At 39.8% G+C, this 101138-nt stretch overlaps 1 protein-coding gene across 2 annotated transcripts; it reads right to left on the reverse strand.

The window, feature by feature from the left end:
* Positions 1–2275: 2275 nt before the first annotated feature.
* On the reverse strand, positions 2276–62663 carry LOC126249804 (C-factor-like). 2 transcript variants are annotated; one of them, XM_049951503.1, is made up of 5 exons: positions 62295–62653; positions 62100–62151; positions 26869–27062; positions 17743–17892; positions 2276–2923 (listed from the first exon to the last, which is right to left on the reverse strand). In XM_049951503.1, the coding sequence occupies exons 1-5, from the start codon at positions 62418–62420 to the stop codon at positions 2699–2701; spliced, it is 747 nt and encodes a 248-aa protein (XP_049807460.1). In that variant the 5' UTR covers positions 62421–62653; the 3' UTR covers positions 2276–2698. The 2 variants fall into 2 exon arrangements, with proteins under 2 accessions (XP_049807460.1, XP_049807464.1); XM_049951507.1 differs by lacking the exon at positions 62100–62151 and having other exon boundaries at positions 62295–62663.
* Positions 62664–101138: the final 38475 nt, after the last annotated feature.

The raw sequence follows: 101138 nt of genomic DNA on the forward strand, positions 1-101138 counted from the left end.
TTTTTATCTTGCTCTATTTGCAGGTGCTACAGGAGAGGCAGTGACTAGTAACGGTACAGGGTACCCTCCGTCAGGCACTGTATGGTGGCTTGTGGAGTATGTAGGTAGATGTAGAAGTCCAGTTGCACCATGTTTTTGAGTACATGTTGAACTGTAGGTCCCCCTCTAACTGGCTGTCCAGGACGGTTCAGGGGTGGGAAGAAGCCAAGGGCACACCACTGTGCCTAGTAATGCAGTACGTGTTCAGACCAACGTAAAGGTTGCTCTACTGCATAACAAATGCAGCATAAAAGTGCTTCACTGGCAGATGGCCTTAGCAGTTAAGCTACTGACACAGTCCAATTTAACTGACTCTGCACTTGCTAGTACTCCCCACTGTATGACTAAGTTTCATTGCAACAGAAGAGTTGTCCTCTTACTGAAACACAAGTTCATAAACTAACAAATAACTAAAAAATTTAGCATTACTGTCCCTGTCTGAAAACACTCTACTGTATGATGTGATGTCCACACTACTCTAGTAACAATACTCTTTGCAGCCAAAGATGTAAGAAAATTGTATTGTCACCACAGTGACTGAAAGATATGCAACTATGTCTCAATAGTATACATCACAGATTACAGTTGGGCCTGGTGATAAAGCGAAAAAGTGTGCACTTGGAAAGGTTGTGGGATTGAGCCCTGATTGGACCAAAGATTTTTCTGTCTGCCTTTTAACCTACCATTCACCTCCCAATGATGTGAGATTTGCCAAAAATGACACATGCTTCAGGTTCCAATTTAAACTGTAGACCACCTTGCTGCAGTGGAATAATGGGCATAGGTTAATAGAAAGACACGAACCAGCAATTGAGCCACATGAAATTATCATCATCATGTATTACTGGTCTAGACATACAGAAATCCACATGTCATGTAATACACATATGCAATGCCTGCATTTAACTGTAAGACTTCAATAAAGGATGATAACTTTAAGCCATACTTTACTTTCTCACAGTTAATGATGATAGATACTAAGAAACGCCACAAAAAAAAAAAAAAAAAAAAAAAAAAAAAAAAAAAAAAAAAACCTTACACAGTTTGACACTGGGACAAAATCAATCACATCACGTTGTATGTGTACTGATCAACTAACAGTAGAGGAGGATCCTACTTAATAAACTAATAAATGATCTGTACAAAATCTCATTCTCAAAAATCAACAAAATTTCGTGTGGAGGCAAATACACATAAAAGCATCATAGATGAAACCACAGCACAGTCTTAAACATACTGCATACATTTGGCGTGTTGGTCGACAGTGCAACAAGGATAATAAATCACACACCAAATGGCTACAAATGTGACAGGAACAACCACCATGTATCAGCAAAATATCTTTGTGCCTCACATGATTTGTGACACAAACTAAAGTAAAAAAGCATGTCTGGAAAGATTTGATACACTGGAGTCATGTTTTTATTTTATTATTGCATTGAAATCCAGATTTTTCAAAGGGTGTAAGGAAATGAAAATAAGGATGAAGTGTGAAGTGTGCATTGACAAAAAATCATACACAGCAATTTTTCTAAGCTCTCTTGACTGTAGAATCTATTTTTCTAGAAGGTGTGTCAAGAGTACGCACTTTAGCAGTGATGTCCAATGAAAACAAGTCAATAACTGCAGGTAAGAAAAGCTCTCAAATATCTTAGTTTCATAGTGAATCGAAGTCCCTAAAAAATTTATCATTCACAAAAATTATGCTTGTTGCAAAATTAAATGTGTGACTATATATAAAAATAAAATAATTAACAATATAGTGATACACAATTCTGAAAACTGAAGCAAGTGTCCTGATATGTCACAGAACAAAATCATGTATCTATTGCATGTTTATATCTTGTTTGGAAAGTATTTACCTGTTATTCTTTCAAAAATTATGTATATATAAAGTATTTCAACAGACAAAATGTATACTAACCACTACACAACACCACATTGCGTAGCTGAACTACTGCTTTACAGCTGAACAGAATACTTCAAGTTTTATCTCACTTCATTTGTGCTGTCATGTTCTGATAAATCATAAGCGTTATCTACCTTTTATGTGGATAAAACCACTGTGTTGATAGTAACTTATATGCTTCATTCAACGTATAAGCCACGATTAATATTTTATTTTCCCCTTAAAAATGAAGGCATTTCCTCCTTACATACTTTTTCTTCATTGTTTTTTATTTTGTACCATAACAAGAATTCATTTGGCGTAAAATATTTCAGATGAAAATTACTATTGAGATAACATTAGAAATTGTATTTTATGTAACTATTACTTACATGTTGAAAATACATTACAATGTCACATTGTTTATGAACAGAAAGTGATAATGGCCCATGGCTTTTTTTTAGTTAATGTAAAACATTGTTAGGGAATGTTAATAAAAGCACTACAAAATGTTGGAAGGAAAACCAAATGCATGAGGAGAGGGAGGATAGAGGTTGCTTCACTACAACTGAAATGCATACAAAGGAGGAAAGGCATTGCTCTTCAGTAAAGCTGAAAATAAAGCATGAAATGTGCAATGAAATCAGAATGAATCAAAATCCCAACATTTCTGGGGTGAGAGCTATAGAAAAAAAGATGGAAGACAGTGATTACAGAAAAAGTTTTATACAGCCAGAAACATTTTCCACGAAACAATTTTGAAAGCATTCATTACCATGGCAAAACAGAGCCATCATACTGGAGGAATGCTCCTTGATGTTCCTTGCCCAATTTGAAGAGTGTTTTCACTATCTCTGAAGCACTAAATTCTACAGTAAGATCAGCTTCTTTTCCCCCCATATCAGTCTTGACCCAACCAGGATGTAAGGTCATTACAAGTATGCCATCAGCAGCTAATTCATGGCTAATAGAACGTGTTGATGTGTTCAAAGCAGCCTGAAACCAAAAACAAAAGAAAGCAATTTAACTGGACAGTTCTCAGTAACTTTAAAATTGGTGTTGGAAAACATGGGGTTGGACAAAAATATGGAGACACCACAAGAAATGCATGCTTGAACATAAATGCAGAAGTTGAGAGGTTGCACTCTTATATTTGAACATGAACAGTACCTGTGTAATGTCCTAAATACATTGCAAGTGTCAGTCATGATCAGAGCAGTGTTCTGAGTCATTGTAAGTGCACTATGTCAGAGCTAAGTGAATTCGAATTCAGGCAAATTATTTGTGCTTGTAAGGTGGATGCATCTGTAGCCACAGTATATGAAGCTTTATACATTATACAGCAAAAGTGGAAAAACATCATACATAAATTAATGCTTGTTCCATAGATCACGAATACAGCATTTCGTAATGATGTGGAATGTGTCACTTTACCATAAATTTTCTTTACACAAAATAATTAATTTACTAACTACTTCATATCTGAGAATTCGTCTATTGAGTAGGAGTTGTTGTCATTCAGAAATTCTTTTAATTTGCTTTTAAATGTTGGTTGGCTATCTGTCAGACTTTTAATACTATTTGTCAGATGACCAAAGATTTTTGTGGCAGCATAATTCACCCCTTTCTGTGCCAAAGTGAGATTTAATCCAGAATAGTGAATATCATCCTTTCTTCTAGTGTTGTAGCTATGCACTTTGCTGTTATTTCTGAATTGGGATGGGTTATTAATGACAAATTTCATAAGTGAATATTTGTATTGTGAAGGTACTGTGAATATCCTGAGTTCCTTAAATAAATGTCTGCAAGGTGATCTTGGGTGGGCTCCAGCTATTATTCTGATTACACGTTTTTGTGAAATTAATACTTTCTCACTTAATGATGAATTACACCAAAATATGCCATATGAAAGCAGTGAATGAAAATAGACATAGTAGGCTAATTTATTTATATCTTTATCACCAAAATTTGCAATAGCCCTAATAACACAACTAGCTGAACCTAACAGTTTCAGCAGATCATTGATGTGTTTCTTCCAATTCAATTTCTCATCAATGCACACACCCAGAAATTTTGAGTATCCTACCTTCGCAACAGACTTACATTCATAGTCTATATTTATCAATGGTGTTACGCCATTTACTGTACAGAATTGTATAAACTGTGTTTTCTCAAAATTTAGTGAGAGTCCATTTGCAGAGAACCACTTAACAATTTCCTGAAAGACACTATTTGGAATTTCCTCAGCTGATTCTTGCTTGTTAGGTGTGATAACTATACTTGTATCATCAGCAAAAAGAACTAACTTTGCATCTTCATGCATATAGAGTGGCAAATTGTTAATATATATTAAGAACAATAATGGACCCAAGACTAGACCCTGTGGGAACCATTCTTGATACCTCCTCAGTTAGAGGACTCTGCTGGTTTTTGTAGACTATCTGTACGGTTGATTTCAACCTTCTGCATTCTTCCAGTTAAGTATGAATTAAACCATTTGTGCACTGTCCAACTCATACCACAATATTTAAGCTTATCTAGAAGAATTTCATGATTCACACAATCAAAAGCCTTTGAGAGATCATAAAATATCCCAATGGGTGATGTTTGGTTATTCATTGCATTTAATATTTGATCTGTGAAAGCACTACATCACAACACAGACAAAATTGTGTGCTGTGTGACTGCGACAGACTGTCTTTGAAGAGGACTGTGATGAAAAATAAAGAGAATGACAAGTGCAAAAGTCACTGCAGAACTAAATGTTGCACTAGCAAACCCTGCTAGCACTAAAGCAACACAATGGGAACTACATGAGCTGGGAATTACAGGGCAAGCTGGAATTCCAAAAGCATGTAACAGGAAAAATGTTGTGCTGATGCCATACAACTGGGACTTTGGAGCAAAGGAAGAAAGTCAGTTGGTTAGATGAGTCTTGTTTTACACTGTTTCCAGGTTACAGCCTAGTTTATGTCCCCAGAGTGAAACATGGTGGCGTTTTTTTGATCACATGGACAGCCATAGTATGGTATTCCATGGATCCCATGGTTACTCTGCAAGGTCGCACTACTGCCAAGGATTATGTGACCATTTTGACTCATCAGGTCTATCTCACAGCATGATGTTTGTTCCCCGATGGTGATGCTTTGTTTCAAGATGACAGTGCCTCAGTTCACACAGCTCACATAATCCAGAACTGGTTTTGTGAATACAAGGACGAGTTATTGTATCTCTCCTGGCCACCACAATCACAAGATCAAAATATTATTGAGGCTTTATGGTCTACTTTGGAAAGAAGTTAGCACGCTTGCCATCAACCTCTGTCAACGTTACCTGAACTTGCAACTGCTTTCCAGGAAGAATGATGTAAGATTCCCTTGAAAACCATACAGGACCTGTATTTATCCATTCCAAGATGACTAGAAGCTGTTTTAAATGCCAACTGCTTTCCTATGACATAATGAGCCTGGCAACATGTTGTGCATTTGGTGTGTTTCTGTCCACCCCCTGCATAGTTATCTTCCAGACTGTAGCAATTTTTTGCTTGAAGGAAGCTCATATAAAGATGAAACTGTGTGGCTACAGCTGCTTTAGACTGCAGTCATGTGTGTGTGAGTTGCAATTACGTGAGAGTGAGTGAGTGAATGAGTGAGAGTGAGAGTGAGAGTGAGAGTGTGTGTGTGCGTGTGTGTGTGTGTGTGTGTGTGTGTGTGTGCGCGTGTGCGGGTGCATGCATGCGTGCGTGTGTGTTCTCTATTTTTGATGAAGGCCTTATGGCCCGAAAGCTTTATTTGGAACAGTCTTTTTGTTGTGCCTATCTGCGACCCAGCATCTCTGCTATATGGTGAGTAGCAACTTTCCCTTGGTGAGATTTAAAACTTTCCTGGCATACATATTGTTACACAAAATTTCGGAAGAACTGCCAGATGTTTGTAACTTCCTGCCACAATATTTCAGTGCAGAGTCTTCTGGCCATCTTCAGTATCACCTGAAGATGGCCAGAAGACTCTGCACCAAAATATTGTGGCAGGAGTTACAAACATCCAGCAGTTCTCCCAAAATTTTATGGAACAACTTTCCTTTTCATAATATTGTTTCATTACATTCTGGATGTTCCAAACTTGAAGAAACTCATTCCTGAGAGTGCATGCTCTAATATTTAAATAACATCAAATGTTCTCCAAAACATATTTACATTACATTAATAAGAAAGTTGAAGAACCTGTTTCAAAAGTGGACAAAACTATTAGCATATAGCAGGATGGGAGCCTACTTTCTTTGATTCTGCAACTCCACGTCTGTAAGCACAATACTATGGTGAAAATATACAACTCTCAACAATATTATTATAGAATGAGATTTTCACTCTGCAGCGGAGTGTGCGCTGATATGAAACTTCCTGGCAGATTAAAACTGTGTGCCCGACCGAGACACGAACTCGGGACCTTTGCCTTTCGCGGGCAAGTGCTCTACCAGCACTTGCCCGCGAAAGGCAAAGGTCCCGAGTTCGAGTCTCGGTCGGGCACACAGTTTTAATCTGCCAGGAAGTTTAATATTATTATACATTTCTGGATCTCCCGAAGGCATTTACTGCTGCTGTCTCATTAACTGACATTTAATTATAACAAATTGTACCAAGAGTCATGTGTTTGTTGAAATGCAAAACTGCCTTCAAACAGCATACTGTCATAAGCAGAAGATTATAATATTAAACAACGAAACATGACAAAATCTAATGTGGCATCTCCAAAGAGATCTGTTTCTAATTTCATTTGAATGTCATTCTGTGTACTCATTTTAGTCCCTCATGGTGGAGATAGCCAACATCTAACATCAACAGCATGGGTGATGCCATGACATTATACCAATTTTTTAATACAAGAAGGCTGCAAATGGCCATTCCAGCCAATATAAAAGTGGATAGTGTCACTAGAGCATCACAAGAATGTGCACGATGCCTAGACTACACGTTTGACAGCAGGATGCCAGCTAGATGAGTTCAAGAGTGGACAAATCATGTGGTGTGGTTAATATAGTGCTGTCTTCTAGCCTTATGTGACATCTGGGAGTTTTTCAAGTAGAGAGCTCGCTGCTGTTATCTTTGTTTTCAAGCAATATATACCCATTCCCAAATGCTTTATACATAATTGAGACATTTCCTTTATCATGGGAGCTTAAAATGTTATGAATAAATTAAACACTCTCAACTATAAAGTTCCACAGTATGGCATAGTCAATATATCTCTTTAGAGGCATTTTTTAATATGTTCAGGTTTCTACTACCCTTCAGAACATATGTATTTAAAAGTCAGCCTCTTTCAAACATATCTAGTACTTTGTGTGCTCATTCATTTAAATGAAGAGCTACTCTTCAACTAAGTTATTTTGATTTCATTACATGATTACATGTGTTGATGATGGAAGAATTTAAATGAATCTATAGCAATGTTTATGTATTCCTGTTTGCCTGAGCAGTGGTGGGTCCATTACAGTTTCTCTGCCAGAGAGCTTCTGTATTGTCTCAGCATGCAGGATGGTTATAATTATGTGAATACCAAAAATATGGTTTCTGGGCTTCTGAGAAATGATGTAGCTTGCTTTAGGCTAGTGCTCATCTAAGCAGAAGACAATGTATCAACAGTGAAATAATAGTTCTTAACTGGGATCAACATATCTTATGCTATTTACCAATAGTAGTGTTTCAAAACTCTTATTTCCCTAAACTGCAAAACTTGTTCTTCAAAGATCATTCCCTGGAACAGTATTTCATTGCCCAGCTTTCACTGCAGCACAAGGCATTTCTGTAGAGCTACATACACACTGAAGTAGCTTATAGTAAAATGACAGGTGAGACTTACTGGCAGCAAAAAGATAAGGTATTTGATTTTGCATTTCACTCAGGACTCAACAACCGTTCGTTGATCTGTGGCAATATCTTTCACTTTACAAACTGACATAAATATTGACGTCTTGCTTTTCCTGTTGTCAACATATCCATTAGCTGACCACACACTCAATTCAATTGTTGGTTGTTTTGACACCCACCACTTTCTCTGCTCTGTGGCTGCTGGCAGTGTCATGATAAAGACCAATATGGGGTTTTTGACTGTTTTCCTGATTGCATCAAAGATCTGCAGAAAATAAACTGTTGTATACTATTTAGCATTAACTGTCCTTTGGTCCTCTAAAGAAATGGTCACAACATGTTTAGTGTGTAACTGAGCACTGAGTGATCATTTCCTTGGAAGTGTTTTGTGAATGAACTGCTTTGGTTGGTTTTGGTTAATCTTGGTACACCCAAGCAGTTGACTGCTACTTACTTTCTGGATCATAGGAAGACATCCAGTTTTGTCTCCTGTTTCGATAATGCACAAGATTTTGAATTTCCTTGGAAGAATTTTTTGAACATTTCCTTACCCCAATTGGGAAGATACTGTTTTTGAGCTTCGCGAAAAACTGTGAAGGATACACTGGGAACAGGTATTTTTTTACCATTATACCAAATGTACTACAGCCTTCAATATGATTAAGAAAGCCTTTATTTCATGGTAGGTAATATTCCAAACCTATTTTCTGGAATGACAATGTATTTTTGTCAACCTTAACGAAATCCATCACTGACAGAAACATGACCATAAAAACGCTCTGCACACCAATTATAAACACTTTTTTACTCAAAGTAATCAATTACAAAAAATGTGCTATTAAGTGAGGTCTTGGCTAAAGTACACTTATGGTGCCTGTGGCTCTCACATCGCTTGCCAATGTTAGCATCTTGTTGATGTCAGTCATAGACAACTGAGTGATAGGACATGGTAGCTAATGAGACTGCTGAATCTAATGATAATCTTCCAGTGGAAGATATGAAATGAGTACATTTATTTTCACTATGGAGAATGGAAGAAAGCTAAATGATCTGACAGACTGTCCTATAGTGCAGCCTGAGACCTGCGTTAGAATGAAATACGACAATTTGGTTGTGTGAGTTGGTGTAAAACCCTAGATGTGCTGGTAGGCTGACTTATAGGAAACCCAAGGCCTAGGTTAGGCTGGAATGTGGCAATTCGATTGTGAGCTGGTGAAGCGAACAAATTTCAACACAGATGTTTGAGTACCGTAATACATTGACGTGTAGTGTAGCCCAAGATATGTGTTCATTATTGCAATAAACCATTTGGGATAAATTCTAGAGTATGATTCCATCTGTCAGCTTTGACCACTGGCATCATACCGGACATAAAGGTGCAACACACACAAAATTTCAAAATGGTGATTGTGGCACAAAAAAGTAATCACAAATTACAGAACTGCTGAAATTCTTAATACTAAATACACAAATTAATGGGACACCCACAGAAAAGTGGAGTTCTGAGTGGGGAGGAACTAAGGGTTAATTCTAGTGTGTGATTCCAATTCTCAGCTTTGAGCCATGACATCCTCAGTTTATGATGTGACAGCTGTAAGCAGTTTGATATTAAATGTTACCTGTGGTTGCCTTAATAACTAGCATAAATTATGCTGTTTATTCAAAATATGTCACGATTTCCAAGGTGTGGTTAGCGGGAATCTAAGAGCACAGCTTAAATTGTTGTGCGTGAAACAAGTAGCAATCACATTTATAATATGGGTTCTTGTAAATATTTGACTGTTTTTCCCAAATGTGGTATAACTCCTTTTAGGATTTATTTTTTGTCAGCTCTGTCTACTCAGTTCAAGTGGTCCATTCCACATTTTATTACTTTTCATAAGTTCTTATTAGATGTGTAGTGTGATTTATTTTAATTTTTTTGGTATCACTCTGTGTACTTGAGCTGTATAGCTCAATTCTAGTTGTCAATTCCATGTTTCATACTTTTTTGTGATTTTTAGCTACATCTTGTTACTGTCTGTTGTGTTTCCTACATTTTACTATTACTGTTACTCTGAGTGTTACTTTTCGATAAGTTCTAGCATACAATTGCACCCATATGTTTATCGCACACTAGAATTGACCCCTATTAGTTTACCTTACTTCCATTTTGCTGAAAATTTTGACAATGTGGTTAAATTCTAATCTAATAGAACAAAATTCCAGCCAACTTTATTTATGAACCACAGGATATTATGAATGAGCTTTCTCCTTGGCTATTGATAATCAATTCAAGATTCAATGTATTTAGTTCCCATCATTCATCACATTAATTGTTACCCACATCAGCATACAATGTGGCAGCCAAGGACAGTGTAAGTGCTCTTTTACGCTAAATTTTATTCAAAAAGAATACTTAAAACTATGTGAATACAAAAACTGAAAGAGTTTTTGTGAAATCTTTGATAACTAATTAACACAGAGTTAGGAGAATTTAGGGACCTATGTAGACAAATAATAAAATGTTATGACTTTTCAAGAATTTAATAGGAGAAAACTTCTTGATTCTTCTGTGGGTTATTATGTACCTGTAACAAAAATTACGAGGGTGGTTTGAAAGGTTCTTAGAATCATCACGAGAGGTCAGTGCTAGCGCAATGAGTTGTTCATGTGATACTCATTGGACTGTTGCCTGTAAAAACGTGCCACGTCATTGCTCTTGGAAGAGAGCTGTGACAGTGATGTGGCTCTGTTGTTGTTCCCGCATAGTGATTTGCGAAGATGGAAAAAAAATCGAGATTCGAGCAGCGATTGAGTACTTTGTAAAGAAAGGTATGAAAGCAGAGGACATCCATGCCAATTTCCAGAATATACTGCTCCTTCATATTCAACTGTTGCCAAGGGGACAAATGAATTTAAATTTTGTTGGGAGAGCTTAGATGATGATCTGTGCAATGGTTGGCCAAGATGTGTCACTGCCCCAGATATCATTGCAAAAGCGCACAAAATGGTCATGGAGGATGGCCGATTGAAAGTGTGTGAAATTGCTCATGCTTGCCAGATGTCATCTGAGACGGTATACCATATTTTAACTGAAGAATTAGAAATGAAAAAATTATCTGCAAGATGGGTGCCACAACTCTTGACACTGGATCAAAAACGCATGTGAATGGATGCATCGGAACAATGTTTGACATATTTTAGGAGAAACATACAAGATTTTTTGCACCGGTTTGTGAACATAGAAGAAACTTGGGTACACTACTATACCCCAGAGACAAAAAAACAGTCAAAGCAGTGGAAACATGCTGATTCTCCACCACCAAAACCAAAGAGAGCAAAGACAATTCCTTCAGCGGGAAATGTCATGGCATCAGTGTTCTGGGATGCAAAGGGGATTCTGTTGGTAGATTATCTCCCCACTGGGCAAACAATTACTGGAGAATACTATGCTAACCTCCTGGACAAATTGCAACAAAAGATGCTCAAAAAAAGACCAATTTTAGGAAGGAAGGAAGTCATCTTCCAATCAAGACAATATGCGCCCACATGCACGTGCTGTCGCCATGGCAAAATTACATGACCTAAGGTATTAATTGTTGCCGCACCCACCTTATTCACCTGATATGGCTCCGTCAGACTTCCATCCCTTGTCAAAACTGAAAAGTTTTCTTGGCAGATGAAGATTCACTTCAAACAAAGAACTGATAGCCAGAGCTGACAACTATTTTGCAGGCCTGGAGGAAAGTCAATTTCCAGATGGGGTCAAGGCACTGGAACATTCTTGGACCAAGTGCATTAAACCACATGGAGACTACATTGTAAAATAAAAAAAAAGTTTCAGTGATGTAGGTACTTTTTTACTATCCATTCCGAGAACTTTTCAAACAACCCGCATATCTTTGAAGTCATTAAAGATACACAGTCTTACATCAGTGGTGTGTTAATAGATTTTTTTGATTTTTGGAGAGAAATTGATTTTTTTGTCTACATCAATGTTATCCCCTTCAAAATAGTCTGCAATAGATACTATACATTCATCCCAGTACTTGTTCTAATCTCCCAAAACGCTTCTGGAAGTCGACCTTAGATAAAACTTTCCGCTCTTTTTGTGATAGGTTTTTAACCTCATTCATGTTTATAGGAAGATGGTTCTTTACAGTTTTCTTTATTTTCTGGAACAGAAAAAAGGCGCATGGGACACTGTCTGGTGAATATAGAGTTTTCAAATCCCATGGATAATGTCCCCAGAAATTTGTGTATTTTTTTCAGACTCATGCATGCAAATGGTGTTGAATCTGAAAGTAGTACTCCTTACTAGCCACTCAACCTTGTGGTAAGAACTCATAATGCACTATGCCTTTAAAACTGAAGAACACAGTGAGCATACCTTCACATTTGTCTGCAAAACATTGGAATCAGTTTCATGACATCAGTAAGCTGACAAGCCAAAATCATCAGCAATTTCTCTGATTGTGGTTCAGTGAGTGTTCATAACCTTTTCTTTCACTTTTCCCACAATTTCGATGTTTGATGATGTTTCCTGGGTGTTTGTCATCTTCAATGTCCTCACAGCCTTTTTTGAAACACTTATACCACTTGTAAATCCTTGTTTAGTCATAACAAACTTACCAAAAACAATACTTGACACCTCTAAAATTTTGCAGCGCTTTTTCAGTTCTTACAGCAAAAATTAATATAAATTTTCTGATTAATTTTCATGTAAATTAAATAATCGCTGTTTAAGATGCTTCCAGTGGATTAAATATCTGTATGGCTAAGTCTGCAGGGATCAATAGAAGGCCTTACAAATCAGATATATGATGAAATTTCTATGAATAATTATGACATCCAAAAAGAGATATCTGATCAAACTGAATTAGTATATAAGGAATTTCCGGAATCAGTTAAGGAAAGTATAGCAGGATATGTACATAGCACCTGTTTTGATAGTGGAAATTTGCAAACCATGGGTGAGAGATCAACACCGCACTTTCCTTATGGAGTAATGCCACTGGTGTTCCATGAAACTCATAGCTGAAGAGCTGTAATCAATACAAATGTCATCAAACATAGAGGAATAGATATCATAGGTCCCAAAGGCTTCATATGACCACTGATTACAATTGGAAAAGAGGTCAAATTCAGCACAGATCCCTGTGAGAACCCATTCTTCTGTGTACGACATGAGGAGTACTGTGGGATGCAGCAACATGAACACAATATGACAAGTGGGAGTGAAAGCTCCAGTTAAAGATTGGAAGCAGGCCTCTGATGCCTCACCCTTACAATAGGATGATGATATGGTAGCAGTACGTTAAGACAACACCTTTTCTCATATGAAAGAGGACAGTGATGTGGTGTTACGATGCTCAGAAGCCACCTTTGTAGTTGACTGTATGTGAATCCAGTAGTCAGTAGTAGACTGGCCTTCCTAAAATACTTTCATTCAAGAAAACTAATTACTCTCAGTGCGTTCCTCTCATATGGGTTTTTAGCCAGTTTCAAGACTGCGTCAATTGTGGCTTCCCTTCACTGGGTTGTGGAATCATGCTAATGCTAAAAGCAATTATAGATTGTAAGGATTTAGCATTAGCTATCCACAGTTAAATTTTGCTGCATTTGATTCTGGAAATGAGTGTTGTGGCACACAGCCAAAGTGCAGAGGAGTTTCTAGCTGCACAAAGGGACATTATATCATTAAAAATATTGTGAAGTGAGTAGACATTGTTATTCTCCACTCCCTTTTGTGTATTTGCAAACTGGGGGAAATATTCTAAGATGCAGTTGCTTCAGTGGAAGTACACTGCAATATGTTTTGAGAAGTGTAGGGTCAGTAAGAACAATACCATTTGAGAAGTTGCCACTTGGCAACCAAAGGTGAAATAGAACATGGTCCCTATGGTGGCTACATATCTTTCCCAGCATTCACTCTTTGCCATTATATAAAGTAGCATGCTCAAACACAGGGAGCCTTTTAAAAGTGGTAAGGTTGACCACTGATTTGTGATGCTTGCATTGTTGGAGCACCTGCTATGATCATCAACAGCTATAACAGTATCCTGTATCTCAACAGGACTGGTTAGAGGGAGGTAGTAGTTGGACCCTCAACAAGGAAAAGGGTATCATTAATTCTGTTATGAAAATCACAGATTGGTACTCACTATACAGGGTGAGTCACTAACTATTGCCACCTAGAATAACTCCAAAAGTATGATAGTAGCTGAAATGTTTGTGGGACAAATGTTGCATGGGACAACGGGGGCCATAATATGACACTGGCTTTTTGTTACTAGATGGGGTCACATCAGAGATATGAAGGTCAACTTTGCTTTTTTAAATGGGATGCTATAGTTTGGTACTTATTTTCTGCTAGCAGCTATCGAGACAAATCCAATGATGTGTAAGAGTAAGGTCTTTGAAGGTCAACGAAGGTCAAAAAGGTGGCATGAACATCCATTTACAGAAGGTGTTCAAAGTGATGACCACTAGTATCAATGCAGTGCTGCAATCTTCTTATCATGGATTGAGTGGTATTCCTTATCACATCGGCACTTATCAAAGCACATGCTCTGATGATTCTCTCTTGTATATCGTGCACATAGTAAATATACGGCGTATCCATCTAACATGCCACTGACATTTAAACACCATTCGACGTTTTTGCAATACAACACTAATCGGAACGGTAAGACTAGTATCATCGAATCAAGTGAATGTGAATGATGTATTCCTTTGAAGAACAAGTCGATATGTTTCTCATTTATGGAGAATGCCAACGAAATTCAGTGAAAGCTAGAGACTTATACAATGAAAGATATCCTCAATGTACTCACCCTACACGTCATACATTTAAATATGTGTATGATAAATTGAGAACAACTGAATCTTTAATGCATCAGAAACATATCCATCAAAGGAAAGCTACTAACGATGAAACGGAAACTGGTAGTCTTGCCACTGTGGTTCGAGTTCCTTGTGTTAGTTCACGTCAAATCGCAAAGGAATCTGGCATGAGCCAGAGTAGTGTTGTTCGTGTTATGCACTGCCATAAATATCATCCTTACCATATCAGTCTCCACCAAGAATTAACTGGTACAGATTGTTGCATTGCATTGAATTTGGTGGATGGGCTCAACTTCAGATTCAGAGGGATGACACATTTATTAATTTGATTTTATTTACTGGCAAGGCTACATTCATGAACCATGGAAATGTTAATTTGCATAACATACATTATTGGGCAACTGAAAATCCATGTTGGCTGTGGCAAGTTGCACACCAAAAACCGTGATCGGTGCATGTATGATGTGGGATTCTGGAGGACAGAATTATGGGCCCTTATTTCACTGAAGGAAATCTTAATGGTAGGAAGTACACCACATTCCTGCAAGAAACATTAGGTCTGTTATTGGAAGAAATACCTTTAGGAACAAGGAACAGAATGTGGTATCAACATGATGGATGTCCGATACATTATTTGCTGATGGCTAGAAATGAGTTGCAGAGACAATTCCCAAAACATTGGATTGGATGTGGAGGAGATGTGTCGTGGCCGGCTCGTTTGCCAGACTTGACACCTGTAGATTTTTTCTTGAGGGGATTGATAAAAGACATTGTTTATAAAGATGTACCAACTACACCTGAAGATATGTGAGACAGAATTGTCGGAGCATGTGCTTCGATAAGTGCTGAAGTGTTAAGAAACCACTCAATCCATGATAAGAAGATTGCAGCACTGCATTGACACCAATAGTGATCACTTCAAACACCTTCTGTAAATGGACGTTCATGCCACCTTTGTGACCTTCGTTGACCTTCCAAGACCTTAGGGCTATGCATCATTGGATTCGTCTCAATAGCTGCTATCAGAAAATAAGTACCAAACTATAGTATCCCATAAAAAAAGTTGACCTTCATATCTATGAAGTTGACCTCACTTAGCAAAAAAAAAAAACCAATGTCATATTATGGCCCCTATTGTCTCATGCAACATTTGTCCCACAAGCTTTTCAGATCCTATCATACTTTCGGAGTTATTCTTGGTGGCAATAGTTAGTGACTCACCCTGTATAGAGCAGACACTGAGTTGCAGACAGGCATTACAAAAGGACTGTTAATCATTTAATCTTCCTGACAACAGCCTTCTCCCAAAATAGAAAACACACACACATTCACAGCTCACACGACTACTGCCTCTGGCTAGCTTAGAGACACTGGTCACCATGCTACTCACCACATAGGTATCTATCCTTTCATAACACTTTGGACTTTCCATTGTCTGTATCATTAATTTTTTTTACTTCTGTTGTTGTGGCAGTTGTGCCCTGTAGCACATCAAGCATTTTCCCTTGTAGTGTAGCATCAAATATTAGGGTGACAATCAGCTTTCCAAAGAGCCTATTTGGGTGGTCACTCATTCTCATGTTAATGTGGAAGGAACAGTACAATCAGAAAATGAATGCTGTTATAGATGATGTTTAGGTAACGTTAATTTGGATTTTAAAAGAGTTATTCTGCTGAGGCAGTTATTCATACATTGACTGGCACACCACATTTTTCAGTGATGAAATAACACCAATTGAGATCTTCTGTGAGTTATCCAAGCCATTTGGTTTTGTCAATTCTAATATTCTGTTAGACAAATTAGAATCTTATTGAATACAAATACAGTACACATCTGGATCAATTCTTACACCAGAAAAAGCTTGCCAGTGCCAACTATACAAGGTTATTTGTGTAATTCACAGAATGATGCCACACATGGGTACAAATTAGAGGATGTAAAATATATTTCGTTTTTCTTCAGGTAGGGTGAGTATTACTGTCATGCCATGGAAGCATTGGCAAAAGAAATTGTAAATGACATATTAATGAAAGTTAATAACTGGTTTTGCATGCATGTGGTTACTTTATACTTTCAAAAATTCTGGACAACGAAAAATGACTGCTACTACAGTCTAATGACAGAAAAAGTGTTAACTGCACATCTCTAATATTATACCTGTGGAAGCAAAATGTCTTACTGAGTGGTAAGGCTTTTAAAGGCATATTAAAGTTATTTCTCCCTGACCATTTCTTCTATACTGTAGAGTTAGTTTTTCCTTCTTTGTATGCATATCCATTTGTTATCACATGATTCATCTTATCTTTGTTCACTGTCAAGTATAGAAGGAATTTAGCAGTTGACAATTTTTTATATTCTCCAATCAAGATATCATATTCTGGCCCTATTTCTTTGGCCTTTTATTTTACCATCTAAGAGCAACTTAGTACCAGGATTTTGGATTTTACATAAGGTCACCCAAAGAAATAGGTTTTCTTCTCTTTGCAGCATGTAACAATTTAAGGCCTTTAGTTACGTTTCAGAGAACTCTTTTACGTGCTACTTATTCTGTCATGAGATTCTGAGAAGTCAACAATAGTGGGGCTACCTTATAACCACATAATAATGGTGAACAGGTTGCAAATTTTACAAATCAAATTCTGAGAGCAAGTTTAAAATCTGCACTGCTGAGGACATTCTTATATTTCGTACCAGCATTACAAGTGATTTCTGTTTGACATTTCATCTCCTATCTACTGTGTAGTCTTCAGAGAGCAGTGTATTTTGATATTTAAACTTGCAATCTGTATCTGCAGGACACTACTCCGACTCACGTAGAGTTTCAGCAGGTCACTTTCGAAGTAGGTCACTTTTGCCCATGGGCACAACCTCATTATCATGTATAAACAAAGCAACATTTCTGAAACATAGCAGAAGCTTGCTAATAAACTGTTGCTTGGATGATTCAAAAGCAGCTGTAGGCCTGACAGCAGGCAGTGCAATCTGTTGCAAACAAACATTACTGGTACAAAGTAGTTCATCTGGTCTACAAAGAAATGCTTGCTGTACAAGGATCAGGAAAGCTTACAAGTGAATGTAATAAGGTAGGTTTATTGTAAAACTAATAGAAGTGTACAGCACCTTGCTCTCTCTGTAACCATAATATCCTCCAAAAGTGTTTCGTGACACTGAACCAAGGCCAGAGCTAATATTGACAATGGCAGCTTTCCCAATACCCAGCTGAGCAGATGCATTGTGGCTTGCAGCTTTCCTCAAGAGTGGAACCAGAGCCTGCAACAGTGTCACCAAAAATTTAGAACTAAATGTCATTTAGATTATAATCTATTGTTTGGTAGTTGTTATGCACTCAATGGCCATTTAAAAGGAAAAATACAAACCAAATGAAAGAAATTCCACCTGCAGACTTCTGTAACACACAAATGGCTATAAACACAATCCATCTCTTGTATTATTACAGAAGAGTTTAGGCTTTTCAGTGGTACACTTGTATCGTCAAAGAACAATGCAGTATTTAAAAGCCTTTCATGAAGTACAGGTTGAAAAATGGAGCAAACAAATCACTGAATTTTACATCTACATCATACTTAAGTGCCTGGTAGATGGTTAATTGAACCACCTTTACAATAATTCTCTATTATACCAATGTCGAACACTGCACAGAGAAAATGAACACCTATATCTTTCTGTGCAAGGCCTGATTACCCTTATTTTATTATGATGGTCGCTTCTCCCTACATAGGTTGGAGTCAACAAAACATTTTGCATTTGGAGGAGAAAGTTGATGATTGAAGTTTCATGAGAAGATTCTGCCGCAACGAAAAATGCCTTTGTTTTAATTATTCCACCACAAATGCTGTATCATGTCAGTGACACACTCTCTCCTATTTCTCTATAATACAAAATGTGCAGCTCTTCTTTGAATTTTCTCAGTGTACTCCATTAATCCTATCTGGTAAGGATCCCACATCCCACAGAAATACTTCAAAAGAGGACAGACAAACTTAGCGTACTTTAAAAGACCTGTTGCATATTCTAAGTGTTCTGTCAATAAGACACAGTGTTTGGTTCACCTTCCCAACACTTTCTATCTGTTCTTTCCAATTTAAATCATTCGCTATTGTAATTCCTAGGCATTTAGTTGAATTTATGGCCTTTAGATTTGACTGATTTATCACACAACTAAAATTTAAAAGGTTCTTTTTAGCACTCATGTGGATGAACTCACACTTTTCATTATTTAGAGGCAATTGCCAATTTTTGCACCATACAGTTATCTTTTCAAAATTGTTTTGCAATTTATTTTGATCATCTGATGACTTTACTAGACAATATACAAGACAGCTGCTTAGATTGTCTCCTAAATCATTACACAGATAAGGAACAGCAGGGGGCTTGTAACACTACCTTGGGGAATGCAAGAAATCACTTCTGTTTTACCTGAAGACTTTCTGTCAGTTACTACAAACTGTGACCTCTCTGACAGGAAATCATGAATTCATTCACATAACTGAGGCACACAATTTGACTACAAGCTACTTGTGACGTACAGTGTGAGAAGCTTCTGGAATTCTAGAAATATGGAATCAGTTTGAAATCCCTTCAGCACTCAACACTTCATGTGAGTTAAGAGGTAGTTGTGTTTCACAAAAACAATGTTTTGTAAATCTGTGGGTAGAACATATTGTCAACCCATGACACTCATGTACTGACGAAGTGACTGCTTTCAGGCTGGTAGTGAGACACAGAAGCAAGGAATGGTTATAAACATAGACACTCCTGTAGCTCTCATTCAATTAAGGTAATCTTAATTGTGAAGGATGCAGGCATGCAGCTCAGGGGCATCAGATAGTTTAAAATGTTTCTCCTAGAGACATGTACAAATTTATCCTCCCTGCATTAATAGTAGTAGTTCCCCCACATGTGACTTGAATCAATGGATAGATCTAGGGAAATAAGAGTCCAAACTGAAGAAACTGCAAAAAGGTGGGAATTTAAGGAGATGGGACCTGGATAAACTGAAAGAACCAGAGGTTGTAGAGAGTTTCAGGGAGAGCATAAGGGAACAATTGACAGGAATGGGGGAAAGAAATACAGTAGAAGAAGAATGGGTAGCTCTGAGGGATGAAGTAGTGAAGGCAGCAGATGATCAAGTAGGTAAAAAGACGAGGGCTAATAGAAATCCTTGGGTAACAGAATAAATATTGAATTTAATTGATGAAAGGAGAAAATATAAAAATGCAGTAAATGAAGCAGGCAAAAAGGAATACAAACGTCTCAAAAATGAGATCGACAGGAAGTGCAAAATGGCTAAGCAGGGATGGCTTGAGGACAAATGTAAGGATGTAGAGGCTTGTCTCACTAGGGGTAAGATAGATACTGCCTACAGGAAAATTAAAGAGACCTTTGGAGAGAAGAGAACCACTTGTATGAATATCAAGAGCTCAGATGGCAACCCAGTTCTAAGCAAAGAAGGGAAGGCAGAAAGGTGGGAGGAGAATATAGAGGGTTTATACAAGGGCAATGTACTTGAGGACAATATTATGGAAATGGAAGAGGATGTAGATGAAGATGAAATGGGAGATAAGATACTGCGTGAAGAGTTTGACAGAGCACTGAAAGACCTGAGTCGAAACAAGGCCCCGGGAGTAGACAACATTCCATTAGAACTACTGATGGCCTTGGGAGAGCCAGTCATGCCAAATTCTACCATCTGGTGAGCAAGATGTATGAGACAGGCGAAATACCCACAGACTTCAAGAAGAATATAATAATTCCAATCCCAAAGAAAGCAGGTGTCGACAGATGTGAAAATTACTGAACTATCAGTTTAATAAGTCACAGCTGCAAAATACTAACGCGAATTCTTTACAGACGAATGGAAAAACTGGTAGAAGCGGACCTCAGGGAAGATCAGTTTGGATTCCGTAGAAATGTTGGAACATGTGAGGCAATACTAACCTTACGACTTATCTTAGAAGAAAGATTAAGAAAAGACAAACCTACGTTTCTAGCATTTGTATACTTAGAGAAAGCTTTTGACAACGTTAACTGGAATACTCTCTTTCAAATTCTGATGGTGGCAGGGGTAAAATACAGGGAGCGAAAGGCTATTTACAATTTGTACAGAAACCAGATGGCAGTTATAAGAGTCGAGGGGCATGAAAGGGAAGCAGTGGTTGGGAAAGGAGTGAGACAGGGTTGTAGCCTCTCCCCGATGTTATTCAATCTGTATATTGAGCAAGCAGTAGAGGAAACAAAAGAAAAATTCGGGGTAGGTATTAAAATTCATGGAGAAGAAGTAAAAACTTTGAGGTTCGCCGATGACATTGTAATTCTGTCAGAGACAGCAAAGGACTTGGAAGAGCAGTTGAACGGAATGGACAGTGACTTGAAAGGAGGATATAAGATGAACATCAACAAAAGCAAAACGAGGAAAATGGAATGTAGTCAAATTAAATCGGGTGATGCTGAGGGGATTAGATTAGGAAATGAGACACTTAAAGTAGTAAAGGAGTTTTGCTATTTAGGGAGTAAAATAACTGATGATAGTCGAAGTAGAGAGGATATAAAATGTAGACTGGCAATGGCAAGGAAATCGTTTCTGAAGAAGAGAAATTTGTTAACATCGAGTATAGATTTAAGATTGACTAGAAGAAGAGATCGGTTCGTAGGACATGTTTTGAGGCATCAAGGGATCACAAATTTAGCATTGGAGGGCAGCGTGGAGGGTAAAAATCGTAGAGGGAGACCAAGAGATGAATACACTAAGCAGATTCAGAAGGATGTAGGTTGCAGTAGGTACTGGGAGATGAAGAAGCTTGCACAGGATAGAGTAGAATGGAGAGCTGCATCAAACCAGTCTCAGGACTGAAGACCACAACAACAACAACAACAACAACAACAACAACAACATAAATAATTTTAAACAAAAATTGTTTGCACAACAAAGTGCTGTTTTGTTTTCTTCCTTGCAGTCAGTCTCAACAGAAAACAGGAAGTTGTATGTATTGCTTATTGGCTTAAGACTGGAATATTACTATGCAATCTAATTGTATGAATCTTTGTAATCCTACATGTTCACAGATTAAAACCATGCAAAATACTGTCAATGAAGCTACAATCCTCACATATCCAACAGCCAGAGAGGTCTTTCTCACACACCATATACCAATGATCCCATCTGATTTACTCATTCATTTCAAGCAACTTCAATTCCAATCAAGATCTCATTTGCAATAACAATAAACAAGGCTCAAGGCTAGAGAGAGGGGAGATGAGGCGATGGACAGAGAGGAGGAGGAGGGGGGGGGGAGGGGAGGAGTAATGGACATAGACAGGGTAAAGGAGCAGGAAGAGAAAGGGAGGAGGTGGTGAACAGAGACAGGGGGAGAAGGAGATTGGGAAGAGGTTAGCATCTATATCTAATTCCCAAACATGTTTAGCAATTGCATAGTATTACCAGGTTTGATAGTTGAGTATAAAAAACCTTGTCTTGGAGTCAATTTTAAAGCATTTTTATTATTTTTCAAAATCATAAAATAAATAGAAATTCTGGTAGAAAATCACAAAAACAAGGTAGACTGACAATCCCTTTTGATTAACTTAGAGATTAGGCATGTCAACATAATATTTGACATGTACCAGGTGCTATCCAAAATTTTTGGGACTGGTGCTGCCATCTGTTGAAAACCTTACCTTTGGACTAATGGTCACCATTATCCTCAAAGTAGTTCCTATCTGTACATACATACCGATCCCAACACTTCTGCCACTGATCAAACATTTTCTGGAAGTCCTGTTCTTTGAGGGTGTTTATCACCGCCAGCAATGCTTCTTGAATCCTCTCTCGAGTGTTGAACCGACAGCCTTGCAACTTGAGTTTCAGTTTTGGGAATAGCGTGAAGTCGCAAGGTGCCAAATCTGGCAAGTATGGTGGGTGGGGTACAACTGCCAAGTTGTTTTTTGCCAAAAAGATCCTGGTGAGCAAGGACGTGTGACAGGGCGCACTGTTGTGATGCAGCAGCCAGTTTCCTTGATGCCAAAGTTTGGGCCGTCATTGCCGCACGTTTCCACGGAGCCGTCGCAAAATGTCACAGTAGTACGCGGAATTCACTGTTTGGTTGGGTGGGATGAATTCTTTGTGCACAATTCCCTTGGTATCAAAGAAAACAATGATCATGCTCTTCACTTTTCTCTTCACCTGTCTCGCTTTTTTGGGTCTTTGAGAGCCTGCACTCTTCCACTGCGATGATTGTTGCTTTGTCTCGGGTCATAACCATAAATCCAGCTCTTGCTGCCAGTGATAACCCATGACAAGGTCAGATGCGGTCTGACGAATGTCCGTGCACACTTCAACACACTGTGCCTTCTGATCGGCAGTTAAGATCCTTGGCATAAATTTTGTGGCGACATGATGCGTGCCCAATTCATCAATCAACAGTCATTGACATGTTCCATAACCAATACCCATTTCATTCACATGACTTGAATGGTTCAATGTCAATCCGCACGAACGAATTGTTGAAGTTTGGCAACAATGTCTGGTGTTGTGCGGCTAATGGGCCTTCCAGTGTGAGCATCATCTTCGACATCTGTACTGCCTGCCCTGAACTGAGCATGCTACTCAAAAACACACGTACAGCTCATGCTCTGCCCCCAAACACTTGTTTAATCATTGCAAGGGTCTCTGTAGCACTTTTCCTGAGATTCACACTGAATTTGATACACACGCACTGTTCTGTTCATGGATCCATTGTAAAATTGCCACACACCAAACACAGAGTATTACAGAAATCACAGTGGACACGCAACACGTCCTCCCAGCTAAATGCCACTCCGCACACTTACTCATCAGATATGCAGCTCTCACCACCTAGTGGTGCAAAGATCTACTACTCCTACTTTCCAGACGGCAGCACCAGACCCAAAAAGTTTGGATTCCACCTCATAAAATCATGAAGCTGTGCCAATTTTTAACTCTGAAAATGTAATACTTCAAGGTACGGTATGTTATAATTATGCAAATTTGGAGGAGAAAGTCTATAACCAGCTCTATTTAAAAAGTTACAGTATTTATGTTTATTTAAGTAGTTGCTTCACATTAATCCATCTTCTCTGAAAACCTCCGTAACCATGGAAAATTTGACAACTGTTTAAGATTACAATTATGAAAGTTATGACTGACTTTTTTATTATGAGAGGGGGCTTTCTTAGCACTTGTGAGCATTGCTCAGAACACTCTGGAGCAGCCAGTCAATAGTATTTGGCGGAGATAACATGCGTTAACTATTAGTCTTTGTGAGGAGCATGTGTAAGTCAGTCATTCATGATAAGAATCTACATCGTGAGCCTCATACGGTTGCATTACAGATACAATGTCTCGGATGATAAAATTTTAGTTTTTTTAAGTTTGAAATAATTGACTGTTTGAATTATGTTTAAAAGAAACTCAGAGTAACTTCTATATAAGTGCATCTTGAATTTTGTATTTCGATTAAGCTTTTGTGTGCCAACTGTATGGTATAACATGTAGCAAGCAGAATATTACCAGAGCTTTCCATATTGAAAGTAGGTCCTTTACACATAATTCCACTCACCACATGGAACATTTCAAATTAGAAAATCTATTTCAGTTGCACATTCCATCTCTAACAACTCCATAGGGCAAGCTATAAGTATTACTAGTAAGTTGCAACAAAAAATCCCATATGGGGACAATGTGAACGGACTTCGCATTGAAATCTCTTCCTCACTATTCTGTCACACTTTCTGATGGACCAAAGTGGAGAGTCACAGTCATGAAAAAGAGTTGTTGCAGTCTCAAGAACAGACCAGTGATGAATGATTAATTTTATGGTAATATGTTATTGTGTTTATGTTTGTATGTTTTTGGCTAGCAGGTACATAAAGAGACAGGATTAGTGGCATAAATGTAGATGAGAGATAGCAACAGGAGAATGGAAAATCCTTGGCTGACAGTCATCACCTACAGTTGAGAAGCTGGCCACTTGAATGGCCAATGACAGCCATCCACAAAAAAGAGAACTATAATTAAAAAGGGTTAAAAACATCATTCTTGTGTTGACTGAAAATAGTTCCATAGCATATTTTCTTTAAGGTCTTAGTAGCAGTGAATTGGGTCATTGAACCTGAAATGACAATATCTTTTTTGCATTGACATACTAAGTCTGCTCAGATGGAAGCCACTAACATCTGGAGGGTGACTCAACTGAAGAGAGTTCTTTTAAGTTGAACTAAATCAGTGATGGACTCCAGTCTGTTGAAGAATTTAAGTTCCTGTTTAATGGAGTTCTGATCAGGGGCAGGTCACAGTTAAGATTTTGTAAGAGTAAAGTAACCAAATTTGAATATAATTCTAGCTTCAAAATCCATGACTACAAAAGGAACAGGCTGAAACAATCTTTCATGATTTGGAATGCTTACTGTTTTGTGCACAACTCAATTCTGAATCTTGGAGTAGATCAAAGAGAGATTTATGGGCATTCTGTGCAGGTTAGTTTGGCATTTCAGAATATTGTTTACAAAAAGGGCTGTTTGCTTGTCATATGATGCAGGCTGGTGTGAGTACCCTTGAGATTAATAGTATCAAATGCTCTACAGAAAAATGGCTATTTTTAGCAACTGAACATATTAAGCAGCTGGCTGAATGATCAGATTCCTTCCATAGATGCCAATGTTTTGACTAGGTCAATTTCTATAAAGAAAAGGAACTACTGAAAACCCCAGAAGGTGGTTTTAGTCACTTGGTATTGATGCTGGATTGAGTTTCCACAATATCTATATACAAATGAGTGGGATAAATCAGACAGACAGAAGCCAGTGCCTGAAGGTGAGATTTGAAAAATAAATTAAGGGACAGGGCAAAGGTGGTGGTGGTAATTACAGACATTTTGTCTGTTTGTTAGAATAGATCAAGCGGTAGAATTAAGGGTAGAAGGGGGACTCGCTTTCAGCAAATGTATGGTGCAACTGAGAATAAAGGTCTGTACTTCATAATTACAACAACAAAAGCTTTGTCTAACTGTTTCTTACTTCCATAGCTGTTTCCCCCTGCAGAAATATAGCAGGCACTTCACCACTCTTAATTAAAAAGGATACACAAATATATGTGTATTCTACAGACAGACCCATTTGTAACAGGCTGGTTTTACTTGAGAGAGAGTGAGAACAAAAGAGCTGAGAAATATTCATTGCAGTCAAATGATAACTGGAAGAATGTATTGGGAAGAAGGAAAGATGAAGTAATAAAAAGTAAAACAAACAGAAAGAAAGGAACAGATGAAGGGAAGCATTTTTTAAAGGAAGAAGAAAAAGTTTATATGTAATTCTAACTACAAAGGGAGTTATTGTAGAATGTAACATCTCTGATTACTGAGCGGGTTTGATCTTTGCCTTACAGCTATGCGGAGAAACAAAAGCACAAGCTTGATGTAAAAGTATTGAGAGATGTATACTCAAAGTTAAAATAATATTTCAAGGAGACATATTGGGGGTAAATCAAGTGCAATAAATGCATAAGTGTTGCATCTAAAAAAAGGCTGGTAGCTAGCATGATCATATACATATTGCTTTTGTTGTAGAAATAGTCAGGAAATACTAATGTAGTGTATAATTTTGTTTTTCGAGTACTCACTGAAGTCAAGCACCCATAGTAGAGCTTTCATAATTAAACATCATTCAGTACTATCCAATAGACTTATACCTATGATAACCACAGAAACAAAGCAGTATCTTTAATTGAGGGCATTCCAGTAGGGGATTTGTAACTAACATTTCTAGATCATTAGCGATGAGGCACACAAGGAACTAGGAAGGTGTTACAACGTTCTGGATTTACACATTCTGGCAAAAATATGTAAAGACAGTGAAGTTGGTGGGAGGAAGGGGGGAATGACAATGTAATTTTTGGCTATAATGTACAGTGCAAAATATGTCCATTCATTCACTGCACAAGTAAACTAACAACCAACATTAAATTTCACAGTTTAATTTTGTACAAACAACCTTTTTGCCATCACTTAGCTGAAACAAGTATAAAGTTGTATGTCCCTGGTACTACTAAGCTTTTGTAGAAACTAATGATGAGCATAGTCATGTAGAGATAATTATGGTGAAAAACTAGTTCTGTAGTTACAGAATACATATCACTACAATACTGTGTCATAAATACTAACTAGACCATTTATGCTAAGATTGTCCACCAGATATAAAAAAAAAGTTTCTTACCTGGGTCAACAAGATGGGAGCAATTGTGTTGGTTTTATATATTTCAGCAAGTTCTTCTGCTTTAAGATCTGCTAGTTTAGCAGTCTTGTTTCCACTTACTCCAGCATTATTTATTAACAGATTTAGGCCTTCATCACCAACAATTCCTTCAACATCTTTTGCAAACACTCCTAGGCTGGAAAAATCTGTAACATCTGAAATTACAAGAACATATTAACTATTTGACAGCAACACGTTTGCAGTACATATTTTAATAAGAGTTTTTTCAATTTCAATTATTGTCAGAAAAACAGAATTTGAAAGCTTTTTTTTACGTTATCGTTATTAGTTTGATATTAATGTACTTTAATTAGGAGACAAATCAGATTCAAAGCTGAAAATTTCAGCATTAGCTTCTTTAGCTCACAATTGAGCAAAGGTAAACTATTTACAAGTTGGGCATTAGGGGAGCATCCAATTCCAGCTGACTGCTTTGACCTGTGAAATTATAATTATGGCAGAAACACCTACTTCCAACATATATAAAATGTTGACGATGTCATCACTACATGCACATGACAACAAATGCGAACAAAAATAAAACTGGCACAAGAACTTCTCACTCCAAAAATAAAATGAAACTAATGGGGCAACTGCGGGAAAAAGGGGATTAAGGGCAGAGACAAGCTAAATATATAACAATGCAAAAGACTGCACCATTCCAAAACAAATATTATCAATAATAAAAAAAAAGTCAAGTTACCACATAATGCTACAGTCGCAAAACCAACAGGAATCGTACACTTCACTCGACCTATATAGCTCAAACAAAGCCCACAATACGAAAAAATGACACCCTCAACTATGAAGAACAGAATCAGACATTTCCCTTGATCTATATAGCTCTCGATACCTCTTGGCAAACCACAAATACAAAAACTACCAATTTTGCACACTTACATAACTCACAAAACAACACTGAAACCTAAGCCCCAACAACACAGAAACCCAAAAATCCCCATATTCATGAGATCAATTAAAACACAACCAACATATCATAAATGAAAAACAGACAAAACATCACAATTACTATAGAACAAAACCAAAGCAAACAAACAAACAAACAAACAAACACACACACACACACACACACACACACACACACACACACACACACACACAATGACAAACACCAAACTAATCAGACCTAACAAAAAAAACCTCACTGAAAACAAAGCAAATGATTCCAAATCCATGTTACAGCAATGACTATCCAGACTCAAATAAACTCACGTTACCACAGTGATAACCAAAATTTAAATGAACCCAATACCACACACTAAACTCAGCACAACATCCGACACTAGAGAGTGCCATCAAATACAACAACACAACATCTACAAACACAAATCAACTCAGAAATACCATGCCACGTGACGTCACACACTACACTGTCATTACACAATGGGTCAAAACAGACAGGTGGAATCAGATGCTTACAATGACACACAAGCTGCTGCCCACGATCATCATGATAAATTGCAGTAGCCACCAGAAAGATCGCGGGAGGCACACATCGGCACGGCGCATCCCGGACAGTAGTTGCCGCAAGTAAAGTCCCGTCCACCAGAGGGCACGCGAGAATTCGGCTGTGCCCTCTGCCAGTGGAACAAGAACAACTCAGGCAGCACAGGCCGTGCCCAGTCAGTTTTACATCGGGCATGCCTAGCAGACAGTTCCCGGTCTACACTATGTGAAGTGCAATGGACAACGTGAATCGTGTTAATACATAAATCAATACACATTAGCAACTATGTACTGGTATAAGAAAAAACTGATACATGCTTGAAGATCGACAGCTCACTCTTTACACAGACCACAAACTGCTGATATGCATTTTCCACCCGGAATTTGAGAAAACATATCATACCAGCTACAACATCAAGACTATACAGCTCAATTTACTACCGATGTCAGGTGTATTAATGGTGTACAGAGTATACCAGCATATGTCCTTTCTAACAATGAAGTGTGTTAATGGTGCATGGAGTATACGAGCACATGTCCTTTCTGACAATGAGGTCACGGCAAAATAATCAAATTCTGAATAACTTTCAAGTGCATAGGAGGATGATGAAGAATTAAAGTTACTCTTTTCTTCTTTATCCTGCATGCAACTTCTGCACATAAGCATACCAGACTCAAACTCAAGACTATATTTCAATGTCTCAATACCCACTGGACATCTGTTTATTACCACAGAGTTGTGACATCAGGCCATTTCTTCACTTCACAATCTCTCATATCCAGGACTTAAAATGACAATATATTGCTTGGCCGAATACAGAAAAGGACTGCTTGAATTATATCTGGCAGTGAGATGCTTGCCAGTTGAAATAGCATATAACCTCCCCTCCCTCCCCCCCCCCCCTCCCTATTAGGAAACTTTTGTTCTGCCAAACAAATAATTTGAGCGTGTCTACATATATACTGTTGGACCACTTCCACCATCAAAGACCTGTGCATAAATGATGTGACATTTAAGTTGATCGAGCCCCCATATGATGAGCCCTTTCAAGTTCTCTGTGAAAAAATAATTGATAACAAGACATAAGTTTTGACTACCATGATCTCAATTAATGGGTTAAAACCAGCTTTCACTGCAGTGGAAATGTATGCCCAGGAAACTAAGAAGGTCAGACATTACACATAAGTAGCACCCGGGCAGTCTGACTGTGCTCCACTAGCGATTCATTTTAACCCCAAATACTATTGATATGTGCAGTTGTGTTTAGGATTCAGGCAAGGTCAAAACTTCTTGGTTGATATAAAGGCTCTCTCTCATTATCAAATTTATTTGGTGACAAATAAAATTTCATTGCTATGGCTTTTCCTCTATTGATTGTGAATGTTAATTATAATTTCTGATATAAAGTAATGTTGTAAACCCAGCAAATGGTAACCTTTCTTTGTCTCTTGAGTTTATGAAACTTGAGGTGATTATGCAGTCAAAGTCTCGAATTGAAAACTTGTCTACTGTAGGGACTTGTGTTGGCTGCATCTGGTAGTAGCTGAAGGAGGTTGTTCAGGGGATACTGCCTCTGTTTCTAGTTAGCAGTCTACTTGTCTGATTCACATTTTTGCTTTTGTTCTTCAAAATGCTGTCAGTCATTCTGTGTGAGCTGATGCCAACCTGGACAAACAGGAGTAATATTCTACCAGTTATCAGTGTTGATGTGGCACTTCTTCTCACTAGACTTCAGAGTATTCTTGTGACATTTCTACTGGCCCCCATTTCCTTCTGCCATTCCCGAGGGCATGCAGCTTTACTGTATGGTTAAATGATGATGGCGTCCTCTTGGGTAAAATATTCTGGAGGTAATATAATCCCCCATTCGGATCTCCGGGCAGGGACTACTCAGGAGGCCGTCGTTATCAGGAGAATGAAAACTGGCATTCTACGGATCGGAGCGTGGAATGTCAGATCCCTTAATCGGGCAGGTAGCTTAGAAAATTTAAAAAGGGAAATGGATAGGTTAAAGTTAGATGTAGTGGGAATTAGTGAAGTTCGGTGGCAGGAGGAACAAGACTTTTGGTCAAGTGAATACAGGGTTATAAATACAAAATCAAATAGGGGTAATGCAGGAATAGGTTTAATAATGAATAAAAAAAATAGGAGTGCGGGTAAGCTACTACAAACAGCATAGTGAACGCCTTATTGTGGCCAAGATAGACACGAAGCCCATGCCTACTACAGTAGTACAAGTTTATATGCCAACTAGCTCTGCAGATGACGAAGAAATTGAAGAAATGTATGATGAAATAAAAGAAATTATTCAGATAGTGAAGGGAGACGAAAATTTAATAGTCATGGGTGACTGGAATTCGATAGTAGGAAAAGGGAGAGAAGGAAACGTAGTAGGTGAATATGGATTGGGAGTAAGAAATGAAAGAGGAAGCCGCCTGGTAGAATTTTGCACAGAGCATAACTTAATCATAGCTAACACTTGGTTCAAGAATCATGAAAGAAGGTTGTATACATGGAAGAAGCCTGGAGATACTAGAAGGTATCAGATAGATTATATAATGGTAAGACAGAGATTTAGGAACCAGGTTTTAAATTGTAAGACATTTCCAGGGGCAGATGTGGACTCTGACCACAATCTATTTGTTATGAACTGTAGATTAAAACTGAAGAAACTGCAAAAAGGTGGAAATTTAAGGAGATGGGACCTGGATAAACTGACTAAACCCAGAGGTTGGGCAGAGTTTCAGGGAGAGCATAAGGGAACAATTGTGTTTCTACACAGTAGAAGAGGAATGGGTACCTTTGAGGGATGACGTAGTGAAGGCAGTAGAGGATCAAGTAGGTGCAAAAAGCTATTTAGGAAAGAAAGGGTACAACTCTACTGTCAAGTTTATAAAGGTATTTCATTTTTTAGACGCAGTCCTTACAGTGACAGGTGGAAAGTTTGTTGGCCAGACCAGTATAGTGACCCACTTATAAGATATTCTCATGAAAGTTATGGAATTGTGATTCATTGAAATGTATTCAACAAATTCAGGAAAACATATTTTCACAGCATTGCCAGAAGACGCAGAAAGTTTTTGCTACTTGTGATAGAAGTCAAAGGGTAAAGATTAGCATCAAAATTGGTAGAGGTTATTTGCAAAGTGTAATACCATATAAGCAAATGCACTTATTAGACATTGACTTGTTTGGCAAATTTCAAGAGCTATCAGTAGTTTTCAATATATATTTGTCATGGTAGATTTACTCTCTAAACACATAAATCTTTACCCTCTGAAGAAAGCAACTAGCAAGAAAATCAGCTTTAAAATCGCAAAAGACTATTTTCACACAGTAGGCCTAACTAAAGCAATTTTATCTGATAATGGAAGTCAGTTCACATCGAAAGTATGGATACAATTTGTTGAAGGCTACAACCTAAAACATACACTTATTTCCTCTTACTCACCAAGTTGTAAACAACTGAACAATACATGAGAGAAATAAACCATTTATATAGAACCTATTGCAGTAAGAATCATTCAAATTGGTTCGACTATATCACTAGTTTTGAAGATGTACTTAAGCGGAGGTTTACTATCTTTTGGTTCAAAAAATCGATTTTTTTTAACTTGCATTTTTGGATCCATAAAAGTGTTTAGAATCCACCCCTGAAACGGTTTTTCTGAATACGGAACGGAAATGTTTGTTATTCACGGTTGAACAACAAAATGCACCTGCCTGAAATCGGCCTTTTTCACACACCAGTTTTTCTTTCTTTCGGAGGACGAGTTATTGTACCGGTGCTTGGGAGGAAATACACAAAATTCAAATGAAAGTTTGAACGCATGTGTTTGGAAGTTAACCCCCAAGTATTTGCATTCTGGTGCGAAGACTGTGGAGATTGCGAATTTCCTGGCAGTGAGCAGCTTCAATGAAGAGTATTCAACAATTCTGAAGACCATGACAACAATGGACGTCACCCTATGACTGCATTCAACGCAGTTTGCCAAGCATTCAGACGACCACCGGAGTGCATATTGACAAGAAAATGAACTGGTCTTCACATATTATTGATCTCTGTAAGAGGCTTAGCTCTGCTACCTATGCTTTACGTGTTGTCACTACATGTGTTGAACCTAACACTGCAAAAGTGGCATACTATGGCTGTTTTCATTCTCTCATTGAGTACAGAATTATTTTTTGGGGCAACCAGCCATTAGCCAGGAAAGTCTTCATTGCACAGAAGCGAGCTTTAAGAATTATATGTGGATTGCGCCCAAGAGACTCGTGTAGAAATAGTTTTCGTAAACTTAAGATATACACAACTACATGTCAATATATTTTTTCTCTCATGTGTTTTGTTTGTAAAAATATAGAGATATTTCAACCAAACAGTAGTTATCATGAGCATAACACATGGAGGAAGAATGACATACACAGCGAGCTCAGAAATTTGAGCTTGGCGCAAAAGGGTGTCCACTACACTGGAGCAAAACTCTCCAATGCTCTTCCTCCTGAAATAAAGACAAGGATTCATAACAAGTGTAAGTTCAAGAAAGCACTAAAAATATTTCTGCTAGAAAAAGCTTTTTACAGTCTAGATGAATTTTTAACTAAATAAAATGTAATATTTTAATATTGTACCATATAATACAAGTTGACATAATGCCACTAAGAATGTTACTTAACCTGAGCTCTGTATCTGTGTGTGCTCTGTATCAGTTTTCTGTAGTGTTTTAATGATTCTAAGAAAATATGTATTTTCTTTTCCTGTATTGCTGCCCAAAGAATTTACTGTATTAATCTTTATATAATTATGTACTCAAATTTCTGTATATGCTATAAGATTATCAGATGTATTTGTAAAACACTGACTCATTCCACGTCCTTGTGTATCCAACACAGTTGGACCTAAGGAACACAAAATAAAATAAATCAAATCAAATCATTCAAGCGGCGGAAAAGCACTTGTCACTGGCCGTACGAGCGGGTCTGGAGCAGCGCAGAATGGCCCAGAGCGAGCAGAACGCCCTCTATGATGAAGAGGAAGGACTAGTTTATGGAACCGGAATAGCAGATTGAACGTAAGTTGCATAATACTGCATTTATATGTAGTCAAAACTTCAAATGAGTTTTTTCTCGAAATGACTTTTTTTATCGCGCGCTATGGTAACTCCAAATCTACTGAACCAACTGCCATGATTCTTTGTTTCTGAAGAACCTAACTAAATTGTCTAGAAGTTGTACCATTTTTATTCCGGTCCATCAACTATAAATATTTTTACTTGGGCGACGAAGTCGAAAAATAGATGAAGAAAACCCTATTTTTTTCAAATGGCCGCTATTTTGTTTCTTGTGGTCCAAATAACTTAAGCGAGGTACAACTCCTAAAGCATCTCATATACTTCACTAACGTCAACTCAATTTTGATTTCAGACGAGACAGCTGACCTGTGACATACCGCGCGTGGAATCGAAATTTTGTTTCTTTCCAACGGCACTTCCGCCTTTGTTCTTCGACATTTCCAGTCGGAAAAATTCCAGTTTGTAGAGCAAATATCAATAAACATTTTGACCAAATTTGACATTGATATCTATAACACATCCCGAGAAAAAAATTCTCAAAGAACATGCTTCCTTCGGGCCAAAGATAGTAAACCTCCCCTTAAGTGGTTACAACATACCACAACTGGATTCTCACCATACAAAATTTTATGTTACAATAAATCTGCTCATTTAATTAGTAAACTCACTGAATTCCCAGCATGCAGAAGTATTTATGCCACTGAGAGAGAGGACATTGTGAGAGAAACTGCAAATCAGCATTACAACAAGAGGAAGCAGAAACTTGATAGGAAAATAAAACCCACACATTGTCAAATTGGAGATTTAGTCCTAGCAAAAAGTTGTTCAGTACTACTGAATCCACAGACCTGTTATGGTTTACTCAGGGGGCTGGATTCTCACTTTCTGTTCACCAATGACTATGCACTTTGTATAAACTATAAACTGTTTTTGTGAGCGGTGTTCTATAAATGTGTCACATGCGTGGTGACAAGGCTGATTGAATTCACAATGCTACAAGATGGATGCAACAATACTACAGTTCCTGAAATCTCAAGAAAAGGGCACTATCAACAAAAGGCCTTGTTGCAACAATAGTTTGAAGCTCAAGAATAGTGACATAAGCAGCTGATGGCCACGCAAAAACAACAGTTAGTAGTGTTGACAGCTACGTGTTTGACAACACCTGCAGTTCCACTGTTTCCATTATTTCAGGATGACATTGATGGCTGTGAAATGCAACTATGTTAAGTACACAATCATTTTGCCACTTTTAAAAGTAAATGCTTCTGACATTCATATATTGTTCTTTTTGTATGGGTTGTTTCTGGAAGTAATTTGTCTTCTTAGAAAACTAAGCTCTGAGAAGTGCTTTCAGAGCACAAAATGCATACAGTGTTCCAGATCAGAATTCTACTACTGTCATAAATTGTCTTTGATTATTCACTACACACCTGACAAAGTAGTAAGTGCTCAGTCATTACGCTTTTTGGATTTGTCTTTGGCCAAAGTCCTCAGAATTATACAAAGTTTTGAATTTACACAGAAGACTGAATAGCACTGGGAGACACACTCTGAAGTTTCCACAGTGTGCTTACTATGATGGACAAGCAATCAGCTTGACCAGCAAGCAAGCAGGCTACAATTACAGACAGCACTTATGAACAACAGAATTCATGGAAGTGCTTGTTTGCAGAGTGAAACAGACAAACAGCTTCTCTAAAGCACTGTTCACATTCTGATTCTTCCTCAAGAGAACTTAGCATAGTTCAGTGTCGCACACTAACCAAATTCCACTACATTCTTACCCTGGATTTATTTATTTATTTATTTGTGTGTGTGTGTGTGTGTGTGTGTGTGTGTGTGTGTGTGTGTGTGTGTGGCACCCAAGGCATCAGTGTTGATGTTTGAGTTGATCACACAATTGTGTGGACCTATAAGGATTTGTAATTTATTAACTAGTACCCTTCACCAAAGCTAAAGGTTGCACGGAATGGGTGCATAAAACAGAACAGAAAATATTATTCCAGGCAGTGTCTGTTATTGTCAACATTACCAAATTTTTCCTACGACTACCCAACGTTACAAACAAGTCCTGCCAGTTTTCACACAAACAATAGCCCTTGCTGTCTTCACTGTTCTGAACAACACTCCCTGCAATATTAACAGATATCTTGCCAGGATCTGATGGCCTGCCTGGCCCAGAACAACATATAAGCTGGTGTTGAAGTCTGTGAAGATCAACAATATAAGTACATAATAAATCACTTGAGTGCTTACACCTCTAGCTATATGTATTACACTCACTGTTAATGTTCAAACACAACTGCATTCTTTATCATTCTGCTACTTAGTGCTGTACATGAATCAATCCATTCAAAATTTATAGCATAGTCAGTACTAAAGTATCATGCTGCAAGGTCACACAAATGGTATATCTATTAGTCACTATCAAAGAGGGAGGAGAAAAAATATTTGGTCTCAAAGCCTTCAGCACACATGAATTTACAGTTCAGAAATCTGTCTATATACTGTTGGGTGGCATTCCTTTTGGACCATCAATCAACTATGCCAGACATTTACATCCCCTTTCAGCCAGGCTCTGTTGACAGAACCTGTGTATTATATTATAATGAAATTTTATAACATCATCATCTTTTCATTTGGCTGTGCTTTATTTAAATGAATTTAAGTCGTGTGTTATCTATGTTGAAAATCTGTCATTAAAAAAAATTTATGAGACAGTGAAATCAATCCAAACATAATTATATCTGTCAAAACCTACAACAGTCCCAAAAAACTCACATACTTATTATATTACCTTAGCAGTATGGAATGAATTTAAGGATTAACTAATGACATGCATATAATATAGGGAAACATTCCATGTGGGAAAAATATATCTAAAAACAAAGATTCTGTAACTTACCCAACAAAATGGTTGGTATGTTGATAGAGACAAAAAACACACAACACACACACAAATTTCAAGCTTTCGCAACCCACGGTTGCTTCATCAGGAAAGAGGGAAGGAGAGGGAAAGACGAAAGGATGTGGGTTTTAAGTGAGAGGGTAAGGAGTCATTCCAATCCCGGGAGCGGAAAGACTTACCTTGGGGGGAAAAAGGGACAGGTATACACTCGCACACACACACATATCCATCCGCACATATACAGACACAAGCAGACATATAGCGAAAGCTTGAAATTTGTGTTTGTGTTTGTGTGTTTTTTGTCTCTATCAATGTACCAATGATTTCATTTGGTAAGTTACAGAATCTTTGTTTTTAAGGATTAACTAAGATGTTTTCAGTCACAGAAGATGTTTCAGTTAATATTACAAGGCTTAGCAGTAATGCCTAATGTGGCTATTAACAAATGGCATATCCTGAAGAATAGCCAACAGAGAAGTCAAAACATGGACTGTGTAAGAAAAAATTGAAGAGGAACATATGACCTAACATCGTAGGAAATTTTGAGTTGAGGTGCAGATATTTACACACATTTTGAAACAATAATAGATATTAAATTTTAAAAGAGTTTGGTGACCACTTTTTCTGGGCATACGTAAGTTAAGTCTTGATCATGATTCTTTTTTATTACTTTCACATGACCTTCCACAGTTGGCCAATCATCTTTGGACGTCTACTGAAAATGGTCCAGTTCTCATCAGTCACCTGTTGACATGAAACATCAGTGTTAACAGAACATCTGGTGGCAAATGACAAATTGTCAACACCACGCTATCTTAAAAATCTACCAAAGTGGTCACACCCAAGTTCTGTGACACCTTGTAGCATGAGTCGCGGCATTACGATGACATCACATGCTGTTCAATGTACCACTGTCTACTGAATCACACTTATAACACTTTCCTGGCAATAATCATTACATTTCCATCTGAATCCACCCACCCTCGTCACACACTGCTTCCATCACAACTTCATGTTTTTCCTTTTTCTTTCTTGTGCATGAGAATAACTTACCCAATCAAATATTCTCTCAGAAAACTACTCTACTGCCTGCAGCACAATGTCTTCCATCCTTTTCATTCCCCAAACTCACACTTTGTTATCCAGTCCCCCTATAACCACCTAACACTTTCACTCATCCATTTCCCATTCCCCTAATACAATCCGTACTCCAATGGACACCTGCTCCATGTAACTGCACCAGTTCAGAAAAGTATCCCTTTCCCTGGCTAAAACCCAGTCCCATATCCTATTCTTTAAATGCTGCCTAAGTCACAGAACACCCCCCCCCCCCTCCCAAATGACATAATGATAAAAATCCCCTTCTTTGGATTCCATCCCTCTTTTCCCAGAGACCATCGCTTCTACATTTTCTGCCGGTCCCTATCCCTCAAACATCTGGTACTGCAGAAGCACCTCTCCATGCTACAGGCATCTCAGAACCACTTCTACTGCCTCCACAAGATGCTGTTACTATGCAATGCTTACTGCATACATTGCATGGCTGAAACTGAAACCTTTGCACTCCAGCAGCCAGAAACACATTCCAGACAACAACTTCATAAACCATCCAACCTACTGGCATCCTACTCCTACCTTGGGGCACCACTATACATCAAAACCTATCCCCCCCCCCCCCAAGTAACCCCCTCATCAACCCCTTGCAACACCCAGACCCTGCCTAGCTGGTCTTTTCAATTTACCACAGCCTCCAAAACTCCCTTCCAACACTCCACACAATCCAGAAGCCAAGAAAACCAAAGCACTGTCGTTATTTCCCCCAAAAACTTCAGTCCCACTGAAGTTTCAGTCCTATCCAAAGGCCTCACTTTCAGCCCCATACCCACATTTAGCCATGCTGGACTTGTCAAAGATCTACTCTCCTTCTCATGATCCCTGCAGTGGAAACACTTCTTTGCCACCAATCCCTCTAACCATTTGGTTGGCAGAATGAAACTAATCCTAACATTGATCCTTGACTCTCCAAGTTCATACCACTATCCAACCATGACCCTCCCTCTACCTATCCCTCATAACCACTCCATGTCACCTTCCAATAATTCTTTACCTCGAACTTGGCCTCACCATCCTTTCCCAGGTCCCTTCCTAAAAACACTAACCTTCCAGCAGAAGAAAGACCAGCCATACACAATATTAAAGCAGATCCCGACCTAATTGTCCTCCCCACAGACAAAGGCTCCACCACTTTTGTGATCAGTATCAGTGACTAACACGCTCCAGGCCTGCACGAACTGTCTGACTCCTCCATCTACAAGCTCTGTCACTGTGAGCTCATGCCAGAAGTCCAACAAAACCTCAAATCCTTACTGCAATCCACAGGCCCTTCCCAGAACCTCTTCCCTGAGTCCATCTCCCTCCTCACCCCAATGACACCATGTGCATCCATGCTCAAAATTCACCACGAACCCAACAATCCTCGACACCCCATTGTAGCTGGCTATTGTGCTCCAATTGAAAGAATTTCCACTTTATTTGATCAATGGCTCCAACCATTGCTCCAAACCTAGCCTTCCACATCTAACACTACTTCCCCTTCACTGACTCTCCATCAAAGATATTAACCATTTCCTTCACCAGCTCTCTATCAAAGATAGTAACCACTTTTTTCACCAATATTCCATCTACCCAACCATTTACCTCCCTGATTCCTACATATAAACTCCCTCATGTCCATGGCCTTACCGCTACTGAACATTACCTCTCACAGTGTCCTTCACACTCCAAACCCACTACCTCATTCCTTATACACCTTACCAACTCTATCCAGACACAACTATTTTTCCTTTGAGGGGAAGACAAAAAAGCAAGTAAGTACACAGCACACCCACTGGCATCTGCACAGCACTCTCCTACGACTTGTTTAGCACCATTTAGAGGAAAACTACCTAAATTCCCAGAACTTCCCAACCCTTGGTCTGTTTCAGGTTCATTGATTACATCTTCATGATCTCAATGATGCAGGCCAAGACGGCTTATCCTCGAGCTTCCTCAACCCCAGCAACTTCTCTCCCATCTACTTCACCTTGTCCTCCTCAACCAAATGTGCTACCTTCCTGGATGTTGACCTTCACCTCTGATGGTTTCATCCACACCTCTGACCACTTTAAACCCACTAATCACTAATAGCACCTGCATTTTAGCGACAGCCTTCCCTTACACTCCAGAAATTCCCTCCCATATAGCCTGGCCACACGTGGGCTAGATATATGCAGTGACAAGAACTCCCTTGCCCAATATGCTGAAGATCTAACAAAGGACTTCACAGAGAGGCACAACCCTCAAACCCATTCTGCAAACAGATTTCCTGTGCCATATCCTACTGCACCCTAATCTTCCCACTAACCCAAAGATCAGCTGCAAGGGAGCACCCTCTCTCATCACCATCTCCCTAGACCAGGAGAACTGAACCATATCCATTGTCAGGGCTTTGATTTTCTATCCTCATGACCTGATATGAGGGACATCTTACCCAGAATCCTTCCCACTCCTCCTAAAGTGGTGTCCTGTCACTGCCCAATCTCCACAACATCCCTATGCCACTCTCACTCCCAACCCCTTGCCATAGGGATCATATCCCTGCGGAAGACCCAGGTGCAAGACCTGCCCAATCGACCCACCCAGAATTCCTACTCCAGTCCTGTCACAGGCACATCACACCCCATCAGAGGCCGGGTCACTTGTGAAAGCAGCCATGTCATAAACCAACTCTGTTGTAAACACTTCACAGGTATTTACATTGGTATGATTACCTATCAGCTGTCCATCAGTGGCCACTGTCAAAAATGTTGCCACGAACAATCTTGATCACCCAGTAGCACAACATGTATGTGAGCATAACCAGGTCAATTTCAGTGGCTGCTTCACAATGCAGGCCATTTGGATCTTACCCTCCACTACCACTTTCCCTGTACTATGCAGATGGGAATTATCTTTGGAGCATATCCTTTGCTTCTGCAATTGTCCTGGCCTCAGTCTCTAGTCACCCATTGCCCCCACAGCCTCCACCCAACAGTTTTCCTACCTTCCATCCTATCACCCCCTCCCAATTCACATCACCGTGTCACCTTGTGCACTGCTCCCTACCAGCTCCAACACCCATGTATCAGACACACAGCCCCTGCACCTGCCACCCATTCCTCTGGCATTCCTTACTGGCAAACTAGCTGCCCTCCTATAAGCTACTAGCCACTCACCCCCAACAATGTCTCCCTCTACCCATCCCACCCGATACTTCCCCAACTCCAGTCTAGCCTGCCTGCCAAAATGCACCAATGGTGTTGTGCATCCAGCCGGCTCCTTGTAGAGGTGTGTGTGTGTGTGTGTGTGTGTGAGTGTGTGTGTGTGTGTGTGTGTGTGTGTGTGTGTGTGTGTGTGTGTGTGTGTGTGTGCACGCACGCGTACCTGTCAATGCCTCAATGCTTATGCTTCCCAGCGAGTGATCTCCTTTCCTTCTAAAATATTTTAAGCTACTTATTCCTGACAAATTACATTACACTCATTCACAGGGTGGAAATAATCACACAACTACTAAACCCAGTTTGTAAAATAGCAGCCCCTTTCACGTGGTTACTAGTATATGAACAGTCTTGAATGCTCCACCCAAATACGTTCCCCAGGTAATGTTGCTTCCAATAGGAGAACTTCCACAACTTAGTTCAGAAAGATAGCAGGAAAATAACCAATGTTTGTGTCATTCCTGAAAGGTAACGTGGATGGCCAGCGTAAAGGTGAAAGCTTGTGATAAGTAGAATCCAAGTTTGAAAAATTGTGTGAAGCAAATTCTCATTTATCAGGAAATATTCATTACAATGCAGATTAGGCATTTCTGAATAGATAACACCTTATGTCATTGCATTTCACCAATTTCAGCCCAACTTATTATTTCTGTTTTATTTGAATGAATTTAACTCAACTTCTAAAGATAACTTGCCTGTTTCTATTATGAACTCCTTCCTCCTGATGAGTATAGTTTAGCTTGCTATAAAGTCTTCAATTATCATCCATTTCAGTAAGTCTCTCCTGACCCATGGTTCTGGTTGACTTTTCCGTAACTCTTCCCATTTCTTAAACCTCACCAGTCCTCTTCTTTCATTCCGTTTCCTTTCCCTTCCACACTTATTCCAGAACGAGGAGCCACTGACACTGAAAGCTTGTGTATTTCCACATATTTTATGTGCTTCCTCCTGCTGCTGTTAGGTAAGATGATTTTCTATCTATAAAATGAGTCCTACTTGAGATTTCAGTCAGTTTCCTCTGTTCGCCCAGTGACAGAAGCTACTTTTGTATTTAAATGACACCATTTTTCCAAATTTATTTCTTGTCCCATTAATTACAAAGCAAAAAGTCTTATTTCTTTTGTAAAGTCAGAATTATTCTTCAACATATCAATAAATGGATATTTGTAATCAGTAGAATGAACACTGTTAAATTGTCAATTTTTTGTAAAGGTAATAGGCCCTACATCATCAAGTTTTTAGTCCCATCTGCTGAGAATAAAACCAACTAATAGTAACAATATTATGAGAAAAAAGTTGCTACTCACCATATAGCAGAGATGGTGAGTCGGAGATACGCACAACAAAAAGGCTTTCACAATTAAAGCTTTCGGCCATTGGCCTTCGTCAATAATAGTCACACATAAGCGCGCACACACACACACACACACACACACACACACATTCACGCAAACGCAACTCACACACACGGCTGCAGTCTCGTGCAACTGAAACCAGGTGTGGTTCTCCACTATATGGTGAATAGCAACTTTCCTTCTCATAATACTGTTACATTCCATCCTGGATTTACCAACTAATAGTATTTAGACAGATAAGGTATGCAACTCAGTTAACCCAATGCTGTCATAATACAATAAAATGAAGCAATAATGAAATATTGAAATGTTATGCATACATTATTTTCATTTCATTCGTGGATGGAATACTAAAAGAAAAAGCTGGTTACATAGTACCATCATTATTTGACCTTATATTATAAACCATCTTTTCCATGCTTCATATTTGAATGAAACAGGAAAAACACTTAATAACTGGTAGAAAGGGATGTACCCTCTACCATGAACTTCTCAGTGCTTTACAGAGTTTGGATGTAGATTACATATATGGTATCTAGGGTGCTGCAAGGCATGATCTCAATCCTAAATGAAAATGTGTTATTTTAATTTTGCATGTAAACAGATAACAAGTGTCTTTCTTCATCTGGTGGCCAACTTATTCAACTTACTGCAACACAAAGGAGTTGTTCAAACTCAGTAACACATGCTAACTTCTCCAATATACACTCTGTACATATTGCTGGGCAAACCAATTGCAGATACCAAAAGTTTGAACAATACTTAAGGGTAAAATGCTCTCTCTCTCTCTCTCTCTCTCTCTCTCTCTCTCTCTCTCTCTCTCTCTCTCACACACACACACACACACACACACGCACACACACACACACACACACAGAGAGAGAGAGAGAGAGAGAGAGAGAGAGACCTCTACTATTCAGCGAGTTGTAAGCTTTACTCCTAAATTTATTTATTTTCTAAGGATTTGTGTTCTTGGGAGATCTGAAGTTTCACAATATCAGACTAGTAAACAAAAACATTCTCACTTGTTGAATTTGTGTGACTCTTTTGTTTGACACTGATTTGGCAATATGAAGACTAAACAAGATGGTGTAGAGATTAACACAACAAAGTTGTACTCAGGAAAAATATGATAATGTGACATATCATTTGTGATTAATTAATCCTCTAGTAAGAGGATTAACCATATATATGAACACAAAAAAACAATTATTTCTAAATGAAGAACAAGAAACACATCTTTACCACTGAAATTTTTAAGTAAACTTGCACTTACAGTGTAGGTGGTTGTTGTGTTGTGCACCAATATTGGTACAAATTGGCATAGAGAACAATGGGAGCTGATGACATCAAGCAGGTACTGGTTGTGTTGTGCACCAATATTGGTAACAACTGGCATGGTGAACAATGGGAACTGATAACATCAAGCAATGAGTCAGTGGTCAGCTGACAATCAGAACTTCTCACTCGTAATCTCTTATAGTTCGTAAGTAAAGTTAACTGGTATTTAATCCAAACCATACTGTTGAAATTATTGTTAAAATCAGAAATAAGACATACAAGTAAGTTATTGGAATGATGAATATGTATCTTGGGCCTACACTACACATCAGTTTATTGTGATAATCTTTTTTCCTGGCTGAGATTCGTTATCTTTGCCAATTAACAAGCCAATGGTCACATTTCACCCCGACCAAGACATTGGACTTTGTGCAGGTCAGGCTGTCGGCACATCTAGTTTTCTTTAATCCATATTGAAAAAAAACTTAATCAATTCATATCTTCCACTGAAAGAAATCAGTAGACTCAGTGATTCTCAATGGCTACCATATACTGTCACCTGACTGTCTGTAACCAGTGTAAACAGATTGCCAACATCAGCGTGTGATGCAAGAGCCACAGGCACTGTTAGTGCACCTTATCCAGTTTTTACTTTCTAACAGTCTTTCTAAAAATTTAAAAATAAAAATTTAAAGGAGTAAAAAGATTATTTCAATAAGTGCGGATACATGGACCTTGCCGTTGGTGGGGAGGCTTGCGTGCCTCAGCGATACAGATAGCCGTACCGTAGGTGCAACCACAACGGAGGTGTATCTGTTGAGAGGCCAGACAAACGTGTGGTTCCTGAAGAGGGGCAGCAGCCTTTTCAGTAGTTGCAGGGGCAACAGTCTGGATGATTGACTGATCTGGCCTTGTAACGCTAACCAAAATGGCCTTGCTGTTCTGGTACTGCGAACAGCTGAAAGCAAGGGGAAACTACAGCCGTAATTTTTCCCGAAAGCATGCAGCTTTACTGTATGGTTAAATAATGATGGCGTCCTCTTGGGTAAAATATTCCGGAGGTAAAATAGTCCCCCATTCGGATCTCCGGGCAGGGGTTACTCAGGAGGACGTCGTTATCAGGAGAAAGAAAACTGGTGTTCCACAGATCGGAGTGTGGAATGTCAGATCCCTTAATCAAGCAGGTAGGTTAGAAAATTTAAAAAGGGAAATGGATAGGTTAAAGTTAGATATAGTAGGAATTAGTGAAGTTCGCTGGCAGGAGGAACAAGACTTTTGGTCAGGCGAATACAGGGTTATAAATACAAAATTAAATAGGGGTAAAGCAGGAGTAGGTTTAATACTGAATCAAAAAATAGGAGTGTGGGTAAGCTACTACAAACAGCATAGTGAACGCATTATTGTGGCCAAGATAGACATGAAGCCCACGCCTACTGCAGTAGTACAAGTTTATATGCCAACTAGCTCTGCAGATGACGAAGAAATTGAAGAAATGTATGATGAAATAAAAGAAATTATTCAGATAGTGAAGGGAGACGAAAATTTAATAGTCATGGGTAACTGGAATTCGGTAGTAGGAAAAGGGAGAGAAGGAAACATAGTAGATGAATATGGATTGGGGCTAAGAAACGAAAGAGGAAGCTGCCTGATAGAATTTTGCACAGAGCACAACTTAATCATACCTAACACTTGGTTCAAGAATCATAAAAGAAGGTTGTATACATGGAAGAAGCCTGCAGATACTGACAGGTTTCAGATAGTTTATATAATGGTAAGACAGAGATTTGTGAACAAGGTTTTAAATTGTAAGACATTTTCAGGAGCAAATGTGGACTCTGACCACAATCTATTGGTTATGAACTGTAAATTAAAACTGAAGAAACTGCAAAAAGGTGGGAATTTAAGGAGATGGGACCTGGATAAACTGACTAAACCAGAGGTTGTACAGAGTTTCAGGAAGAACATAAGGGAACAGTTGACAAGAATGGGGGAAAGAAATACAGTAGAAGAAGAATGGGTAGCTTTGAGGGATGAAATAGTGAATGCAGCACAGAATCAAATAGGTAAAAAGACGAGGCCTAGTAGAAATCCTTGGGTGACAGAAGAAATATTGAATTTAATTGACGAAAGGAGAAAATATAAAAATGCAGTAAATGTAGCAGGCAAAAAGGAATACATACGTCTCAAAAATGAGATCGACAGGAAGTGCAAAATGGCTATGTAGGGATGGCTAGAGGACAAATGTAAGGATGTAGAGGCTTATCTGACTAGGGGTAAGATAGATACTGCCTACAGGAAAATTAAAGAAACCTTCGGAGAAAAGAGAACCACTTGTATGAATATCAAGAGCTCAGTTGGAAACCCAGTTCTAAGCAAACAAAGGAAAGCAGAAAGGTGGAAGGAGTATATAGAGGGTCTATATAAGGGTGATGTACTTGAGGACAATATTATGGAAATGGAAGAGGATGTAGATGAAGATGAAATGGGAGATACGATACTGCGTGAAGAGTTTGACAGAGCACTGAAAGACCTGAGTTGAAACAAGATCCTGGGAGTAGACAACATTCCATTAGAACTACTGACGGCCTTGGGAGAGCCAGTCCTGACAAAACTCTACCATCTGGTGAGTAAGATGTATGAGACAGGCGAAATACCCTCAGACTTCAAGAAGAAAATAATAATTCCAATCCCAAAGAAAGCAGGTGTTGACAGATGTGAAAATTACTGAACTATCAGTTTAATAAGTCACAGCTGCAAAATACTAATGCGAATTCTTTACAGACAAATGGTAAAACTGGTAGAAGCTGACCTCGGAGAAGATCAATTTGGATTCCGTAGAAATGTTGGAACACGTGAGGCAATACTGACTCTACAACTTATCTTAGAAGAAAGATTAAGGAAAGGCAAACCTACATTTCTAGCATTTTTAGACTTAGAGAAAGCTTCTGACAGTGTTGACTCAAATTCTGAAGGTGGCAGGGGTAAAATACAGGGAGAAAAAGGCGATTTACAATTTGTACAGAAACCAGATGGCAGTTATAAGAGTCGAGGTGCATGAAAGGGTTGCAGCTGTTGGGAAGGGAGTTAGACAGGGGTGTAGCCTCTCCCCTATGTTATTCAATCTGTATATTGAGCAAGCAGTAAAGGAAACAAAAGAAAAATTCGGAGTAGGTATTAAAATCCATGGAGAAGAAATAAAAACTTTGAGGTTTGCCGATGACATTGTAATTCTGTCAGAGGCAGCAAAGGACTTAGAAGAGCATTTGAACAGAATGGACCAGTATCTTGAAAGGAGGATATAATGGAATGTAGTTGAATTAAGTTGGGTGATGCTGAGGGAATTAGATTAGGAAATGAGACACTTAAAGTAGTAAAGGAGTTTTGCTATTTGGGAGCAAAATAGTTGATGATGGTCGAAGTAGAGAGGATATAAAATGTAGACTGGCAATGGCAAGGAAAGAATTTCTGAAGAAGAGAAATTTGTTAACATCGAGTATAGATTTAAGTGTCAGGAAGTCGTTTCTGAAAGTATTTGTTTGGAGTGTAGCCATGTATGGAAGTGAAACATGGACGATAACTAGTTTGGACAAGAAGAGAATAGAAGCTTTCGAAATGTAGTGCTACAGCAGAATGCTGAAGATTAGATGGGTAGATCACATAACTAATGAGGAGTTATTGAATAGGATTGGGGAGAAGAGAAGTTTGTGGCACAACTTGACAAAAAGAAGGGATTTTGACAAAAAGAAGGGATCAGTTGGTAGGACATTTTCTGAGGCATCAAGGGAGCACCAATTTAGTATTGGAGGGCAGCGTGGAGGGTAGAAATCGTAGAGGGAGGCCAAGATATGAATACACTAAATAGATTCAGAAGGATGTAGGTTGCAGTAGGTACTGGGAGATGAAGAAGCTTACACAGGATAGAGTAGCATGGAGAGCTCCATCAAACCAGTCTCAGGACTGAAGACCACAACAACAACAACAACAACAACAACAACATAACAACAATTTCAAAGTTGTAGAAGATGCTTCATGTACTGTAAACTTTCAGTAATGGGGTTACTGTTAGTTATAGAAAGCTAAGTAATTTTAAATGTTCATGTGATTTTCTTTGGTAGTCTACTTCATCCAATTACACAAACATTTTCTAACTTATAGATTTTACTATGAGTTCTTCATGTAACAAATAAAAGACACACATCAGTGGCTTCAAGCAGCTAACCTCTACCTGCAGTCTGAATTAACAATATTAGTCAATTACTTCCTGTCATCTGTATTTATATTCAAACATCATGATTACAAACATCTTTTGGCTATAGTACATGAGCCTCCATATACATCAGTGAAGATTCAGTTAATACTGTGTTGGTCCACCAATGATATCCAAAATAGCTATATGTAGTTAAATTTTGCATACATTTCACTAATCCTTCACTCTCTCTCTCTCTCTCTCTCTCTCTCTTTCCCCCCCCCCCTCCCTCCCGTCTCTCTCTGCTCACCCACGACATTACAACACCAGGATATGACAGGATCTTGTTGCAATCCTTGTTCACTCAAGTACGAGCAGCCCTTAGCGGCTCGCCATCTTATTTACAACTATTCATGACGTAGCCTTTCCGGCTTATATTTTTTAAAATGTGACTTGTAAGTACTGCAGCTCTTTCCAGTCAGTACAAACTTTAATTTTATTACTATATTATATACCTAATATGTTTTAGAGCAGTTACTTTAATTCTGAAGACAACACTCACAGTAACGTCGAAACCTGGTCAATTTTGACTTAATATTTGTGGCTGAGGGCTTATTTGTTCTAACACAATTTTTACAGTGGTTTCTGGGACAAACATAGTCAACCATAGTTATCAATCAAGAGTCTCCTGTATCTTAACACTGAATGTAACACTACCAACATTGCAGTATTAATATTTTCTATATCCCACAGTGAACTCGTGTGTGTGTGTGTGTGTGTGTGTGTGTGTGTCAGATACATCGCAGATATAATATATACATATAAAATATATACAAACTTGGATTGGATTAAGCAAGGACAGGGCAGGGGTACTCAGGTATCTACCAAGTGTGTCCTATATTATATCACCAACATCAGAATGTACATTTACCATAATGGCCGTGTGAAATATGTGCGCTCATGACTAAGGGAAATCACACAACCCAGAAGCTAGACAGTGGTTTGGATACCTATCCTCCCACGTGTGAATGTAGTGCATACTAATGTGCCATCTTACTTTATTGGGCAGGTTCATGTCCACATGTCCACAGTGAGTTAGTTTCATGCCCTGTGGATCATTTGCATATGAAAGGAGTCACTGTACATTGCAAGTTAATTTATAAATAAGGCTACTTACTAAACATTCATTATTTACAGATGTGAGTTAGTAATTGTTACACACCATCCTTTACAAATTACAATAACACAAATTCTTCTACAGAGTAGCAGTTGTCAAGCTGAAACTTTTTCAATATGTTTTCAAATTTTTCTTCGGTGCCTGTCTGACTGTTTGTATCACAGGGTAATTTATCAAAAATTTTAGTTGTAGCATTGTGCATCCCTTTCTGTGCATAAGACAACATTAATGTGGAGTAATTAATGTCATTTTTCCTTCTCGTATTTTAACTATGTATATCATTGTTCCTTTTGAACTACAGTGGAATGTTTACAAAAAAATTCACGAGAGATTAAATACAGTGTGAAGCAGTAGTCAGAATGCCCAACTCCTTAAACAGATGTCTGCAAGTTGTCGTGGGTGAGCACCATATATTAATCTTATAGCACATATTTTAGCATTGAGTTAGCCCTGAATATTGTTCCATATGACAATACTGAATGAAAATATGCAATAAAAAGTCACTTAATGATTTTTCTCTCCCCAAGATTTGCAATGATTCTAAGTGAAAACGCTGCTGAACTAAGTTGTTTTAGGAGATCCAAAAATGTGCTTTTCCTGTTTAAATTCTCATCAGTATGGGCAGCTAAGAATTTCTATTAAATTATTTCCTTACATGGTATTAAATTTATTGTTGGTGTAGTACCCTTAGATGTGCAGAACTGAATATGTTGTGTCTTTTGAAACTAAGAGTCAGACTCTTCAAAGAAAACCAGTCAATGATACTTTTGAAAACTGTTTCAATTTATTCACTTATGTATGGATGCTTGGATTGATTACAATACTAGTGTCATCTGAAAAAAGAACTAATTTTGTTTGTTTTATGTTGCATGGGAGATGGTTTACATACATGTGGAACAATGGCAGTCTTAAAGATTGAACCTTGGGGAACCCCATACATGATTTTTCCCCAGTCCGAATGTCCCTAGATAAATTGGTTGCATTAGTAAGTACAACTTTCAGTATTCTTTTGGTTAAATATGACATTATCCATTGGTTGGCTATACCATCAATACCATAAAACTTGATTTATCTAGAAGAATACTGATTCATCTAGTCAATGTCTTAGATACTTCAAAGAAAATACCAACTGATGCTCTTTTTGCCACTTAATGCTTGTAAAATTTTGTGAGTAAACATGTAAATGGCATTCCAGTAGAGCATCTCTTCTGAAATCCAAACTGTGATTTGCTGAGGATATTATTGTTGCTTGAGTGAGATACTATTGTGGAATATATTTCTCAAAAATTTTGGAAAAGGATGACAGAAGTGAAACAGGTTGCTAGTCATTAATGTCTCTCTTATCACAGTTCTTAAAGAGATGTTTAACAAGAATATATTGCAGTCTCTCTGGAAAAATGCTTTACATTAATGATGCATTACATATTTCACATTAGACGGGGCTTATTGTAAGGGAATAAATCTTTAGTACTCTATTGGAAACACCAAAAAAATCAGACAAGCTTTTATTTTTGAGAAAATATATAATTACTTAATTCCCGAAGGAGAAGTAGGTGACACTTGAATTTTATGAGAGCTGCTTTTTCAACATACTGCCAGGATTTTTACTTGAACTGTTAGTCCCTACACTATATATTTGCTACCTGTGACTCTTCATTTATAGCCCTTCCATTCAGTACAATAGCGATGTTGTCCTGTTCTGTGGCTGGTTGTCCTGTCTCTCATTTCACTACATTCCATACAGCCTTAGGTCTGTTGTCAGAATTACAGATTTCTGACATCATGTATTTATTTAGTTGTGCATGTTCCTAGGTTTTTAGTGACTTTTCTTAATCATTTTGGATAGTTTTTGTAGTGTGTAACTACTGGTTATTGCCAGTCATTTTGCTCTTCCTTTCACAAGATACTTCAATCCCTCTTGTGATAATTTTTTTACATGGTTCTTTAATGTCCTTTCTGATTAGCTTATGTGGAAAGCTATTTTCACATAATGATACGAATTTATCATGGAGTAGATTTAATTTTTTGATAGCATTTGGTTCATTACAAATTTCTTCCCAGGTCATCTCTTGTAAACTATTCTTAAGAGTATTTATCCTGGAGTCATTAATTATTCTAATTGATTTCTACTGAAAAGTATCCACATTACGAAGCATTATCTTACTTATCCTAACTAACTGTGCACCGTGGTCAGAGAGAGCATTTGTTACTGGATAAACAATTAATTTCTTGTGTTTAGAATTAGGGCTCTGCTGTCCTTATCCATAAGTGTTGTGAAGTACTTACAGAGATCAAATTATAAGATCAAAATATGGTTTCCAGATCATGGATGTGGATATCAAATTCCTTCTCATTACCATGTTTTTGTTGTGGTCTTCAGTCCTGAGACTGGTTTGATGCAGCTCTCCATGCTACTCTATCTTGTGCATGATTCTTCATCTCCCAGAACTTACTGCAATCTACATCCTTCTGAATCTGCTTAGTGTATTCATCTCTTGGTCTCCCTCTACGATTTCTACCCTCCACGCTGACCTCCAATGCTAAATTGGTGATCCCTTAATGCCTCAGAAAATGTCCTACCAACCGATCCCTTCTTTTTGTCAAGTTGTGCCACAAACTCCTCTTCTCCCCAATTCTATTCAGTACCTCATCATTAGTTATGTGATCTACCCATCTAATCTTCAGCATTCTTCTGTAGCACCATATTTCGAAAGCTTCTATTCTCTTCTTGTCCAAACTATTTATCGTCCATGTTTCACTTCCATACATGGCTACACTCCATACAAATACTTTCAGAAATGACTTCCTGACACTTAAATCTATACTCGATGTTAACAAATTTCTCTACTTCTGAAACGCTTTCCTTGCCATTGCCAGTCTACATTTTATATCTTCTCTACTTCGACCAACATCAACTATTTTGCTCCCAAATAGCAAAACTCCTTTACTACTTTAAGTGTCTCATTTCCTAATCTAATTCCCTTAGCATCACCCGACTTAATTCGACTACATTCCATTATCCTCGTTTTGCTTTTGTTGATATTCATCTTATATCCTCATTTCAAGATACTGGTCCATTCTGTTCAACTGCTCTTCCAAGTCCTTTGCTGCCTCTGACAGAATTACAATGTCATCGGCGAACCTCGAAGTTTTTATTTCTTCTCCATGGATTTTAATACCAACTCTGAATTCTTCTTTTGTTTCCTTTACTGCTTGCTCAATATGCAGATTGAATAACATAGGGGAGAGGCTACACCCCTGTCTCACTCCCTTCCGAACAGCTGCTTCCCTTTCATGCACCTCAACTCTTATAACTGCCATCTGGTTTCTCTGCAAATTTTAAATCGCCTTTTTCTCCCTGTATTTTACGCCTGCCACCTTTAGAATTTGAAAGAGAGTACCCAGTCAACACTGACAAAAGCTTTCTCTAAGTCTAAAAATGCTAGAAACGTAGGTTTGCCTTTCATTAATCTTTCTTCTAAGATAAGTTGTAGAGTCAGTATTGCCTCACGTGTTCCAACATTTCTACGGAATCCAAATTGATCTTCTCCGAGGTCAGCTTCTACCAGTTTTACCATTTGTCTGTAAAGAATTCGCGTTAGTATTTTGCAGCTGTGACTTATTAAACTGATAGTTCAGTAATTTTCACATCTGTCAACACCTGCTTTCTTTGGGATTGGAATTATTATATTCTTCTTGAAGTCTGATGGTATTTCGCCTGTCTCATACATCTTACTCACCAGACGGTAGAGTTTTGTCAGGACTGGCTCTCCCAAGGCCGTCAGTAGTTCTAATGGAATGTTGTCTACTCCTGGGGCCTTGTTTCGACTCAGGCCTTTCAGTGCTCTGTCAAACTCTTCACGCAATATCGTATCTCCCATTTCATCTTCATCTACATCCTCTTCCATTTCCATAATATTGTTCTCAAGTACATCGCCCTTGTATAGACCCTTTCCTTTGTTTGCTTAGAACTGGGTTTCCACTGAGCTCTTGATATTCATACAAGTGGTTCTCTTATCTCCAAAGGTCTCTTTAATTTTCCTGTAGGCAGTATCTATCTTACCCCTAGTGAGATAAGCCTCTACAGCCTTACATTGGTCCTCTAGCCATCCCTGCTTAGCCATTTTGCACTTCCTGTCGATCTCATTTTTGAGATGTTTTTATTCCTTTTTGCCTGCTTCATTTACGGCATTTTTATATTTTCTCCTGTCATCAATTAAATTCAATATTTCTTCTGTTACCCAAGGATTTCTACTAGCCCTCGTCTTTTTACCTACTAGATCCTCTGCTGCCTTCACTACTTCATCCCTCAAAGCTACCCATTCTTCTTCTTCTGTATTTCTTTCCCCCATTCGTGTCAATTGTTCCCTTATGCTCTCCTGAAACTCTGTACAACCTCTGGTTTAGTCAGTTTATCCAGGTCCCATATTCTTAAATTCCCATCTTTTTGCAGTTTGTTCAGTTTTAATCTACAGTTCATAACCAATAGATTGTGGTCAGAGTCCACACCTGCTCCTGGAATTGTCTTACAATTTAAAACTTGGTTCCTAAATCTCTGTCTTACCATTATATAATCTATCTGATACCTTGTAGTAACTCCAGGATTCTTCCATGTGTACAACCTTCTTTCATGATTCTTGAATCAAGTGTTAGCTATGATTAAGTTATGCTCTGTGCAAAATTCTACCAGACGGCTTCCTCTTTCATTTCTTACTCTCAATCCATATTCACCTACTACGTTTCCTTCTCTTCCTTTTCCTACTATCGAATTCCAGTCACCCATGACTATTAAATTTTCGTCTCCCTTCACTACCTGAATAATTTCTTTTATCTCACCATACATTTCATCAATTCTTCACCATCTGCAGAGTTAGTTGGCATATAAACTTGTACTACTGCAGTAGGCGTGGGCTTCGTGTCTATCTTGGCCACAATAATGCGTTCACTATGCTGTTTGTATACTAATACTGATAACGTAATATGATTTGTGCCCTACTCTTTCCTGATAGTTGTGGTTGTTAGCAGGAATAGCATAAGCCTTTTATACAGGCTCATTACTGTAAATCAACATTTTTTCCCAAGGGAGAACTGTTCAAAACACAGGATCTTCATTACTTTTACTGTAACTAGTTCTGTTAACATTCTGCTTCCTTTCATACTACAATCAATCACGCAATCAATCTCTTTATTCATCCGTTAACAATATACATTGTATGGATGTAGTCAATTACTATATAGTTTCTTATCTTTAATTTGTTTCAAAATGTGAATAATAAATACAAATATTTTATATCAGTATATATTAATAATATTACTTTTCCATATTCAGATATTCTTCAATGCTATAAAAACTATGTGTTGGTAAAAACTGTTTAAGATTTACCTTGAATTTATGAAATTCTTTAATTTTCTTTATTGTAGAAAGCAATGCACTAAAAAGTGTTTTAGGTTGGTAGTTTACACTTTTTTGGTAGAGTGCTCCTGTGTGGGTGTCTGTGTGAAAATCATCCCTGTTTCTTGTTTCATGGTTATGAACCTGATTGTTGAAAATTCCTGGTGAGTTTTCAGAAAGCATACACATTCATTAATGTATAAGCTAGGAAGAGTCATTATTTTGAATTCTTTAATGTCACATTGTCTGCCAGAAGTCAACAGAACAAAAGTGAATCCCAAGACGAGAGCACAATTTGTCACCAGCCCAAGAAGATACCAAAACATCTCGTTTCTCAGCAGTTATATCATCTGAATACAAGCAACCGTTTCAGTGCCTTAAGTGATAAAATTGATGAAACAGAGAAATCTACTCAGGTGGTAGGACGAGACAATGTTCCTAAAAATTCGACAAAAAGACCAACTGAGAGCCAGCCAACGAATAAGATTTTATTACTATCGGACAGTCATGGGCGAAACTGTGCATCATTGCTAAATGAATTTTTGAAACCCAAGTACTACACATCATCTGTTGTTAAACCAAATGCATGCCTCAGTGGTGTAGTTGAAGGGGCATCAGATCTTACTAGTGATTTCAATTTGGACGATGCAGTTATTATCCTTGCAGGAATAAATGACATTCGTAAGAAAAACAACTTTATTCCAGACTTAGAAAAGTTGACTGCAGCACTTGATCATACAAAGCTATTGTTATGCACCGTTCCCTACTGTTATGACAAGCCAGAAGTCAACGAAACAGTGTACAGATATAATGAATATATAATGAATTTGTCATCTAATTTTGTTAACGTGAAAGTAATTGATGTCAATTTATTCTTGCAAAGGCCTGATTACACTAATCATGGACTACACCTGAACAAAACAGGAAAGCTCAGACTGTGCAGGAACATTGCTTCATCAGTATCAAACCCATGGAAACGGTGTGATGTAGTAAAAACACTTACAACCAGCTCTGCAAGAAAGGTCAGATTTTGTACCGGTACTGTAGAAACCAATTCATGCCAAGATAGACAGGGAACCAATGTGAATACAAGAAACAGATGTATAGCTGTGTCTCACCCTGTCACTGCCAATGACATATTAATACCATATGATGAAGTTCCACCCAAAGAACCTCAAGGACTGGAAAATAATTCCGTTGCAGTATCTCCAAGGATAAAAGGTAATCCCCGATTTTCTAAGAGAGAAAGAAGAATTCCAAAAAGAAACAGTGATTTTTTATGGCCAGCACCCACCCGACCTCGCCAACGACATCTAGTGAACAAATCTCCAGCTGCGACATAGGTCTTAATGTATCCAACACAGTTTTGAGTGCAACGGGGACTAACGGTGTTAATGGACAAGCAGACCAGCAGAAGGACAGTAGAGGTAGCTATAAGAATCTTATTATTCTTCATCAAAATATCAGAAGTCTCAAAAGTAAATTAGAGTTTTTATCTGTAAATTTAGGGGACATGGACACTGTTGACCGTCCTCATGTTTTATGCCTTACTGAGCATCATGTAACAGTTGGAATTGATGGGCTGCAGCTTGATGGGTATGATCTAGCTACTCATTACTGCAGAACAAGTAAGGAGAAAGGTGGTGCTGTAATTTATATAGACAGTAAAATCATTTATAAATCTTTAGATCTAAGTAAGTATTGTGTAGATCAACATTTTGAAGTTTGCGGGACTGAAATTTCTGCAAAGGACATGTTACTTACTGTGCTTGCAATTTACAGAGCTCCAGCAGGGAAGTTTTGCATCTTTATGAATAAGTTAGAATCTCTTTTGACCAAATTGTTCTCTAAAACTAGAAATTTAATAATTGTAGGTGACTTTAATGTCAACTTCTTAACTGATAACAACCTCAAAACTGACCTGGACCACTTAATGAATTCTTACAACTTGGCTGCGATGGTTACCTGGCCCACTAGAGTTACAGAAAATTGCAAGAGCCTTCTAGATAATATTTTCATTGACAAGAATAGAGTCAACAGTGCTAGTGTGAGCAAAGTAATTTATGGCCTGTCTGACCATGATGGACAACTTCTGAAAGTAAATAACATCAGTTTGTGCAATAAAATCTCCCACACCTATAGGTCCTATAGATGTATAAACACTGAAACTGTGTCTGCCTTTAACGACTATTTGTCACAGATAGATTGGGAGCCAGTGTACAGCACATCAGATGTTAATGATAAATTTAACCTTTTTTTAAATGAATTTATATCTGTATTTGAAATGGCTTTCCCAAAAAAAACTGTCAGAAAGAACAATGAGGTTTCTTCCAGTAAACCATGGATTACTGGAGGTATAAAAATTTCTTGCAGGACTAAGAGGGAGTTACATGCCTCACTAAGAGTATCAAATGATCCCCTTGAAAGGTCTCATTTTAAGTTATATTGTAAAATTTTAAAAAGGGTGATAAACAAATCCAAGAGCCTGTATATTAAGTCTGAAATTGATAAATCTGAGAACAAAATAAAAGCAGTTTGGAATGTTATAAAGAGAGAGTGTGGCAAGAGTAACAAGAATGTTAATACCACAGAGATAAGCTATAAGGATGAGGTTATTCATAATCCTGTAACAGTTTCCAACATATTCAACAATCACTTCATAACTGCAGCAGAACAAGTAGGTTGTAACGGTTCCTTAAATGCTGCTACGCATTTATTACATAGAGCTAACCCTAACACGTATGACCCAATTTGTATTGCCCCAGTTACTATTACTGAAGTTAAAAATACCATCAAGGCCTTAAAAAATAAAAATTCCACTGGTATTGACAACATTTCACCAAAAATACTGAAGCATTGTAGTGACCACATATGTCAAGTCCTGTGTCACATTTTTAATGAGTCTATCCAGCAAGGTGTTGTCCCAGAGAGACTAAAGCTTGCCGTTGTGAAACCACTTTTCAAGAAGGGTGACAAAACTAATTTATCTAACTACCGTCCAATATCACTACTAAGTAGTTTCTCAAAAGTATTAGAGAAACTAATGTATACAAGAATTGTAGAACATCTTAACAGCCACAACATACTCAACAGAAACCAGTTTGGTTTCCAAAAAGGTAGATCAACTGAGCAGGCTATTTTTTCTCTCACAAATGAAATTTTAGAGTCAATAAATAATAAAATGTCACCTATTGGAATTTTTTGTGACTTGTCTAAGGCCTTTGACTGTGTGGACCACAACATTCTCTTACATAAGGCTAATTTTTATGGCTTGCGAGGTAGCATTGGTAGATGGATAGAATCATATCTGCAAAACAGAAAACAGAAGGTGATAATTAATGGTGCCAATGATAGTCCCATTTCTTCTGATTGGGGCACATTAAAGTGTGGTGTGCCTCAGGGGTCCATCCTAGGACCTTTGCTTTTCCTTATCTTCATCAATGATCTCCCACTTTGCACAGACACCGAGTGTAAATTTACTCTTTTTGCCGATGACACCACTATTCTGCTTGAAAGTCGAACTAACAGTGACCTAGAAAATAAATGTAATGCTGTACTCGTTGACATCCTACACTGGTTTAAGTGCAATGGACTAACTCTAAACATTCAGAAAACTCAGTATATGCAATTTCACACATCTCAACAAGAAAATGAAGTATGCCACTTAAACTGTGGTAACCAAAATATACTACACTGTGAATCATCTAAGTTCTTGGGCATTCTAATTGATGGCAAGCTGAACTGGTCTGAGCATATCTTAGACCTACATAGAAGGCTCAGTGTGGCAACTTATGCTCTGCGTGTAATCACCCCCATTGGTGATGAGGACGCTACTAAAGCTGCCTACTTTGGTTATTTTCATTCTATCATGTCGTATGGCATAATATTTTGGGGCAACAAGCCTTTAGCCAAAAAAATATTTACTGCACAGAAGAGAGCTGTTAGAATCATGAGTGGTGTTCATCCAAGATATTCTTGCAGAAGTCTGTTTCATAAGTTACAAATATTAACACTTACCTCTCAATTCATATTTTCTTTGATGATTTTTGTTTCTAACAACCTATCTCTTTTTAAAACTAATAGTGAATGTCATGATCATAATACTAGGTCTAAAAATGATCTACACAGGGATCTGAAACATTTAAGTCTTGTTCAGAAAGGTGTTCATTATTCAGCCACAAAAATTTTCAACTCCCTTCCATCAGGTATTAAAGATCACATTAATGTCTTACCTACTTTTAAATGTAAATTGAGAGAATACCTAATGGTAAATTCCTTCTATTCTCTTGATGAGTATCTACAGATAAAGCAATGATTTTTTATACTGATAAAAATTTGTTTGCTATAGATCACATTAACTGTTTAATTTGGAAAATGTACTATATTTCCTTTTTAGGTATTGTTTTATATTACTTGAGCTATACCTTTGATTTGATTTTAACCTACAAACTTATTCATAATCTTATGGTACATTTTTGTCATTTTATATATGTGTATTATTTGTTTAATTTGGAAAATGTACTATATTTCCTTTTTAGGTATTGTTTTATATTACTTGAGCTATACCTTTGATTTGATTTTAACCTACAAACTTATTCATAATCTTATGGTACATTTTGTCATTTTATATATGTGTATTATATCTGTTGTATGTAATCATGACTCATTCCACATCCTTGTGATTTATCACAATACGGATTAATGGAATACGAAATAAATAAATAAAAAATAAAATAAATTTAAATATTTCCCTGCAGGACACTCTGCAGGGTACCCCTTTCATTATTCTAATAGCTCTTTTTTGAAGTTTGAAAGCTTGTTTTGCCATACCTTTATTTCCCCAGAAGATCACACCATATCTTAGCAAGCATGTAAGCATAATAGGCACACAGCAATGATTCAGTGTTGCAACATTCCTGAAGCATTCTTAGCACATAGCAGCATTTACTTAATTTTTTACTCAAAACTTCTACATGGTTTTCCCATCTCAAGTGCTCATCCATCCATATACTGGGGAATTTTGTGTATGGAGCTTGTGCAAAAACAAAGTTCCCTAACTCAGCTTTTACTCTTCTTCTAGCTTTACTTTTAACATTACTGAAACTCATCAATACTGTTTTATCCTTATTTATGATCAAAGCACTATCACTAAACCATTTTCCTGTCTCATTTATTGTCCTAGAGACACTCTGCTGTAGATCATCCTCAGTGTATTCTTTTATAAAAATCCTAGTGTCATCAGCGAACATAACCGTTTCTGTAACTGTCAGATGGTTTGGCAAATCGTTTATGTACACCAAGAACAACAGAGGGCCTAACACGGAACCCTGGGTCACTCCATAGCTAGTTTTTTTGAAATCTGAAAGATACTCTTCGCCTTTGCGACATATTTGTACTTTCTGTTGTCTGTGAGAGAGATAAGACTTGAACCATTTGAAGGCAAGTCCCCAGACCCCATAACATTCTAGTTTCATAAGCAATAAGTCATGGCTAATTAAATCAAATGCTTTAGATAAAGCTAAGAATATTCCACAGCTTAATTCGTTCTTGTCCAAGGCATTTAGAACCATTTTCATGAATTGGACAACTGCTGTTTCTTTTGATCTATTTTTTCTAAACCATTTTGAGCATTAGTCAGTATTTTATTTTTATTCAGTGAGTCAGCTAGCCTTTCATACACTAATCTTTCTATTATTTTAGAGAAACCTGACAATAATGACACTGGCCTATAATTATTTATGTCAGCTGTACTAAGCTTTTTGTGAAGTGGCTTTATTATGGAGAGTTTTAGTTTTGATGGGAACACCCCTGTCCTAAAAGAAGTATTAATAATGTCAGTTAGGTGAGTATCCATACTGGGAGAACTATGTTTGATTACCTTGTCTGGAATTCCGTCAATACCACAAGACATTTTATTTTTTAGTTTATTAATAGTATTTGTAACTTCACATTCTGTTACTGGGTACAGAAACATTGTCTTTTCACAAGTTGGTACTTTATGTTTTTGTTGTTTGAATTGCACAGACTTTTAATTAGGTTTGGTGCTATGTTCACATAATGTTCATTGAATATATTGGCTACCTGTTGACCATCTTCTATCACTTTACCCTAACTTTAATTTTGAAATTATGGGTCTCGGTTTTACATTTTCCTAAGCTTTTGTTTATAAGCTTCCAAATCGATTTTGATTTATTGCTTCCCTTATTAATGTATGAATAACTGGTTACTCTTTTTGCTGGCTGTAAAACTTTCCTATAGACCCTTCTATATTTCCTATAGTATGGTTTTATTGTTGTATTTATTTTAGCATGTTTGCTTAGGTTTCTAAGGGTGGTTACTGATTTTTTAACCCCTTGTGTTACCCATGTGTTTGTCTTCTCACTGACTTTAATTCTTTTAAACAGGAATGCTACACCGTAGCAATATTTATAATCAGTGAGAAAACTGTCATACTTTTTGTCTGCGTCATCAGTTTGTTCTATGCCCCACTGCACCCTTTTTAGCATACTATTAAATACCCTTATGTTGTTTGCATTAATAACTCTTCTTTGTACATATTTTTCAGTGACTGTGTATTTCTTATTGTTCTCATTCCTTATCATCATTTTTAAAGCCATGTGGTCAGAAAAGCCTGTATCTATTACTTCAACACTGTACTCACAGCCCTGTTCGTTGGTAAATATCTGATCAAGTGTTGTTTCAGACCCATCCCCATATCTGGTAATTTCCTGCACTGTAGGTTGCATGTTGTATGTGTTAAACAGATTTAATAATTGTACCTTGTTTTTAATACTTTTGTTAAAATTAATGTTAAAGTCACCAAGAACTGTTGTGCATTTTGACCTGCCTCTCAATTCATTTCAAAGATAATATAAGAATTGGGTAAAGTCACCTGATGGAGACCTATAGATGCAAGCAATTGTAGTTTGACAGTCTGTAAGTTCGCAAATACAACATTCACATTTATAAGTTTCCCTGCAAAAGCTACTTATTAAATCAAAGTCTGGTATATTTGCTGCACAAATCTGAGTGTCCTGAATCCAGTGCTCACTAATGCACAGCACAGAAACCTCCTTAAGGTTACAGTTAAAAATTACTTCCAGCTCACACATTTTGTTGCCTAGTACTTGTACATTAACATGTTTCTATTATTTTATTGGTATGATAACTAGCGTTTTGTGTAAAGTTGATTGACCCCAGATTACTAACTCTTGTAAAATACATGACTGCAGTTGTTACCAATTTTTATTTATTTATTCATCGGTGGAACAATAAATATTGTATGGATGTGGTCAGTTTACAACACATGAACACACATTTACATTTACAATGAAACAGGTTTCTCATATTTTGTGTAGTTTTTATAACTAGTCATACACACATTTATAATTACATAATATTTTGGTGATAACGTCATATGTTGCTAATAATCTACATCTGTGTTAAATATTCTTTTACAGTATAACAACTTTCACTTACTAAGAAGGTTTTAAGCTTTTGTCTGAAAGTGAGGGGCTCATTTATTTCTTCAATTTCCTGTGGTAATGTGTTATACAGTTTTATGCCATTATAAAATATACTTTTTTGCGTCTTTGCCTTGTTCTCTCTATCTAGATGGAGGTGGTGACAAGCTCTTGTTTCATGGTCATGTATTAGGCTGTTTGTGTTGTGCACGTTGAGATTTTTCTTAATGAACATTATGTTCTGGAAGATATACTCACAAGAAACAGTTAGAATGCCTAGCTTTCTAAATAATTCTAGACAGTGGGCCCTGTTGTTGCTGTTTGTTATTATCCTTATCCTTTTGTGTGTCGATATAAGTTGCTAAACAGTTTATTTTGCATGTGACATACCATAGGAGACCTTATAATAGCAAATAATTAATGCATATACTACAAGTTATGATTCCTTTTAACAATATGTGGAGTAAAATTTGCAGTATGATGGTTTGGTAATAATGCGACTCCCCCCCGCCCCCACCTTGGTGTTCCACGGTTAACTGGGAAGGTACAAGAAGCAAAAATTATAGATGTACAGGTAAGTTTTTAGATCACCTACCTAACTTTAACACGTGGATAGATTTATGTTTCTTAGACAGTTCTTGAAGAGCCTGAAAGAGAAAGAAGGTGATACACCCCATGATTATGCACAGAAGGGGAAAAAAATCACAATTTTTATAGTTCACGTAGTGACATGTTTCCGTAGCTACGCCTATTGCGATTTCTGTGCTAAAGCTTTTAAAATTAACATTACCCTTGCTTCCTCCGGTTTGCGACATGTTGCAATTATGAATGCTGGGGCTGATTTGTGGGCAGTCAGTTGCTTTACCAGCTCGAGACCAATGCCTCTGCTACAACCAGTAATCAGCACCGACCTCATTTGACTGTTTTTATTGTTGGAATTTATAACAAAGATAACAGACTGATTTCGTACAGGATAATGCTGTTCACAGTTGAATGGCAGACGCCCACTAATTTCACTTTTTTTGTCGTACTAGAAACCTACCAAACTCGTTCAATTACGCAAGAGCGAGGCCTTCAGGCTACTTAGATTACTGTCAGTCCAGTTAATATCTACCTCCGTAGCGCGCAAATTCATTGTATGACCTTGAGGTGGAAAGTGTGCAGCATTTGTCGTTTACTGACGATCAACTAAAATGATGCCCATTCGTGGTTCTAGGTTGTAACGTATCCCAGTCTTAATGATACTGCATTCATTTCTCTGTTTGTTATTCGTCAAAACAATTTCCACAAAACCGCGGTTTCTGTCAAAGCCTTTAATGTTTGAGCTGGTGTTACTAGCCACTCGTATATTACATTGATTATCTTTTAATTTTATTAGTAGCATACAAATGTTTTTAGCTGTCGCGTATACTATCAGCATATTTCATATAGGTAATTTTCTCAGGTATTAAAAAAAGTCACTTTTTTCTTGGCAGACTTCAAGTCCCATTTACTTGAACCTGTAGAAACAGACACGCATCTGTCCCCAGTGGTGGCAGAAAAAGGTAGTCAATTGACTGAGCATTTGAGCAACTTTGCAGAAGAAACGAGGCACGCCTCCTTGAAGCATAATAGCCACCAAATTCATGATTCATTTTGTCTCACGCCAAGCAACATTGACAGTGGGCGATACAGGTACTGGGTGATGGTAACCTTTCTTCTTCGAGACAGACATCCTCCAAGGAGAAAGAGTTGTGTGTTACGCTCAGACAAATCAGGAACTGCTTCAGCACTCATTGTTTCACAATGAATCTGAACACATCGAGAAATAATGAAGGACGCCAATGGCAAGGTTGGTACTTGATAGAGAGTGTACAGAAAAGAAAACACTACAAAAATTAACAAAGAATCGCGATATCGATAAGAAGTCATCGATATTATTAAGAAGTCTATATCGATATGTAATCGTCGATAGCCAACAACACTCGATCCTAATCATTTCGTTGTTTTGGGATCTACTCATACATCATATATGTTTGCATACGTTTTTCGTATTTTTTCGCTGTTCATGATTGCCAACTAAATTTTCATTGCAGTGAGCAGATGATACTAGTACATTTATTCCCGCTAAAATGTAGAGTTTGCAGTATCTGTTATTAACGTGTGAACAAATTTGTGTTACTACTGTTGCACGTACACAATTTGCAGAGAAGAATGCTCTAGTCATTAAGACTACGAAGACTGAGAAAGAAGCAACACCATACAAAGCAGAATTTCATACTCATTCCGTGAAGAAGTAATAAAACCGAATGCCAATCCTGTCAGAAGCCTCTTTGCCTATTCTGTCCACACAGGCTGCTGCAAATTTTACTTAGTTGCACACCTTTCGCTTTGGCGTCAAATGCTATCATGTGGGCGGGTATAAATGTTATAGTGCTGGTTATAGTCTTAGAGCTGTGACAAGATTTAAATACAAGGAAGAGGAAACCCAAATGTTGGATCCGAAAATAGATTACGCACAGGGATAAATCAGGGGAAACAAATACATTGTTTTTACGCGCTGAACCGCACAATGCACATGCACAACATGGTAGCTTATGTGTATGAATGCTGGAGTGCACTTTTTGTATGGACTAAAATGGTCGCAACTTGCAGGGAAGGAAGACAGGAGTGCAAAACAACTTGCAGGGAAGGAAGACGGAAGTGCAAAACAAGACAAAGAAAGTGCGTGGGTCCGAAAAAAAGTCATTAGCCTAAGTGGAACAGATGGGGAATTTTTCACATTATACAAAGAGCTTGAGGAATAGTAATCTGCATTTTATATTTTGGAAAGTGTAAGCATTAGATTTTCCATTTGTTACGTCAAGTTAATCCAGAATTACTGAAAGGAACACAGTGTTACGAGCTGCCATCACATCCCCTGAAAAGTTGGTTTAAAGTAAACGTTAGCTGCTAATGCAGTGCAAATGTCTATGCATTAGTCATATCTCCCCTTCAAGAAGTATAGGTTTTCTTTACATGTTGTATTTGGCTTTTGGTAAGTCGAGTACCTTATTTGTACTGTTTTTAGCTAGTGAAACTACATACAGCGTGACAATTATTGAACTACATGAAATAAAATCGTCAAAACTTATGAATGGTTTGCATTTGGACATTCAAACTGAATGAAATGATAATTAAATCAAGACCCGAAGCTACTGATAGGCATTGATATACATCAACAGGAGCTGTTGAAAATGTGTGCCCCAACCGGGACTTGAACCTGGGATCTCCTGCTTATATGGCAGATGCTCTATCCATCTTTTTTTATCTTTTTTCCTTTATTAAAACAACCATATATCTACATAAGCACAAAAACAAAATATTGAAGTGCTGGAACTGATTCAACACAAGTTGTATCCTACAATAGACTGAAGAACACATTTCAAAATAGTGCCATTTGTAAGCTTACAAAATAGAACATAAATAGTAAACTGACAATAGCCTCTTCAGACAGAGACATAGATCCGAAACGCAAACATATATATAATTGATTGTCTTAACTGGAATGACAGTTCTATCATTTGATTCATAACCGTCCAAACTCAAAGTCATTTGGAGCACACAAACGGATAACAAGAGATGCACAGGAACATAAATTAATAAAAATGTCATAATGAAGTTAATAACACCATTAAGAAGTCGGGAGTAGTCCTAGGAACTGGTATAACACCTTACTCGTTGTGTATTTTGTTCGCTACATAGTCTTGCATGTGATTTGTGTCCTTACCGGCATCGAGAATTACCCTACGCCTTGTTTTTCAAAAATTATGTCTAACATGTTAGCAAACATCTTCCTGAAATTTGGGTAACGTTTCATCTTCCAGCGTGCCGTTCTCATGTAAGCCTCGAAACTAATGAGATTATCTTCACTATTGTGGATGATGATATATGTCACAAACTGTCCTAACATCCACATCACGATGTTGTTCTTGGTAGCGGGAAAATGTTTCGCGTCCGGCCAGAGCAGGATGTCGGTGCAGTGGCTGGCTGGGCTGCTGCGAGTAATCAGGCCCAGCCTCTGCTGCACCCATTTCCAGTTAATGAGATGACCGCCACAAGTGAAGCGATGGCGTAAGGTGTCGACCAGGCCACAGCGGACGCATTATCACTGTCACTTAAACCGATTCTATGCAACCTTTCATTAGTGGGTATAACATCGTTTACCACTTTATACCATGTGGACGCCACTTCAGCAGTGTGGACGGTTAAACTTATGTTGTCCCAAACTGCCTTCCAATGAACACTCGGGTATTTAAGTTCAATGGGATTCCGGACTATTGGAGATGTCCATCTTTTTAATAACAGGTGCGTCGTCGGTAAATCCTGCGTGCAATAATGTCCATCAATATAGCTTACTTCAAGAAAAATCTGCTTGACATGTCGTAGTTTGTAATGTATTTTACCTACATCAATGGGTGGATGCGTATCGGTGGGCTGTAAGGTTCGGAAGAGCCAACTGGTTACGCTGAGAGGTTCCTTGTCCAACAAATGGGTGATTCGTTTAATATACACTCCTGGAAATGGAAAAAAGAACACATTGACACCGGTGTGTCAGACCCACCATACTTGCTCCGGACACTGCGAGAGGGCTGTACAAGCAATGATCACACGCACGGCACAGCGGACACACCAGGAACCGCGGTGTTGGCCGTCGAATGGCGCTAGCTGCGCAGCATTTGTGCACCGCCGCCGTCAGTGTCAGCCAGTTTGCCGTGGCATACGGAGCTCCATCGCAGTCTTTAACACTGGTAGCATGCCGCGACAGCGTGGACGTGAACCGTATGTGCAGCTGACGGACTTTGAGCGAGGGCGTATAGTGGGCATGCGGGAGGCCGGGTGGACGTACCGCCGAATTGCTCAACACGTGGGGCGTGAGGTCTCCACAGTACATCGATGTTGTCGCCAGTGGTCGGCGGAAGGTGCACGTGCCCGTCGACCTGGGACCGGACCGCAGCGACGCACGGATGCACGCCAAGACCGTAGGATCCTACGCAGTGCCGTAGGGGACCGCACCGCCACTTCCCAGCAAATTAGGGACACTGTTGCTCCTGGGGTATCGGCGAGGACCATTCGCAACCGTCTCCATGAAGCTGGGCTACGGTCCCGCACACCGTTAGGCCGTCTTCCGCTCACGCCCCAACATCGTGCAGCCCGCCTCCAGTGGTGTCGCGACAGGCGTGAATGGAGGGACGAATGAAGACGTGTCGTCTTCAGCGATGAGAGTCGCTTCTGCCTTGGTGCCAATGATGGTCGTATGCGTGTTTGGCGCCGTGCAGGTGAGCGCCACAATCAGGACTGCATACGACCGAGGCACACAGGGCCAACACCCGGCCTCATGGTGTGGGGAGCGATCTCCTACACTGGCCGTACACCACTGGTGATCGTCGAGGGGACACTGAATAGTGCACGGTACATCCAAACCGTCATCGAACCCATCGTTCTACCATTCCTAGACCGGCAAGGCAACTTGCTGTTCCAACAGGACAATGCACGTCCGCATGTATCCCGTGCCACCCAACGTGCTCTAGAAGGTGTAAGTCAACTACCCTGGCCAGCAAGATCTCCGGATCTGTCCCCCATTGAGCATGTTTGGGACTGGATGAAGCGTCGTCTCACGCGGTCTGCACGTCCAGCACGAACGCTGGTCCAACTGAGGCGCCAGGTGGAAATGGCATAGCAAGCCGTTCCACAGGACTACATCCAGCATCTCTACGATCGTCTCCATGGGAGAATAGCAGCCTGCATTGCTGCGAAAGGTGGATATACACTGTACTAGTGCCGACATTGTGCATGCTCTGTTGCCTGTGTCTATGTGCCTGTGGTTCTGTCAGTGTGATCATGTGATGTATCTGACCCCAGGAATGTGTCAATAAAGTTTCCCCTTCCTGGGACAATGAATTCACGGTGTTCTTATTTCAATTTCCAGGAGTGTATAACGCAGTACACTTTCGGTTAATGTCGGGCATGTTTAGTCCGCCGGCCTGTCTGGAAGACGTCAGCGTGGTGTATTTCACTTTGAACAGATGCCCTTGCCAGATAAATCTATTAGAGAGTTTCATCACGTGTTTGGCCTGCATCTTGGGGACTAGAAATAGTTGGGCCATATAGTACGCTTTACTGAATATATAACTGCTGAGGAGTCGTATGCGTTGGAGAATGTTAACGGACCGCCAATTGTTTTCATAGATGGCACCTTGCATTTTATTGGTGACCTGCTTCCAATTTTTTGCATTCATTTTTAGCGGGCATTTGTCGATAATCATCCCCAGAGTGGTGTGGTTTTCGATACGCTTCGCCCAAGGTATAATAACTGCGTCGAATCCTCGAATGTTGACAAAGGTGCATTTACCGGCGTTGATTTTAGCACCGGAAGCACGACAGTACTCGTCTACCGCGGTCTTGAGGGTTGATACGTCTCCGTCGTTGCGCAATAACACTCCGACGTCGTCGGCGTAAGCACGAACCACGAAGGACGTCCCGGCGATCGAAAGGCCTGCAAGTTTGTCATGAATAGAGCGTAAGAGCGGCTCGAGCGATAAAACAAATAACATCATGGAGAGAGGGCTCCCCTGCGGCACTCCTCTTTGGACCTCGATGGGTTGAGTAAGCTGTCCATTTACGCTGATTCTGGTTGTAATGCCCGTGACGAAATGTTGCACGACATTTATAACCCGTTGCTCAAAACCACATCGCTGCAGTAGCTGTAGGAGGTACTCGTGGCGGACGCGATCAAAAGCCTTGCAAAAGTCGATAAACAGCAATGCGAGATTCACGTTAGTGACTGACGCTATGGCTATTACATCTCTATATTCCGAAAGGGGCGTCATAATAGTGCGGCCAGGGATGCATGTTTGATGGTTGTGAATCTCTTGCTTCATTAACGGGGACAATCTGCTGTTGAGTGCTCTGGCGAAGGTTTTATAATCAAAATTGAGTAAAGTAATAGGTCGGAAGTTATCTAAGGTTTTTCGGTGTTTGCTTTTTGGTATCAATACAATTCGGCCTTCCTTCATTTCGGCCGGCACGTCACTCCCTCGCATCACTTCATTGAGAACATCTGTAAATGCGTGTCCGATTATGGGCCAGAAGCGCACATAAAATTCCCGTGGCAAACCATCAGGGCCAGGGGATTTATTTGATGGCGAGCCAGAAATCAGTTCAAGGACTTCGTCTGGAGCAAAATCGTGTACGACCGCCAAGTTGTCCGCAGGCGTGACTACGGTGGGCAGAGCACTCACGATATCGCCGCCGTCATCACCATATGTATCGCATTGTGAGTACAGATCCGTGAAGTACCGGTAAACTGCAGTAAGAATATCACTCTGTCGGGTCAAACGGAGTCCATCATCTGTGTCCAGCTCCCCGATAAAAGCTCGCTTGTGATGGGCACGATGTTTTATGAGGTGATACAGCGATGCAAGTTCGTCCTCTTGAAGCGATTTTGCTTTAGATCTGATCTTCAGTCCTTCAAGCTGCGTTCGCTTTATGCTTATAAGCTTCGCCTTTATTTGTTTGATGGTCGTCAGCTGTGTGTTGGTTGGTGTCGTAGTCGCATACAACTCTCGCAGAACTGTTTGGTAAAAATCAATCGTGCGTTTGACATCTTGCGCCCGTTGCCAACTGTAGTTTCTTAAAGATAATCGCATTTTCCGTTTGACCACAGCATTCCACCAGGCTATCTTGCTCGGATATCTGCAGCATTGCTTGAGACAATCCGTCCATGTCGTGGAGATGACATCTTGTAGCAAGGCATCGGCGAGAATAGAAACATTTAGACTCCACGGAATCCTATGCCATTTAGTATGCTGTTTGTCCAGATTTATTGTGACACAGAGGGCGCAGTGGTCGGAGAAGCTAGCCGGAATGACATCGGCGTCCAGAACATGTTGGCAAATGTTCTCAGAGATGTACAAACGATCTAGACGGCTACATGCGGTGGTGGTCAGGTACGTGTACTTTACCAGGGTAGGAAATTTTAGTTCCCACGCATCCTTCAGCTGCAGGTGACGCACCAGATCATGTAGTTCCCTACAGTAATTAAAGTTTGGCGATTGGTCTTTCCTGTGGATCACACAGTTGAAATCACCACTAATTATCAACTGGGTTGGGTTGCGGCGTAGCAAGTATATGATGTCTTGTTTAAAGAAGTTAGCTCTTTCTGATTTTAAGGTCGTTCCAGATGGAGCATAGATATTGACGAGGGTGACGTCAAAAATTTGGCAAGCTATGCCTCTACCGGAGTCCAACATTTCGATATTGCTCACTGGGATTCCGTCTCGTGATAGAATGGCCGTACCTGTACCCCCGTCCGCCACGGTGTTTACGATTGTTGCAAATCCTGATACATGAAAACTTAAGATAGACACTTCCTGTAACAGAACTATATCAGCTTCGGACTCATAGATAAACTGCCGTAGCATTGCTAATTTTAAATCTGTCCTAACTCTATTAATGTTCAGGGACAAAAACTTATAAGCTTGACTCATGATCGTCCGAGACTTGTGGGTGATGGGAAGCGTAGGAAGCCCAGTCCATCTCACCGTCGGACTTCGAACCTACATCCGCAGGTTTTGTGCCAGTTTTTGCGCTGACTTTACTTTTTGAGTTACTTCCAGCCACGGAGTCCTTTGGTTTAACCTTATTTTGCCGTCGCAAAGGCGTCCGAAGTGTCATTGAAGACGGCGGAGTCGGCGAGTCGTGGCTGTAAGCAGTATGTGAAAGTCCTTGCTTCGGAACGGGTGACGGCAAGTCCGAAGACACGGCTTCAGTAGGCTCACTGTGTTTGTTTGGAGCCGCACTGGCTGTTTGTATGCAGCTGTCCGGGTCCTCGTGTTGTTTGGAAGCAGTTTCGAGGTGTCGGCTGTTTATGTTATGCTCTACACCGCGTGCTTCATCCGCCGTGTTTACGAGTTGCAGTTGACTGCCTGCCGCCTCTTGTGTGTTGGACACCTGCGGCGAGTCGGCAAGCGGCATCGGAACGGATTGCTGTAAACACTCGGCTGCACTCGCATTGACAGTTCCTGCGTCGGGCGGTTGAATGGGAATTTGGCGGGTCGTAACTGAGCCATCCGACACATGCGTGTCCTGTGTGGAGGCCCGTGGATCCGCGTCATCGGTTTGATTTTTTACTACTTGTTCGCCGGAACCACTACCGTCACTTATAGTACGTCGTCGTTTGTTACCGACAGATAATGCAACATCGGTGGCTAAGGGTGGGAAGGTGCTGTTACCGAGATCGTTGTCCTCTGACACAGATGCACTCGGTTGGGAGTCAGTCACAGAAGGCGCCTGATTTTGAATTAGGACATCAGCCAATGTTAATTTCTGTCGTTGTTGCAGATTGTTTCGAAGTACGACAACTCGCCGTGGGCAATCCTCTCGTAAATGTCCACTCGTGTTACAGATAAAACAAGTGCCTACTTGCCCCTCGTAAATGACATGAGCCTTATAACCACAAACCAATATATAGGATGGGATATTGACTTTAACGGCCATGTCAACTGAGCGAACCCCACTATAACATTGGAGTTTGTGACGGCTCGACCATTTTTCGTTTCTAATCTGTCGGATGTCACCGTATTTGGAGAGGACATCTCTAAGAAAACAATTCTCAACCTCAGGTGGCAAATTGAACACTCGCACTTGTTTATACTCAATGTCAGCGTTAGTTATTGAAACTGTACTCACCGACTGATCACGCTGTCGGAACTCTGCTTTCCCACCAGTATTCACCAAAATTTTCTCCAGTTGTATCTGGTCTAAAAACTTCACAAAGAAACAGTATTCCGCCATGTCATAATATGCTGTGTGGACCTGATCAGATGTGATGCCAATAATATCTACTATCCAGTCATGGATTTCTAGAGAACTCGGTTGCACATTCCTGGAAGATTTCTCAAATGCAAAACACAGGGTATTCTTACGAGGTACACTGGGAACCATAACTGCACTATATGCGCGGTCGGGGCCGCTGTGAGTAAATTAAGAAGCTTGTGTACGACGGTAGTGAAGAAGCACTGAGAATATCACAGGTCACAATCCAAGAATTATTATAAACACGGCTTGCGGCGCTACGACTACGCGGAAGTACCGACACGTCCGGTCGCTGTCGCGTCCCAAGCGGAACTCGGCCATCTGAGCCACTGAGGGCACAGAGGATAGTGTGACTGCAGGGACTTATCCCCTGCACGCTCCCCGTGAGGACCACATTCCCAACTTAATGTCCACACACTACATTCTTAGTGCCCCTGCCCATTATACTCATTACTCACAGCAGACAATCATACTGAGTCTCGTAAGAGGTTGGGAAATGTGCGTGCATCAGCACAGAAGAAGATCAATGGCCGGTTAGCCTTAACTATATGAAGATGGTTTGGTTTAGTGGACTGTACGATTTGTGCTTTTACCAGTGGGGGGGGGGGATGTCTTAGGGGGTTAGTATAATTACATATGTTACTAGCTTGGACCGTGGCGTTACCCATGGTTAAACAGTTATTTATAAACAGATGTTAATGCCGAAACTCACTATTCACGCGTATGCCCTATCAGAAAAGCCTTCCCTTGTTATATCTTTAAAAGTACATTATAGGTAAAGCTTATTTACAAAATCATCTACATACAGGTATATGAGGGGAATTCAAAAAGTAAAGGCACATTTGTGAAAAGCTGTACTTATTCTGATGATAGAAAACTGAAACATGCGTTATTTTTCTACGTAACCTCCCTGGACTTCAATACAGTTTTCCCGACATTTTACGAGGTTTTCTATTTTTTTTATTTCATCAGAAAATACGTTTCCGGTTGCATCTGTAACCAATTTTGCACTGCAGCAATGACGTCTTCATCACTTTCAAATCTTCTTCCCTGTAGTGCTGCCGTTAAGGGTCCAAACATATGAAAATCACTTGGAGCCAGGTCTGTACTGTATGGTGGATGTTCCAGCACCTCGAATCTCAACTCCTTTATTGCGTCGCCTGTCCGTTTGGCAGAACGTGCGCGAGCGTTATCTTGCTGCAGGATGACACCTCTTCACAGTTTTCCACGACGTTTGGATCTGATTGCAGGTTTTAGTTTCGTACGCAACACATCACATCCACCATACAATACAGACCTGGCTTTAAAACCTCGTTTACGCTGGGGCGACGTCTTGCAACATTGTGGCATGCTACGGAAATGTGGCGTGCGTCGTTTTGTAGCATGCTACAACAGGCAACATCTTGCGGCGTATGTTGCATGCGGCAGGTTAATTTCTACCAAAGTAACAGAATTTGTGTCACATGTGTCGGTCTTGCAGTATAAAGGATGATAAAGTATCGCCGCGGCGGCCTACTTGGTACTTGCACATGCAGCTAACAACGGAAATGAAAACCAAAGGAAAAGAAAACGATGGTGGAAGAGAAGAGTATTTAAATAAGGTCCATGAAATAATATCCTAGGAACTAGAAGCAGACGATGATGCGTTATTTAGTAATGTGTGCTTTCGTCCGAGGCGCGTTAGACTGCGCCATTCCGTTGCCAAAAGGTGGCCTAACGGTAAATGTTCCCACAGGTACCGGGCCGGTCACCACCCTGTGTCAGGGCCCAGGGTGGGACTTTTAGCCCCCAGCTCACCCAACTCTGCGGTACGACTGCTGCGGTATGACTGCCACATTACTTCCCTCGCAAGTAAACAGACCCAACTCTGCGGTACGACTGCTGCGGTATGACTGCCACATTACTTCCCTCGCAAGTAAACAGATGACGCACCTTAGACGAAAGCAACAATGACAACATGAGAATGATGATTTAGTTCTAAATGTTTTGAAATGCTTAACTACTACATAACACTTTTTCAAAATTAATAAGCAAACGTATTAATAGTATTAATAGTAAGACTGTATTAAAAACTTTCAGTGTTCGGCTCCACAAATTTAAATTGTATGTAAAGTTTTACTCCAGTGCATGGGAAATAAACATCCCAGGTTGGGATGCATAAACTAAAGCCAGATGAGGGGATGGTCTGATGCAGAGGGGGGGAAATCCCCCCCATACCTCCCTGCAAATCGCACACTGGTTTAGTGGCAAAGCCCACTTTCATTTGGATGAGTTCATCAATAAGCAAAATTGGCCCATTTGGGGGACTGAGAATCCGCATTTGGCAATTGAGAAGTCTCTTCACCCTGAACGGGTCACTGCATGGTGTGCAATGTCCAGTCATGGAATAATCGGCGTGATACTCCTTGATGGCACGGTAACTACTGAATGGTAAGTGACAGTTTCGGAAGATGATTTCATCCCAATTATCCAAAAAAATCCCTCATTTTGACAAGATGTGGTTCTTGCAAGATGGAGCTTAGCCCCGTCTTCGTAGGAGAGTGTTTGATGTTCTGGAAGAGCACTTTGGGGACCGCATTCTGGTACTGGGGTACCCAGAGGCTACTGGCACGGGCCTCGATTGGCCGCCAAATTCTTCAGATTAGAACACATGTGACTCCTTTTTGTAGGGCTATATTAAAGTCAAGGTGTACAGCAATAACCCCAAAACCATTGCTGAGCTGAAAACAGCCATTCAGGAAGTCATCGACAGCATCGATACTCTGACACTGCAGCAGGTCATACAGAATTTCACTTTTTGTCTGCCTCACAGCATCGCCAATGACAGGCATATCAAACATGTCATAACCTAAATCCAGATATCTGTAGTGATGTTTACATGTTGAGTAAAGTTTGTGGATGCCGTAGTTTGTACCTAATTTATGTGTTTTTTCATATAGTTCAATAATTGTCAGTCTGTAAATATTACCACTGATGGTCACAAAACTGTTTCACAAACAATTCAGGGAGCTGTTTAACAATAAATAGGCCTGCCAGAAATTAATGTTTAAGCAAACAGCTTGCCGTGTCTGAAGGTATCAGTGCATTTCTTTATGTAACACTAAAAATGCCAGACAACTTCCAAATAAATTCCACCCACTAATCGATCTGATTGTACCCATACTACTTTTTTCACTTCAAGTTGTAGCCATGTTGCAATCCCCTTCATTATAGAATATTATATGGTAGCAGTATCTATAAACATCCACTTTATATGTTGTATAGGGCAAGTAATTTAGTACATTCATGTCATACAATATAGACTGCTGTCTCACTGTTTCAATTAATCTGTCGTCATTTATTATAAATGTTAACAAAAGAAATAAGGAAATGAGACAATTTACAGCAAATAATGAACAACAAACACCTGATGTCAATCACGAAAACCATGACAAAATGAAACATGGAGATTTGCCCATGGCCACGTTTTGGGAGGATATACATACCTGTAGGAGCTTGTGGGTCACATGATCAGCAATGAGCAGATGGTGTCAGGTGTCAGAATTTTCCTCCAGAGAAATCTTGATGGTGCTGTGATGTGGTGTGACGTGATGGGATGGCCAATGTGGATGCTGCCATTTGAAATGCATTGCAGAATGTTTTCACGGGATGGGACATGGCATGACGTGATGTGACGGCTAGTGTGAATTGGCTTTAAGAAGGAACCCATTCTATCACAACTATTACTATAAACTTCCCATCTCTTCTACTTCTGCAGCACAAGTTTCAAAAAGCTAATCATTCCAAAATCGGAGGGTGTACTTTCTATTTCTTCTTAATATAAATGGCAACTCCGGCTCCCACCTCACTTCTCAGAGCAGGTCCCTGGGTAGCTATAAATCCCAATGTCAGTTTGTTGCTAAAAGCAGAAAGAAAGAAAACTACACAACAACACTTGGTAAACAGAGAAACAAATCGCTGTCATCTTCCACATACCACTGCTAATGAGGCAGGCAGTCATATTGTATGCATGAATCACATACGATCCATCAGATTGCCTGGGATTTCCATGCGACCAGTGATAAACTACTGATTGCTGTGATTTGCCCACACAAGTGCAATGCACGAAACGATCGGTCGTCCATGTGATGGATCGCTGCCATCTGTTGCTTAAGTGTGAGACCCTTTACACAACCCAGAAACCTCAAAGTTGGTCTAATTTCATGCCGCCATTTTTATTACCCCATATTTTGGTTTTATGTATTAGTAATTTTACCCCGTGTGTGTTTCACAGTACCAAAAAAAGGCCATAAAGTGATTGTTAGCGATAATACTATAGTGTATTGAATTATACAAACTGAAATCTCTTTGACGGATACACAAAAACGAGTCCTATAAAGTTTAAGATAACAAGAATTGCTTGAAATTGAGGATGATGTGTGGGAAAAATTGATTTGAGTAATTGTGAAGATAAACAAGAAGGTTTCGCAATGCATACATCAACAACACAACAAAATGTTGAAATCTTGTAAGAATGATCCATCTGCAGCTCCGCCTGGAGCATAAAAAGTGATGTTTGAAAATTATGTAGCAACTATATAATTTTTTGTAAAATAAATTTCAGCTTAATTAAAAACTTATTACTTTCTTTTGTGTGTCTGTCATCATCGCAACAAAATCGTGCAAACTTGTCCGATCTCCCGCGTGCCGGCCAGCCGCACCGCTGCGACTCCTGCAACGTTAGAACGTGTGGACACTCTCATTCCATGTGATATGGCAGTGCCTGTGTTATTCTGAATTACGGTTCAAAGTTCCTTTCAGACACTGCGGGAAATACAGCCGTTATAAAGTACATTAAACGTATTTGGAATTACGAATATGGACAGCCGTCAGCTGTAGAATGGAATGGTGATGATGAAAATTCGTGCCAGACTGGGACTCAAACCCACAGTCCGAATCTCACACATTGTGACTTCCATCTGTTTGGCCCAATGAAGGATGCATTCCGCAGAAAATCAGTATGTCGATGATGGGGACGTTGTTGACGCAGCAAGACGTTGGATCCGAAGTCGACCAGTAGAATGGTACCATGTGGGCATACAGGCCTTCCCAGTAAGGTGGTGTAAGGCCGTTGCATTCAATCTACATCTACATGGATACTCTGCAAATCACATTTATGTGCCTGCCAGAGGGTTCATCGAACCACCTTCACAATTCTCTATTATTCCAATCTCGCATAGCACATGGAAAAAACGAACACCTTTGTCTTTACATAAGGGCTCTGATTTCCCTTATTTTCTCATCGTGATCATTTCTCCCCATGTAGGTCAGTATCAACAAAATATTTTCACATTCAGAGGAGAAAGTTGGTGATTGGAATTTCGTGAGAAGATTCCGTCGCAACGAAAAACGCCTTTCTTTTAATGGTGTCCAGCCCCAATCCTGTATCATTTCTGTGACACTCTCTCTCCCATATTTCACCATAGTACAAGACATACTGCCCTTCTTTGAACTTTTTCTATGTACTCTGTCAGTCCTATCTGGTAAGGATCCCACACCGCGCAGCAATATTCTAAAAGAGGACGCTCAAGCATAGTGTAGGCAGTCTCCTTAGTAGATCTCTTACATTTTCAAAGTGTCCTGCCAATAAAACGCAGTCTTTGGTTAGCCTTCCCCACAACATTTTCTATGTGTTCCTTCCAATTTAAGTTGTTCATAATTGTAATACCTAGATATTTAGTTGAATTTATGGCTTTTAGATTAGACTGATTTATCGTGTAACCGAAGTTAAACGAATTCCTTTTAGCACTCATGTGCATGACCTCACACTTTCCATTATTTAGGATCAACTGCTAATTTTCGCACTATTCAGATATCTTTTCTAAATCGTTTTGCAATTTGTTTTGATCTTGTGTAATTAGGAAAAAGAATTATTGCAATTTCTTTAAAATACAACTGAGATAGTCATGAAAGTCTTTAAAAATAATGCAAAAGAATTATGTGTTGTATGTTTCTATTATATGAAACAATGGAAACTCCAGGTAGGAATATCAAAAATGTAAGGAAAGACAGATCACTTAATGTAAAGAAGACACTTTGAGTTGCATACAGGCACAATTAAAATACACTTACATAAAGCTTCCAGCCACAGCCTTTATCAGTAAAAGAGAGACACACATCAGTCATACACACAAGCAAGCACACCTCATGCACACATGACAGTTGACTCAAGCATCTCAGGCTGGAATGCTACTATCATGTGAGATGCAAGCAGCAGTCTGGTGGAGATTGGGAAGGGGAAGGAATAGTAGTGTATGGGTGGTGAGAGAGACAAACATTGTGTGGGGGAGTGTGCAGGGACTAGAATGACAACAGGTGCAGCGTCAGCAGGTTGTCGGGCAGGAAGGTGGGAAAAAAAGGAGAGGAACGGGGAAAGATGGGTGGATGCATTGGCAGAGTATCGCAAATAAATAGGATGGGAGGTGAGAATGGGGGGGAGATAATAGGACAGAAGGGATGGAAACTGTTGGGTGGAGAGTGTGATGACAGTTGTTACCATAGGTTGAGGCCGAGATGGTTACAGGAGCAGAGAAAGTACTGTAAGGATAACTCCCATCTGCACAGTCCAGAAAAACTGGTGGTGGAAGAAAGGATCCAGATGGCTCAGGTAGTGAAGCAGCATTGAAATCAGGTGTGCTATGTTCAGCTGCATGTTGCTGTTGGACACAGTTTGGCAGTGGCCGTCCAGCCTGGTGGACAGCTGGTTGGTAGTCATACCAATAGAAAAAGCTGTACAATGATTGCAGAAGAGCTGGTAAATGACACGGCTGCTTTCATAGGTGGTTCAGCCCTGATGGAGTAGGATAAACCTGTGACAGGATTAGTATGGGAAGTGCTGGATGAGTGGATTGGGCAGGTTTTGAATCTGGGTCTTCCACAGGGATATGATCCTTGTTGCAAGAGGTTGGGATTGGGAGTGGCATAGGGACTGACTAGGATGTTGTGGAGGTTGGGTGGGCAATGGAACACCACTTTAGCAGGGGTGGGAAGTATCTCAGGTAGTTTGTTCCTCATTTCAGAGCATGATGATAGGTAATCATAGCTCTGGCGGGGGATGTGGTTCAGTTGTTCCAGTCTGGGGTGGTACTTGGTGATGAAGGGAAAACTCCTTTGTGGCTGGTTCTTGGGGGATAGTGGGAGGATGGGGTGTGTGAAGGGAAATGGCACAGAAGATCTGTTTGTGGACTGGGTCTGGGGGATAGTGCCTGTTGGTGCACACCTTGGTGAGACCATCAGAATACTGAGTAAGAGAGTTTTTGTCACTACAGGTATTCTGTCCCCAGGTGGCCAGGCAGCATGGGAGGAATTTTTTGGCTTGAAAGTGATGACAGCTGTCAAAATGCAGGTACTGCTGGTGGTTAGTGGGTTTAATGTGGACAGAAGTGCAGATGGAGCCATCAGAGAGGAGGAGGTCAACATTTAGGAAGGTGGATCGCTGTTTGTAAGGAGGACCACACGAAGCAGATGGGAGAGAAGGTATTGAGGTTGTGAAGGAATGAAGATAGGGTGTCTTGGACCTCAGTCCAGATCATGTTATCAATGAACCTGAACCATATTAGGGATTTGGTGTTTTGGAGGCTAGGAAGGTCTCCTCTAGATAGCCCATGGAAAGGCTGGCATAGGCAGGTGTCATGCCCCAGTCATTGCACAGCATTTTATATTGGTATGACTACCAACCAGCTGTACACCAGGATAAATGGACACTGTCAAAAAGGTTGCCGAAAAACAAGCTAGACCACCTTGTGGCACAACATGCAACTGAACATAACACACTTGATTTCAATGCCTTCTTCACTACCTGAGTCATCTGGATCCTTCTCTCCACTGTCAGCTTTTCTGAACTGTGCAGATGGGAATTACCCGTACAACACATTTTCCGGTCCTGTAGCTATCCCAGCCTAACCTATGGTAACTTACTATACCCACACCCTCCACCCAACAGTTTGCACCCCCTCTGTCCTATCATCTCCTCCCAATTCTCATCTCCCACCCTGTTTATTTGCCAAAGCATCCACCTGTCTTTCCCCACTCCTCTCCTTTTCTGCTCCTTTTTCTCCACCTGCCTGCCTCTAGGGGACTATCCATGGCCAAGCCAAAATGGTGTCTATATAATTTGTTGTTAAACAGAAAGTAATTGTGTTCACAATTCGAAATAATGACATAAGTTCAGCAATTTCAAGATCTGTTAATTTTTTGTGAAGCAAATTATTTTCATCAATCTCCTACATAGTGTCAACTGGAACATTGGGATATAAGCTAGTGATATCAAAAGAGGTTAGCTTGGCCCGCAGAGAATATGTGAATAGTTTTCAACTTGTTAATCAGAACTACTGAATTTTTAATAGAAGAACTCTTTTCAAACACATATGCTTCTTTAAACTTTGTATGTAGAAACCTGGCTGACTTATGGTCGATAGCCAGTAATGTCAACAGTCAGATTGACTGGGTATCGATCTTTAGGGACCTTTTGCTGGTGGTTTGGGATTCACATTTATGAGCCATGTTTTACAGAACTTTCCAACCAATGTTTTAGTATTTTGTAAACCATACCTAATTTCTTTTTGGAAACTGGTAGTTAGGTCTGTGACAGTCTCTAAGATATTGTTTTGTTCAAAAAATCTATCAGTTTTAGCTATATATTCACTCTTACTAGCAACTGTTACAGAATTCCATGTTGCTGTCAACTACATGGACATTTCTTTTACGATTTTAAAAATGGGTATGGCAGTTGATTTTAATAAACACTGTATGAAACGTTGTCTGATGCCAGATTATGTAAAAGCAAATATCAATGTCAAACAGAGCAACAAGGCCTAGTTAATTACAAAGAAACTAGTATAAGAAGTTCTGTCTAACATAATCGTGGAGCTTCATGCTAAGAAAGATAAGTTGAATGAATAAGCATACATGTCTTATTTGTTTTTCAACATCTATTTGAGAGACAATTTTAATTTTCAAATGGACAATGTTTAGTGTTATATCAGTGATGGGTTATGTAATCTAAAAGTGAAATTACTGACAGAGAGAAAAATAAATTAGTAAAATTGTTAAAAAAATCCTCTGTGGTTAAAAACACCTGTATATCTGGTAGTAACCAGCATGAGCATGAATTTTATGATAGGATGGTAAACAAGACTGATATTAAGTTTATGCAGGAAGAAAAAGATGTTTTGTGTAAAAGTGTTAAATATAATGTGAAGCCTAAACTCACTGATACCAATGTCATTGAGAACTTTATTGTAATTCTGAAAAATTTGTCCTGACAATTTCAAAATAAAGAAATTTCAACAAGTTAAAATTGCACATGAATGCTGTAATGTGGGGGAAATAGAATGTTCTTCCAAAGACAGCATGTTCCCTGCAGAACAGATGATAATTAGTGGTATAAATTGCAAACTTAATAACACTGATACTAGTAACTAAATCAGATAAAGGAAATACTGAAATAGTTGTTCATAAGAGTGAAACTAATAGATTTTCTGAAGAAAACAACATCTTAGAGACTGACACAGACTGAACTGTTAGTTTGCGAAATGAAATAAGGTATGGTCTACAAAATAATAAAAAATTGGTTGGACAGTTCCCTACAAAATGACTCATAAATATGAATCCCAAACCATCAGTTTTGAGGAACTAGTTTAAGGTCCTTAAATGAGGATATCCAGTCAGTCAGACTGTTGACATTACTGGCAGTGCTTGCCATAAGTTAGCTATGTTTTTACATGTAAAGTGTAAAGAAGCATATGTGTTTGAAAAAATTTTTCCATTAAAAATTCAGTAGTTCTGATTAGCAAGTTGAAAACTATCACATGTTCTCTGCAGGCTTTTGATATCCATAGCTTATATTCCAATGCCCCAGATGGCTCTATGTTGGAGATTGTTGAAAATAATTTGCTTCTTCACAAAAAGTTAACAGATCTTGAAATTGCTGAACATATGACAGTGTTTTGAACTGTGCTTAAATTCAGTTACTCTATGTTTAACAACAAGTTATGTAATTATATATGCAGCCTTTTGACTTGCCCATGGATAGTCCCATAATTATTAATAAATTCCCTCAAAGAAGATTTCTCCAAGAGTAATTGTGAGGTAAAAAGTAATATTCGCTTTTATGCTTGGCACATTGATGATTTAATTTTTGTAATCAAAGATACTTATGATGAGTTAGATCAACTGTTTCATACTTTCAATAAGTTCGTGAGAAAATAGTGTTCACTGAAGAATTTCAGAATGAAAATAGTGAGTTGCATTTCCTTGATCTTACTTTGGGTATAACAAATGGTAAAACTGCCTCCAGAATCTTTCGTAAGAAAGTTTTTCAGCTAGCATTATCCTGGTTGATTCAGTTCAGACCCAAGCGTACAAACTGGACTTTTTCCATTCTGATATTCATCGTGCTTTGGTTAGTTTATTATCCTTGGGAGAACATTTTGGAAGAGATAAATCTGATTCAAACTATGGGCAGTAATAATGGCTACAAACCATCATTGGTAGACTGAATTTTGGATAGCAAAATTGCTAAAAAATGTTCCAGTGTAGGAGATTACAAACTGGAAAAAGAAGGTAAAGAGGAAGGAAAATCTTCTCCACACAATTTATAGGAAATATTTCATAAAGGTAAGCTGCCTTCCTACAAATAAATATAGCTGTAAAGTTTTGTTCTCAGCTAAAAAAAGTTTTGGAAAAAATTTATTTCAAGCCTTAAAGTGTAATGATGAACCATTTTCTCATTCTGACGCCTGTACAATAAGGTGTATTTCCCATTGTTCCTGTTTCTCTATAGGGCAGACAGGAAGAACAGTCAAAGTTAGATTCAAATAACATTTATTGGTTAGAGTAGGCAGTAATGATCATAGCTCTACTTATGGGCAGCATCTCATACAATGTACACACTCCTGCACTAAATTGGAAGACATGGTTATGTTGCATAGGGAAGAGAAGAGTTTTAAATTGGTCATGCTGGAGGAATTTCAAATTTTTAAGCACAGTTTCAATTGTAGGGACTTTGTTCTTAAAGATTAATTAAAGTTTTAAAACAGAAACTTTTTGAGGTCTTTCAGCCTGTTCTTAAATTGACATAGCAGCTGTATAAGGTATTTTGCCCTGTTTTGATGTTATTTTTCTCAAAGATGCAGTCTGTCATTATCCTACATAAATTGTGCCATAGTTTTGTTCACCATTTTCACAGCTTTATATGCTTTTTTATAATTTGTTTGGTATGTTACTGTTTGTATAATATAATTATATTAACTTGTCACATGTCTTTTGTGTTGGCACTCCTTCTTATGTGAGCACAACCTGGGTGTATGTTTTCTGCTAGTTTGTTCCTTCTGTCCTGTTAGTTGTCTGTTCATGTGTATGATGCATGCCTGCATTAGATTTTACACAGATCTTTTTTACTGTTGACCCAGCCTTGTGACCGCAGCATAGCACATTTTACTGTTGACTAAGTCTTATGGCTTCATTTCTCTTTTCACACTATATGTAACACGTAAGTCTATTTCATATTTCCACCATACGTGATTTTTTATGTTTCTTTTGCTGCATGTATGATTCTGTGTAGCGGTTGTAATGTATCCTATTTTTACGTGTTATTACATCTGCTGGGATAGACAGGTTTATATCTGTTGAGACCTAGGTAAAGGTTTGGATAAACTTTTTATGCACATCTGGCTGGCTGTATGATTCCCATTGTATCCATAATTTTGTAGTTGCTGACTGCAGCCATTTTGAAGATTTTATGTTACAGTGTTTTTAGATCACTTGCACAAAGCACAACTCCACATTTGATGCAGCATAGCTATAATATTTTGTCTTATTGAACTGCTTTGGGGTGCAAGAATGAAAATATTAGCTTTTGAATGAGTCTTTGATTACTTGACTTAATTCCTTTGGGCCCTGTGGGGGCATAGGGCATCCAGGAGAACTCGCCATCCGTCTCTGTCTTTGGCCATTTGCCTCAATTCTGCCCAAGTCTTGCCAACTCTTTTTGCTTCCCCTTCTACTGTCCTCTTCCATGTGCCCCTTGGTCTTCCTTTCTTCCTTGTTCCCTGGGGATTCCACTCCAATGCTTTTTTCTCGATGGCTCCATGTGGTTTACTCTAGGTGTGCCCCAACCAACCCCGCTTTCTCTCTCGTATCTGGTCTTCTATAGGTATCTGGTTTGTTATTTGCCAGAACTCCTCATTACATATCTTTTCTGGCCACCAGATATTCATGATGCGTCGCAGACATCTATATATGAAGCTTTGTAACTGGGATGTTATCTTTTTATCCATTTTCCAGCTTTCACTGGCACACAGAAGGACAGCCTTCACATTTGTATTAAAAATACGGATTTTTGTTTTGTACGTGATATTTCTATTTTTCCATGTTGGATACAATTGTATGAAGGCAGCATTTACCTTTTTAATGCGGTTTTTCACGTCATCTCCATCTCCACTATCTTCTGTCACTATAGTACCCAGATACAGGAATGAGTTGCCAGTCTCCACCTGCTGCTCACCTATTAACAGTGGCACCTCCATGTTCCCTGAATTTACTCTCATTTCCTTTGTTTTGCCTGTATTTATCTTGAGGCCAGCAGTCTCTGCTTCTTCTTTCAGCAAGTTTAATTTAGCTTGCATATCAGTCAGCCTTTGAGCTAATAAAACTATGTCGTCTGCAAAATCCAAATCCTCCAGACGTTCATGGATCCCCAATTGGATTCCTCGTCTCATGCCTGCTGTGACTCTTCTCATAACAAAGTCTAGAACAAGAAGAAAAAGTGTTGGTGATAAAATGCAACCCTGCCAGACTCCAAGTGGAGTGCTGCTGTATGCGGGTCAGACAGGTGAGGACGCAATGCATAGGAATGGTGTAGGGCTCTTACTATCTAAAAGCAGCAAGAAGAGCTTGCTGGAGTGAAAACCATTTCAGAATGAGTCTTTAGGGAATCATAATTAGCATTCAACACAAACCACAAGAACTCTGAAATTGTACTTTTGAGAATGCAGTACAGATATTGGAAAGATGAAAGGTAATCACCAGGTGCCAAATATTGAAGTGTCACTTCTAGTTTCACTTGAGCGAGGATGGCATCTCTAATACACTCCTGGAAATTGAAATAAGAACACCGTGAATTCATTGTCCCAGGAAGGGGAAACTTTATTGACACATTCCTGGGGTCAGATACATCACATGATCACACTGACAGAACCACAGGCACATAGACACAGGCAACAGAGCATGCACAATGTCGGCACTAGTACAGTGTATATCCACCTTTCGCAGCAATGCAGGCTGCTATTCTCCCATGGAGACGATCGTAGAGATGCTGGATGTAGTCCTGTGGAACGGCTTGCCATGCCATTTCCACCTGGCGCCTCAGTTGGACCAGCGTTCGTGCTGGACGTGCAGACCGCGTGAGACGACGCTTCATCCAGTCCCAAACATGCTCAATGGGGGACAGATCCGGAGATCTTGCTGGCCAGGGTAGTTGACTTACACCTTCTAGAGCACGTTGGGTGGCACGGGATACATGCGGACGTGCATTGTCCTGTTGGAACAGCAAGTTGCCTTGCCGGTCTAGGAATGGTAGAACGATGGGTTCGATGACGGTTTGTATGTACCGTGCACTATTCAGTGTCCCCTCGACGATCACCAGAGGTGTACGGCCAGTGTAGGAGATCGCTCCCCACACCATGATGCCGGGTGTTGGCCCTGTGTTTCTCGGTCGTATGCAGTCCTGATTGTGGCGCTCACCTGCACGGCGCCAAACACGCATACGACCATCATTGGCACCAAGGCAGAAGCGACTCTCATCGTTGAAGACGACACGTCTCCATTCGTCCCTCCATTCACGCCTGTCGCGACACCACTGGAGGCGGGCTGCACGATGTTGGGGCGTGAGCGGAAGACGGCCTAACGGTGTGCGGGACCGTAGCCCAGCTTCATAGAGACGGTTGCGAATGGTCCTCGCCGATACCCCAGGAGCAACAGTGTCCCTAATTTGCTGGGAAGTGGCGGTGCGGTCCCCTACGGCACTGCGTAGGATCCTACGGTCTTGGCGTGCATCCGTGCGTCGCTGCGGTCCGGTCCCAGGTCGACGGGCACGTGCACCTTCCGCCGACCACTGGCGACAACATCGATGTACTGTGGAGACCTCACGCCCCACGTGTTGAGCAATTCGGCGGTACGTCCACCCGGCCTCCCGCATGCCCACTATACGCCCTCGCTCAAAGTCCGTCAACTGCACATACGGTTCACGTCCACGCTGTCGCGGCATGCTACCAGTGTTAAAGACTGCGATGGAGCTCCGTATGCCACGGCAAACTGGCTGACACTGACGGCGGCGGTGCACAAATGCTGCGCAGCTAGCGCCATTCGACGGCCACCACCGCGGGTCCTGGTGTGTCCGCTGTGCCGTGCATGTGATCATTGCTTGTACAGCCCTCTCGCAGTGTCCGGAGCAAGTATGGTGGGTCTGACACACCGGTGTCAATTTGTTCTTTTTTCCATTTCCAGGAGTGTATATCTGATTTTGTTAATAGAACTTGTGTCACAGGTCTGCAGCTACTCAAAATGGGCTTGTTATTTGAAAGTGATCCATGAATGAGTCTTCATTTATGAGTGACACGTCCATTATACATTCAATAACTACTGGAAACATCATTGGAAGTTAATAGTGATCTGCTTGAAAATTATAATGCTAATCAGTCTTGAGCCCAAGGATTTATTAAAAACTAAAAATTACATGTCTAAATGATGTGTAATTTTTAGTTTTTAATAAATCCTTGTGATCAAGACTGATTTGTATTTTCATTTTAAGTTTGTTTCATACCTCTCTGTTACTTTTCTGTCAAATCCCCTTCCAGAGCCAAAATTTAAGCTTTCTCTAATTGTTATTGGATTCTTGGCTCACTTTTGATGCCCCAACCTACAAGCTAAATGACTACAACAATGTCCATAGCGTATTCCCAGATCAGGCCATACTGAAAACAGTGCCACTGAATTTTGCCAGGAGCATGTAGAAAAGCAGTACATGGCACTACTGCCATACCAGCTATCATGCCATTTGCTGTGGCATCATTTTTATTGTATGTGGATTTATACACACAATTGAAGCAATGCCACAGCAAATGGCATGCTGAGATGGCACCACAGTTGCATGTGTGAATGTTCAATTTTCAACTGTGCCACTCAAGTTACGCCACTTTTGTTATGCTACAAGAAGTTCACCTTAGTTTTACTTTTTCCTTCACCCACCACTGAATATGAAGCCAGTTTTAAAAGTTCATGGAATCACCACCAGATGTCAGTGCTAGCACCATGTGGTTACCACATAATAGTTGTTCATCTTTTATGAGTAAATACATGATGTGTCAATACTCTAGATACAGATCTATTGTGAGGACATCTGTCCATCATGGTACCTGTGTAGTGATAATTGAAAATGGAAAAAAATCAAGATTGAACAGTGGTTAAGTATTTCATAAAGAAAGGTATGAAAGCAAATGGGGTGCTGATGTTCAGAACAGATTAGTGAACTCTGCTCCTACATATTCAACTGCCACCAAGTGGACAAACAAGTTTAAATTTTACCAAGACTCCTTAAATGATGATCCATGTAGTCTCAGTATCCCAGTAGTTATTGCAAAACTGCATAATATGTTCGTGAAGGATGACTGACTGAAAATGCAAGAAATTTCTGAAGCTACATAGATGTCATTTGAAAGGGCATATCACATTTTAACAGTGGAGTTGGACATGATAAAATTATCTGCTAGATGGGTGTGACAAATCTTAACAAAGGATCTGAAATGCATCAGAATGGAAATGTCCAAACAATGTTTGACCCATTCTCAGATCAAGTGCCAAGATTTTTTTGTGATGGTTTATAAGCAGAGATGAAACTTCATTCCATTATTTTACACCACAGACAAAGCAATAGTCAAAGCAATGGAAACATGTGGATTCACCAACACTGAACAAAGCAGAGGCAATACATTGAGCCAGAAAGGTCATGGTGTCAGTTTTCTGGGATATGAAATGGCTTCTAATAATTATCTTCCCATTGGTCAAACAATTATGGAAAACTATCCTGCTAACCTCCAGGACCATCTACAGCAAAAGATGCATGAGAAAAGGCCAGGTTTGGCAAGGAAGAAAGTGGTCTTTCACCAAGACAGTGTGTGACCATCACAGGTGTCAGTCCCATGGCAAAAATACGTGAACTAAGATATGAACTGTTACCTTATTAAGCTGATTTGTCTCCAACAGCCATCCATCTCTTCCCCAATGTCAAAATTTTCCTAAGCATTTGGAAATTCTCTTCAAATGAAGAGCTGACAGCTGAAGTTGACAAGTACTTTGGAGGCTTGGAGCAATCCTGTTTTTGAGATGGGATCATGGCTTTGTAGCATTGCTGGACAGAGTGCATTAATGTACAGATATCTTACACTGAAAAATAAAATAAGTATCACTTTCCAAACTAACCTTGTAGCATCATATGACACCTCTTGGCTGAATTTGGTCATTAGCAACAAGTAGTACAGTTTCTTGAACAGTATGAGAAGCAGCCTCGTTTGTGCAAACACAAACCCAAGTGAAGGAAAGAAAGAAAGAAAGGAAGGACTGCTCAAAATTGTGAATGGTTTGTGGGAATATCTCCAGTTGTGATTTACATAATGCAAAAGTTAAATTAAAAATTGTTCACAATACCTACATCAAAGAACACAATGAAGTATCAACATCTTGTAGGAGTAGTGCATCTGCAGGTCAATTTCACACATGATAATATTTGTTTTTGAATGTGTATGGTTGTGTGGTGTCAACAAGTACAAATGACATATCTCCGCCATCGCAGGTTCTTTGACTCAGTAACTTAACGACACACGCCATCTTGCTTGTGCAGTTCACTGTATGACTTGTTGTAATGTGGATGTCTGTTGAAATATACTGAATCTTACAGAAATGAGTGGGTTTCCTTGTGCTACAACCAAACCAAAATCCCACAGTGGTGACCCCGAGTAAGAATTCGTGCACCGTTCCCTCGTAGTGCAAATATTTTTACATCTACCACACCGGCTTTGTTTACGCCTTCATTTGTTCTGCTTGGCCATGGATCCTGCTGTTCAACACATGGATATTGATGCTCCTGCACCTACAATATGACATTTTGTTGCTTCACCATGTAATGCACCTCTTTCTCCGGGGGGCAAATATTAATTATTATCAGTAGTAGTATATTAAGCTACAAATTATCATTTTAAACCTGTGTGGTCTCCCTGGTGTGCCTAGTCAACCACCAGTCCCTGTCACACTGTTCACTCTAACAGCAGAGTACATTCAGGGTTGAAGACATGGAGAAAGATAGGTATCATCACAATTTGAATTTAGAGTAATATAACTTTCTTACCTTTATTGGTCGTTGTTGCAAGCTCGTCGTCCAGAGATGAATCTTGCCATCCACTGTTTGTTAAGTCAATTTGAGGTCCAGGGTGTGTATTTTGCTGCGTAAGAACTGACACATAGTTAAACTTCCGACTTTTTATTTTATAAATGCTGATCATGACGATATTCAATAATTTTCAATGTAATAGCTTTTCCAATACATCATTTCGTTCCCTCTATCCTTGACCTTCTCAAAGCATGCGTATTACAAGACATCTCAAAATCAACTGCCCATTGTCTCTACACCTGCCAACAACCGGCTCCTGTTCACAGAGCTTACAAACTGTGCAGTACTGCCAACCTTGGTTGTATATCGATATTTTACACATCACACATATACATATATGAAAAACATAGTATGAAAAATGAAAAGTGTTTATAATATAGTTATGTGGCAATATACCTCATTATTGTTGTCATATTAACAGTTTTGTAACAAATTAATAATATTTCACTTTATGTTTATGTAGTTAAAAGTTCACTTGCTCCTTCAAGTTGATTGACGGCACTGCACACCCCGCCAGCCGGTGGTATCGGTAGTTTCAGTAGTCCGTTACATTACAACCACCACCTGGATTTTACAACATGTTTCCTGCAGTTTTGCCACCCCAACACTTTCTCCACTTGGCAGTGCAACATGTGACTGCAGATTCAGGCTTTGCCTCTCCAGCGAGTGTGCATCGACACGTGCATTTTAAAAACGATAATGAGGAGAGCAAAGTTCCTGCATTTCATAATGCTGACATGGATTCTGTATTTCGTGCACAAGCTATGTATCAGATACCAGCCACCCATGCAACCATTACAACAGTGCCAAGTGTAACTTTGCCTTTGTTGCGACAGACCATGTGTACCGATTGTGCTCCCGTGATGCCTAAGTGCTTTACCGATTAATCGGTTCACAAAGTGGACAATGCCCAGTGTATATCATGAAAATTTTCAGGCCAGTTTCTGTCCCCAGTGACCGTTTGGCCCCTCAGTGTACTTTACGGGCCCCCATCTGGTGTGAACAATGTGGTGCATAGTGATACTAACTGTGGTTCCGCCCCTCTGAACAGGCCCCGGCTCATCATGTCAACAGCCCGGTGAGAAAATTTTACCGTGCTGCTCCATGCAGTCCACTCTTCCACACCCCCCCCACCACCACAAGTAAACTTGCAGGGGGTTTCAACTAGAGCTGTTCCCTTGCTCGCTTTTCACATGGCGCCGGCCGTGCCTTCCATGTCGGACTTCTGCACAGTAAACATTGGATGAGACAGTTCTACAGCATCATTTCCTAGTGCTTCGGTGCCATTCTAATCTGCTCCGACAGACTGCTCACTCGCACCCACCTGCGTTGACCATGCCGGTCCAGCATCCATGTCATATGAGTGATATGAAGGACTCAGGTTCATATCTAGTTGTGCCTTCATCACCACTACTAGGCCAGTTACTAATCCTGTCCCCACTATCCAAGGACAACCCACAAAATGGTTTGCACTGGTGGAGAAATTGTTCGAACTGTACCGCGTCACCAATGACAATTCAAACTTCCTATGCCTCATGACTCAATGGCATGGGCACACAGATCTAATCTGTAACCTACTTCTGACGCTGCCGCCAACTTTGAAGTACAATCTCACAAAACAGGCTATCATCGAGTGCCTCTCATGTACCCCACAAGATGTTTATCCATGAATAATGTACGAGGAACAGCTCAGCAACTGCACCCCATCACAGGTTTGGCGCCAGCTGTGCCTCCTGGTCAGCGAGCAGATGATGCCCAACAAAACCCTGTGGTCAGTGTGGTTATCAAAACTGCCTACAAATCTCCAGGTTCATCTCCTCCCACACACCCTGGAATCCATTAGTTCACGTCTGCAGATGGCTGACCAGGTCTGTTTGCTCACACACCAGCGCCACCAGCAGGAATTCATGCAACAGGATGGCACTGCTGCACTGGTAGCTCACCCGGCCGCAGGCAGGGGCAGGCCACCCCCCACCCCCCCTCCCCCCAGACTGCTGCACCACCTGGCACTCAACATGCACTCTCTGCCCACCGAGCCACTGCATATCGCACCTGCGCTGACCACCCCGGTGTACGAACCCAAACACATAGAGCAGGGTTGGACATCTCCTCTCCCAACTTGCCCTGACTGTTGGTACCACAATGTTTTCGAGGACAATGCAAAAAAGTGCTGCACCCCATGCAAGCATCCAAAAAGCCAATCGTCTGATAAGTGCCAACCCACGCTACAGTCTGTTGATGCCTCCATCCCATCAAATGGCAGCCTTTACATCAAAGACTATTCTTTGAGTCACAACTTCCTCATGGAGCCGGCGCTGACGTCTCAATCATACCTAAATTGATGGTCACATGCCCCCTCAGATGCACATGCTCTCTCCTGCAAGCCATGAACTCTTCCACACTCCAGACTTGTGGCTCCGTTGAGCTTCAATTCCGCCTCTCTAACGCCTCTCCCTCCCCCGGATCTTCTGGACATCACAGAACCGATCCTCAGAATCGACTTCTTATCACACCACCACCTGTCTCCAAATGTCATTCCAGGTTCTCTTTTTCACCACAGCTCTAAATCTCACATCCTGTGTGAACATGCTCTGACACCTGCTCCAAGTGTAAACACCATTAACTGTTTAGTAACACCATTAACTGTTTAGTGCATCAGTGCATGGCTCTCATGAGCAGGACTTGTGCAATCGTGAATTGTGTCCTGGTGGGAAGTGCCAAGACTTGCACCCTCTGCTGTGAGAACACTGTTTTGAAATATTGCATTGCATGTACATAGGACGAGCTCGCCGCGATGACTGCCCATATCAATTCACACCACTTGGCAGCACCGACACCTAAGCCCTCATCCTCCGCACCTGACAGCTCCGCCAACAACAGCACACAGGTTAACAACACGACACCTATCTCGTGTGATTCCAGTCTCAACTACACAGTGTTAGCCCGCCTCCCCTGCACCCATCAAGTGTGTTCCACTCAACATCTCGCTCCTCTTGACAATCCAGCAGTCCGGGCTCCAACCATGCCCCCCGCTACCACACACATGCCTGCCCCCTCTTGCACCTAATTGTATGGCTCACTCAATATCTCCACATGTGCCAGCAGCACCGCCACTGCCAAGTGCATCTCTCTCGCACACTACGAACAATAGACAGCCTCTACATGCACCACTCGTGCCTGCCTCATGCTCGGTACTCGCAAACTGCCACAAATGCCAGTGTAAACATAACAAAAATGTGACTTTTTAGCTGCCATTCCCCTCTCAAGCAGACAACTATGCTGCTTCCAAGCCACACGTCCCTAATAAATCAACCAATACCATGCCCTGCGTGCACGCAGTCATCGAACATTCAGTTTCCACCGTCACAAACGGAACTGTTCATCGCATCATCGTGTCCGAGAGCCCACCTGTTCACCACAAGGCTCACCACCTTAACCCACTCAAGTTATACTCGGCTCACCAGCAAATACAGTAACTTCATGAGATGGGAATTTTACAGCCCTCCAATAGTAACTGGTCATCACCCATACACCTCACCCCTAAACAGGACGGCTACTTTCATATGTGTGGCAATTACAGACGTCTGACCACTAGAACTATGACAGACAATTATCCTATATCAAACATTTCTGACTTCACTCACATTCTCACAGGTTCTACTGCCTATTGGATTGCAAATGCTCTTATCACTAAATCGCAATCACACCCAAAGACATGGTGAAAACAGCGATTATCACCCCCGTCAGGTTGTATGAGTACCATTTCATTTAATTTGGGTTAAAAAGCGCCACCCAGACGTGGCAATGCCTTATTGACTCCCTCTTGCTCCAGTTATACTTCTGTTTTGTATATCTCGACGATATCCTGATCTTCAGCAAATCCGCACAAGATCACGAACGCCACATCATGATAATAAAGGACACTCTCTCATCAAACAGAATCGAGATCAACACTGACAAACTGCAGCTGCACCAATAATCTGTCCAATTCTTGGGGTACACAGCCTCAGCTGCCCGTATACAACCCCCTGAATTGAAGGTGCAATCAATCATATCCATGCCACTCCATACCACATACAAAGAGCTCTGTCAGTTCCTGGGAATGATAAATTACTTTCATTGTCATTTGCCTGCAGCAGCCAACACCGACACCACTCACTAATGCCCTCACTGGCAAGCAAACTTCAGCAACGCACCCCATTCAGTGGACAGAACCAATGCGTGCAGCATTCCAGGCCCTGAAAGGCTCTCTTGCATGAGCCATCATCCTTGCTCATCCATGGATGTCAGTGACTCCGCAGTAGGCACGGTCCTACAACAATGCAACAACAACATGATCATGCCACTTCAGTTCTTTTTAAAGAAACTCTCACATGCCCAACATAAATACTCAGCCTTTGACTGCAAACTTTTAGCAGTTTATGAGGCAGTGAAACACTTCTTCCCTGACGTCAGGGATGGACCTTTCCATATCCTGACCGACTATAAACTAGTAGCAGATGCCATATGCAAACCCTTCTCGACCCTCCACCCCCCCCCCCCCTCCCCCTCCTCCCACCACTTTTGGCATTTCGGTTTCATCTCTTAGTTCTCTACTGAAGTCCGCTGTATCAAAGGTGCTGACAACATCATTGCAGATTTCCTTTCCCTCATTAGCACCATCTCAGCAGTCATTGACCTTTCTGACCTCACGTCCCTACAGAACCAGGACAAGGATACACAGCAGTTTCTCAGCAGCACCTCCACTTCACTGTCTTTCACTGAAGCAAAATTTGCCAAGGTCCGAGAGGAAGTCTGGTGTGACTCTTTCACTGGCACCCTCCAACCTCTCATCACCCACCCCCCCCCCATCCACTGTTCAGTGTTTGAAATACTACATTCTCTAGCACATCCTGGAATTAAGTCATGTCCAAATGATTCATGTGGTGAGACATGAAGCACGATTGTCAGACCTGGTCCTAGAACTGCATCACCTGCCAGTGCAACAGTCACCACGCACACAGTTCACCTCTCCACAAATTTGACATGTATACCTGGCCAAGATAGACACAAAGCCCATGCCTACTACAGTAGTACAAGTTTATATGCCAACTAGCTCTGCAGATGATGAAGAAATTGATGAAATGTATGACGAGATAAAAGAAATTATTCAGGTAGTGAAGGGAGACGAAAATTTAATAGTCATGGGTGACTGGAATTCGTCAGTAGGAAAAGGGAGAGAAGGAAACATAGTAGGTGAATATGGATTGGGGGGAAGAAATGAAAGAGGAAGCCGCCTTGTAGAATTTTGCACAGAGCATAACTTAATCATAGCTAACACTTGGTTCAAGAATCATAAAAGAAGGTTGTATACCTGGAAGAATCCTGGAGATACGAATAGGTATCAGATAGATTATATAATGGTAAGACAGAGATTTAGGAACCAGGTTTTAAATTGTAAGACATTTCCAGGGGCAGATGTGGATTCTGACCACAATCTATTGGTTATAAACTGCAGATTGAAACTGAAGAAACTGCAAAAAGGTGGGAATTTAAGGAGATGGGACCTGGATAAACTGAAAGAACCAGAGGTTGTAGAGAGTTTCAGGGAGAGCATAAGGGAACAATTGACAGGAATGGGGGAAAGAAATACAGTAGAAGAAGAATGGGTAGCTCTGAGGGATGAAGTAGTGAAGGCAGCAGAGGATCAAGTAGGTAAGACGACGAGGGCTAATAGAAATCCTTGGGTAACAGAAGAAATATTGAATTTAATTGATGAAAGGAGAAAATATAAAAATGCAGTAAATGAAGCAGGCAAAAGGGAATACAAACGTCTCAAAAATGAGATCGACAGAAAGTGCAAAATGGCTAAGCAGGGATGGCTAGAGGACAAATGTAAGGATGTAGAGGCTTGTCTCACTAGGGGTAAGATAGATACTGCCTACAGGAAAATTAAAGAGACCTTTGGAGAGAAGAGAACCACTTGTATGAATATCAAGAGCTCAGATGGCAACCCAGTTCTAAGCAAAGAAGGGAAGGCAGAAAGGTGGAAGGAGTATATAGAGGGTTTATACAAGGGCGATGTACTTGAGGACAATATTATGGAAATGGATGTAGATGATGATGAAATGGGAGATAAGATACTGCGTGAAGAGTTTGACAGAGCACTGAAAGACCTGAGTCGAAACAAGGCCCCGGGAGTAGACAACATTCCATTAGAACTACTGATGGCCTTGGGAGAGCCAGTCATGACAAAACTGTACCATCTGGTGAGCAAGATGTATGAGACAGGCGAAATACCCACAGACTTCAAGAAGAATATAATAATTCCAATACCAAAGGAAGCAGGTGTTGACAGATGTGAAAATTACCGAACTATCAGTTTAATAAGTCACAGCTGCAAAATACTAACGCGAATTCTTTACAGACGAATGGAAAAACTGGTAGAAGCGGACCTCGGGGAAGATCAGTTTGGATTCCGTAGAAATGTTGGAACACATGAGGCAATACTAACCTTACGACTTATCTTAGAAGAAAGATTAAGAAAAGGCAAACCTACGTTTCTAGCATTTGTAGACTTAGAGAAAGCTTTTGACAACGTTAACTGGAATACTCTCTTTCAAATTCTGAAGGTGGCAGGGGTAAAATACAGGGAGCGAAAGGCTATTTACAATTTGTACAGAAACCAGATGGCAGTTATAAGAGTCGAGGGGCATGAAAGGGAAGCAGTGGTTGGGAAAGGAGTGAGACAGGGTTGTAGCCTCTCCCCGATGTTATTCAATCTGTATACTGAGCAAGCAGTAAAGGAAACAAAAGAAAAATTCGGAGTAGGTATTAAAATTCATGGAGAAGAAGTAAAAACTTTGAGGTTCGCCGATGACATTGTAATTCTGTCAGAGACAGCAAAGGACTTGGAAGAGCAGTTGAACGGAATGGACAGTGTCTTGAAAGGAGGATATAAGATGAACATCAACAAAAGCAAAACGAGGATAATGGAATGTAGTCAAATTAAATCGGGTGATGCTGAGGGGATTAGATTAGGAAATGAGACACTGAAAGTAGTAAAGGAGTTTTGCTATTTAGGGAGTAAAATAACTGATGACGGTCGAAGTAGAGAGGATATAAAATGTAGACTGGCAATGGCAAGGAAAGCGTTTCTGAAGAAGAGAAATTTGTTAACATCGAGTATAGATTTAAGTGTCAGGAAGTCGTTTCTGAAAGTATTTGTATGGAGTGTAGCCATGTATGGAAGTGAAACATGGACGATAACCAGTTTGGACAAGAAGAGAATAGAAGCTTTCGAAATGTGGTGCTACAGAAGAATGCTGAAGATAAGGTGGGTAGATCACGTAACTAATGAGGAGGTATTGAATAGGATTGGGGAGAAGAGAAGTTTGTGGCACAACTTGACTAGAAGAAGGGATCGGTTGGTAGGACATGTTTTGAGGCATCAAGGGATCACAAATTTAGCATTGGAGGGCAGTGTGGAGGGTAAAAATCGTAGAGGGAGACCAAGAGATGAATACACTAAGCAGATTCAGAAGGATGTAGGTTGCAGTAGGTACTGGGAGATGAAGAAGCTTGCTCAGGATAGAGTAGCATGGAGAGCTGCATCAAACCAGTCTCAGGACTGAAGACCACAACAACAACAAACCTGGACTTTCCCCCCTCAGAGGACTTCCGTTATGACTAAAGCTTCTGTTTCTTTCTGGATTTCCTGCTTTGGCTGCCCCACTACTGTCACCACTGTCCAGGGCTGGCAGTTCGAATCAGCACTCTTTGCCCAACTCTGCCAGCTGTGTGGTATCAATAAATGTCACACGACTGCCTACCACTGCCAAGCAAATGGACTGGTAGAATGGTGGTATTCCACTTTCAAGGCAGCACTGCAGTGTCATGACAGTCTTTGGCCCAAGGCCCTCCCATGGGTACTCCTCGGCCTACGGTCATAGTACAAGCTCGATATCGAGGGCACCATGAGTGAGTTCGTCCATGGTGAAAAAAACCCTGTCCTTCCTGGGGAGCTATTACAACCTACCTCACTCAACAATCCCATCCTGCTCCCCGACTTCATAACCCGTATCCAAAGGCATTTTGCAAAAATTTCCCTGACCCTCCGTCTAGCCATACTCCTCCCTGCTCCTACGTCCCTGCCGATCATCTTTCATACAAGTTCATTTTTCTCCACAGTGACACTGTCTGGGCCCACTTGCCCCACCATATTCAGGCCCGTCCGAGGTCATAAGCCGCACCACTAACACAATGGACATCCAGGTTAAAGGTTCGCCACTCACTGTTTCTCTCCACCGTGTGAAACTGGCACACCTTGACCCAGCATCTTTCACGCCCGACGACGTTATGCAGCCTCCCAGCACTGAGGACTTGCACTCTAGCTATGATCTCTCAGAGCTGCCACCGCAGCCCTCACCTGAATGTGTGGAGGATGTCACCATCCTCACTGACGACAACCACATCTTCATCCTACTGCAAGACAACTCACCCCACCTGAATGGGGATCCAGTTTGTCAGTCAATTACTGGCTCCTGCTCGAGGTTGACCACTTGCTCCTCTGAGCTATGGTAGCTTCCCTAGGGAGGGTTACAGTGCGAATGCTGCCATCCTGTCATGTGGGGACACAGTCCCTCCCCACACCGCTCCATCCTCATGCGTGGGCCGATGCCTTGCCCACCCACACCTCCCAGTGTGGTCCCTGCCACAACAACCTCCAAAGATGGACATCCCCATCATATCACTGCCATTTCCCTCACCGCCTTCACCACTGGACACAGCCCCCCTTCCACTGCGCTCAAACCGTGCTCCACACTGTGGGAAAGGGGGGGGGGGGGGGAGAGGGAGCTGTGGGGCGTTGACAAGTACGAATGACAATCTCCAGCATTGCAAGTTCTTTGACTCTGTAACTTAATGGCACACACCATCTTGCTTGTGCAGTTTGCTGTATGACTTCTTGTACTGTGGACGTCTGTTGAAATATATGGAGTCTTACAAAATGAGTGTGTTTCCTTGGGCTACAACCCAGCCAAAATCCCACTGTTGTATAAAAAATAAGTTATAGTTGAAACTTGTCTCTTTCTTATACATTTTTTTGGAATAAAGTTCAGCATTATCTTTAAAATAAAAGTGAAACAATTTGTGAAAGCTGAAAAAGTAATGTTATTATTATGTCAAGACAAAAAAATGTTCATTTTATGGGAAGTGCACAGATATCATAACAATAAAATGAATTAAATTTTGTTTGGGAAGTACTGAGCAACTCTGGCAACATGATGTGTGTACACTTATTCTAAATAATATATGTCCAAAACTATGACAACATTGTGTCATGGTTCTGGACACATCATTTGGAATAAAACACATACGTCATGTTATCTGAAATGATAAATACTCATCATACAGAATGAAATCTCACTCCACATAATTTTGTTGTCAAGATAGCTGTGTACTTAGCATGCACCATAAAATGATCAATTTTCTCTATTTACTTTAGTGTAGTAATAAAATTATTTTGTCCAACTTCCACAATCTATGCCTCTTGTTTTTTTAAAGACCTGCAGGACTTTTATTCTAAATATACATAAAAGAAAATGACTGATTTTAAGTATAATTTGTTTTATTTACAACTTTAAATTTGCTACTTAAGTTTCAGGAATCAAGATTTTTTTGGCACCAGATGGACCTGCAGACCCACCACTCTTATGAGATTTTAACATTTTGTTGTGTTCATTGATGTAGGTGTGGGAACTTTAGCATCACTGGCCTGAGAAAATCTCTGAGGGTTGATGGGGGGAGTTGAGTTTGCTCTGGGACTTGAGTGTGTCATGTTATGTAGTCTTACAATAAAATAAAGTGTGTTGTGTACTGCGTACCACTGTGTCATCTATCATTCTCTGTCACTATGTACTGGAGCTCCACATAGGTGACCCGTAACTACTGTGTTATGCCATATTTTCTCACTTTACTATCAAGCCAGTTACCATGCAATGACGATGCAGCTATTACTGCACTCATCCGCTACACGCTTCGCACGAACTGACAGAGATTTTCCTGTTTCATGTGCCAGCTACAACACAGAACATTTGGTGCAATGCATCTAATTGTGTTCAAGCCTGAAACAACAGCACAATTGTGTAGTGTACAGACTGCCCAGTGCAACTATGGTGTTCTGCCTTCCAATCAAGCTGCAAGAGCTGAATTGTTTGGACATGGAATATATAACTGACATGTTTGGTGCTCTGCAATGTCACATCCAACACTCTCCAAGGGACTTCAATTTTAAATTCAGTTATGAAGTGTTGTACAATACTGGACAGAGACAAGCTATCCAACCAATTAGACAGTGTGCTCTCATTGAGGCTACTGTTTCAACCATACTGCACTTGTATCTTTCAACCAGTTGGACAGTGCTTGGACATCATCTTCCACTCTATTATTTTGGACAATTGAGAGTGTGTAACCAATGCCATTATAATGATACAGACTTCCCCAAGAATTATATGAAATGTCTGATACAATCTTTTTCATAACTGAATTTAAGTCCCTTGGAGAGTGTTGGATGCGACATTGCAGAGCACCAAACATGTCAGTTATATATTCCATGTCCAAACAAGCTAGCTTTTGCAGCTTTATTGGAAGGTAGAACACCATAGTTGCACTGGACAGTCTGTACACTACACAATTGTGCTGTTGTTTCAGCCTTGAACACAGTTAGATGCATTGCACACAAATGTTCTATGTTGTAGCGTGGCATGTAGAAGAAGGTGTAACTTGATGAATGATGAACACTAACTTCACTTAACGAAGGTTTATTCAGCACTTGCACATACAAGAGCGCAGAGTGGACTGCCTCCGGCCAGTACACTTACAGTATACATAGAGCTACAGAACATTCCAGCACAACGATTTTTGACATCTGTGGACACTTCCAGAATGCACTCAAACTGAATATAAAAATTAAAATTGTACAGTCCACATGAGTTTTGTACTCACAACTCTGCATCCAACAGTTCAGCATCATAATCAGTACACCAGGGTGCTACTATGCTTCTTCTGCAACAATATGCATCCGGATAGCTATCTGACGAGTCAGTGTTCCTAGGGACTGGTATGTGTGTCTTTATACATATTGTTCTGTTCAGTTTGCTAAAACACTTGATATTCATTGTGAAAGCATATAGAATGTTCTGGAAGGACGTATATTATCATGATTGTCAGGGGATTGTTGTCATTAACAAAATAATGTACAGGTGCTGAGTTAGATGTTTAATCAAGAAATTGAAGTGCTAAATATCTGGCACCAAATATTAAGAGGCTGTGGAAATGTTGGGCATAAGTGGTTGGCACCTCTAATTACCTTAATTGCAGTTGATTGGTGGCCTGACACAGAGAACATGATTATCTTGAGAAATGGCTTGAAAGTGATGTATTTTCATTTGTTATCTATTTTTATGCCCTCCTCTGTGATTAAAATCCTTTTTCATTGCATTTCTAATTAACTCTCCAATTATTTACATCACAAAAATTTCCTATTTTCAGAATTTGAGGCCTTATTTGTAAATTTTACATATGTAGTTGGATAAAGCATGAGATTTGTACTGTCATTGAATGATAGTAACCAAATCCAAACTGTAATTAATTACATAACTAAAATAATACAAGAGACATTATTGTAATTAAAATTCAGATTGATTTCCACATTTAAAACTAGTGATGACACTATAAAAATTATGTCAATTCATATTGTATTTTATACATTATGCAGTTGTAACATCAGTTTCTTTATGTTTTCTAAATTTTAATTGTAACATCAAAATTGTACAAAATTAATAATGGGTTACAAGAAGTTCCTTTGATTTTGTGATACTCTCATGGAGTATGTCAGAGGAGAACCTTTGTTGAGATGCCAAGTAGGGCAACATGCTGGATTGAGGGTGAAGGTGCTGTTGGGGTAAAAAGCTCTGGGATGCTTTCTCCTGTATCACATTGTATGAGTCAAGCAGTTGTTATGCCAGGCAAGACTCATAAATGACAAAGAAAATCAAAGACCAGCACACATTTGGTGATAGTGGTGATGTCGACTGTCCATATACATGAGAGATGTAAATTGATCTTGTGGATCATCCACTCTGATGTTGGAATTGTTGGCTGCATGTGTCTGGAATGACCGAGTGCTGTCAGCTGTTTTTCATTTTGTGGAACAGAACTGGTATTGGAACCAGTGTCAATGAGGAATATTCACCAGAGTTGAGATCACAGATATATAACATTTATCGTCGATGAGTGTGTGAAAGGGCATGTGTTTGCTACCCACATAGCAGTTGGTGGTGA

The sequence above is a fragment of the Schistocerca nitens genome, chromosome 1 (genome assembly GCF_023898315.1).
Source record: "Schistocerca nitens isolate TAMUIC-IGC-003100 chromosome 1, iqSchNite1.1, whole genome shotgun sequence".
NCBI classification, from domain to species: Eukaryota; Metazoa; Arthropoda; class Insecta; order Orthoptera; family Acrididae; genus Schistocerca; species Schistocerca nitens.

Bases quoted from the DNA above. Each gene is read 5' to 3' on its own strand.
- LOC126249804 (XM_049951503.1), bottom strand. From the start codon at position 62,420: ATGAGGTCGGTGCTGATTACTGGTTGTAGCAGAGGCATTGGTCTCGAG. The intron at 17,893-26,868 runs GTAAGAAACTTT...ACACTGTTGCAG, and splicing joins CTCCCATCTTGTTGACCCAG to GCTCTGGTTCCACTCTTGAG. The intron at 2,924-17,742 runs GTGCTGTACACT...TTTTGGTTTCAG, and splicing joins ATGGTTACAGAGAGAGCAAG to GCTGCTTTGAACACATCAAC.